Source organism: Heterodontus francisci, chromosome 17 (assembly GCF_036365525.1).
Source record: "Heterodontus francisci isolate sHetFra1 chromosome 17, sHetFra1.hap1, whole genome shotgun sequence".
NCBI lineage: Eukaryota > Metazoa > Chordata > Chondrichthyes > Heterodontiformes > Heterodontidae > Heterodontus > Heterodontus francisci.
In genome coordinates, this window is record NC_090387.1 from 85,374,521 (window position 1) to 85,518,699 (window position 144,179).

General features: G+C 45.6%; 1 protein-coding gene across 2 annotated transcripts; it reads right to left on the bottom strand.

Annotated features, from left to right (window-relative positions):
* Positions 1 to 20,541: 20,541 nt before the first annotated feature.
* calb2a (calbindin 2a) lies at positions 20,542 to 111,710 on the bottom strand. 2 transcript variants are annotated; one of them, XM_068049812.1, is made up of 11 exons: positions 111,553 to 111,710; positions 110,592 to 110,668; positions 80,397 to 80,468; positions 79,572 to 79,652; positions 61,798 to 61,854; positions 49,825 to 49,902; positions 48,330 to 48,385; positions 47,343 to 47,382; positions 30,573 to 30,626; positions 28,115 to 28,186; positions 20,542 to 25,344 (listed from the first exon to the last, which is right to left on the bottom strand). In XM_068049812.1, the coding sequence occupies exons 1-11, from the start codon at positions 111,641 to 111,643 to the stop codon at positions 25,231 to 25,233; spliced, it is 792 nt and encodes a 263-aa protein (XP_067905913.1). In that variant the 5' UTR covers positions 111,644 to 111,710; the 3' UTR covers positions 20,542 to 25,230. The 2 variants fall into 2 exon arrangements, with proteins under 2 accessions (XP_067905913.1, XP_067905914.1); XM_068049813.1 differs by having other exon boundaries at positions 80,397 to 80,465; positions 111,553 to 111,706.
* Between the last annotated feature and the right edge of the window lie 32,469 nt (positions 111,711 to 144,179).

The window sequence follows — 144,179 nt, forward strand, 5'->3', positions numbered from 1 at the left end:
GTGAAGGTGAATTGAAGGGTGTTTGGTTTATTGTGATTACGTACAGTGAGGGTGAATTGAAGGGTGTTTGGTTTATTTGGATTATGTACAGTGAGGGTGAATTGAAGGGTGTTTGTTTTATTGGGATTAAGTACAGTGAAGGTGAATTGAAGGGTGTTTGGTTTATTTGGATTATGTACAGTGAGGGTGAATTGAAGGGTGTTTGTTTTATTGGGATTAAGTACAGTGAAGGTGAATTGAAGGGTGTTTGGTTTATTTGGATTATGTACAGTGAGGGTGAATTGAAGCGTGTTTGTTTTATTGGGATTAAGTACAGTGAAGGTGAATTGAAGGGTGTTTGGTTTATTTGGATTATGTACAGTGAGGGTGAATTGAAGGGTGTTTGGTTTATTGGGATTATGTCCAGTGCAGGTGAATTGAAGGGTGTTTGGTTTATTTGGATTATGTACAGTGAGGGTGAATTGAAGGGTGTTTGTTTTATTGGGATTAAGTACAGTGAAGGTGAATTGAAGGGTGTTTGGTTTATTTGGATTATGTACAGTAAGGGTGGATTGAAGGGTGTTTGGTTTATTTGGATTATGTACAGTCAGGGTGAATTGTAGGGTGTTTATTTTATTGGGATTAAGTACAGTGAAGGTGAATTGAAGGGTGTTTGGTTTATTTGGATTATGTACAGTAAGGGTGAATTGAAGGGTGTTTGGTTTATTTGGGTTATGTACAGTGAGGGTGAATTGAAGGGTGTTTGTTTTATTGGGATTAAGTACAGTGAAGGTGAATTGAAGGGTGTTTGGTTTATTTGGATTATGTACAGTGAGGGTGAATTGAAGGGTGTTTGTTTTATTGGGATTAAGTACAGTGAAGGTGAATTGAAGGGTGTTTGGTTTATTTGGATTATGTACAGTGAGGGTGAATTGAAGCGTGTTTGTTTTATTGGGATTAAGTACAGTGAAGGTGAATTGAAGGGTGTTAGGTTTATTTGGATTATGTACAGTAAGGGTGAATTGAAGGGTGTTTGGTTTATTTGGATTATGTACAGTCAGGGTGAATTGTAGGGTGTTTATTTTATTGGGATTAAGTACAGTGAAGGTGAATTGAAGGGTGTTTGGTTTATTTGGATTATGTACAGTAAGGGTGAATTGAAGGGTGTTTGGTTTATTTGGGTTATGTACAGTGAGGGTGAATTGAAGGGTGTTTGTTTTATTGGGATTAAGTACAGTGAGGGTGAATTGAAGGGCGTTTGGTTTATTGGGATTATGTACAGTGAGGGTGAATTGAAGGGCCTTTGGTTTATTGGGATTACGTACAGTGAGGGTGAATTGAAGTATGTTTGCTGTATTGGGATTATGTACAGTGAAGGTGAATTGAAGGGTGTTTGGTTTTTTGGGAATACGTACAGTGAGGGTGAATTGAAGGGTGTTTGGTTTATTGGGATTATGTACAGTGAGGGTGAATTGAAGGGTGTTTGTTTTGTTGGGATTCTGTACAGTGAAGGTGAATTGAAGGGTGTTTGGTTTATTTGGGTTATGTAAAGTGAGGGTGAATTGAAGGGTCTTTGTTTTATTGGGATTAAGTACAGTGAGGGTGAATTGAAGGGTGTTTGGTTTATTTGGATTAGTACAGTGTAGGTGAATTGAAGGGTGTTTGGTTTATTTGGATTATGTACAGTGAGGGTGAATTGAAGGGTGTTTGTTTTATTGGGATTAAGTACAGTGAAGGTGAATTGAAGGGTGTTTGGTTTATTCTGATTATGTACAGTGAGAATGAATTGAAGGGTGTTTGTTTTGTTGGGATTCTGTGCAGTGAAGGTGAATTGAAGGGTGTTTGTTTTATTGGGATTATGTCCAGTGAGGATGAATTGAAGGGTCTTTGTTTTATTGGGATTAAGTACAGTGAAGGTGAATTGAAGGGTGTTTGGTTTATTTGGATTATGTACAGTGAAGGTGAATTGAAGGGTCTTTGTTTTAATGGGATTAAGTACAGTGAAGGTGAATTGAAGGGTGTTTGGTTTATTTGGATTATGTACAGTGAGGGTGAATTGAAGGGTGTTTGGTTTATTTGGATTATGTACAGTGAGGGTGAATTGAAGCGTGTTTGTTTTATTGGGATTAAGTACAGTGCAGGTGAATTGAAGGGTGTTTGGTTTATTTGGATTATGTACAGTGAGGGTGAATTGAAGGGTGTTTGTTTTATTGGGATTAAGTACAGTGAAGGTGAATTGAAGGGTGTTTGGTTTATTTGGATTATGTACAGTGCAGGTGAATTGAAGGGTGTTTGGTTTATTTGGATTATGTACAGTGAGGGTGAATTGAAGGGTGTTTGTTTTATTTGGATTAAGTACAGTGAAGGTGAATTGAAGGGTGTTTGGTTTATTTGGATTATGGACAGTAAGGGTGAATTGAAGGGTGTTTGGTTTATTTGGATTATGTACAGTGAAGGTGAATTGAAGGGTGTTTGGTTTATTTGGATTATGGACTGTCAGGGTGAATTGTAGGGTGTTTATTTTATTGGGATTAAGTACAGTGAAGGTGAATTGAAGGGTGTTTGGTTTATTTGGATTATGGACTGTCAGGGTGAATTGTAGGGTGTTTATTTTATTGGGATTAAGTACAGTGAAGGTGAATTGAAGGGTGTTTGGTTTATTTGGGTTATGTACAGTGAGGGTGAATTGAAGGGTGTTTGTTTTATTGGGATTAAGTACAGTGAGGGTGAATTGAAGTGTGTTTGGTTTATTGGGATTATGTACAGTGAGGGTGAATTGAAGGGCGTTTGGTTTATTGGGATTATGTACAGTGAGGGTGAATTGAAGGGCGTTTGTTTTATTGGGATTAAGTACAGTGAAGGTGAATTGAAGGGTGTTTGGTTTATTGGGATTACGTACAGTGAGGGTGAATTGAAGTGTGTTTGGTTTATTGGGATTATGTACAGTGAAGGTGAATTGAAGGGCGTTTGGTTTATTGGGATTACGTACAGTGAGGGTGAATTGAAGTGTGTTTGGTTTATTGGGATTATGTACAGTGAAGGTGAATTGAAGGGTGTTTGGTTTTTTGGGAATATGTACAGTGAGGGTGAATTGAAGGGTGTTTGTTTTATTGGGATTAAGTACAGTGTAGGTGAATTGAAGGGTGTTTGGTTTATTTGGATTCTGTACAGTGAAGGTGAATTGAAGGGTGTTTGATTTATTGGGATTATGTACAGTGAGGGTGAATTGAAGGGCGTTTGTTTTATTGGGATTAAGTACAGTGAAGGTGAATTGAAGGGTGTTTGGTTTATTTGGATTCTGTACAGTGAAGGTGAATTGAAGGGTGTTTGTTTTATTGGGATTATGTACAGTGAAGGTGAATTGAAGGGTGTTTATTTTATTGGGATTAAGTACAGTGAAGGTGAATTGAAGGGTGTTTGGTTTATTTGGATTATGTACAGTGAGGGTGAATTGAAGGGTGTTTGTTTTATTGGGATTAAGTACAGTGAAGGTGAATTGAAGGGTGTTTGGTTTATTTGGATTATGTACAGTGAGGGTGAATTGAAGCGTGTTTGTTTTATTGGGATTAAGTACAGTGAAGGTGAATTGAAGGGTGTTTGGTTTATTTGGATTATGTACAGTGAGGGTGAATTGAAGGGTGTTTGGTTTATTGGGATTATGTCCAGTGCAGGTGAATTGAAGGGTGTTTGGTTTATTTGGATTATGTACAGTGAGGGTGAATTGAAGGGTGTTTGTTTTATTGGGATTAAGTACAGTGAAGGTGAATTGAAGGGTGTTTGGTTTATTTGGATTATGTACAGTAAGGGTGGATTGAAGGGTGTTTGGTTTATTTGGATTATGTACAGTCAGGGTGAATTGTAGGGTGTTTATTTTATTGGGATTAAGTACAGTGAAGGTGAATTGAAGGGTGTTTGGTTTATTTGGATTATGTACAGTAAGGGTGAATTGAAGGGTGTTTGGTTTATTTGGGTTATGTACAGTGAGGGTGAATTGAAGGGTGTTTGTTTTATTGGGATTAAGTACAGTGAAGGTGAATTGAAGGGTGTTTGGTTTATTTGGATTATGTACAGTGAGGGTGAATTGAAGGGTGTTTGTTTTATTGGGATTAAGTACAGTGAAGGTGAATTGAAGGGTGTTTGGTTTATTTGGATTATGTACAGTGAGGGTGAATTGAAGCGTGTTTGTTTTATTGGGATTAAGTACAGTGAAGGTGAATTGAAGGGTGTTAGGTTTATTTGGATTATGTACAGTAAGGGTGAATTGAAGGGTGTTTGGTTTATTTGGATTATGTACAGTCAGGGTGAATTGTAGGGTGTTTATTTTATTGGGATTAAGTACAGTGAAGGTGAATTGAAGGGTGTTTGGTTTATTTGGATTATGTACAGTAAGGGTGAATTGAAGGGTGTTTGGTTTATTTGGGTTATGTACAGTGAGGGTGAATTGAAGGGTGTTTGTTTTATTGGGATTAAGTACAGTGAGGGTGAATTGAAGGGCGTTTGGTTTATTGGGATTATGTACAGTGAGGGTGAATTGAAGGGCCTTTGGTTTATTGGGATTACGTACAGTGAGGGTGAATTGAAGTATGTTTGCTGTATTGGGATTATGTACAGTGAAGGTGAATTGAAGGGTGTTTGGTTTTTTGGGAATACGTACAGTGAGGGTGAATTGAAGGGTGTTTGGTTTATTGGGATTATGTACAGTGAGGGTGAATTGAAGGGTGTTTGTTTTGTTGGGATTCTGTACAGTGAAGGTGAATTGAAGGGTGTTTGGTTTATTTGGGTTATGTAAAGTGAGGGTGAATTGAAGGGTCTTTGTTTTATTGGGATTAAGTACAGTGAGGGTGAATTGAAGGGTGTTTGGTTTATTTGGATTAGTACAGTGTAGGTGAATTGAAGGGTGTTTGGTTTATTTGGATTATGTACAGTGAGGGTGAATTGAAGGGTGTTTGTTTTATTGGGATTAAGTACAGTGAAGGTGAATTGAAGGGTGTTTGGTTTATTCTGATTATGTACAGTGAGAATGAATTGAAGGGTGTTTGTTTTGTTGGGATTCTGTGCAGTGAAGGTGAATTGAAGGGTGTTTGTTTTATTGGGATTATGTCCAGTGAGGATGAATTGAAGGGTCTTTGTTTTATTGGGATTAAGTACAGTGAAGGTGAATTGAAGGGTGTTTGGTTTATTTGGATTATGTACAGTGAAGGTGAATTGAAGGGTCTTTGTTTTAATGGGATTAAGTACAGTGAAGGTGAATTGAAGGGTGTTTGGTTTATTTGGATTATGTACAGTGAGGGTGAATTGAAGGGTGTTTGGTTTATTTGGATTATGTACAGTGAGGGTGAATTGAAGCGTGTTTGTTTTATTGGGATTAAGTACAGTGCAGGTGAATTGAAGGGTGTTTGGTTTATTTGGATTATGTACAGTGAGGGTGAATTGAAGGGTGTTTGTTTTATTGGGATTAAGTACAGTGAAGGTGAATTGAAGGGTGTTTGGTTTATTTGGATTATGTACAGTGCAGGTGAATTGAAGGGTGTTTGGTTTATTTGGATTATGTACAGTGAGGGTGAATTGAAGGGTGTTTGTTTTATTTGGATTAAGTACAGTGAAGGTGAATTGAAGGGTGTTTGGTTTATTTGGATTATGGACAGTAAGGGTGAATTGAAGGGTGTTTGGTTTATTTGGATTATGTACAGTGAAGGTGAATTGAAGGGTGTTTGGTTTATTTGGATTATGGACTGTCAGGGTGAATTGTAGGGTGTTTATTTTATTGGGATTAAGTACAGTGAAGGTGAATTGAAGGGTGTTTGGTTTATTTGGATTATGGACTGTCAGGGTGAATTGTAGGGTGTTTATTTTATTGGGATTAAGTACAGTGAAGGTGAATTGAAGGGTGTTTGGTTTATTTGGGTTATGTACAGTGAGGGTGAATTGAAGGGTGTTTGTTTTATTGGGATTAAGTACAGTGAGGGTGAATTGAAGTGTGTTTGGTTTATTGGGATTATGTACAGTGAGGGTGAATTGAAGGGCGTTTGGTTTATTGGGATTATGTACAGTGAGGGTGAATTGAAGGGCGTTTGTTTTATTGGGATTAAGTACAGTGAAGGTGAATTGAAGGGTGTTTGGTTTATTGGGATTACGTACAGTGAGGGTGAATTGAAGTGTGTTTGGTTTATTGGGATTATGTACAGTGAAGGTGAATTGAAGGGCGTTTGGTTTATTGGGATTACGTACAGTGAGGGTGAATTGAAGTGTGTTTGGTTTATTGGGATTATGTACAGTGAAGGTGAATTGAAGGGTGTTTGGTTTTTTGGGAATATTTACAGTGAGGGTGAATTGAAGGGTGTTTGTTTTATTGGGATTAAGTACAGTGTAGGTGAATTGAAGGGTGTTTGGTTTATTTGGATTCTGTACAGTGAAGGTGAATTGAAGGGTGTTTGATTTATTGGGATTATGTACAGTGAGGGTGAATTGAAGGGCGTTTGTTTTATTGGGATTAAGTACAGTGAAGGTGAATTGAAGGGTGTTTGGTTTATTTGGATTCTGTACAGTGAAGGTGAATTGAAGGGTGTTTGTTTTATTGGGATTATGTACAGTGAAGGTGAATTGAAGGGTGTTTGGTTTATTTGCATTCTGTGCAGTGAAGGTGAATTGAAGGATGTTTGGTTTATTTGGATTCTGTACAGTGAAGGTGAATTGAAGTGTTTTTGGTTTATTTGGATTCTGTACAGTGAGGGTGAATTGAAGGGTGTTTGTTTTATTGGGATTAAGTACAGTGAAGGTGAATTGAAGGGTGTTTGGTTTATTTGGATTCTGTACAGTGAGGGTGAATTGAAGGGCGTTTGTTTTATTGGGATTAAGTACAGTGAAGGTGAGTTGATGGGTGTTTGGTTTATTTGGATTCTGTACAGTGAAGGTGAATTGAAGGGTGTTTGTTTTATTGGGATTATGTACAGTGAAGGTGAATTGAAGCGTGTTTGTTTTATTGGGATTAAGTACAGTGAAGGTGAATTGAAGGGTGTTTGGTTTATTTGGATTATGTACAGTGAGGGTGAATTGAAGGGTGTTTGGTTTATTGGGATTATGTCCAGTGCAGGTGAATTGAAGGGTGTTTGGTTTATTTGGATTATGTACAGTGAGGGTGAATTGAAGGGTGTTTGTTTTATTGGGATTAAGTACAGTGAAGGTGAATTGAAGGGTGTTTGGTTTATTTGGATTATGTACAGTAAGGGTGAATTGAAGGGTGTTTGGTTTATTTGGATTATGTACAGTCAGGGTGAATTGTAGGGTGTTTATTTTATTGGGATTAAGTACAGTGAAGGTGAATTGAAGGGTGTTTGGTTTATTTGGATTATGTACAGTAAGGGTGAATTGAAGGGTGTTTGGTTTATTTGGGTTATGTACAGTGAGGGTGAATTGAAGGGTGTTTGTTTTATTGGGATTAAGTACAGTGAGGGTGAATTGAAGGGCGTTTGGTTTATTGGGATTATGTACAGTGAGGGTGAATTGAAGGGTGTTTGTTTTATTGGGATTAAGTACAGTGAGGGTGAATTGAAGGGCGTTTGGTTTATTGGGATTATGTACAGTGAGGGTGAATTGAAGGGCCTTTGGTTTATTGGGATTACGTACAGTGAGGGTGAATTGAAGTATGTTTGCTGTATTGGGATTATGTACAGTGAAGGTGAATTGAAGGGTGTTTGGTTTTTTGGGAATACGTACAGTGAGGGTGAATTGAAGGGTGTTTGGTTTATTGGGATTATGTACAGTGAGGGTGAATTGAAGGGTGTTTGTTTTGTTGGGATTCTGTACAGTGAAGGTGAATTGAAGGGTGTTTGGTTTATTTGGGTTATGTAAAGTGAGGGTGAATTGAAGGGTCTTTGTTTTATTGGGATTAAGTACAGTGAGGGTGAATTGAAGGGTGTTTGGTTTATTTGGATTATGTACAGTGTAGGTGAATTGAAGGGTGTTTGGTTTATTTGGATTATGTACAGTGAGGGTGAATTGAAGGGTGTTTGTTTTATTGGGATTAAGTACAGTGAAGGTGAATTGAAGGGTGTTTGGTTTATTCTGATTATGTACAGTGAGAATGAATTGAAGGGTGTTTGTTTTGTTGGGATTCTGTGCAGTGAAGGTGAATTGAAGGGTGTTTGTTTTATTGGGATTATGTCCAGTGAGGATGAATTGAAGGGTCTTTGTTTTATTGGGATTAAGTACAGTGAAGGTGAATTGAAGGGTGTTTGGTTTATTTGGATTATGTACAGTGAGGGTGAATTGAAGGGTGTTTGGTTTATTTGGATTATGTACAGTGAGGGTGAATTGAAGCGTGTTTGTTTTATTGGGATTAAGTACAGTGCAGGTGAATTGAAGGGTGTTTGGTTTATTTGGATTATGTACAGTGAAGGTGAATTGAAGGGTGTTTGGTTTATTTGGATTATGTACAGTGAGGGTGAATTGAAGGGTGTTTGTTTTATTGGGATTAAGTACAGTGAAGGTGAATTGAAGGGTGTTTGGTTTATTTGGATTATGTCCAGTGCAGGTGAATTGAAGGGTGTTTGGTTTATTTGGATTATGTACAGTGAGGGTGAATTGAAGGGTGTTTGTTTTATTTGGATTAAGTACAGTGAAGGTGAATTGAAGGGTGTTTGGTTTATTTGGATTATGGACAGTAAGGGTGAATTGAAGGGTGTTTGGTTTATTTGGATGATGTACAGTGAAGGTGAATTGAAGGGTGTTTGGTTTATTTGGATTATGGACTGTCAGGGTGAATTGTCGGGTGTTTATTTTATTGTGATTACGTACAGTGAAGGTGAATTGTAGGGTGTTTATTTTATTGGGATTAAGTACAGTGAAGGTGAATTGAAGGGTGTTTGGTTTATTTGGGTTATGTACAGTGAGGGTGAATTGAAGGGTGTTTGTTTTATTGGGATTAAGTACAGTGAGGGTGAATTGAAGTGTGTTTGGTTTATTGGGATTATGTACAGTGAGGGTGAATTGAAGGGCGTTTGGTTTATTGGGATTATGTACAGTGAGGGTGAATTGAAGGGCGTTTGTTTTATTGGGATTAAGTACAGTGAAGGTGAATTGAAGGGTGTTTGGTTTATTGGGATTACGTACAGTGAGGGTGAATTGAAGTGTGTTTGGTTTATTGGGATTATGTACAGTGAAGGTGAATTGAAGGGCGTTTGGTTTATTGGGATTACGTACAGTGAGGGTGAATTATAGTGTGTTTGGTTTATTGGGATTAAGTACAGTGAAGGTGAATTGAAGGGTGTTTGGTTTTTTGGGAATATGTACAGTGAGGGTGAATTGAAGGGTGTTTGGTTTATTGGGATTATGTACAGTGAAGGTGAATTGAAGGGTGTTTGGTTTATTTGGATTATGTACAGTGAAGGTGAATTGAAGGGTGTTTGGTTTTTTGGGAATATGTACAGTGAGGGTGAATTGAAGGGTGTTTGGTTTATTGGGATTCTGTACAGTGAAGGTGAATTGAAGGGTGTTTGGTTTATTGGGATTATGTACAGTGAAGGTGAATTGAAGGGTGTTTGGTTTATTGGGATTATGTACAGTGAAGGTGAATTGAAGTGTTTTTGGTTTATTTGGATTCTGTACAGTGAGGGTGAATTGAAGGGCGTTTGGTTTATTGGGATTATGTACAGTGAAGGTGAATTGAAGGGTGTTTGGTTTATTGGGATTATGTACAGTGAAGGTGAATTGAAGTGTTTTTGGTTTATTTGGATTCTGTACAGTGAGGGTGAATTGAAGGGCGTTTGTTTTATTGGGATTAAGTACAGTGAAGGTGAATTGAAGGGTGTTTGGTTTATTTGGATTCTGTACAGTGAAGGTGAATTGAAGGGTGTTTGATTTATTGGGATTATGTACAGTGAGGGTGAATTGAAGGGCGTTTGTTTTATTGGGATTAAGTACAGTGAAGGTGAATTGAAGGGTGTTTGTTTTATTGGGATTATGTACAGTGAAGGTGAATTGAAGGGTGTTTGGTTTATTTGCATTCTGTGAAGTGAAGGTGAATTGAAGGATGTTTGGTTTATTTGGATTCTGTACAGTGAAGGTGAATTGAAGTGTTTTTGGTTTATTTGGATTCTGTACAGTGAGGGTGAATTGAAGGATGTTTGGTTTATTTGGATTCTGTACAGTGAGGGTGAATTGAAGGGTGTTTGGTTTATTGGGATTAAGTACAGTGAAGGTGAATTGAAGGGTGTTTGGTTTATTTGGATTCTGTACAGTGAAGGTGAATTGAAGGGTGTTTGTTTTATTGGGATTATGTACAGTGAAGGTGAATTGAAGGGTGTTTGGTTTATTGGGATTAAGTACAGTGAAGGTGAATTGAAGGGTGTTTGGTTTATTTGGATTCTGTACAGTGAAGGTGAATTGAAGGGTGTTTGTTTTATTGGGATTATGTACAGTGAAGGTGAATTGAAGGGTGTTTGGTTTATTTGCATTCTGTGCAGTGAAGGTGAATTGAAGGATGTTTGGTTTATTTGGATTCTGTACAGTGAGGGTGAATTGAAGGGTGTTTGGTTTATTGGGATTAAGTACAGTGAAGGTGAATTGAAGTGTTTTTGGTTTATTTGGATTCTGTACAGTGAGGGTGAATTGAAGGGTGTTTGGTTTATTTGGATTAAGTACAGTGAAGGTGAATTGAAGAGTGTTTGGTTTATTTGGATTATGTACAGTGAGGGTGAATTGTAGGGTGTTTATTTTATTGGGATTAAGTACAGTGAAGGTGAATTGAAGGGTGTTTGGTTCATTTGGATTCTGCACAGTGAGGGTGAATTGAAGGGTGTTTGTTTTATTGGGATTAAGTACAGTGAGGGTGAATTGAAGGGCGTTTGGTTTATTGGGATTATGTACAGTGAGGGTGAATTGAAGGGTGTTTGGTTTATTTGGATGATGTACAGTAAGGGTGAATTGAAGTGTGTTTGGTTTATTGGGATTATGTACAGTGAAATTGAATTGAAGGGTGTTTGGTTTATTGGGATTACGTACAGTGAGGGTGAATTGAAGGGCGTTTGGTTTATTGGGATTACGTACAGTGAGGGTGAATTGAAGTGTGTTTGGTTTATTGGGATTATGTACAGTGAAATTGAATTGAAGGGTGTTTGGTTTATTGGGATTACGTACGGTGAGGGTGAATTGAAGGGCGTTTGGTTTATTGGGATTGGGTACAGTGAAGGTGAATTGAAGGGCGTTTGGTTTATTGGGATTACGTACAGTGAGGGTGAACTGAAGGGCGTTTGGTTTATTGGGATTACGTACAGTGAAGGTGAATTGAAGGGTGTTTGGTTTTTTGGGAATACGTACAGTGAGGGTGAATTGAAGGGTGTTTGGTTTATGTGGATTATGTGCAGTGAGGGTGAATTGAAGGGCGTTTGTTTTATTGGGATTAAGTACAGTGAAGGTGAATTGAAGGGCGTTTGGTTTATTGGGATTATATACAGTGAGGGTGAATTGAAGGGCGTTTGGTTTATTGGGATTAAGTACAGTGAGGATGAATTGAAGGGCGTTTGGTTTATTGGGATTACGTACAGTGAGAGTGAATTGAAGGGCGTTTGTTTTATTGGGATTACGTACAGTGAGGGTGAATTGAAGGGCGTTTGGTTTATTGGGATTACGTACAGTGAGGGTGAATTGAAGTGTGTTTGGTTTATTTGGATTCTGTACAGTGAAGGTGAATTGAAGGGTGTTTGGTTTATTTGGATTCTGTACAGTGAGGGTGAATTGAAGGGTGTTTGGTTTATTTGGATTCTGTACCGTGAAGGTGTACTGAAGGGTGTTTGGTTTATTTGGGTTATGTACAGTGAGGGTGAATTGAAGGGTGTTTGGTTTATTTGGATTATGTACAGTGAGGGTGAATTGAAGCGTGTTTGTTTTATTGGGATTAAGTACAGTGAAGGTGAATTGAAGGGTGTTTGGTTTATTTGGATTATGTACAGTGAGGGTGAATTGAAGGGTGTTTGGTTTATTGTGATTACGTACAGTGAGGATGAATTGAAGGGTGTTTGGTTTATTGGGATTATGTCCAGTTAGGGTGAATTGAAGTGTGTTTGTTTTGTTGGGATTCTGTACAGTGTAGGTGAATTGAAGGGTGTTTGGTTTATTTGTTGGGATTAAGTACAGTGAGGGTGAATTGAAGGGTGTATGGTTTATTTGGATTATGTAAAGTGAGGGTGAATTGAAGGGTGTTTATTTTATTGAGATGAAGTACAGTGAGGGTGAATTGAAGGGTGTTTGGTTTATTTGGATTATGTACAGTGAGGGTGAATTGAAGGGTGTTTGTTTTATTGGGATTAAGTACAGTGAAGGTGAATTGAAGGGTGTTTGGTTTATTCTGATTATGTACAGTGAGAATGAATTGAAGGGTGTTTGTTTTGTTGGGATTCTGTACAGTGAGGGTGAATTGAAGGGTGTTTGGTTTATTTGGATTATGTACAGTGAAGGTGAATTGAAGGGTGTTTGGTTTATTTGGGTTATGTACAGTGAGGGTGAATTGAAGGGTGTTTGTTTTATTGGGATTAAGTACAGTGAGGGTGAATTGAAGGGCGTTTGGTTTATTGGGATTACGTACAGTGAGGGTGAATTGAAGTATGTTTGGTTTACTGGGATTATGTACAGTGAAGGTGAATTGAAGGGTGTTTGGTTTTTTGGGAATACGTACAGTGAGGGTGAATTGAAGGGTGTTTGGTTTATTGGGATTATGTACAGTGAGGGTGAATTGAAGGGTGTTTGTTTTGTTGGGATTCTGTACAGTGAAGGTGAATTGAAGGGTGTTTGGTTTATTTGGGTTATGTAAAGTGAGGGTGAATTGAAGGGTCTTTGTTTTATTGGGATTAAGTACAGTGAAGGTGAATTGAAGGGTGTTTGGTTTATTTGGATTATGTACAGTGTAGGTGAATTGAAGGGTGTTTGGTTTATTTGGATTATGTACAGAGAGGGTGAATTGAAGGGTGTTTGTTTTATTGGGATTCAGTACAGTGCAGGTGAATTGAAGTGTGTTTGGTTTATTGGGATTAAGTCCAGTGCAGGTGAATTGAAGGATGTTTGGTTTATTTGGATTATGTACAGTGAGGGTGAATTGAAGGGTGTTTGTTTTATTGGGATTAAGGACAGTGAAGGTGAATTGAAGGGTGTTTGGTTTATTTGGATTATGTACAGTGAGGGTGAATTGAAGGGTGTTTGGTTTATTTGGATTCTGTACCGTGAAGGTGTACTGAAGGGTGTTTGGTTTATTTGGGTTATGTACAGTGAAGGTGAATTGAAGGGTGTTTGGTTTATTTGGATTATGTACAGTGAGGGTGAATTGAAGGGTGTTTGGTTTATTGTGATTACGTACAGTGAGGGTGAATTGAAGGGTGTTTGGTTTATTGGGATTATGTACAGTTAGGGTGAATTGAAGGGTGTTTGTTTTGTTGGGATTCTGTACAGTGTAGGTGAATTGAAGGGTGTTTGGTTTATTTGGGATTAAGTACAGTGAGGGTGAATTGAAGGGTGTCTGGTTTATTTGGATTATGTAAAGTGAGGGTGAATTGAAGGTTCTTTGTTTTATTGAGATGAAGTACAGTGAGGGTGAATTGAAGGGTGTTTGGTTTATTTGGATTATGTACAGTGTAGGTGAATTGAAGGGTGTTTGGTTTATTTGGATTATGTACAGTGAGGGTGAATTGAAGGGTGTTTGGTTTATTTGGATTATGTACAGTGTAGGTGAATTGAAGGGTGTTTGGTTTATTTGGATTATGTACAGTGAGGGTGAATTGAAGGGTGTTTGTTTTATTGGGATTAAGTACAGTGAAGGTGAATTGAAGGGTGTTTGGTTTATTCTGATTATGTACAGTGAGAATGAATTGAAGGGTGTTTGTTTTGTTGGGATTATGTACAGTGAAGGTGAATTGAAGGGTGTTTGGTTTATTTGGATTATGTGCAGTGAAGGTGAATTGAAGGGTGTTTGGTTTATTTGGATGATGTACAGTAAGGGTGAATTGAAGGGTGTTTGGTTTATTTGGGTTTAAGTACAGTGAAGGTGAATTGAAGGGCGTTTGGTTTATTGGGATTATGTACAGTGAAGGTGAATTGAAGGGTGTTTGGTTTTTTGGGAATACGTACAGTGAGGGTGAATTGAAGGGTGTTTGGTTTATTGGGATTATGTACAGTGAGGGTGAATTGAAGGGTGTTTGGTTTTTTGGGATTAAGTACAGTGAGGGTGAATTGAAGGGCGTTTGGTTTATTGGGATTCAGTACAGTGCAGGTGAATTGAAGGGTGTTTGGTTTATTTGGATTATGTACAGTGAGGGTGAATTGAAGGGTGTTTGTTTTATTGGGATTAAGTACAGTGCAGGTGAATTGAAGGGTGTTTGGTTTATTTGGATTATGTACAGTGAGGGTGAATTGAAGGGTGTTTGTTTTATTGGGATTAAGTACAGTGAAGGTGAATTGAAGGGTGTTTGGTTTATTTGGATTATGTACAGTAAGGGTGAATTGAAGGGTGTTTGGTTTATTTGGATTATGTACAGTCAGGGTGAATTGTAGGGTGTTTATTTTATTGGGATTAAGTACAGTGAAGGTGAATTGAAGGGTGTTTGGTTTATTTGGATTATGTACAGTGAGGGTGAATTGAAGGGTGTTTGTTTTATTGGGATTAAGTACAGTGAGGGTGAATTGAAGGGTGTTTGGTTTATTGGGATTATGTACAGTGAGGGTGAATTGAAGGGCGTTTGGTTTATTGGGATTCAGTACAGTGCAGGTGAATTGAAGGGTGTTTGGTTTATTTGGATTATGTACAGTGAGGGTGAATTGAAGGGTGTTTGTTTTATTGGGATTAAGTACAGTGCAGGTGAATTGAAGGGTGTTTGGTTTATTTGGATTATGTACAGTGAGGGTGAATTGAAGGGTGTTTGTTTTATTGGGATTAAGTACAGTGAAGGTGAATTGAAGGGTGTTTGGTTTATTTGGATTATGTACAGTAAGGGTGAATTGAAGGGTGTTTGGTTTATTTGGATTATGTACAGTCAGGGTGAATTGTAGGGTGTTTATTTTATTGGGATTAAGTACAGTGAAGGTGAATTGAAGGGTGTTTGGTTTATTTGGATTATGTACAGTGAGGGTGAATTGAAGGGTGTTTGTTTTATTGGGATTAAGTACAGTGAGGGTGAATTGAAGGGTGTTTGGTTTATTGGGATTATGTACAGTGAGGGTGAATTGAAGGGCGTTTGGTTTATTGGGATTACGTACAGTGAGGGTGAATTGAAGTGTGTTTGGTTTATTGGGATTATGTACAGTGAAGGTGAATTGAAGGGTGTTTGGTTTTTTGGGAATACGTACAGTGCGGGTGAATTGAAGGGTGTTTGGTTTATTGGGATTATGTACAGTGAGGGTGAATTGAAGGGCGTTTGTTTTATTGGGATTAAGTACAGTGAAGGTGAATTGAAGGGTGTTTGGTTTATTTGACTTCTGTGCAGTGAAGGTGAATTGAAGGGTGTTTGGTTCATTTGGATTCTGTACAGTGAAGGTGAACTGAAGGGTGTTTGGTTTATTTCGGTTATGTACAGTGAGGGTGAATTGAAGGGTGTTTGGTTTATTTGGATTATGTACAGAGAGGGTGAATTGAAGGGTGTTTGGTTTATTGGGATTATGTACAGTTAGGGTGAATTGAAGGGTGTTTGTTTTGTTGGGATTCTGTACAGTGAAGGTGAATTGAAGGGTGTTTGGTTTATTTGGGATTAAGTACAGTGAGGGTGAATTGAAGGGTGTCTGGTTTATTTGGATTATGTAAAGTGAGGGTGAATTGAAGGGTCTTTGTTTTATTGAGATGAAGTACAGTGAGGGTGAATTGAAGGGTGTTTGGTTTATTTGGATTATGTACAGTGAGGGTGAATTGAAGGGTGTTTGTTTTATTGGGATTAAGTACAGTGAGGGTGAATTGAAGGGTGTTTGGTTTATTGGGATTATGTACAGTGAAGGTGAATTGAAGGGTGTTTGGTTTATTTGGATTCTGTGCAGTGAAGGTGAATTGAAGGGTGTTTGGTTTATTTGGATTCTGTACAGTGAAGGTGAATTGAAGGGTGTTTGGTTTATTTGGATTCTGTACTGTGAAGGTGAACTGAAGGGTGTTTGGTTTATTTGGGTTATGTACAGTGAGGGTGAATTGAAGGGTGTTTGGTTTATTTGGATTATGTACAGAGAGGGTGAATTGAAGGATCTTTGTTTTGCTGGGATTATGTACAGTGAAGGTGAATTGAAGGGTGTTTGGTTTATTTGGATTATGTACAGTGAGGGTGAATTGAAGCGTGTTTGTTTCATTGGGATTAAGTACAGTGAAGGTGAATTGAAGGGTGTTTGGTTTATTTGGATTATGTACAGTGAGGGTGAATTGAAGGGTGTTTGGTTTATTTGGGATTAAGTACAGTGAGGGTGAATTGAAGGGTGTCTGGTTTATTTGGATTATGTAAAGTGAGGGTGAATTGAAGGGTCTTTGTTTTATTGAGATTCTGTACAGTGAAGGTGAATTGAAGGGTGTTTGTTTTATTTGGATTATGTACAGTGAGGATGAATTGAAGGGTCTTTGTTTTATTGGGATTAAGTACAGTGAAGGTGAATTGAAGGGTGTTTGTTTTATTGGGATTCTGTACAGTGAAGGTGAATTGAAGGGTGTTTGTTTTATTTGGATTATGTACTGTGAGGATGAATTGAAGGGTCTTTGTTTTATTGGGATTAAGTACAGTGAAGGTGAATTGAAGGGTGTTTGGTTTATTTGGATTATGTACAGTGAGGGTGAATTGAAGGGTGTTTGTTTTATTGGGATTAAGTACAGTGAGGGTGAATTGAAGGGTGTTTGGTTTATTGGGATTATGTACAGTGAGGGTGAATTGAAGGGCGTTTGGTTTATTGGGATTACGTACAGTGAGGGTGAATTGAAGTGTGTTTGGTTTATTGGGATTATGTACAGTGAAGGTGAATTGAAGGGTGTTTGGTTTTTTGGGAATACGTACAGTGCGGGTGAATTGAAGGGTGTTTGGTTTATTGGGATTATGTACAGTGAGGGTGAATTGAAGGGCGTTTGTTTTATTGGGATTAAGTACAGTGAAGGTGAATTGAAGGGTGTTTGGTTTATTTGACTTCTGTGCAGTGAAGGTGAATTGAAGGGTGTTTGGTTCATTTGGATTCTGTACAGTGAAGGTGAACTGAAGGGTGTTTGGTTTATTTCGGTTATGTACAGTGAGGGTGAATTGAAGGGTGTTTGGTTTATTTGGATTATGTACAGAGAGGGTGAATTGAAGGGTGTTTGGTTTATTGGGATTATGTACAGTTAGGGTGAATTGAAGGGTGTTTGTTTTGTTGGGATTCTGTACAGTGAAGGTGAATTGAAGGGTGTTTGGTTTATTTGGGATTAAGTACAGTGAGGGTGAATTGAAGGGTGTCTGGTTTATTTGGATTATGTAAAGTGAGGGTGAATTGAAGGGTCTTTGTTTTATTGAGATGAAGTACAGTGAGGGTGAATTGAAGGGTGTTTGGTTTATTTGGATTATGTACAGTGAGGGTGAATTGAAGGGTGTTTGTTTTATTGGGATTAAGTACAGTGAGGGTGAATTGAAGGGTGTTTGGTTTATTGGGATTATGTACAGTGAAGGTGAATTGAAGGGTGTTTGGTTTATTTGGATTCTGTGCAGTGAAGGTGAATTGAAGGGTGTTTGGTTTATTTGGATTCTGTACAGTGAAGGTGAATTGAAGGGTGTTTGGTTTATTTGGATTCTGTACTGTGAAGGTGAACTGAAGGGTGTTTGGTTTATTTGGGTTATGTACAGTGAGGGTGAATTGAAGGGTGTTTGGTTTATTTGGATTATGTACAGAGAGGGTGAATTGAAGGATCTTTGTTTTGCTGGGATTATGTACAGTGAAGGTGAATTGAAGGGTGTTTGGTTTATTTGGATTATGTACAGTGAGGGTGAATTGAAGCGTGTTTGTTTCATTGGGATTAAGTACAGTGAAGGTGAATTGAAGGGTGTTTGGTTTATTTGGATTATGTACAGTGAGGGTGAATTGAAGGGTGTTTGGTTTATTTGGGATTAAGTACAGTGAGGGTGAATTGAAGGGTGTCTGGTTTATTTGGATTATGTAAAGTGAGGGTGAATTGAAGGGTCTTTGTTTTATTGAGATTCTGTACAGTGAAGGTGAATTGAAGGGTGTTTGTTTTATTTGGATTATGTACAGTGAGGATGAATTGAAGGGTCTTTGTTTTATTGGGATTAAGTACAGTGAAGGTGAATTGAAGGGTGTTTGTTTTATTGGGATTCTGTACAGTGAAGGTGAATTGAAGGGTGTTTGTTTTATTTGGATTATGTACTGTGAGGATGAATTGAAGGGTCTTTGTTTTATTGGGATTAAGTACAGTGAAGGTGAATTGAAGGGTGTTTGGTTTATTTGGATTATGTACAGTGAGGGTGAATTGAAGGGTGTTTGTTTTATTGGGATTCTGTACAGTGAAGGTGAATTGAAGGGTGTTTGGTTTATTTGGATTATGTACAGTCAGGGTGAATTGTAGGGTGTTTATTTTATTGGGATTAAGTACAGTGAAGGTGAATTGGATGGTGTTTGGTTTATTTGGATTATGTACAGTAAGGGTGAATTGGATGGTGTTTGGTTTATTTGGATTATGTACAGTGAGGGTGAATTGAAGGGCGTTTGGTTTTTTGGGAATACGTACAGTGAAGGTGAATTGAAGGGTGTTTGGTTTGTTTGGATTCTGTACAGTGAAGGTGAATTGAAGGGTGTTTGGTTTGTTTGGATTCTGTACAGTGAAGGTGAATTGAAGGGTGTTTGGTTTATAGGGATTATGTGCAGTGAGGGTGAATTGAAGTGTGTTTGGTTTATTGGGATTATGTACAGTGAAGGTGAATTGAAGGGTGTTTGGTTTTTTGGGAATACGTGCAGTGAAGGTGAATTGAAGGGTGTTTGGTTTATTTGGATTCTGTACAGTGAGGGTGAATTGAAGTGTGTTTGGTTTATTGGGATTATGTACAGTGAAGGTGAATTGAAGGGTGTTTGGTTTTTTGGGAATACGTACAGTGAAGGTGAATTGAAGGGTGTTTGGTTTGTTTGGATTCTGTACAGTGAAGGTGAATTGAAGGGTGTTTGGTTTAATTGGATTCTGTACAGTGAGGGTGAATTGAAGGGTGTTTGTTTTATTGGGATTAAGTACAGTGAGGGTGAATTGAAGGGTGTTTGTTTTATTGGGATTAAGTACAGTGAGGGTGAATTGAAGGGTGTTTGGTTTATTTGGATTATGTACAGTGAGGGTGAATTGAAGGGTGTTTGTTTTATTTGGATTATGTGCAGTGAAGGTGAATTGAAGGGTGTTTGGTTTATTTGGATTATGTACAGTGAGGGTGAATTGAAGGGTGTTTGTTTTATTGGGATTAAGTACAGTGAGGGTGAATTGAAGGGTGTTTGTTTTATTGGGATTAAGTACAGTGAGGGTGAATTGAAGGGTGTTTGGTTTATTTGGATTATGTACAGTGAGGGTGAATTGAAGGGTGTTTGGTTTATTTGGATTCTGTACCGTGAAGGTGAACTGAAGGGTGTTTGGTTTATTTGGATTCTGTACAGTGAGGGTGAATTGAAGGGTGTTTGGTTTATTTGGATTATGTACAGTGAAGGTGAAGTGAAGGGTGTTTGCTTTATTTGGATTATGTACAGTGAGGGTGAATTGAAGGGTGTTTGTTTTATTGGGATTAAGTACAGTGAGGGTGAATTGAAGGGTGTTTGGTTTATTTGGATTATGTACAGTGAGGGTGAATTGAAGGGTGTTTGTTTTATTTGGATTATGTGCAGTGAAGGTGAATTGAAGGGTGTTTGGTTTATTTGGATTATGTATAGTGAGGATGAATTGAAGGGTCTTTGTTTTATTGGGATTAAGTACAGTGAGGGTGAAGTGAAGGGTGTTTGCTTTATTTGGATTATGTACAGTGAGGGTGAATTGAAGGGTGTTTGTTTTATTGGGATTAAGTACAGTGAAGGTGAATTGAAGGGTGTTTGGTTTATTTGGATTCTGTACAGTGAAGGTGAATTGAAGGGTGTTTGGTTTATTTGGATTCTGTACAGTGAAGGTGAATTGAAGGGTGTTTGGTTTATTTGGATTCTGTACAGTGAAGGTGAATTGAAGGGTGTTTGGTTTATTGGGATTCTGTACAGTTAGGGTGAATTGAAGGGGGTTTGGTTTATTTGGATTATGTACAGTGAGGGTGAATTGAAGGGTGTTTGTTTTATTTGGATTATGTACAGTGAACGTGAATTGAAGGGTGTTTGGTTTATTTGGATTATGTACAGTGAGGGTGAATTGAAGGGTGTTTGTTTTTTTGGGATTAAGTACAGTGAGGGTGAATTGAAGGGTGTTTGGTTTATTGGGATTATGTACAGTGAGAGTAAATTGATGGGTGTTTGGTTTATTGGGATTATGTGCTTATTTGGTGTATGTGTTTATCTGGATTTTTCTTTCTGGAAGCTAACATTTTGCATCGAATTCCTGGATTTATAAAACGCAAGCGAGACATTGAGCTCATTGTTCAATTAAAAGTTTTTTTTATTGATTTGGGATAACATTGCTTTTTAGCCACGAAATGAAAGAAAGGTTACAACTTACTGGAATGAATGGGCATTGTAACAGATCATCTAAACAGGAGGCTTCACAACTGTCTATAAAATAGTCAAAGTTGGTGAGTGAAAGGAACTAAAACTAACGCACGTACAAAGCAAATAAAAGGACTTTATTGGCGAGCAGAATGTCAGTTATCAGACAAAGGTGAGTTGGGTGGGGGGGTGCGGGCAAGTATAATTTGGATGATTAATTTTGCCCTTTAATTTTCTCTACTCTTTATGTGAAAGGACTGACTCTTACTGTGGCATGGTGTCAATGATATTGATAGTGCTCTGGCACTTCACCCATGTGGGAGCCTGGATGAGTGGTGGCTGGATATTCAACCTTGAGGCAGATCCCAGCCAAGCCTGAACTACTTCATATCGGACATCCAAACACAAGCATTATCGATCAGGTTTAACTGGAGAGCAATCATGTGCAGGACCCTTTCCTATTTTTTTTAACCCTCCAATGCTCAATATTACTAACCCAAGTACTGCCCCGCTGCAAACAGCACAGACCAAGTACAAATGTTGAGACCTTCTAATGAATGCAGTTCATTGGGGACATCAGATGGTGTTTTATTTTACCTATTGAGTCATCTTGGAAGTTGTCAGTCTTTCTAGGAACCATTATTAGCTAGTAACATAACAGATGCTTCTGTTCATGGTACATTAACATTTCCAAATCAAGTGCCATCCCTCAGTGGTATCAGCTATTTTGGACTCATCGCTGGTACTAGGATACCACAATCTGAAAGGTTTCATAATTCACATGATCTATGTGAACATCGGCTAAATATCATCAACATATTTGTCAACAGCGAGTTGCAGGTAATAAATTAACTGTGATGTGACTGGTGTACTGACCAGGAGGTCCCAATATTCCACCAGTCCCCTATGTACAAAATGCTCATGATTTGTATTACTGATCCCTTGACAGACAGTATAGCTCATGAATTCTGGCATCACAGTGGAATAGAAGCCAGGGGAAATCATGATCAAGCAGTATAGTGTTCTGGCTAGACTACACCTTTATATCTGTGTCCAGTTCTGGTCACAAAGACACAAAGGATACATTCACGTGTTGGAGGAAGTGTCGGAAAGAACCACAGGAATGATCTTCAGTGTCAGAGGTCTCAATTGTGAGGAATGACTGGAGAAACTTGAGAAAGGAGCAGTCCGCAATGTGAACTTAGAGAGGGATAGACTATAATCAAATGTATTGAAAGGGACTATTGGAACTGTGAGGGTAAGACAAGAGATCAGCAGTTCAAATTAGTAACCAGCAAATTTAGGATTGTTATCAGGCATTTTATTGTCACGTAAAGAGTGATCAACACTTGGAATAGATTGCTGGATAGAATGGTGGAAGCTTGAACTTTGGATGATTTAATAGCCAATTGGATGCTGACAGACTGTATTGGTTATATTTACAGCACTGACCCCTGACAGACTGTAATGATTACATTTACATCACTGACCCCTGACAGACCGTAATGATTACATTTACATCACTGACCCCTGACAGACTGTAATGGTTATATTTACATAACTGACCCCTGACAGACTATTGGTTATATTTACATCACTGACTCCTGACAGACTGTAATGATTACATTTACAGTACTGACCCTGACAGACTGTAATGATCACATTTACAGCATTGACCCCTGACAGACTGTAATGGTTATATTTACATCACTGTCCCCTGACAGACTGTAATGATTACATTTACAGCACTGACCCCTGACAGACTGTAATGATTACATTTACAGCACTGACCCCTGACAGACTGTAATGATTACATTTACATCACTGACCCCTGACAGACTGTAATGGTTATATTTACATCACTGTCCCCTGACAGACTGTAATGATTACATTTACAGCACTGACCCCTGACAGACTGTAATGATTAAATTTACATCACTGACCCCTGACAGACTGTATTGGTTATATTTACATCACTGACCCCTGACAGACTGTAATGATTACATTTACATCACTGACCCCTGACAGACTGTATTGGTTATATTTTCATCACTGACCCCTGACAAACTGTATTGGTTATATTTACATCACTGACCCCTGACAGACTGTAATGATTACATTTACAGTACTGACCCCTGACAGACTGTATTGGTTATATTTTAATCACTGACCCCTGACAGACTGTATTGGTTATATTTACATCACTGACCCCTGACAGACTGTAATGATTACATTTACAGTACTGACCCCTGACAGACTGTACTGATTACATTTACAGCACTGACCCCTGACAGACTGTAATGGTTATATTTACAGCGCTGACCCCTGACAGACTGTAATGGTTATAATTACATCACTGACCCCTGACAGACTGTAAAGATTACATTTACAGCACTGACCCCTGACAGACTGTAATGGTTATAATTACATCACTGACTCCTGACAGACTGTAATGGTTATATTTACATCATTGACTCCTGACAGACTGTAATGATTACATTTACAGCACTGACCCCTGACAGACTGTAATGGTTACATTTACATCACTGACCCCTGACAGACTGTAATGGTTATATTTTCATCACTGACCCCTGACAGACTGTAATGGTTATATTAACATCACTGACTCCTGACAGACTGTAATGATTACATTTACGGTACTGACCCCTGACAGATTGTAATGGTTATATTTACAGCACTGATTCCTGACACTGTATTGGTTATATTTACATCACTGACCCCTGACAGACTGTATTGGTTATATTTACATCACTGACCCCTGACAGACTGTAATGATTACATTTACAATACTGACCCCTGACAGACTATATTGGTTATATTTACATCACTGACCCCTGACAGACTGTATTGGTTATATTTACATCACTGACCCCTGACAGGCTGTAATGATTACATTTACAATACTGACCCCTGACAGACTGTAATGATTACATTTACAGCGCTGACCCCTGACAGACTGTAATGATTACATTTACATCACTGACCCCTGACAGACTGTAATGATTACATTTACAATACTGACCCCTGACAGACTGTATTGGTTACATTTACATCACTGACCCCTGACAGACTGTAATGATTACATTTACATCACTGACCCCTGACAGACTGTAATGATTACATTTACAATACTGACCCCTGACAGACTGTAATGATTAAATTTACATCACTGACCCCTGACAGACTGTAATGATTACATTTACAATACTGACCCCTGACAGACTGTATTGGTTATATTTACATCACTGACCCCTGACAGACTGTAATGATTACATTTACAATACTGACCCCTGACAGACTGTAATGATTACATTTACAATACTGACCCCTGACAGACTGTATTGGTTATATTTACATCACTGACCCCTGACAGACTGTATTGGTTATATTTACATCACTGACCCCTGACAGACTGTATTGGTTACATTTGCATCACTGACCCCTGACAGACTGTATTGGTTATATTTACAGCACCAGCTATCCCTATGTCTCTACCAAAAAAAAGCCTCCATGAATGTCATTGCTGACATACCAGACATAGACCAGCTGTTGACGTTTCTGCCTCCCCCTCATTTAGCAAGTAGGCCATGTCATTATGTCCAATGGATTAGACCCTTTTTGACTTGCCTCAAACCCACAAGGTATCTTCTCAATATATGTCTCAATCTTTTTGTTCTGAAGAAACACTTCTAATTGTCTCTTCAGCACACTTCCCTGCTAACTGATTCCCAACTCGATTACCCGTTGGATGAAGATGTTCCACCTGACATCCCTTCTTACTCCTAATTTACTGAATTTCAATTTGTGACCCGTCTGGTATTTCGATCCTTCGCCTCACTGAGCAATTCACCTGGATGACCTTTAGATTTGACCTTGGCTTCCATCTCAACCATTGCCCTTGTTGGTGGGGGTGGGGAGGCTGTGTGGGTGGGGGGGGGGGGGGTTGATGGGGGAAGGGGCGGGGGGCGGTGAGGTGAATAGTGCCTGTACCAGGCCAGGTACTTCCTTGTGGGAATGGAGAGAAAATCCAGGATGGCCAGCCACCAACACCCCTGGTCTCCCACACACATCCCAATGGACAGATCCTAACATGGGTCCCAAGATCCAGCTCACTGTCTTGTTCAAGGAACAGCACGTTAATTCTGGAGTCTCACAAGACAGGACAAGGGAATAAAAAGAGCAGAGTAAAATACTAAAAGCAAGTCAAATTAATTGTCTGTTAGATAATTGACTTTCTGCTGCAAATCTCAGGCTAACCTTTGGCAAACAACAGCATTGACCAAGACTCAAAGTATTTCTATATATAATTACAGTATATATATATATATATTTTCTGTTCCTTAAAATGCTGAGCAAAGGGGATATATAGAAAATAATGGCCAGCCACTGCATGTGAGTTCACACCTCACAGCCTCGATGCTTGTTCCCTGTGGCACTTCTTAATCTGCGATACAAGCACATTTGTGGTTTTCAGGACACCCTGAACATGCTCTGGGGTGGAGTGACATTGGGTGGGGGAGGATGGAGAGGTGCGGGGGGTGGGGGGGGGGGGGGTGGTGTTGGGTTGGATGATGTAGGGTGGTGCATTCTTTGTTGAAGAGACCCCTACAGTGGCTCCGTGCACAAAATCATCTCCAGCTCCCGTCGATACAGTTTCCCACCGTGCGAGAGAGACAAGATATTTTTCTTGTATGCAGTCAATTTCTTAATATCCATCTCCTAGGGCAAAAAAGATCAAATAAATAATACATCACCTGACCTTAGCTGTGGCTCACTTTATATTATGTGTTTTGTAAACTTAATTGTATCATTTCTTTTAAATTTTGTGCTCAAAGATGTTGGTTCTGTGGAAAGGAACCTTCCCCATTTCAGTTAGTCAATGTCAACATCAAGCACTTCATCATTACTGGTGAGATTAAATGCGGACTAAATCCGCTTTGCAGATCATCTCCGTTCAGTCTGTAAGCGCAAGCCCAAGTTTCCTGTCACTTGTCATTTTAATTCTCCACCTTGCTCCCACTCTGACCTTTCTGTTGTTGGCCTGCTACAATCTTCCATTGAAGCTCAACATAAGCTCGAGGAACAGCACCTCATCTTTTGACTAGGCACTTTACAACTTTCCAGACTCTACACGGAGTTCAATAATTTTAGATCATAACCTCTGCCCCCATTATTTTTCCTATTCTCGTGATTTTTTTCCTGGTTTGTTTCCCCGGCACACCCTGCCCCCCAACACCTTGGGCTGAATTATACCGGCCCCCTGACGTCAGGGGTCATGGCGGGGGGGACCCGGAAAATGCTTCTCGGGGGAGGCCCGCTGCAGGCCTCGACGCCGGGAAGGCCCCACCCCACATTACCGGCGGTGGCCAGGCCTTAGGCCTCAGGCCCCTACGCAGCTTGGCGATGGGAGCAGAATCTAAATATTTAAATTAATGTATTAATGACCTACCTGCTCCCCTCGGCCGTCCCGCTGCGATATTCAGGTAGGTTGCCGGGACTCCCGCGCCTTCGGATCTCCGTTTGGAGATCCGAGGCGGTACACTGGTTGGGAGGGGGGAGCAGGTAAAGTTTTCAGGGCGGCGGAGGAGCGCAAAAACTATTACGATTAGTGGAAGGGATGGTGGGAAGGGGTTGAAGGTGGAAGTTAATAAACTTTGTTGGGGGAAAGGTCGGGATCGCAAGGTAAGTTTTTTTGTGAGGGCAATTTATAAATTGTTTAGTCATTGAGAGGGTGGGAGAGGGGCTTGAATCTTTTATTAAATATTTTACTTTAATTTTATCATGTACATAACTTTAAAGATTCAAATGAAATGGAAGGGCTTGAAGCCCTTTAAAAATGGTGCCAGCACCTGACACCATTCCAGGGACTCCACATCATTGTGGAGGGGCGTGGTCCGCCCTGGTCATGTAAATAAACTGCCACGTATAATATCACGTCAGCTCTGTGGAGTAAAACCCAGGCTTGCGGGTCACCATCTTTAATGGCCGACAACATACATAAATTCTAGGCCCTTTTTCTTTTTTGATCCCTTTATTTTGTTTGGACAGCTGCTATAATTCCAACTACACCTCTTTACTTGGCTTTGTACCATGAAACCTTTTGTCATTTAATCTCTCCAGCCCTCCACCCTATCACAGACCTTCCCTTTTATTCTTCTTCCCCCTTCCCCCCTTTCACTTGCTCAAAACCTATTACATTTCTAACCTATGGCAGTTCTGATGAAAGGTCACAGACCTGAAACATTAACTCTGCTTCTCTCTCCACGGATGCTGCCAGACCTGCTGAGTATTTCCAGCGATTTCTGTTTTTACTTAGTACGACTTTTACTCTGTATCTAATCCGTGCTCTGCCTGCCCTGGGGGTGTTTGCTGGGATAGTGCAGTGGGAGCTTTATCAGTATCTAACCCCATTGTTATATCTGACCCCGTGCTGTACCTGCCTTGGGAGTGTTTGATGGGGACAGTGCAAAGGGAGCTTTACTCAGGGCTGGATTTTATAGCTCGCTGCCGATCTCTGTGCACTTGCGAGATGTGCGCGGCAGCTCATCAACATGAAGGGGGTGGAACGCCCGCCCCCTCTACGTCATCTATGTCCCAGGTAACGGCGTCCGGCGCTGTCACGCAGACGCCACGCCATTTCTCAAGGGCTTCGAGTCCTTCAATTAGATTTACATTTTTAAAGGTCCCTGTCTCCAAAAAGTAAAATTACAATTTTAATAGCACTTTGAATCACCTCTCCCAACCCCCTCATTGAGTAATCAATATATAAATTGCCCTCTCCCCCCAAAAAAACATTTATTGCGATCCCAAACTTTGCCCCCCGAACTTTATTAACTTTGACCCTCAACCCCTTCCTACCATCCCCGCAACCAATAGGAAGAGTTTTCCTTGCTCCCCCGCCTCCCGCCCTGAAAGCTTCACTCCTCTCCCCCTCCCCACCAGTGTTCCGCCTCGGATCTCCGAATGGGGATCCGAAGGCGTGGGAGTTCCAGCATCCGGCCGGAATATCAGCGTGGAACAGCATTGGGAAGAGATAAGTGATTATGCAGTAATAACATTTATTTCAATTTATAAATTAAGGTTCCATTGCCGAGTGGTGGGGGGGCGGGGGTGGGGTGGTGGTGCCACCACGAGGCCTCACCGCCGCTGGTAATATGGGGCGGGGCCTTCCCGGCGCCGAGGCCCATGTCGGGCCTTTTCCAGAGGTATTTGCAGGACCCCCTGCCTTGACCCCCGACGTTAAGGGGCTGGTAAAATCCAGCCTTCTGTATCTAACCCCATGCTGTACCTGCCCTGGGAGTGTTTGATGGGACAGTGTAGAGGGAGTTTTACTCTGTATCTATCCTGTGCTGTACCTGCCGTGGGAGGGTTTAAAGGGACAGTAAATGTAAAAATGGTTTGATTTCCCCATACTGACAACCATCACCTCAATGAGCACATAGAAAGTGTTCCACACTCCCCAACTATTACTCTTCAACCCTTAACCCACCTTCTTATTTTTCTCGTATAAATCTTTCAGTAACGCATCCAGCTCATTACTATCGATGTAGCCATTTCCATCCTAAGAAGGCAGACAGAACATACTGAGTAAAACCTTGTGAAAAATATTAGGATCAACTCTAATCCGAGCCCCCCAGAAAATAACTACAGGCACAGAACAGCCCACTAATCAAGCATTGATTATTTTTCATATCACAGCTGTAACCTGTTGGCTGGGATTCTCTGCTTCATTGGAATCCTGAGGTCACCCCAGCCTCCTCTCCTAACTCCTCCAGGGTCACGCTGCTTTGCATATTTTGAGTGGGCTCCCCCAACCATTGCAGGTTAGTGGGGAACAGTTGTGGCAGGACTCAGGCAGCAGGGTGTGGGCAGTCAGTGCCCTTTGTGGTGGGCCTGAAACAAGACAGCACCACCCCAGCTATGTAACCATATGTAAACCTTAAAGAGTTACATTCTCAGTGCTTAGCCTTGCTCAGGCACACAGGGCAAGAATTCATATGACAATGTATTCCCACCATATGCATATTATGACATATTAGACGCATATTAGGGCAGACATATTCTACAACTGGTGTCACTTCTCACAGGAAATCCTGGAAGAGCTGACAGAATTCAAGATTGAGATGGGTTGCTTTTTGTAGGGCAAGGGATTCAAGGAATATGGAGCAAAGGAAGGCAAAAAGAGTTGAGGTACATAGTAGCCATGAACTCATTCAATGGTGGAACAGACTCGAGGGGTTGAATGGCCTACTCCTGTTCCAATGCTCTTAGAATTCCCCAGGGTTTTCGCTGACTCCCTGGCATAGCTCCCACAGTAAACACAGTAGGTACACTGTCGGTGTACCTACCTCACATGGACTGCAGTGGTTCAAGAAGGCAGCTCACCACCACCTTCTCAAGGGCAGTTAGGGATGGGCAATAAATGCTGACCGGGCCAGCGACACCCACATCCCATTAATGAATTTTTAAAAAATCTTTCCTTTTGTGCCTACAAATTGACACTTGAGATTTCAACTGATGCCCAGTGTGGTACTGACCATAGAGTGAAAAAAGGTCCCAGGTACAACCCCGGGTCAGTGTTAAGTCTTCTGATCTATTTTGGGGTGCCAGCCTCCTTGGACCATGGAGGGATAACATTTGTCAGTGGGCTGGATTTTAAGCAGCCTTTGATGTCTAGATCTGTGGCGGAGGAGCGGGGGTGGGGTGCCTGTAGATGGCTCCGGATGAGGCCCGCCACAGACCTCGACGCTGTCAGAGCCAGGCCTGATCCTCCCGGCGGCAGCGAGGCACCATGATGGCCACCCCCCACCGTATTCAATTTAATAAAATTAATGCACTGACATATACTTACCTCAGATCTTGAGGGCCCGCTGCGATCTTCGGCCTGGCGGCTGGCATTCCCGAGTCTGCGGATCCCCGTCCGGGGAAACAAGGCGCCACACTGGTGGGGAGCGGGGAGGAGGGACGGGATCAAATAAATGTAATGGGCGTAGGGAATGGTGGGAAGGGTTGTACTTTAAACGTAGCGTAGTTTTGGGGGGGGGGGGGGAAAGGGCAAGTAGTCAATGTAATTGTTATTGAGTGGGTGGGAGAGGGGCAAAAGAAATTATTTAAGTTTATTGAATATGCCTTTAAATATTTAAATAAGCCGGCAGGGCTGACTGTCTTTAAAAATGGCGTCAGTGCCTGCGCACAGGCCGCTGGCACCATTGCCGGGATGGACAGTCCACCCCCTCCACGTGATTTGGGGGGGGGTGGGGCCCCACCCAGACTATTTAAATGAACCACCGTGCTTCAGATTGCGGCTCACTTTTTGAGCTCACTGCTGAGATCGGCAGCAGGCTCATAGAATCCAGCCCAGTGTCACTACCCCTGACCACTATCCCATGACCTGCTCTCGGGAGTACTGGTTTGTATGGCCATGGGGTGAGAATAGGATCAGATTGTGAAAAAGACAGAAACTGCTGGAAATACTGAACAGGTCTGGCAGCATCTGTGGAGAAAGGAAAACAGAGTTAGCGTTTCGGATCAATGACCTTTCATCATGATGAAGGGTCACAGATCTGAAACGTTAACTCTGTTTTTCTCTCTCCACAGATGCTGCCTGACATGCTGAGTAGTTCCAACATTTTCAGTTTCTATTTCCGATTTCCAGCATCTGCAGAATTTTGCTTTTGTGTCGGACTGTGATACTTCCTCATCGTGACCAAAGAGCTCACTGTCACTCACTGTCTCCTCTCACACATGGGATTGGCAGCTTGGGCGGAGGGTGTCTCAAGCCCCTGGGCTGTACATCTGAAATACCCACCCATCTTCAGTAAAGAGAGAAGGAAATTAGAGAAGAAAATCTTAATTCATCTGTTAAAATAAAAAGCCTGTGATCGGCCATGAAGATTCATATAAACTCCTTCAATGGGATGTAACATTAACACTGAGGTGATAGTTACCCTGTCGTAAAATGTGAATATTGCATTGAATTCCTCTGCACTCAATTTCATACCCTGTGAATACAAGAATCAAAATTAGCAACAAAAAAAATATAATCAGTGTAGTTTTACAGTAAGGCTATAATCTTCATGTTGTGGATTCTGTTTCAACTACATTTCAGACTTCCATTTTTCTGTTCAATGGCAAAGTCCCTTCTTCTAAAGTATTTTTCTCTCTCACTGTCCATTGATCTCTCTGGGCCCACAGCTGGATGTGGTTGGGGGGAAGTGGTGAGGTTGAGAGGTTGGACTACCCGATCCTAGGACTCTATATTTCTCTTTGATATCTCCTCTGTCCTTGCAGGAAGGCAGCAGTAAATGGGAGGTAGGTCTGCCTGAAGCTGAAAGATTGCTGCAGGATAGGTTGACAGACTGCAGAGGAAGTGCAGCTATCATGTGACAACAGTGATCTTCTCACCGCTATTGTCCTCTTCACTTGCCTACTCTATTCTTTTGGTCTGTGAGAAAATGAGGGTGGATGCAGTGATGTCTGAGCCAGAATTCCATGCAAGTACCCTTTCAGCCAACACCCCCGACAGGGTAGGGACTGAGGCATATAGTTGGGACACCATAGAGAGAGCTTTACTCTGTATCTAACCTATGCTGTAATTGCCCTGGGAATACTGAAAACTGACAAAGAGCAGAAGATGGATAAACGGTCCATCAGAGTATTGACTCACTTTGTTTAGCCCAATAATCAACGATTGAAAATAAAAATAACTAAAATAAATGTAATGGACCCCCCCCCCCCCCCCCCCCCACATTCCCACCAACACAATAGAACCACAGGCAGGAAATGCAATACTCCCTGTGTTTGAATGGTTTTAGGGTTTTTTTGGCCATTAAATTGGCCTCCAAAAATTTCAGTGGCGATTTTGATTTTTCATATTACCTGTTGTCCACCAGTGACTGACCAGACAATTAAGTAAAACAGGCCGCCTGACAAAGTGGGAAAGGCATGGATAGATAGAGAGGAAGGGACAGATAGAGCAGAGAAAGAGAGAGGCACAGAAAGAGAAAACGTGAAAAAGAAAGGGACAGCGACAGAGAGAAGGAAATATTGACTAAAAGAGGCACAGACAGAGCAGGATCACAACAATCACAACATGGACAGAGACACAGGCAAAGACAGGGAGAAAAGCATGGAAATAGGAAACAAGAGATGGGGAAAAGTGAAAGTGATACACAGGCAGAGAACAAAATAAAGAGACAGACAGGAAGAGAGACAGAGAGAGAAGACAGAACGAGCACCACACACAGACAGAGACAGAAGGAGATCAGAGAGACAGGCAGTAGGAGACAAAAGAGGAACAGAGACAGATGCAGACAGGGCGAGGGAGACATTGAGACAAAGCACAAGAAAGAAAGAGGGAAAAACGAGAGATGCAGACAACTGAGCAAAAGGGAGACACCCACAGAAAGAGTGACAGAGATGTACATACACAACTCGTAAGAAACACACACACACACAGAAAATGTCAGAATTGATAAAGGCCATTTGTTTGATTTGAAGCCCACAAACCTGCATGTCCCTCAGTACCTTCTGTGTGCAGGAATAAATTTAATTGTCTCTTGAACCCATTTATTGTGTCAGCTTCAAGGCATGCCCAGATAACCCATTTCATGACTGCATGTGTTGTATGAAATAGTTCTGGGTGGACTTCATAGGTTAGGAATATAGTGCAGGACTGACAATGGCTCCTTACTCATTTAACCAATCCCAAAATTTTATACTCCTCAATGACCCATTCTCTCAAATAGCTATTCAATTCTCCCTTAAGTTTTCTCACACTACTTGCCTCCCCTGGGCAGTCCATTCCACACATTCATCTTTGTGAAGATACTAAGTCATCAATATCCACAAATCTTCCCTCTTCTAAGTGTAAGCCAGTGTTTCCTGGTTGCAGAATTTGTGCCAATGTCATATTTACTGTGGAAAGAGAAGCAGAGTTAACGTTTCGGGTCAGTGACCCTTCTTCGGAACTGAAGGGTTCCGAAGAAGGGTCACTGACCCGAAACGTTAACTCTGCTTCTCTTTCCACAGATGCTGCCAGACCTGCTGAGTGATTCCAGCATTTCTTGTTTTTGTTTCAGGTTTCCAGCATCCGCAGTATTTTGCTTTTATCATATTTACTGTTCTGGTTCTATTTAACCATTCCCATTAAGTTCTTGAATAAGATCCCCCCTGAGCCTTCTCTACTCCAGAATAAACAATCTCAGGCTTTTAAATCTCTCTGCGTAGATCTGATGGCTAAAAGCAGTTATCAGTTTGGTTCCCTGCTTTACACAGTGCTCTGGTTCTTGCTGTATCACACCCGCTTCATACAAACTCATTTTTACCTCCTGAGATTTCTCCATTATCCCTATGGCTACACATCCCAATATCCAGCTAGCTTTCCTTAGTGCTGCACAGATCCCTTAAGTTACCCAATTTTTAAATTGCATCCCTGCTTTCGAACTTTTCATCAATATTAACCATGTGTCTAGATCAACTTTATTAATCCCCTTAATTTGTAAATGTCTTCCAGGTCGCTTTGAAGACTCTCAAAAAGAGAACTAGTTTAAAATCTTTCCTTATAACAAGATAAAAAAGAAAGAATTTACATTTCTATAGCACCTTTCACAACCTCAGGATGTCCCAAAGCACTTTACAGCTAATGAAATACTTTTGATGTGTAGTCACTGCTGTAAAGTAGGAAATGCAGCAGCCAATTTGCACACAGCAAGCTCCAACAGACAGCAATATGTTAATGACCAGATAATCTGTTTTTTGTGATCTTGATTGAGGGCTAAATATTTGTCAGGGATAACTCCCCTGCTCTTCTTTGAAATAATGTCCACTTGAGCGGGCTGGTAGGGCCTCGACTTAATGTCTTATCCGAAAAAACAGTACTTCCAACAATACAACATTTCCTCAATACAACACTAGGGTGTCAGCCTGGATTAGGTGGTCTTAGTCTCTGGAGTGAGACTTGAACCTACAACCATATGACTCAGAGGCAAGAGTGCTACCCATTAAACCACAGCTAACACCAACTTCTAAAATTGGATATTTTCTGTGTTGTGTTATGCTGAATCGTCTTGTTATACACAGTACTACATATGAGTGTCTGCCCAGGATCTTGCACACCAACAGTATCACCTCTTCTGGCTTGGACTGTGTCCTTCTCTGTTCTATGCCTTCATTGCCATTGTTTTAAATTACAGCTGTATCCTGGGCTGACGGTTTAAATAGTTTTCGACAGTGACCCTCAAATCCTATTCCTCGTCAGTATGACTGTTCCATTCAACAAATGCTTCCTAATCTAAACATTTCACATTTGTCAATATTGAACTGTATTCCCCACCTACTCGCTCATTCTCCTGAAACAGCCAAATCTGAATTCTACCCCATTATTATATCTGCAGCTGGTTTCATTGCAGCTAGGGCTCGGTGGTAACACTCTCGTCTCTGAGTTAGAAGTGGTGAGTTCATGACCTAATCCATAGACTTAAACACATACCTAGGCTGACACTCCAGTGCAGTAGTGAGCGTTGCTGCATTGTTGGAGGTCATAGAGTGATACAGCACTGAAACAGGCCCTGCGGCCCACCGAGTCTGTGCCGACCAACAACCACCCATTTTATACTAATCCTACATTAATCCCATATTCCCACCATCTACCTACACTAGGGGCAATGGCCAATTTACCTATCAAACTGCAAGTCTTTGGCTGTGGGAGGAAACCGGAGCACCCGGCAGAAACCCACGCACTCACAGGGAGAACTTGCAAACCCAGAACAGGCAGTATCCAGAACCGAACCCGGGTCGCTGGAGCTGTGAGGCTGCGGTGCTAACCACTGCGCCACTGTGCCGCCCAGGTGCTGTCTTTTGGATGAACCGAGGCCTTGTCTATCCTCTCAGGTGGATGAGGAACATCCTATGGCACGATGCAAAGAAGAGAAGGGGAGTTATCCAAGTGTCCTGGCAAATATTTATCCATCAATCAACATCATGAAAATAGATTATCTGGTTATTTTCTCATTGCTGTTTGTGGGAGCATGCTGTGTTTTTTTAATTCATTCATGGGATGTGGGTGTCGCTGGCTAGGCCAGCATTTATTGCCCATCCCTAATTGCCCTTGAGAAGATAGTGGTGAGCTGCCTTCTTGAACCACTGCAGTCCATGTGGGGTAGGGACACCCACAGTGCTGTTAGGAAGGGAGTTCCAGGATTTTGACCCAGCGACAGTGAAGGAACAGCGATATCGTTCCAAGTCAGGATGGTGTGTGGCTTGGAGGGAAACTTGCAGGTGGTGGTGTTCCTATGCATCTGCTGCCCTTGTCCTTCTAGGTGGCAGAGGTCGCAGGTTTGGAAGGTGCTGTTTAAGGAACCTTGGTGCGTTGCTGCAGTGCATCTTGTAGATGGTACTCACTGCTGCCAATGTGCATTGATAGTGGAGGAAGTGAATGTTTGTAGATGTGGTGCCAATCAAGCGGGCTGCTTTGTCCTGGAAGCTTCTTGAGTGTTGTTGGAGCTGCACCCATCCAGGCAAGGGGAGAGTATTCCATCACACTCCTGACTTGTGCCTTGTAGATGGTGGACAGGCTTTGGGGAGTCAATAGGTGAGTTACTGGCCGTAGGATTCCTAGCCTCTGACCTGCTCTTGTAGCCACGGTATTTATATGGCTACTCCAGTTCAGTTTCTGGTCAATGGTAACCCCCAGGATGTTGATAGTGGGGGATTCAGCCATGGTAATTCCATTGAATGTCAAGGGGAGATGGTTAGATTCTCTCTTGTTGAAGATGGTCATTGCCTGGCACTTGTGAGGTGCAAATGTTCCTTGCCACTTATCAGCCCAAGCCTGGATATTGTCCAGGTCTTGCTGCATTTCTACATGGACTGGGGTGGCACAGTGGAGCAGTAGTTAGCACTGCAGCCTCACAGCTCCAGCGACCCGGGTTCAATTCTGGGTACTGCCTGTGTGGAGTTTGCAAGTTCTCCCTGTGTCTGCGTGGGCTTTCTCCGGGTGCTCCGGTTTCCTCCCACAAGCCAAAAGACTTGCAGGTTGGTAGGTAAATTGGCCATTATAAATTGCCCCTAGTATAGGTAGGTGGTAGGGAAATATAGGGACAGGTGGGGATGTGGTAGGAATATGGGATTAGTGTAGGATTAGTATAAATGGGTGGTTGATGGTCGGCACAGACTCGGTGGGCCGAAGGGCCTGTGTCAGTGCTGTATCTCTAAAACTAAAACTGCTTCGGTATCTGAGGAGTTGCGAATGGTGCTGAACATTGTGCAATCATCAGCAAACATCCCCACTTCTGACCTTAAGATTGAAGGAAGGTCATTGATGAAGCAACTGAAGATGGTTGGGCCTAGGACACTACCCTGGGAACTGCTGCAGTGATGTCCTGGAGCTGAGCTGATTGACCTCCAACAACCACAACCATTTTCCTTTGTGCTAGGTATGACGCTAACCAGCTGAGAGTTTTCCCCCTGATTCCCGTTGACTTCAGTTTTACTAGGGCTCCTTGATGCCATACTCGGTCAAATGCTGCCTTGATGTCAAGGGCAGTTTCTCTCATCTCACCTCTTGAGTTTGAACCAGGGCTGTAATGGGGTCAGGAGCTGAGTGGCCCTGGCAGAACCCAAATTGAGCAGGTTATTGCTGAGCAAGTGCCGCTTGATAGCACTGTCAACGACACCTTCCATCACTTTACTGATGATTGAGAGTAGACTGATGGGGCAGTAATTGGCTGGGATGGATTTGTCCTGCTTTTTGTGTACAGGACATAGCTGGGCAGCTTTCCACATTGCCAGGTAGATACCAGTGTTGTAGCTGTACTGGAACAGCTTGGCTAGAGGTGCAGCAAGTTCTGGAGCACTGGTCTTCAGTACTATTGCCAGAATGTTGTCAGGGCCCATAGCCTTTGCAGTATCCAGTAAAGACCTGCTACCCGACCCGAACCCGACGGCACCTGATGACATGTGTCGGGTTCGGGTCAGGTTGTGTCGCTCTTCTGGGTCCTGCTTTCGGGCTCAGGTCGGGTCCGGCTGGGTCCGGGTCGGACACACACAGTAAGTATTGATGGTAAGTGTTAAAAGTAAAAAACCTACCTGAGCTGGGAGTCCGGGACGTCAAGGAGGGAAACTCTGATTCTGCGCAGTGTGCGAGCAAGCATCTCGATGATGCTCATGCTGCAGCTTCCTGCAGATTCGGAGTCACAAGGTAGGTAAAGGGAACATTCCGGTGATCAGGTCGGGCGCGGGAAGAAATGGAGGGACTCGGGCCTATTTTCCCTGACCAGACCTTTAGTATCCAGTGCCTTCAGTCGTAAGCTGCAGAGCTTAGATCTGATCCAGTGGTTGGGGGATCGCTTAGCTCTGTCTATCGCATGCTGCTTACATAGTTAGGCATGCAAGTAGTCCAGGGTTGTAGCTTCACCAGGTTAACACTTCATTTTGAGGTATGCCTGGTGCTGCTCCTGGCATGCTCTCCTGCACTCTTCATTGAACCAGGGTTGGTCTCCTGGCTTGATGGTAATGGTAGAATGGGGGATATGCCGGGTCGTGAGGTTACAGATTGTGGTTGAGTACAATTCTGCTGCTGCTGATGGCCCACAGCATCTCATGGATGCCCAATTTTGCATTGCTAGATCTGTTTGAAATCTATACCATTTAACTCAGGGGGTAGTGCCACACATAACGATGGAGGATGTCTGGGACATTGTCTGCAAGGTTTGATTCTGTGAGTATGACAATGTCAGGCTGCTGCTTAACTAGTCTGTGGGACGGCTATCTCAACTTTGGTTGGCACAAGCCTCCAGCTGTTAGTAAGGAGGACTTTGCAGAGTCAATAAGGGCTGGGTTTGCCATTTCCAGTGCCTAGGTCAATGCCAGGTGGCCTATCCAGTTTCATTCTTTATTGATTCTGTAGTGGTTACATACAACTGAGTGGCTTGCTATGCCATTTCAGAGGGCATTTAAGAGTCAACAACATTGCTGTGAGTCTAGAATCACATGTTGGCCAGACCAGGTAAGGACAGCAGATTTTTTCCCCCCTAAAGGGCATTAGTGAACCAGATGGGTTTTTACAGCAATCACTCCTTGGCCATCATTAGGCTAGGTTTTCATTCCAACTTTATTAATTGAATTGAATTCAAATTCTATCTTCTGCTGTGGAGGGATTTAAACCCATGTCCCCAGAGCAATACTCTGTGTTTTTGGGTTATTAGTCTGGTGACAATACCAGTACACCACCACCTCCCCTGCAAATTAATAGCTCCGTTTCCCAATTTACAATAGTGAATACACTTCAAAAAGTGTTTCATTGACTGTAAAGTGTTTTGAAAAAAGACTTGCTTTTATGTAGCGCCTTTCACAACCATAGGATGTCCCAAAGCGATTTGCAGCCAATGATATGGTTTTGAAGAGTAGTCACAGTTGTAATGTAGGAGATGCGGCAGCCAAATTGCGCATAGCAAGCTCCCACAAACAGCAATGTGATAATGACAGATCATCTGTTCTCTTGTAATGTTGATTGAGGGATAAATATTGGTCAAGACACCCGGGAGAACTCCCCTGCTCTTCTTTGAAATAGTGTCACGGGATCTTTTATGCCCACTTGAGAGGGCAGACAGAACCTCCATTTAGCATCTCATCTGAAAAACTGCACTTCCAACAGTGTAGCACTCCCCTCAGTCCTGCACTGAAGTGCCATCTGAGATTGTTGTCTCAAGTGTGGAGTGGGACTTATAAGCCACAACCTTCTGACTCGAAGAGAGGGCTACCAACTGAGCCACAGCTGACACCTGACAGCCTGAGGCCTAATATAGGGAAGACCGAAGCCATTGTCTTTGGTCCCTGTCACAAATTCTGTTACTTGGCCACCACCTACATCCCTCTCCCTGGCAACTGAAACTGAGGCAGACCATTCATAACCTTGGCGTTGTGTGTGACCCCAAGATGAGCTTCTGACCACATATCCACTCGATAACCAAGACTATTTCCACTTCTGTAGCATCACCTGACTCTACCCCTGCCTCAGATCATCTGCTGCTGAAACCTTCATTTATGCCTTTGTTCCCTCTAGACTTGACAATGCTAATGCTTTCCTCTTCCATTTTTCACCCCACATAAACTTATGCTCATCCACTACTGTGCTGCCCGTATCTCAAATCACACCATGTCCTGTTCACCCATCCCCCCTGTGCTTGCTGACCTACACTGGTTCCCTGTCTGACAAAGCTTCAATTTTAAAATCCCCATCCTTGACTATACAAATGCCTCCATGGTCTTGCCTCTCCCAATTTCTGTAATCTCATCCAGCCCTACAAGCCTCCGAGATAGCCACGCTCCTCCAATTCTGGAATCTTGTGCATTCCCGCTTTTAATCATGCCACCATTGGTGGCAATGCCTTGGCCCTAAGCTAAGGGGAGCCGAAAGGTGAATCTCTGCCATAGACCATTCACATGGCATTTCCAGGTTAAAAAGTTTCTATTCATGGCTAGTCTTTGCATACTATTAAATGCCAGTTTTCCATCTCGCATGCCAATTTACCCTGACTTACTTCACAAAGAGAGATGAACAGAGAGAAGAAAAGGAGAAATAGAGGTGGATAAAGAATTGAAAGGAAGACAAAGAATTCACACCTATTGAGATATCTGAAAGAGACAGCAATTAAACAAGTTTGCAGAGGGAAGGCTAAAGGAGTCACGGTAAATGGGGCAGAAGTCTGGAGAATGGGCGGAGCACTGTAAAGTGAGTGCAACATTTGGCAACAGCCTGGAAGGTGAGTGGGACACAAGGCAGTGACACTGAAAATGGGCAGAGATCTGGAAAAAAAGTGTAAAAGGGGGTAGGTAAAGGCCAAGAAAATGAGAATAAATTGGGTCAACGACCTGAAGAAAGGGCAAAACAAAAGACGGACATCAGGAAAGTGGGTAGAAAATGGGGACAGGCCTGGACAGCAAATGTTAAGATGGACCGGGGGAATGAGCAGTGAGTGTGATAGAGGCCTGGGGAATGGGCAGTATGTGGGCTAGAGACCTGGGGAATGAGCAGTAAGTGGGCTAGAGAGCTGGGGAATGGGCAGTGAGTGGGCCAGAGGCCTGGGGAATGAGCAGTGAGTGTGATAGAGGCCTGGGGAATGGGCAGTGAGAGGGCTAGAGGCCTGGGGAATTAGCAGTGAGTGTGATAGAGGCCTGGGGAATGGGCAGTCAGTGGGCTAGTGACCTGGGGAATGGGTAGTAAGTGGGCTAGAGACCTGGGGAATGGGCAGTAAATGAGATAGAGGCCTGGGGAATGGGCAATGAGTGTGATAGAGGCCTGGGGAATGGGCAGTAAGTGGGATAGAGGCCTGGGGAATGAGCAGTGAGTGTGATAGAGGCCTGGGGAATGGGCAGTAAGTGGGCTAGAGACCTGGGGAATGAGCAGTAAGTGGGATAGAGTCCTGGGGAATGAGCAGTAAGTGGGCTAGAGACCTGGGGAATGGGCAGTAAGTGGGCTAGAGACCTGGGGAATGGGCAGTAAGTGGGCTAGAGACCTGGGGAATGAGCAGTAAGTGGGATAGAAGATGCAGAAAGAGCAACGAGTACAGTAGAGGTTGGGGGAATGAGGAGAAGTGGAGTAGAGATCTTTAAAGTAGGAAACATCTAAATAAGCAGAGTTTAGCTGAAGATATATCTTTGCTAAATGGCAAACTATCAACAACTTCCTTTTTCTGGGTGTATTTAGGAATGTACAGTAAAACACAGGCAATGACAAAACAAATCACACATGAACACGGTAACACAAAGGAAATGTATGTTATTAATGTGGAATGTTATAAAGTGAAATTAAAATCACCTTAGCACTGACACTTACCATTGATCCTCTGCCATCCTGAGAGTAAAATAGAACTTCATCAATCTTTCACATATAAAATTGAGCTTTACCTGTAAACAGCTCCCTCCATCATGCTGGAAACAGCTAATTATATATTTTAAATTTTATTGTGAATGCAATTTTGTGTTTATCAAAGCGTGGGACGTTCATGCTGGAGAATGAAACACTTTTTATTTCAGGGACCTGATGTTAGCAGTGGGCACTCCTAGGTCAGGAATAATGCAGAGCAAATCTCTGCACTGCCCCAACAGTGTGTAACAACCTCAGAGCAGCCTATTGCACCACTGTGGAATTTTCCCATTTGTCTCACCAGCCATTCTGTGGTCTCTCTGAGTGAGATTGCCTATAAAAGGTACTGAGAGAGCCAGCAGACAGAGGAGACTGCCATCCCATCATTTGGGGTTGAATTTGAATTCTGGTCCCAAAGATGAAAGACCAGTGACTGATGTTGGGCCCTACCCAGCTGCGATAAGCTAATTTTGAATTAGTCTGTTGTCATGCCCAATAAAGACATATCATGTTCCTACTTTTAAGATATGAAATTTATTCAATGTGGAATCTTTGAAATTGACTTTCCCTTTTAAAACAATTGGACAATGTACTGCAAAATGGCCACCGAAGGTCAGATAACCTGGCCTGGAAATTCAAAAATTGCCCCACTGTCTCGAAAGGACAAAAGGATATATTATAGACTAAGAGGTGTCAACTACATCCATCCTGAAACCATCAAGAGCTATTCCTGAATTGAATGGATTTCTTCTGAGACAAAGAAGGTGTGACGTAGACACATCGGGCTGAATTTTATATTCCCGCTGCTGGGTGAAAACAACGGTGGCCGCATGTCGCGGAGCTGCTGTGATCCTAAGCGCAGTGGCTCATTTAAATAGCCGAGGTGGGCTGCCCCCCATGATCATATGGAGGGGGTGGGCTGTCCATCCCCGGCAATGGCATCAGCTACCTGTGCACAGGCGCTAATGCCATTTTTAAAGGGTTTTGAGCCCTATCGTTATATTTAAATATTTAAAGATGCAGTGAATAAAAAAATACATTTACTTTGCCCCTCTATCACCCCCCCAATTACCATAAAATTAATTACTTGCCCTCTCCCCCCCCCAAAATACTTACCTTGTCCACCTGACCTTCACCCACAAAGTGCATAAACTTTAACCTAAAACCCTTCCCACCATCCCCTACACCAATGATGTCACTTTGACCCTGTTTCCCCACCCCCGCACTGAGAAACTTAGCTCCTCCCCCCTCCCCACCAATGTTCTGCCTCATTTCCCCAGATGAGGATCCAAAGGCGCGGGAGTGCCAGCCAGTGGCAGGAAGATTGGGGACAGAAGGTGGCGGCATAAGTGTAATTAATGCATTCATTTAAATTTATTTGAATATGTAAATGGGGATCCCATCGCCAAGCGGTGGGGCGGGGGTCCGCCATGAGGCCTCGCTGCCACCGGCAATATCGGGCCGAGCCCTCCCGGTGTCGGGATGCGTGGTGGCCCTCTCCCGGAGGCATTTCCTGGCCCCCCTGTGACAAACCCTGACACCGGAGGGGAGGGGTCTGTAAAATTCAGCCCATCATAACAGAATGATACTCATCTAGACATTAATGGATGGCCATGGATTCCAAATCCTACTCCATTGTGTGGTCACACCAGGGGAGAAGACGATGTATTAGGTACCAGAAATGCTCATATGATGAAGTGTGACCTTTCAAAGTCACCCTCTGGAGAGAGAGAGAGAGATCACAGCAACATCACAGAAGGCATTCCAACCATGGGTTGTGGAAAGATCCAGCATAAACAAGAAGAAGCCCTGCTGCTAATTGTACACTTCAATTTGGTGCAGCCGAGAACTGAAAGTGACCACCACTTCCAGTCTGAAATCATAACCACCAGAAATCTACAACACCTCAACATGTTCAAGACATAAACACCCAGGCTTGCATCTTTAAAAGAGACTGGTCCTACTTAGAAGATTCAACAGGTTTACCGTAAACCATGAACACCTACCACACCTTGAACTCTTACCCTTTACCTTCTATCTATCTTCTCTTAAGGGTACATGTGAGAGTGAATGCGTGCATGAGTGGTGTTGTGAACATTTTGGGGAATGAATATTGTTCAATAAGTAGTTAACCCTTTGTTTTAAACCTACAAGAAAACCTGTCACTGTCTGTTTATTTGACAAGTAAAATATTCAGGGGCTAACTCAGCATTTCAACCAAAACATGATTGCAGTCAGCTGGGGGGTGAATAGTGGGAACCACCCACACCCCTTAACACCTATCCATAACACTGTGAATTGCTCCTTATCACAACAGTGAACCAAGGTTAACCTAGGAACAGGAGGAGGCCAGTTAGCCCCTCGAGCCTGTTCTGCAATTCAATGAGATCGTGGCTGATCTATGACCTAACCCCGTACACTTGCCTCTGCCCCATATCCCTTAATACCTTTGGTTAACACAAATCTATCAATCTTAGATTTATATTTACAATTGATCTAGCATCAATTGTTATTTGAGGAAGAGAGTTCTAAACTTCTATCATCCTTTGTGTGTAGAAGTGTTACCTAATTTCACTGCTGAAAGACCTGACTGTAATTTTTAAACTATTGAACTATGGTCCCTATTTCTAGATTCCCCAAGCATTGGAAATAGATTCTTCTATCTACCCTATTCTGATCCCTGAAATATCTTGATTCAAATCACCGTTTAACCTAGTTTACCTAATCTCTCCTTGTAATTTAATCTTTGTTGTGGGGGTGTGGGGGGGGTGGGTCGAATTGGTGTACAACAGCAGCACAAAACGGGCTCATAGTAAATTAGCAGCTGATTTCACTGCGCCAGTTTTTATTTTCCATTGACTTGGAAATATTGTCAAGATTTAGAATTTCAAACCAAGTAAAAGTGACAGTGAGAGTAGGAAATGAGACTCCAAAAAGAGGCCGTACTATCGTTCTGTGAACTTCATCGGAAAAAATATCAAGCTCAGTGAAAAATCGGCTGTCAGTTCACTTTGAGCCCACTTTGTTTTGCTGGCGTAGATCAATTTCACCTTCTTCGAGTCCAAGTATCATTTTGGTAGATCTACGCTGCACTCTCTCCAAGTCCACTATAACCTTCCTAAGGTGTGGTGCCCAGAATTGTTCACAATACTCCAGGTGTGATTGAACTAGAGTGTTATATAGCTGTGGCATAACGTCTATCTCCTTGTAGTCTAATCCTCTTGATATAAAGGCCAGTATTCCATTAGCCTTTTTGATTATTTTCTGTACCTATTCATGACATTTTAATGATCTATGTACCTGGACCCCCAAGTCTTTTTGAAGTTCCACTTTTTCTAGCTTTTCACCATTTAGAAAGTACCCTGTTTTATCCTTTTTAGGTCCAAAGTGAATAACCTCACATTTGCCTACATTGAAATCCATTTGGCACAGTTTTGCCCATTCACTGAACCGATTAATATCTCTTAGCAATAAACAAGGCCGCCTATCTGTGTGTCAACAGCAAATCTGGATATGTGGCTTTCTATCCCATCATCTAAGTCGTTAATAAATACCCTGTGGGACACCACTAGCCACATCTTGCCAATGAGAGTACCTGCTCACTATCCCTACTTCTCCAGAAGTCCATATTAATAACATCCATATACATTCTCCGGTCCACTACTTTTGTCACCTCTTCAAAAAATTCAATCAGATTCACAGGCATATCCTACCCTTTACAAATCAATGCTGGGTCTCTCTGATCAGCTGAAAATTTTCAAGGTGTTCAGTCACCCGATCCTTAATTATGAGCCCTAGCAACTTCCTGACAACAGATGTTAGGCTAACTGGTCTATAATTCCCTGGTTTCCCTCTCTCACCTTTCTGAAATAGCAAAGTGAAGTGTGCAATTTTCCAATCTAAAGGAACAATTCTTGAATCAAGACAACTTTGGAAGAATTTAGTTAGGGCCTGGAGACCAGGTTTAGATACTGGTCTTTCACTTATGTCACCTGGATTAAATCCAACTCAAACTCATCCAAAGAAAGTCTTCTTTGTCTATGCGAAGTGAGTTTGGGGGTAACCACAACATATTTCCAAGTCCTCATTATAAAACTGCTGGTAGCCGAGTTTGATTGGCAATCTCACTCACGATTCTAAAAGTGGCCAATCTTAAGAAATGGAAGTGCAACACTAGTCCCTTAGGAGCCACTCTTCTGTACGTAGGGCTAGGGTACACTTGTGGGCAGCATCGTGGGCTTTAGTCTACACCTATCCTGTGTTGAAAAGTGGAAAGAGTTTCAATTTCCAGCACTGACATCCTTTTCTAGATGAATGTAAAACAAAGAAAACTTGTTAAAAAATATTGAATGTAGCAGAGACATTGAACAGACAAGAGACAACATATAGGGTTAAACAGTCTGCTTCCACTGATGGACAACAACAATTAACACTCGTATAGGCATCTTTAACATAGCAAACAAAGCATCGCAAAGTGGAACCGACGCTGAACAGCAATTTGTAAGCAGGGTTAGGAGAGATGGTTGAAGATATGGCTGCAGAGATAAAAGAGCTAGTGGAGTTGCAGTATGTGGAGGTATGATAACTGAAGATGGAGTAGGAGTGGGGTTGGTGGGAGGCAAACACCCACAAGGCTAGGGTCAGTTGAGTGGAGTGTACCTTGCTCTACGGCAGCGAGGCCTGGACAACGTATGCCAGCCAAGAGCGACGTCTCAATTCATTCCATCTTCGCTGCCTTCGGAGAATACTTGGCATCAGGTGGCAGGACTATATCTCCAACACAGAAGTCCTTGAAGCGGCCAACATCCCCAGCTTATACACACTACTGAGTCAGCGGCGCTTGAGATGGCTTGGCCATGTGAGCCGCATGGAAGATGGCAGGATCCCCAAAGACACATTGTACAGCGAGCTCGCCACTGGTATCAGACCCACCGGCCGTCCATGTCTCCGTTATAAAGACGTCTGCAAACGCGACATGAAATCGTGTGACATTGATCACAAGTCGTGGGAGTCAGTTGCCAGCATTCGCCAGAGCTGGCGGGCAGCCATAAAGACAGGGCTAAATTGTGGCGAGTCGAAGAGACTTAGTAGTTGGCAGGAAAAAAGACAGAGGCGCAAGGGGAGAGCCAACTGTGCAACAGCCCCAACAAACAAATTTCTCTGCAGCACCTGTGGAAGAGCCTGTCACTCCAGAATTGGCCTTTATAGCCACTCCAGGCGCTGCTTCACAAACCACTGACCACCTCCAGGCGCGTATCCATTGTCTCTCGAGATAAGGAGGCCCAAAAGAAGAAGGAAGACAGCTGAGATACAGCGCTGGAAAATATTGCAGCCATGAGGTAGGATTTAGCAATAAAGACAAAGTTATTGAAATCAGCATACTAGAGGAGGGTGGGGAGAATGAGACATGACAGGATACAGCTGGCTGAATCTTTGATGAGTTGGAATTTGTGTAGAGAGGAACTTGTGAGACAAGCAAAAAGGGCATGAGGAAAGCTGAGCACAGAGGTGATGAATGCATGGTGGAGAGCTTCAATTGCATTGAGGGTGTGGTAGGAATGGAGGGGGCTGATGTTACGGAGGTGGAAATAGGATATGGAGTATGAAGCTCAGCCCAGAATCAGACAGGACACCAAGGTTGCACACTGATGGATTCGTCCTCAGTGAGAGGTTGAGATGGGGGTGTCCAGCTGTTGGCTAGGAGGCAGAATTATTGGTGGAAAACAAAGAGGATGTCTTACCAATATTTAGCTGGAGGAAATTCGGGCTGATCCAATGAGCTGACATCGAATAAGAGGCCAGACAGTCCAGTAAATGACGTGGAGTCAATTAGAGTAAAGCTGGAAGTCTGCATTGTACTTTTGGAAGCTGACCCCTTACTTACAGCTCACATTGCTGAGACACTGCATGTAGGCAAGGAATAAGAGGGAACCAAGGGTGGAAATTTGGCACAGGCACAGAGGAGAATTTATCACACAAGATGTGCCAGCTATCTTTGAACATGTAACAATCATAGGTAAGAAAGCAATACCATGGAGGGTTGGTGGTAGAATGGTCAACATATTGAAGACCATGAAGAGGTCCACAAGGACAAGGAGGGATAATGCATCATGGTCAAAGTCATAAAGGATGTTGTTGGTGACTTGGACCAAGGCAGTCTCGGTGCTGTGGATGGGGCAGTAACCTGGACTGAATAGGGGTTGATAGGAGAGGTACAGCAAGTAGCTGGAAAACTGATGAATTGAAGGACCTTGGAGAGAATGAACATGGATGTTTTCTTTCAAAGCTTCTCAGGGAAGCTTCGTATGAGGGCTTCATAACTATAATGATACAAGGCAATTGGATAGTTACTTTAAATGTGATGTGGGAACGGGTGCAGTAAATACACTTTCTGCCCATTACAAGGAAGCAAGAGATCACCCTCTAATGGCCCAGGGGGAAATGCAGCATGTGGTTTATGCTGAGTTGTACAGACCAAGAATGAAAGTCCCAAATGAAATCTCTGGTTTGTGTTTAGCTAGGTGACCTTAGCTGGGTGCTGGGGGTAGAAGTAATACTACTGGGCTACTGGGTGAAATCAGCAGGGGTTGCTGCTCCTGATCACTATCCAGTGCTGGTAATTGCTTGTATGTAGACCTTAGGAAAGAACAGGATTAGCATTGGTTATGATACCCTACACAGTTGAATAGGTACTCATGGTCCAAGCTCACACATGAAGATTGGGCACTTGGGTGAAGTACCAGACTGCAGTCAGCACCTGTGGAACTGCACTCCGAGCAAGACACTATCCCTTCAAGGGAGAAGGGAAGAAATGTGGAACAAAAACAGGAGAAAAGAGCTCAAATGCACTCACCTGAAACCTTAGCAAAAAATTTTCCTGAACAGGTAATAAACTAAGGAAAGTAAAAAGAAAGAATTAGTGTTACAGAAATTTAACAGCAGCCCGATTACTTTATACATATATCTACACTTCGCCAATTTAGAAGGAAAAAAAATTGCATTTCTATAGTGCCTTTCCCAGTCTACAGCACAAAGATAGCCGATCACGGCAGGGGTGTTGTGAGAGAGGCCTCGATCAGCAGGAGAGAGGGCAAAGGCTTCCTTGAGTGGCTGGTGGGAGCAAGCCTGCTCCTCCTGGCCCACAAGGAGTGTTGAAAGAGACACTTACCTTGTAAAGCCAGCAGCTCCTACCTCCCTTTTCCTGTCGGGTTTCACGAAACCCACACATGTTATTTGCCACCTTGAGAAAGGTGGTGAGTGCATGTGCGGGTGTTGGGGACACGTTTCCCATACTTAACTGTTTAACTGCCCCCAACCCAGACTTGTACTTCACTGTTCTTTATATATATATATATCCTTTGGCCATTGGCTTTTTTAATTGCCCTGCCACATTGTCCAGATAATGAAAGTGACAAATCCCACAATTACTCCTCTTCCCTTCCGAATATTCTGCCTGTTAATTCAGCTCCATGCAATGTATGCTGATGTCCATTTTTGAACAATGCACACTTTGCCCTTTTCAATCTTAAAACTTAATTTGCTGTATGTCTGCCCACTGAGCTAAATCCTTCTGGAAAATGTTTCACTGCATCCTTTGTCCCTACCCCTCTTCTGTATTTGGGCACAACGTAATGTCATACGAGCATACAAAATTGACAGCAGGTAAATATCGGCTGGTTCATCAAGCCTGGTGCTCAGCATGATGGCTGGAACATCCTGCTTAAATACTTCCTCCATCCCTCTCTCCCTTCTACCCCCACCCTTCCCCCACATCCCCGATTCCCGGTCACCCTCCCCAGTCCTGTAATCTCCTGGGAGATGTCACGAAAGACGAACTTACCGTGCCATTTCTGAAAGGCCCAGCTTTCCATCTCCATTTGCATCAAACATTTTCAACTGAAAAGAAAAGTTAATTGCATGGTGATTATAGTGATCCTGTTTTTCGCTGATGTTCGCAGTGTTTCTATAAAATCTTCCTGTAATCAGTTCATTCCTTTATAAAAACAGTGTCAAGAGCATCACAATCACTGTGTGTTTTATCTCTGATAATATCTGGTAATGTCCAATTATTTTACTGGAGATTACCTGACAAAGGAAACCTGCAGTAATGTGCCCATTTCCACCTGCTCTCCCATCCATGAGGGGTCTGGGGTTTCCCAGCCTCAACCAGTGGCTGAAATAAGGCCACAATAAGGACGGTAACATGGGAGGTAGAATTACTTTGGTCTGCTCTCTGGAGTTGGGGGCAGGGTGTGCGGGGGGGGGGGCGTGTCCTACAGTTGCAGAGGGCCCAAGAGCTGGGGAAGCTTGCAAATCTGAGGCAGGGGAGGGGGGAGAGCGAGGCATGTATATGGGGGAACCCTGGGAGTGGTCACGCACAACCTAAGGATAGGGCTTAGCATGAGGAGACCCAAGGAAGGAAATACCACTTGACATCTCTATACTACTGTTTTTCACTGGGACAGCTGTTAGTACTTTTTCTCTTTATTTGGACACCCCTCTGCCATTCCTCTCTTGTTCCTGGTAATCACCAGCTATACTGTCCCACATGTGTTTCACTCTCACTGTGTTCAACATAACACTCACTGCATTGTTGACAACTCAAGCTCATTCTTTCCCAGGACTGTGGAAATCCTCACCTTCCTCAGTATTCCCTTCCACCTGCAGGCTTTGAAAATGAAATCTTGGAGTCACCTAATCACTATCCTTCCTGATTTGCATTGCCCTTTCTCTTATTCTTTTCAACGGGCGTGGTGTCCTGCACTGTGGGGCCTGGCCCCTCTCCTTGGCTTCGCAAGAGAAACTCTGTTACCTGGTACACAGTTACTCAGTCCACTGCCTATGGTGGAAGGTGAACAAAGCAGCCTGTGGTGGGGAGCGTGAGGGCCTGACCCTCCAATTTCCCCAGTCATCATCAGGGAGTGCTCGGCCTCAGCCTGGCACCTTTCCCTGATGATGTGGCTGAAACCAGGAACCTAAGAAGAGCAGGGTTATTCCATTTAGTAGTGAGTGCACCTGGTGTGGGGAGCATTGCCACTAGTCCCTGCTGGGGTACATTTTCATGGGTGCCAACTGCCCTCACCTCAGATGGTATTCAACTGTGGAGAGCATTGCAGTCAGACCTTGCCCTGTCCTCATGCATTTTAAAACAGGGGCCACTTATCGGGAGCAGGAAGCCTGGCTCCCTCACATCCGAAGAGTGCTGAGCCCAAAGGTGGCAGCCATACTGCTGCCCCTGCTGAGGTCAGCAACCTCAGCCCAGAGGAGGGACCAGTGCCACCTGAATAGAGTTTGGGGTGTAGGGAATATCTGTGCCAGAGTCAGCCTTTACTCACTATAGTCTGCGTGTACTCCTGCAGCTTCTTATCATCGTAGTGTCTGTTTGCTTTCTTTAACAAGGCCAGCAAGAAGCTCTGTGGAGAGAAACAGTCAGCTTGGTTACTTTATATTACTGTAGTATTCAGAACAGCTACCATTGGCAGTGAAGGAACACAGGAACAGGAGGAGGCCGATCAGCCCCTCAAGCTTGTTCCGCCACTCAGTTGGATCATGACTGATTAATATCTTAACTCCATCTACATGCCTTACTTCCATAACCATTAGTACTCTCGGCCAACAAAAATCCATCAATCAGTTTTGAAATTTTCATTTCACCCCCAGCCTCAACAGCTTTTTGGGGGAGAGAGTTGTACATTTGCAACAGCTTTGTGTGAAGAAGTGCTTCACCTATCGATTTCTAGAACAAGTCTATTGCTGCTGGCTAACAGAAATGTGTGGGGAGCAATTGTACCCAACAGGCCCAGTGGGAATGGGGTAGATTGGGGTTAAATGTCCAATGTACATCCAATGTGATTTTACATTGTGAACAATGGAGTGTAAAATCAGGCAGGCTGTAAAATCTAAATTCTCCACGATTCCACCTCAAACACGCAGGACTGGTTAGAATTACCTTCATGTAGGGCAGTGTAGAATCTGCAGTGACAGTCAGGGGTGCAGTCACTGAGCTCGATGACACTTAGATTCCTGGCACATTGTGCTTGAGCCACAGAAGGTTCTGATCCCACAGTGACAGGGTCTCCAACTTACCTCCCTCTCCGTGAAGAAGCAGTTGCGCCTCCCCACGGTGTTACTGGCAAAATTGATAACTGTGAATCTGCTGTGTCACTCGCCATATTGGCACTTGGCTTGGTGGACTTTGTGTTGTCCAGAGGCATATCTGAAGCAGAGTGGCAGCCTGTGAACCTGCCGAATTATCTGAATGTTTTCAATAAACAGCAATAAAGACTTGCGTTTATATAGCACCATTCACAACCTCAGGACATCCCAAAGCACTTCGCAGCAATTGAAGTAATTTTTGAAGTCTAGTCACTGTTGTAATGTAGGCATAAAGGGACATGTACATGCTCTGTGGTGCAGTGTTCTGGCTAGAGTTAACCCAGGAGCAGGCATTTTGTACAGGGTTGCCAACTCTGGTTGGACATATTTCTGGAAGTTTCACCTCCCAGCTCCAACTGCCCCACCCAACCTAACAACCTTTTTTACCTCCAGGTCCACTAGTAATAAATAAAAGTGTAGAAAGAAAAACATTTATTTTTAACGCCCCTATGATTTTTTTCTCCCAGAGTTGCTCACAGCAGGGTCCAGGAGATTAATCTGGAAAGTTGGCAACCCCACTTCCTTCATTAGATCAAAGACTACACTTCAAGAAGTATTTCATTGTAAAGCACTTTGGGACTTTCTGAAGCTGTGAAAGGTGCTATACAAATACAAGCCTGTTGTTCTTTTTTCCTGCCCTCTCTCATAATGTAACTTTGTGATGTCGCAGCATGAGTGCTACACAAAATGGCTGCTCCTAGGCTACCTCCAGACAGTTGTGGGTAGCACATTTTCTAGCATTTAAGTTGCAGAGGCAATCCCCCTAATCCCATCAGACATTAGTATCCTTCCACTCTTTCCAACCATCCCTTGAAATACTATTTGGAGCTTTATTGCGAGAGTGGTAGGTGTGCCCCTGTACCAATTGAAAAATATCTAGATAATTCACAATAGTCAAAAAATTAGGGCAGTGTTTTCTTGTCAGAGACTGACTAATACGTTAGTGACAGGTACATTATGTGCCAGGCATTAATAAGCAGTAAAGCCTCCAAGATCCTACACAAAACTATCAATCACAAGACCGCTTGTGGCAGAAGGGATCAGTCTTATAGTTAAATATCGATGTGACGTTACATCAAATCAAGTCTGTGCTCATCTTTTTCTCCGCATGAACTAACTAGTCTAATCCCACTCCTATCCCCAATCCTTTTAATATTCCTTTTTTAACAACTAATTAAATCCCTTTTAAAAGAATTTATGGTCCCTACTTCAGTAGTAGTTTTCTGGAGGAGGACCGCCATAAGAGCACCCAGTGGAACAGAACCGTCAGAAAGAAAGATTGTATCTTTCACAGCCTTAGAATATTCCAAAGTGCTTTACAGCCAATGAAATACTTGTGAAGTGTAGTGACTGTTGTAATGTAGGAAATAGGGTTGGCAACCCTCCCTGATCATCCTGCAGACTCCAGGAATTAAAGATTAATTTTGTGGACGCCACTGCAAATAACTCCAGGAGAAAAATCATCGGGGCATTAAAAATAATTTCATTGAACACGGTTTGCTAAGCTCCCCAATTCTCTCTGTAATGCCCTTAAATTTCTGTCCTATTCCAACAGTGTCACCAAGCAGGAGAAATAATCTATCACTAGTTACCTTATAGAGTCATAGTTATATAGCACAGAAACAGGCCCTTGGGCCCATCGTGTCCGTGCCGGCCATCAAGCACCTATCTATTCTAATCCCATTTTCCAGCACTTGGCCCGTAGCCTTGTTTCAAGTGCTCATCTAAATACTTCTTAAATGTTGGAAGACCTCGACCAATCTGGGAAATTCACACACTCTTGGAAATAAAAAAAACTGCATAGTCAATTTAACATCTCCCCTTTAGTGTGAACAGTTCATCAATCGCAGTCACTGGTGTATAAAATCACTGTTATATGATTTTACATATCTCTGCCAGCCCTGTTAGAGAGAAGGGTGCGCTACTGTGGTGTTCAGGTTTCCAAGGTGGATTTATCTCTGGTTGCGTTTTGGACATTGGCCTTATTCATGTTGAGCCAGTGGTTTCTGGGGTGGCTCCACTTACACTGCAATACTGTGGCAAGTAACATTCGGGCCATACTGGTGCCAGACTATGACCGTCTCCAACAAAAGAGAATCTAATCACCGTCACACTCAAAGGCATTACCATCACTGAATCCCCCACCAACATCCTGGGGGTTACAATTGATCAGAAACGTAACTGGACCAGCCTCATAAAAACTGTGGCCACAAGAACAGGACAGAAGCTGGGTATTCTGTGACAAGTAACTCACCTCCTGATTCCCCAAACCCTGCCCACCATCCACATGGTACAAGTCAGGAGTGTGATGGAATATTCTCCACTTGCCTGGATGGGTGCAGTTCCAACAACACTCAAGAAGCTCGACACCATCCAGAACAAAGCAGCCTGCTTGATTGGCACCCCATCCACAAACATTCACTCTCTCCACCACCTACGCACAGTGGCAGCAGTGTGTACCATCTACAAGATGCACTGCAACAATGCACCAAGCCTCCTTCGACAGTATCTTCCAAACACGTGACCTCCACCACCCAGAAGAACAGGGGCAGCAGACACACAGGAACATCACCACCTGCAAGTTCCCTCCAAGTCACACACCATCCACTTGGAATTATATCGCCGTTCCTTCACTGTCGCTGGGTCAAAATCCTGGAACTCTGGAAATCCTAACAGCACTGTGGGTGTACCTATACCACAAGAACTGCAACAGTTCAAGAAGGTGGCTCTCTACCACTTTCTCAAGGCCAATTAGCAATGGGCAATAAATGCTGGACATGCCATTGAGGCCCAAATCCCATGAATGAATAAAAAACACTGATTCTCAGACATCTCTAGAAATAGCAATTCCTGCTGTGTCTGCTTCCTCCTGGAGTTCTTGCTGCTGCACTTTCACTGCAACCCATTTCTCTTTCCTGTAAACTGGCAACTTCTGCTTCACTGAGATAAACAAAGTCTTATCAAAGGCATAAGTGGAGTCTGTTATCGTAGAGTCAAGTCTTTTTTTATTCATTCATGGGATGAGGGCTAGGCATTTATTGTCCATCCTTAATTGCCCTTGAGAAGGTGGTGGTGAGCTGCCTTCTTGAACCACAGCAGTCCATGTGGGGTAGGTACACCACAGTGCTGTTAGGAAGGGAGTTCCAGGATATTGACCCAGTGACAGCGAAGGAAAGGCGATATAGTTCCAGGTCAGGATGGTGTGTGACTTGGAGGAGAACTTGCAGGTGGTGGTGTTCCCATGCTTTTGCTGCCCTTGTTCTTCTAGTTGCTAGAGGTCGCGGGTTTGGAAGGTGCTGTTTAAGGAGCCTTGGTGCGTTGCTGCAGTGCATCTTGTAGATGGTACACACTGCTGCCACTGTGCATCGGTGGTGGAAGGAGTGAATGTTTGTAGATGGGGTGCCAATCAAGCAAGCTGCTTTGTCCTGGATGATGTCGAAATTCTTGAGTGTTGTTGGAGCTGCACCCATCCAGGCAGGTGGAGAGTATTCCATCACAGTACTGACTTGTGCCTTGTAGATGGTGGACAGACTTTGGGGAGTCGGGAGGTGAATTACTTGCTGCAGGATTCCTAGCCTCTGACCTGCTCTTGTAGTCACGGTATTTATATGGCTACTCCAGTTCAGTCTCTGGTCAATGGTAGCCCCTAGGATGTTGATAGTGGGGGATTCAGCGATGGTAATAACATTGAATGTCAAGGGGAGATCGATAGATTCTCTCATGTTGGAGATGGTCATTGCCTGGCACTTGTGTGGCACAAATGTTACATACCACTTATTAGCCCAAGCCTGGATGTTGTCCAGGTCTTGCTGCATTTCTACACGGACTGCCTCAGTATCTGAGGAGTTACTAACGGTGCTGAACATCCCCACTTCTGACCTTATGATTGAAGGAACGTCATTGATGAATCAGCTGAAGGTTGGGCCTCGGACACTACCCTGAGGAGCTCCTGCAGTGATGTCCTGGAGCTGAGATGATTGACCTCCAACAACCACAACCATCTTCCTTTGTGCTAGGTGTGACTCCAACCAGCGGAGAGTTTTCTCCCTGCTTTCCATTTACTTCAGTTTTGCCTGGGCTCCTTGATGCCACACTCAGTCAAATGCTGCCTTGATGTCAAGGGCAGTCACTCTCCCCTCACCTCTTGAGTTAGCTCTTTCGTCCATATTTGAACCAAGGCTGTAATGAGGTCAGGAGCTGTGTGGCCCTGGCAGAACCCAAACTGAGCGTCACTGAGCAGGCTATTGCTAAACAAGTGCTGCTTGATGGCACTGTTGATGACACCTTCCATCACTTTACTGATGATTGAGAGTAGGCTGATGGGGCAGTAAGTGGCCGGGTTGGACTTGGCATGCTTTTTGTGTACAGGACATACCTGGGCAATTTTCCACATTGCAGGGTAGATGCCAATGTTGTAGCTGTACTGGAACAGCTTGGCTAGGGGCGCAGCAAGTTCTGGAGCACAGGTCTTTAGTACTATTGCTGGAATATTGTCAGAGCCCATAGCCTTTGCAGTATCCAGTGCCTTCAGTCATTTCTTGATATCACGCGGAGTGAATCGAATTGGCTGAAGTCTGGCATCTGTGATGCTGGGACTTCAGGAGGAGGCCGAGATGGATCATCAACTCGACACTTCTGGCTGAAGATTGTTGCATATGCTTCAGCCTTATCTTTCACACTGATGTGCTGGGCTCCCCCATTATTGATGATGGAGATATTTGTGGAGCTACCTCCTCCAGTTAGTTGTTTAATTGTCCACCAGCATTCACAGCTGGATGTGGCAGGACTGCAGAGCTTAGATCTGATCTGTTGGTTGTGGGATCGCTTAGCTGTGTCTATAGCATGCTGCTTATGCAGTTTGGCTCACAGGTAGTCCTTTGTTGTACCTTCACCAGATTGACACCTCATTTTGAGGTCTGCCTGGTGCTGCTCCTGGCATGCCCACCTGCACTCTTCATTGAACCAGGGTTGGTCTCCTGGCTTGATGGTAATGGTAGAGAGGGGGATATGCCAGGCCATGAGGTTACAGATAGTGGTTGAGTACAATTCTGCTGCTGCTGATGGCCCACAGCACCTCATGGATGCCCAGTTTTGCATTGCTAGATCTGTTCGAAATCTATCCCATTCAGCACGGTGATAGTGCCACACAACACGATGGAGGGTATCCTCAATGTGAAGCCGGGACTTCGTCTCCACAAGCAGTGTGCGATGATCACTCCTACCAATACTGTCATGGACAGATGTATCTGCGGCAGGCAGATTGGTGAGGACGAGGTCAAGTATGTTTTCCCCTCTTGGTTCCCTCACCACCTGCCACATACCCAGTCTCGCAGCTATGTCCTTTAGGACTCAGCCAGCTCAGTCAGTAGTGGTGCTACTGAGCCACTCTTGTTGATGGACATTGATTTCCCCCACCCAGAATACATTCTGTGCCCTTGCCACCCTCAGTGCATACTCCAAGTGGTGTTCAACATGGAGGAGTACTGACTTATCAGCTGAGGGAGGGCAGTAGGTGGTAATCAGCAGGAGGTTTCCTTGTCCATGTTTGACCTGATGCCATGAGACTTCATGGGGTCCGGAGTCGATGTTGAGGACTCCCAGGGCAACTTCCTCCTGACTGTCTGTTATCGTAGAGTGAGAACTTATTAGCCTTTTACTCCTTTTACACGTCACTCACTAATTTCAGTTTTATAAGTTGGCTTGTAGTAAAGGGAGGTGTATCAAGGTTTGTCTGCAACAGTTTTAGAGGTGGGGGATGCTTTGTCTGGCATGCTGACTCAACCTGTCATGGGTCTAACTTGCTCTGAGGTATTAACGAGGGAGACATGATTCACATAGGCAGTCAGTCATCTGCCATCAATCTACGATGACCTCCTTGTCTTTGAAATGCTAGTGGCCCCATGTGGCATTCTGTGTAGTGAGAACCAGATCACACCAAGCAATTTTGGAACATGCCACTTACCTTTGCTGAACGCTGGACCCAGCTTCGTCGGGTGACCCCACGGCTGCTGACCTCCTCTGTGATCTCTGTCCAGGCTTGCTTGGTCAGGCAAGAGAACCTCTTCTTGCCATCGCAGGGGAAAATAACCTCCCACCTTTCCCTTTCAGCCTGGAGGAGAATACATTTGCATGTGCAACATGCACCGGGGAAGGCAGTGGCATAGCAGTAATGTCACCAGACTAGTAACCCAGCGCCCCAGGCTAATGCTCTGGGGACATGGGTTTGCATCCCACCACGGCAGATGATGACATTTGAATTTGATTAATAAATCTGGAATTAAAAACTAGTCTAATGGTGACCATGAAACCATTGTCGATTGTTGTAAAAAACGAATCTGGTTCACCAATGTCCTTTAGGGAAGGAAAACTGCTGTCCTTACCTGGTCTGGTCTATGCGTGACTCCAGACCCACAGTGATGTGATTGACTCTTAAATGGCTTAGCAAGCCACTCAGTTGTATTTAACAGCAACAAAGTGGAAGAAAAGGAATGAAACCAGACGGACCGCCCGGCATCAACTGAGACACTGGAAAGAATGGCAAACACAGCCCTGTCGGCCCTGCAAAGTCCTCCTTACTAACACAAAGGAAGATAGTTGTGGTTGTTGGAGGTCAATCATCTGAGCTCCAGGACATCACTGCAGGAATTCCTCAGGGTAGTGTCCTAGGCCCGACCATCTTCAACTGCTTCATCAATGACCTCGCCTCCACCATAAGGTCAGAAGTGGAGATGTTCGCTGATGATTGCACAATGTTCAGCACCATTCACAATTCCTCAGATACTGAAGCAGCCTGTGTCCATACGCAGCAAGACCTGGACAACATCCAGGCTTGGGCTTATAAGTGGTAAGTAACATTCGCACCACACAGGCAATGACCATCTCCAACAAGAGAGAATCTAACCATCTCCCCTTGACATTCAATGGCATTACCATTGCTGAATCCCCCACTATCAACATCCTAGGGGCCACTATTGACCAGAAACTGAACTGGACCAGCCATATAAATACCGTGGCTACAAGAGCAGGTCAGAGGCTAGGAATCCTGAGGCATGTAACTCACCTCCTGACTCCCCAAAGCCTGTCCACCATCTACCAGGCACAAGTCAGGAGTGTGATAGAATACTCTCCACTTGCCTGGATGGGTGCAGCTCCAACAACACTCAAGAAGCTCGACACCATCCAGGACAAAGTAGCCCGCTTGATTGGCACCCCATCCACAAACATTCACTCCCTCCACCACCGACGCACAGTGGCAGCAGTGTGTACCATCTACAAGGTGCACGGTCGTATCTCACCAAGGCTCCTTAGACAGCACCTTCCAAACCCGCGACCTCTACCAACTAGAAGAACAAGGGCAGCAGATTCATGGGAGCACCACCAGCTGCAAATTCCCCTCCAAGTCACACACCATCCTCACTTGGAACTGTATCAGTTCCTTCACTGTCGCTGGGTCAAAATGCTGGAACTCCCTTCCTAACAGCACTGTGGGTGTAGCTACAGCCCAAGGACTGCAGCGGTTCACGAAGGCAGCTCACCACCACCATCTCAAGGGCATTTACGGAAAGACAATAAATGCTGTCGAGCCAGTGTCACCCACATCCCCGAACAACTAAAATAAATCTGGGGCTTGTGCCAAAATTGTAAGAGCTATTCCACAGACTAGTCAAGAAACAGCCTGACATCGACATATTCACAGAATCATACCTTACAGACAATGTCCCAGACACTGCCATCACCATCCCCGGGTATGTCCTGTCCCACTAGCAGGACAGATCCACCAGAGGCCGTGGCACAGTGTAATGCAGTCGGAAAGGAGTTGCCCTGGGAGTCCTCAACATTGACTTCGGACCCTACGAAGTCTCATGGCATCAAATCAAACATAGGCAAGGAAACCTGCTAATTACCAACTACCACCCCCCTCAGCTGATGAGTCAGTGCTTCTCCATGTTGAACACCACTTGGAGGAAGCACTGAGGGTAGCAAGGGCACAAAATGTACTCTGGGTGGGGGACTTCAACGTCCATCAACAAGAGTGGCTCGGTAGCACCACTACTGACCTAGCTGGCCGAGTCCTGAAGGACATAGCTGTTTGACTGGGTCTGCAGCAGGTGGTGAGGGAACCAAGAGGGAAAAATATACTTGACCTTGTCCTCACCAACCTGCCTGTCGCAGATGCATCTGTCCATGCCAATATTGGTAGGAATGACCACCACACAGTCCTTGTGGAGACGAAGTCCCGTCTTCACATTGAGGATACCCTCCATCGTGTTGTGTGGCACTAAAATGTGCTAAAATGGGATAGAATACAAACAGATCTAGCATCTTGAAACTGGACATCCATGAGATGCTGTGGGCCATCAGCAGCAGCAGAATTGTACTCAACCACAATCTGTAACGACATAGCCTGGCATATCCCCCACTCTACCATCACCATCAAGCCGGAGGACCAACCCTGGTTCAAATGAAGAGTGCAGGAGAGCATGCCAAGAACATCACCAGGCTGACCTCAAAATGAAGTGTCAGCCTGGTGAAGCTACAACACAGGACTACTTGCGTGCCAAACAGTGGAAGCAGCATGCAACAGACAGAGCTAGGCGATCCCATAACCAACGGATCAGATCTAAGCTCTGCAGCCTTGCCACATCTAGTAGTGAATGGTGGTGGACAATTAAACAACTAACAAGAGGAGGTGACTCCACAAATATCCCCATTGTCAATGATGGGGGAGCCCAACACATCAGTGCAAAAGACAAGGCTGAATCATTTGCATCCATCTTCAGCCAGAGGTGCCAAGTTGATGATCCATCTTGGCCTCCTCCTGAAGTTCCCAGCATCACAGATGCCAGACTTCAGCCAATCTGATTCACTCCACATGATATCTAGAAATGGCTGACGGCACTGGATACTGTAAAGGCTATGGGCCCTGACAACATTCTGGCAATAGTACTGAAGACCTGTGCTCCAGAACTAAGCCGCCAGCCAAGCTTTTCCAGTACAGCTACATCACTGGCACCTACCCGGCAATGTGGAAAATTGCCCAGGAATGTTCTGAGCACAAAAAGCAGGACATATCCAACCTGGCCTATTACCACTCGATCAGTCTCCTCTCAATCTTCAGCAAAGTGATGGAAGGGTCCTCGACAATGCTATCAAACAGCATTTACTCAGCAATAACCTGCTCACTGCACTCAGTTTGGGTTCCCCCAGGTCCACTCAGTTCCTGACCCCATTACAGCCTTGGTTCAAACATGGACAGAAGAGCTGAACTCCAGAGGTGAGGTGAGAGTGACTGCCCTTGACATCAAGGCAGCATTTGACCGAGTGTGGCATCAAGGAGCCCTAGCAAAACTGAGGTCAATGGGAATCAGGGGGAAAACTCTCCGTTGGTTGGAGTCATACCTAGCAGAAAGGAAGATGGTTGTGGTTGTTGGAAGTCAATCATCTTAGTCCCAGGACATCACTGCAGGAGTTCCTCAGGGTAGTGTCCTAGGCCCAACCATCTCCAGCTGCTTCATCAATGACCTTGACTCCATCATAAGTTCAGACGTGGGGATGTTCGCTGATGATTGCACAATGTTCAGCACCATTCACGACTCCTCAGATACTGAAGCAGCCCATATCCACATGCAGCAAGACCTGGACAACATCCAGGCTTGGGCTGATAAGTGGCAAAAATTAAAATAAAACAGGGCGGCATCACTGAACCATGGGGCCAACCTTGCTCAGACTTCTGACATGATCAGAAGGATGCCCAGCTGGTTCAAAATCTTGGAACTCCCTTCCTAACAGCACTGTTGGTGTACCTACACCCCAAGGACTGCAGCCGTTCAAGAAGGCAGCTCACCACCACCTACTCAAGGGCAATTAGGGATGGCCAATAAATACTGGCCGAGCCAGCGATGCCCACAACCCCGAACAAATAAAAACAAATCTGGGGCTTGTGCCAAAATTGTAAGAGCTGTCCCACAGACTAGTCAAGCAACAGCCTGACATAGTCATACTCACAGAATCATACCTTGCAGACAATGTCCCAGACACCGCCATCACCATCCCTGGGTGTGTCCTGTCCCAACGACAGGACAGACCCACCAGAGATGATGACACAGTGGTATACAGTCAGGAGGGCCCATGAATTGTAACTTTTGGAAACAGCACAGAAGTGTTGTTTCAGTGAGCTTCCATAGAATGCAGGGAGACAGTGAATGCAGGGCTGGCAGGCTTTTAAAGATGGCACCAGCACCTTGTCCTAGATCAGGTGACGCCATGAATGCGGTTTCCATTTCCGTCCCTGCTATGTGATTGGGGGGGGGGGGGGGGGGGGAGGAAATGGCCTCCTCCATTATGCAAAATGGCCACCCGCTGTGTAATCGCGGCAGCGTGGCCGATGACCGGACAAGCGTGAGTGCTGCCATTTTGCACACCCACCACCACTCCTGCTGGTGTGATCATAAAATTCAGCCCTAAGAGTCAACCATATCATGTAAGACTGGAGTCCCATTTAGGCCAGTCTGGGTCGGGCTGGCAGGTTCCCTTCCTGAAGGACATCTGTATTACAGTTGGGGTTTTATGACCATTTGACAGATTTCATACTTATTACCTTTCCAGGTGCCAGCCCAAAAGATTACCAGATTTATTTAATTAAATTTCACAAGTCGCTGTGGTTGACTTGAACTCACAATGTGAGTTGCTAGTCCAGTACCCTTTACTTGCGCACCACAGCAGACACAATCAATTACAGGCAGAGCCCTGGGGGTGTGGGGACAGAACAGCTCATGTTATAATCAGACAGTGATGCATTCTAAAATTGATGGAAAGACAATTGGTCAGGGTCTGTAATGGGAGGACAATTATAATCCACTAGCTTACCTACCACCCAGGGGTTGAAGGTGAAAATCTGCCCCCTTGTATGTGAAGCACTTTGAAATGTCTCTGGGATGTGAAACAGTGTGAGATAAAGACAAGTCTTTCTTTGCTTACCTGTGAATGCTGTTAACTCTTTTGGATACTGAATGAGAAATTGAACTTCAGAATGGGAAACATTGCAAGAGAAACATAGATTTTTATATTATATACTGTGATTTAGGGTATGCTCTATGATTGTACATTTACTCCAGTGTTACATTATAAATGCACTGATATAAAATTGCTGGCACCTTCAGTTCATTTGCTTCGATGTATCCACTGCAGTCTGCATCATATTTCCTCCAAGTCTGTAAAACAAAAAGGCATGGTTTGGGATTGTTGGACACTATACTGAGAGAATTATACAGCCACAGAATCATGGAATGTTCAGTACAGAAATGGGCCATTTGGCCCATCAACTCAATGATAAGGGTTTTCTCCACATGAGCCACTTATCTTAATCTCGCTCTCCTGCTCATTCCCCATACCATTTAATAATGCCCTTTCTCAAACAACTAAGTTGGTGTCACCTGTGGCAAGGTGCTATAGGGCTGAAGGTCAAGGCCTTAAGCCAGGCTCCAGAGACTTGAGCACATAATCCAGGTGACAGTCCAGTGCAGTACTGAGGGAGTGCTTCACTGTTGGAGGTGCTGCCTTTCAGCTGGGACATTAAACTAAGGTCCCGTCGGTCCTCTCAGGCGGACGTAAAAAATCCATGGCACTGGTTATGACCAGGTGAGAAAGAGGTCTAGGGTTCCCTCTCAGCCTTCACCTGGTCTTACTGTAACAGGGTTTTGATTTTAAACACACTGTGTTTTTAGCTCCCTCTTGGTGAATCCTTGTTTACCGCTTTCCAATTATAAGGCAAAGAAACCAGCACAAAGAGGCTTTCTTCGGTTTAAAGAAGAAAAGTTGAAACTTATTGAACTTAAACTCTAATTTGGTTAACGCCTACGAATACACGACGGGCCCCAAGCTAGCATGCATACGTGATACACACATGCAAATAGAGACAGAAAAGAGCAGAAGAAAAATAAAGTGGAAAAGTTTGAGGCAATATTTGAAGGGTTGTTGTTACGGTTCTTCGAGCTCACTGTAGAGTCCTTGATTGTAGGTAGATCTTGCTTTTTGTTGGGGCCTAGTATTCTTCTTAAACCTTGTTCACTGTAGGAGACTTTTGTCTCTTGGGGTTCATGTGTCTTCAGTGGATTCAGAGGCTTGTGAGAAAGAGATGGGAGCAGACAGGAAAGATCTTCTCAGTTCAGGAGCAAACAGTCTTTCTGAGTTCAAACTCTCTGTGGCCAGTTCAAAAGAACAGCCCGGTAGTCATGTGACCAGCTGGTCTAACCAGTCCTGGCCCTTGTGGATTGTATCCTCCTTAGCAGGCCCTGGAATGTGTTTCCTCACCTTCAATGTCTGTTAGTATGAAAATGTCTTTTTCCAGCCACGGCTAATCTGTTTAACAAGTCATTTCCTCTCTCCATCAACAGTTAAAAATCGATGATCATGACAAAATTGATGTGCCTCATTCTTGGCAGGTGGGGGCCTAGCCTGACACTATTTTGAAGAAAAGCAGGGGAGTTATCCTCAGTGTCCTAGTGAATATTTATCCCTTGGTCAACATCATATAAACAGATTGTCTGGTCATTATTACATTGCTGTTTGTGGGAGCTTGCTGTGTGCAAATTGGCTGCTGCATTTCCTACATTATAACAGTGACTAAACTTCAAAAGTACTCTGTAAATCACTTTGGGACACAATATGTACAGGCACTATATAAATGCAACTTTTTCTTTCCTTTTTTCTGAAGCTGTGATGGTTCTGGACCTGTCTGAATAATAGTGTTTCAATTTGAGGAACGAACCTCTGTCTAGTGGTAGAGGTGCAGCAGCAGACATGACATGACTGCAAGTAGCTGCTCACTTAATAATAGGGAATCATATTAAGGGGCCACTTAGAGGCATGATGACACCCAATTAAGGAGTGTGTGAGATATGGAGCAAATTTAATAAAAATATATATGATATATTAAAAATATAATGTTTGCACCAACTTCCTGTCAGCATTGTCAGTATAAATACCAAGATTCTCATTTATAATGGTACTGCCGATGTAAATCTGTCACACTATAATTGTACCTTCCCCACAGTGGAGGTGCTGCAGCACCAGCACTGGTGGGGAGGTGTAATTGCAATGTGACAAGTGTTACAATCAGGTGACGAGGGGTTGAAGGGCTTCCCTCTTTTCCTTCTCCTTGTTTGACCACAACAGCTTTAATTCTTTTTTAAAGTGGATGTACTGACCAATTCAGTAGGTGTTTGATTATTTACTCGCTACTGATCATAACAAGGACCAATTGGGGAGGGTTTCTTGAGTTTAACGAAGAAAGAGGTTAACTGTATTGTACTTAAACCGAACTACGTAAAATAATAAACAATGCTTCAACTTTCACACACACACACTAGAGGTTTATACACATACAAATAAGTTACGGAGTGGGGAAGAGTAGATTGGTCGAGTTGGGGCGGCACAGTGGCGCAGTGGTTAGCACCGCAGCCTCACAGCTCCAGCGACCCGGGTTTGGTTCTGGGTACTGCCTGTGCAGAGTTTGCAAGTTCTCCCTGTGACCACGTGGGTTTCCGCCGGGTGCTCCGGTTTCCTCCCACAGCCAAAGACTTGCAGGTTGATAAGTAAATTGGCCATTGTAAATTGCCCCTAGTGTAGGTAGGTGGTAGGAGAATGGTGGGGATGTGGTAGAGAATATGGGATTAATGTAGGATTAGTATAAATGGGTGGTTGTTGGTCGGCACAGACTCGGTAGGCTGAAGGGCCTGTTTCAGTGCTGTATCTCACTATGAGTTAGAGTCCGTATAAAAGGGTATACCGTCTGTGGAGTTTGGTGATTTGGCTGGTTTCTAGCTGAACTTTGTGGTCCCGAGGCATGAGTGATTCAGTGGGTCTCTTGGAGACAGCGATGCAGGTGATTTCCTCCAAGGGGCTTCTGGTTGTAGTTGGAGTATGCAGAGGTGGTCATTCAGCAGGCAGGGTTTGGCTATGCAAGCTGGAATGGAAAGAATGAGAGGAGGGACCCTCACTTGTGTCTGCACTTGTCAGAGTCCAGACCCTTCTCCATTCTCCACCTGCTGCAGAGAAACACCAGCTTAAAACACAGATGGGGGAGGGGAGGGGGGTCACATGACAGTCACCCAGTGATTCAAGCATGGCAGTTAGCAGTGTGTATTCTTGCAACTAAAACAGCCCATGTCTGGGGATTTTTTTCTCACAACCAGACTCCCATTGTTCAAGTAATAGTCTTGATGCCTTGCTAATGGGAGCAGGCAGTTCCTTTAAATTTCCCAGGTCTTGGTTCTTGATGGGATGGGGCAAACATTTTGTCTCCACCTCATAGCCCTCGGAATGTAGGATACAGTGTTGCAAATTAGGTAGCCATCTTAAGCTGATGGCAAAGTCATCTTTTATCTGTTCCTTTTTTAATTTCTTAAAAAAAAATAAATTCAGGTCTCCAGCCGGTGGATTAAAAAAAAATCATTCAACATAACACGTTGGCATGACACAGGTTTACTAAGGACGTTTCTATTATAAATACGGAGGTAGGAATTTATGATGGCGATATAAAAATTAGGACAGTATGTATGACATTAAAATAGGAACTGATTTACATCTATGTGCCCTGGTCCAAATAGTCCCCATCTCCTACACCCACTTCACTATTTAATATTTTTGCCCAGAGCGGTGAAGCTGAGTTGAATTTGGATTTTCCAACTGAGCATGTGTAGCATACTTAATCTCCCTGGGAGTTTACCAGGATGATATCAGGGATGAGGGACTTCAGTTATGTGGAGAGATTAGAGAAACTGGGATTGTTCTCCTTCGAGCAGAGAATGTTAAGGGGAGAGCTAATAGAGATGTTCAAAACTATGAGGGGTTTTGATCGAGCAAGTAGGGAGAAACTTTCCTCTGGTAAGTGGTTGGTAGCCAGAGCTCTTAGATTTAAAATAATTGGCAACAGAACCAGAGAGCAAATGAGGAGAATTTTTTTAGAAACATAGAAAAATAGGAGCAGGAGTAGGCCATTCGGCCCTTCGAGCCTGCTCCGCCACTCAATATGATCATGGCTGATCATCCAAACTCAGTACCCTGTTCCCGCTTTCTCCCCATATCCCTTGATCCCTTTAGCCCTAAGAACTATATCTAACTCTTTCTTGAATATATTTAATGATTTGGCCTCAACTGCTTTCTGTGGTAGAGAATTCCACAGGCTCTCTAGGCGAAGAAATTCATCCTCATCTCAGTCTTAAATGGCTTACCCCTTATCATTAGGCTGTGATCCCTGGTCCTGCACTCCCCAGCCATCGGGAACATCCTCCCTGCATCTAGTCTGTCCAGTCCTGTTAGAATTTTATAGGTGTCTATGAGATCCCCTCTCATTCTTCTGAACTCTAACGAATATAATCCTAACCGACTCAATATCTCTTCATACGTCAGTCCCGCCATCCCAGGAATCAGTCTGGTAAACCTTCGCTGCACTCCCTCTATAGCAAGAACATCCTTCCTCAGATAAGGAGACCAAAACTGCACACAATAAATATTCCAGGTGTGGCCTCACCAAGGCCCTATATAATTGTAGCACAGTTTCACACACAGTTGTTAATATCTGGAAAGCACTGCCTGAAAGTGTGCTGGAATCAAATTCCACAGGATCTTTCAAAAGGCAATTGGACATATACTTGAAGAGAACTAATTTGCAGGTTATAGGAAAAAGCTGGGGTGTGGAACTAAATTGAATAGCTCTTTAAAAGAGCAGGCACAGGGCCAACGGGCCAAATGGCCTCCTTCTGTGCTGTAATTTTCAATGATTCTACACATCGGTACAATTCAGTCAGTTGTATTGAAAGGATTTGTTTTTACCCCCAGCACTTTCTGCATAGTAGTTTTTCTTCAAATAATTTTGAAAAAGACAGCAAATTTCTAAAGCTTTACAGAGATAAAGAATATACACTGAGCGTTTCTTTTAAAAATAAACAACTGTTCTAGCTTTTGTTTTGTGTTCTTTAAAGTGGTGGTGGGGGCGGAGGGAAGAAAGAGAGAGAAATACTGATGGTAGATTGGCTGTGTGACAGAGAGAGAGAGGCGGAGACTGGAGGTCAAGGAATAGAGTGTGCGTTCTCCATTAAATGTTACCTCAATTAAAAAACATACCCGTTTCATTTTGAAGCCACCTAACTCCTTCCACTTGCCACTTGGAAAAGATCAATTCAAATAGCTCCCACCTTTGAGAGAGAGATTCTTATTTCTAACACCTATAACACAGAGGGAGATAGAAAGAAAAACACAAAGAGAAGGGCAGACAGGCATTTTTCTCCCTTGTCTAACTGGAGTTGAATGTTGAAAGCCATCAAAACCTCCTTTAAAGGATATTGATAGGGAGGAAGGGTACAAGGAGGAGGGGAGGAGGGAACCCATAGCTTAAAGCTTATGGGACCTCTGGACCCTCAGTCTTGGGGGAGAATGGATGGAGATGAATGACATTAGAGAGGGGAAGTTACAGAGGTTGGATGAATTAATCAAGGAGAAAAAGGTAGAGGTTGTGATGGGAGTGAGGAGGTGATTGGAAAGGGAATGGGCAATGGTAAGGTGAGGGTAGGAGACAGGGTGGGAGAAAGGGAATAGGGAAAGCGCAGGTGATTTGGAGAAGGGAGCCATTGAGACCACATTTCCCCTCACCCAAATGGAACTACATCAAACTATACTATCCATCACCTCTTACGTGAAAGGAAGGAGACAGAAAGAAAGAAAACAGAATAGAGGGACAAGTAAAACTTAACAAAAATTAATTCATTAATGGGATGTGGGGTTCGCTGACAAAGCCAACATTTAGTGCCCATCCTTACTTGCTCTTGGCAAGCTAGTGATCAGCTGCCTTCTTGAACTGCTGCAGTCCATGTGGTGCAGGTACACCCACAGCGCTGTTAGGGAGTTCCAGGAATTTGACTCCATGTCAGTGAAGGAATTGCGATATAGTTCCAAGTCAGGATGGTGTGTGGCTTGGAGGGGAACTTGCAGGTGATCCCATGCATCTGCTGCCCTTATTGGTCCAGGTGGTAGAGTCTGCAGTTTTTGCAGTTGCTGTTGAAGGAGCCATGGTGAGTTAGATGGTGTCTTGGTGACAAGGGCAGTAACTCTCACCTCACCTCTGGTATTCAGCTTTTTTGTCCATATTTGGACCAAGGCTGTAGTGAGGTCCTGTCGCTGAGTGGTCCTCATGGAACCGAAACAGACAAGTGGCGCGCAGGTTATTGGTGAGTAAGTGCTGCTTGACAGCACAGTTAATGATCCTTTCCATTATTTTGCTGATGATTTGAGAGTAGGCTGATATGTTGGTAAATGGCCAGAATGGATTTGTCCTGCGTTTTGTGTACAGGCCATACCTGGGCAAATTTCTACATTGTTGGGTAGATGCCAGTGTTGTAGCTATACAGGAGCAGCTTGACTCGAGACATGGGTAATTCTGGAACACATGTCTTCAGTACTACAGCCGGGATGTTGTCAGGACCCATAGCCTTTGCTGTATCCAATGCACTCAACTGTTTCTTGATAAAACGTGGGGTGGATTGAATTGGTGCAAGACTGGCATCTGTGATGCTGGGGACCTCAGGAGGAGGCCAAGATGGATCAGCCATTTTGCACTTCTGGCTGAAAATGGTTGCAAATGTTTCAGCCTTGTCTTTTGATCTGCCGTTCTGGGCTCCGCCATTGAGGATGAAGATGTTCATGCAGCCTCCTCCTCTCGTTAGTTGTTTAATTGTCCATAACCATTCATGACTGCACACGGCAGAGCTGCAGTGTTTTGCTCTGAACTGTTGTAAATGGGATCGCTTAGCTCTACCTATCGCATGCTGCTTCTGCTGTTTAGCATGCATGTAGTCCTGTGTTGTAGCTTCACCAGGTTGGTAGCTCTTTTTTAGGTATGCCTGGTGCTGCTCCTGGCATGCCCTCCTGCACTCTTCATTGAACCAGACTTGATGGTAACGGTAGAGTAGGGAATATGCCGGGCCATGAGGTAACAGATTGTGGTTTAATACAATTCTGCTGCTGCCAATGGCAGCAGTTTTGAGCTTCTAGGTCTGCTCTGAATCTAGCCTATTTAGCACCGTGTAAGTGCCACACAATATGATGGAGGGTGTCTTCAGTGTGAAGACGGGACTTCCTCTCTACAGGACTGTGTGGTGGTCACTCCTATCAATTCTGTCATGGACAGATGTACCTGCGACCGGTAGATCGGTGAGGACAAGGTCAAGTAGATTTTTCCCTCGTGTTGGCTCTCTTGCAAGTCCAGTCTGACCGCTATGTCCTTCAGGATGCAGCTAGCTCGATCATTAGTGGTGCTACCAAGCCAATCTTGGTGTTGGACATTGAAGTCCCCCAACTAGAGAACATTCTGCGCCTGTGCTACCCCCAGTGCCTCTTCTAAGTGGTGTTCAATATGGTGGTAATCAGTAGGAGGTTTCTTTGCCCATGTTTGACCTGTTGCCATGAGACTTCATGGGGTCTGGATTCAATGTTGAGGACCCCCAGGGCCACTCCCTCCTGACTCTATATCACTGTGCCACTACCTCTGTCTGTCTTTTTTTTTAGATTAGAGATACAGCACTGAAACAGGCCCTTCGGCCCACCGAGTCTGTGCCGAACATCAACCACCCATTTATACTAATCCTACACTAATCCCATATTCCTACCAAACATCCCCACCCGTCCCTATATTTTCCTACCACCTACCTATACTAGTGACAATTTATAATGGCCAATTTACCTATCAACCTGCAAGTCTTTTGGCTTGTGGGAGGAAACCGGAGCACCCGGAGAAAACCCACGCAGACACAGGGAGAACTTGCAAACTCCACACAGGCAGTACCCGGAATCGAACCCGAGTCCCTGGAACTGTGAGGCTGCGGTGCTAACCACTGCGCCACTGTGCCGCCCTAAAATAAATAGCAGAGAATGGTCCTGCCAGTGGACATACTGGTGGATAGGATTGTCCAGAGATGGTGATGGATGAGTCTGTGGCATAATTCTGTGAGTATGACTGGTCTGTGGGACAGCTCTCCCAATTTTGTCACAAGTCCCCAGATATTAGTGAGGATCACTTTGCAGGGTTGACTGGGCTGGGTGTGCCTTTGTCATGTCTGATGCCTGGGCCAATACTGGGTGGTGTGTCTTTTTTAAAAAAACATTTTTGTAGCACATTGATACAACTGAGTGGCTGGCTAGGCCCTACCAGCAGGCAGTTAACAGTCAGCCACATTGCTGTATATAAAAAAGTATACAAGTATATTAAAAGGAGAGTAGCTAAAGCAAGAGGCAGAAACAGGAGAAATTATCTTAGGGAATGAGGAAATGGCAGAGACATTGAACAAATATTTTGAGTCTGTCTTCAGAGTAGAAGACACAAGTTACATACCAGAAATATAGGGTAACTAAGAGGCTAATAAGAGTGAGGAAATTAAGGTAATTAATATCAGCAGAGAAGTATTGGAGAAACTTACGGGACTAAAACCAACAAAGCCCCAGGACCTGATGGCCTACTTTCAAGGGTTCTAAAAGAGGTAGATGCAGAGATCGTGGGTGCACTGGTTATAATTTTCCAAAATTCCCTAGATTCTAGAACAGTCCAGTGGATTGCAAATTAGCAAATGTAACTCCATTATTCAAGAAAGGAAGGACAGAGAAAATAGGGAACTACAGGCCAGTTATCAGTCATCAGGAAAATGCTGGAAACTATTACTAAGGACGTCTTAACAATGCATTTAGAAAATCATAGTATGATCAGACAAAAACAACATGGTTTTATGAAAGAGGTAAATAATGTTTGATAAATTTATTCGAGCTTTTTGAGGATGTAACTAGTAGGGTAGATAAAGGGGTACCAGTAGATGTCATATACTTGGATTTCCGAAAGGCATTCGATACAGTGCCACACAAAAGGTTAATAACAAGATAAGGGCTCATGGAGTTGCAGGTAAAATAGTAGCGTGGATGGAAGATTAGTTAATGGACAGGAAGCAGAGATTAGGGATAAATGGGCCATTTTCAAGTTGGCAGGCTGTAACAGGGGAAGTGCTGCAAGGAGCAGTGCTGGAGCCTCAACTATTTACAATCTGTATTAATGACTTAGACACAGAGACTGAGAGTAATGTAACAAGGTTTGCTGACGATACAAAGTTAGGTAAGAATGTAAGTTGTGAAGATGACACAAAGAGGCTGCAAAGAGATGTAGACAGGTTAAGGGAGTGGGCAACGAGGTGGCAGGTGGAGTATAATGTGGAGAAGTTTGAGGTTATTAACGTTGGTAGTAATAGAAAAGCAGAATATTTTTTAAAAGGCATGAAACTTTTAAATGTTGATGTTCAACGAGACTTGGATGCATTCGTACAAGGCACACAAAGTTAGCATGAAGGTACAGCAAGCAATTAAGAAGGTGAATGGCATGTTGGTCTTTGTTGCAAGGGGATTGGAGTACAAGAATAAGTAAGTCTTACTACAGTTGTATAAGGCTATGGTGAGACCACACTTGGAATATTGTGTGCAGTTTTTGGTCTTCATATCTAAGGAAGGGTATATTGCCTTGGAGGTGGTACAGCAAAGGTTCATTAGATTGGTTGCTGAGAGGAGAGGATTGTCCTATAATGAGAGGTTGAGTAAATTGGGCCTATACAGTCCACCGCTGGTGCTACGCCTTCAATTGCCTTAGCCCTAAGCTCTGAAATACCCTCCCTACACCTCTCTGCCTCGCTTTCGTTCTTTAAGACACTCCTTAAGACCTACCTCTTTGACCAAGCTTTTGGTCATCTGACCTAATATCTCCTATGCGGCTCAGTGCCAAATTTTGTTTTATAATGCTCCTACGAAGCGCCTTGAAACTTTTATTATTTTTTAAAATTAATTCACGGGATGTGGGCGTCGCTGGCCAGGCCAGCATTTATTGCGCATCCCGAATTGCCCTTGAGAAGGTGGTGGTGAGCTGCCTTTTTGAACCACTGCAGTCCATTTGGGGTAGGTACACCCACAGTGCTGTTAGGAAGGGAGTTCCAGGATTTTGACCCAGCGACAGTGAAGGAACAGCGATATAGTTCCAAGTCAGGATGGTGTGTGACTTGGAGGGGAACTTGCAGGTGGTGGTGTTCCCATGTATTTGCTGCCCTTGTCCTTCTAGTTGGTAGAGGTCGCGGGTTTGGAAGGTGCTGTCTAAGGAGCCTTGGTGCATTGCTGCAGTGCATCTTGCAGATGGTACACACTGCTGCCACTGTGCGTCGGTGGTGGAGGGAGTGAATGTTTGTAGATGGGGTGCCAATCAAGTGGGCTGCTTTATCCTGGATGGTGTCGAGCTTCTTGAGTGTTGTTGGAGCTGCACCCATCCAGGCAAGTGGAGAGTATTCCATCACACTCCTGACTTGTGCCTTGTAAATTGTGGACAGGGTTTGGGGAGTCAGGAGGTGAGTTACTCGCCTCAGGATTCCTAGCCTCTGACCTGCTCTTGCAGCCACGGTATTTATATGGCTACTCCAGTTCAGTCTCTGGTCAATGGTAGCCCCGAGGATGTTGATAGTGGGGGATTCAGCGATGGTAATGCCGTTGAATGTCAATGGGAGATGGTTAGATTCTCTCTTGTTGGAGATGGTCATTGCCTGGCACTTGTGTGGCGCGAATGTTACTTGCCACTTATCAGCCCAAGCCTGGATATTGTCCAGGTCTTGCTACATTTCTACACAGACTGCTTCAGTATCTGAGGAGTTGCGAATGGTGCTGAACATTGTGCAATCATCAGCGAACATCCCGACTTCTGACCTTATGATTGAAGGAAGGTCATTGATGAAGCAGCTGAAGATGGTTGGGCCTAGGACACTACCCTGAGGAACTCCTGCAGCGATGTCCTGGAGTTCAGATGATTGACCTCCAACAACCACAACCATCTTCCTTTGCGCTAGGTATGACTCCAGCCAGCGGAGGGTTTTCCCCTTGATTCCCATTGACCTCAGTTTTGCTCGGGCTCCTTGATGCCATACTCGGTCAAATGCTGCCTTGATGTCAAGGGCAGTCACTCTCACCTCACCTCTCGAGTTCAGCTCTTTTGTCCATGTTTGAACCAAGGCTGTAATGAGGTCAGGAGCTGAGTGGCCCTGGCGGAACCCAAACTGAGCATCACTGAGCAGGTTGTTGCTAAGCAAGTGCCGCTTGATGGCACTGTTGATGACACCTTCCATCACTTTACTGATGATTGAGAGTAGGCTAATGGGGTGGTAGTTGGCCGGATTGGATTTGTCCTGCTTTTTGTGTACAGGACATACCTGGGCAATTTTCCACATTGCAGGGTAGATGCCAGTGTTGTAGCTGTACTGGAACAGCTTGGCTAGGGGCGCGGCAAGTTCTGGAGCACAGGTCTTCAGTACTATTGCCGGAATGTTGTCCGACCCCATAGCCTTTGCAGTATCCAGTGCCTTCAGTCGTTTCTTGATATCACGTGGAGTGAATCGAATTGGCTGAAGTCTGGCATCTGTGATGCTGGGGACTTCAGGAGGAGGCCGAAATGGATCATCAACTCAGCACTTCTGGCTGAAGATTGTTGCAAATGCTTCAGCCTTATCTTTTGCATTGATGTGCTGGGCTCCCCCATCATTGAGGATGGGGATATTTGTGGAGCCACCTCCTCCAGTTAGTTGTTTAATTGTCCACCACCATTCACGGCTGGATGTGGCAGAGCTTAGATCTGATCCGTTGGTTATGGGATCGCTTAGCTCGGTCTATCGCATGCTGCTTACGCAGTTTGGCATGCAAGTAGTCCTGAGTTGTAGTTTCACCAGGTTGACACCTCATTTTGAGGTCTGCCTGGTGCTGCTCCTGGCATGCCCTCCTGCACTCTTCATTGAACCAGGGTTTGTCTCCTGGCTTGATGGTAATGGTAGAGTGGGGGATATGCCAGGCCATGAGGTTACAGATTGTGGTTGAGTACAATTCTGCTGCTGCTGATGGCCCACAGCACCTCATAGATGCCCAGTTTTGCATTGCTAGATCTGTTTGAAATCTATCCCATTTAGCACGGTGGTAGTGCCGCACAACACGATGGTTGATATCCTCAAAGTGAAGGCGGGACTTCGTCTCCACAAGGACTGTTTGGTGGTCACTCCTACCAATACTGTCATGGACAGATGCATCTGCAGCAGGCAGATTGGTGAGGACGAGGTCAAGTATGTTCTTCCCTCGTGTTCGTTCCCTCACCACCTGCCGCAGACCCAGTCTAGCAGCCATGTCCTTTAGGACTCAGCCAGCTCGGGCAGTAGTGGTGCTACCGAGCCACTCATGGTGATGGACATTGAAGTCCCCCACCCAGAGTACATTTTGTGCCCTTGCCACCCTCAGTGCTTCCTCCAAGTGCTGTTCAACATGGAGGAGTACTGAGTCATCAGCTGAGGGAGGGCGGTAGGTGGTAATCAGTAGGAGGTTACCTTGCCCATATTTGACCTGATGCCATGAGACTTCATGAGGTCCGGGGTCGATGTTGAGGACTCCCAGGGCAACTCCCTCCCTACTGTATACCACTGTGCCACCTCCTCTGCTGGGTCTGTCCTGCTGGTGGGACAGGACGTACCCGTGGGTGGTGATGGCAGTGTCTGGGACATTGTCTGTAAGGTATGATTCCGTGACTATGACTATGTCAGGCTGTTGCTTGACTAGTCTGTGGGACAGCTCTCCCAACTTTGGCACAATCCCCCAGATGTTAGTCAGGAGGACTTTGCAGGGTCGACAGGGCTGGGTTTGCCGGAGTCGTTTCCGGTGCCTAGGTCGATGCCGGGTGGTCCGTCCGGCTTCATTCCTTTTTATAGACTTTCTCGCGGTTGGTTACAACTGAGTGGCTTGCTCGGCCATTTCAGAGGGCATGTAAGAGTTAACCACATTGCTGTGGGTCTGGAGTCACATGTCTGGAGGCCAGACCAGGTAAGGACAGCAGATTTCCTTCCCTAAAGGACATTAGTGAACCAGATGGGTTTTTACAACAATCGACAATGGTTTCATGGCCATCATTAGACTAGTTTTAATTCCTGATTTGTTTTTATTAAGTTCAAATTCCACCTTCTGCTGTGGTGGGATTCGAACCCATGTCCCCAGAGGAATACCCTGGGTTTCTGGGTTACTAGTCCAGTGATAATACCACTACGCCACTGCCTCCCCTAATTATGTTAAAGGTGCTATGTAAATGTAAGTTGTTGCTATTGTTGTATACTGTCTGTAGTTTAGAAGAATGAGGGGCAATCTCATTGAAGCATACAAGATTCTGAAGGGACTGGATAGGGTAGACAGTGAGAGGTTGTTTCCCCTGGCTGTGGAATCTAGAACATGGGAGCACAGCCTCGGAATAAGGGGCCAATCATTTAGGACTGAGATGAGGAGAACTTTCTTCACTCAGAGGGTTGTGAATCTTTGGAACTTTCTGCTCCAGAGGATTGTGGATGCTCCATCATTGAGTATATTCAAGACGGAGAAATCAAGGGCTAAGAGGAGCGGGCGGGAAGGTGGAGTTGAAGTACAAGATCAGCCAATGGTGGCGCAGGCTCGAGGGCTGAATGGTCTACTCCTGCTCCTATTCTTAGACCAGACTGGGTAAGGATGCATATTTCTTTCCCTAAAGGGCATTTGTGAAAAAGTTGGGTTTTTGTGACAATACAATAGCTTCATGGTCACCATTACTATAACCAGATTTTTATTCCAGACTCATTTAATTAACTGAATTTAAATTCCCCATTACCATGGCAGGATTTGAGCTCATACCTCCAACGTCATTAACCCAGGCTTTTGCATTACTAGCCTAGCAACGTAACCACTATGCTACCATCCCCAATAAGGGAAGGGAACAGCAAAGAGAATGAGAATCAAAGCAATTCTCAGGGACTGGAGACAGATAAGCAAGTGAACATCTTCTCTGACTCACCATATGCAATGCTCAGTTTGGGGATGGTGCTGCAGGCTTTAGGCTGGAGGCAGGGGCCTGGGCCCTAGTTGAACTCTGGCTGGGCTGAACATGGATCCAGTCTTTAAAGAGAGAGGAAGAGACTCCAGACAGGAGCCATCTGTAGGAGTATCTGAGATCAGAGTGAGAGCAGTGAAGCAGGAAAGCAGGTGCAGACTGTGGTCTGCAATGGTTACGAGTGGAAAGTTGGGCCAAGAAGTGTAACACTGAGGGCAGGATGGGAAGCATGTGAGTGGACAGGAAAATATTGGATGGCTGAGAAGTCACACAAAATGTGGAAATTTCAATCAAACAGTAGATGCCAAAGTAAAAAGAATGAAAGCTTGTCTGAGCCATGTATCAAAGATTCCCATTCACCCAATCAGATCATTAGAAGAAAAAATCCATGTGATATTTTTTAAACAGCAGACAGATTCTTTAATTCTGCAGAGCAATGAGGTGCAGTGTCATTTCCCTTCCACTGGAGGTCAGCAGTGCTCTTTATGTGAATCAGAAGTGAGGCCATTTTCACTCATCCATCCAAAAGAGAAACCCTTATATTCTCTTCATCACAGTATCTGACTGTGGAATGGATGAATCCAAGCTTTTTACCTCCATTACCCTATCCAGGAAACTACTTTCAAGCATTGAGCATTATTTGCATGAACAGCTTCTTCCTGATACCTGTCCTAAATTGCCTTTTCACTAGATTCAGCCAGTATTCTGAACCTAGATTTTTAGTCAACACACCATTAACATATTGTTTGCCTTTGCTCCATGACCTTTTGGTCAGCTATGTGGCCTGGTCCAATCTACACCTTCTCCTTTGTTATCTCTTGCCCCACCCCCACCTCACTTGCTTATAACCTGTGACTTTTCTATTATTTGTCAGTTGCGAAGAAGGGTCACTGACCCGAAACGTTAACTCTGCTTCTCTTTTCACAGATGCTGCCAGACCTGCTAAGTGGTTCCAGCATTTCTTGTTTTTATTTCAGATTTCCAGCATCCGCAGTATTTTGCTTTTTTTTTTAGTTATGGGTGTAGTTTACAAATGATTAGGGACAGATTTTGCACTGAAACATATGGGCAGTGTGCTATTAACATGTAATTTATCAAGGTCAGCTCATTGTCCCAATGATACAACTGCAGATTTGGATGGGTGCAGCTGGTGGGAGCAGAAACTTATCGGGAAGTGACATTTAAAGTGATGGGAAAAATTAAAGCTGTGCGTCACAATTGGGTGATGAAAATTCTGATAGCCTTTGGAAAGGCTCAAAAGGTAGCCCAGACCGAGGGGGGCAGTGGTGGGGGAGGGAGGCTGGAGAGGGCGGCGGGTGTGAGGGGATATAAGAAACAACAGGAAAACATTAAGGGAAAAGAAATCCTCGATGCAAAAATGAGTCTGGAGATAAGCAATGGGGCAACTTGGAAAAATAATTTTGCATTTATATTCCAGATTTCACAACCTCACAATGTCTCAAAGCAGTTTACAATCAATGAAGAGTCAGTTACTAGGGGACATAGGTTTAAGGTGCAAGGGGCAAAGTTTAGAGGGGATGTGCAAGGCAAGTTTTTTTACACAGAGGGTGGTGAGTGCCTGGAACTTGCTGCCAGGGGAGGTGGTGGAAGCAGATACGATAGCGACGTTTAAGAGACATCTTGACAAATATATGAATAGGAAGGGAATAGAGGGATACGGGCCCCGGAAGTGCAGAAGGTGTTAGTTTCGGCAGGCATCAAGATCGGCGCAGGCTTGGAGGGCCGAATGGCCTGTTCCTGTGCTGTACTGTTCTTTGTTCTTTGAAGTAGCTCTGAAGTATAGTCACTGTTGTAGGAAACACAGCAGCCAACTTATGCACAGCACAATCCCATAAACAGCAATGTGATAAATGATCAGATCATTTGCTTTGAGGTGTGGGTTGAAGGATGAATGTTGGCCAGGACATCAGAAGAACTCTCATACTTTATTTTGAATAGAGCCATGAAACCACCTGAGAGGGTATAGATGAGACTTTGGTTTAAATGTTTCATCGAAATGACAGCATCTCTGATAGTGCAGCATTCCCTCAGTACTGGATTAGAGTTTCAGACTGGATTATGCTCAAGTCAAATACTCACAATTTTCTGACTCAGAGATAAGGGTGCTACTGAGCCAAGGCTGACAATATAGGTGATAGCCTAGCACCCAACTCTCTGCTTGTGGTTACTGAAGTGGGGGTGATACTGTGCAAGGTTGTTGCAAGGAGGGTTGTTGTCTGTGTCATGTCATGCAGCAATCCCATAGGCCAGCATTGCAGCAAGCCTGCAAGGTGGTGAAGTCAAGTTTCAGATCACAGCTAGTTTCTCTCTCATTTTCCCCCTTTTTTCTGGTCCTCTCCTCCTCTTTCCTGGCTGTCTCTCGTCTGTTTTCTGGTCTCCCTCCCTATTTTATTGGCTCTCTCTCATCCTCTTTTTGCTTGTTCCCTCCCTCTCTGCATGGCTGTTCCTGTTCTTTATGTCCCTCCATTTTCTGGTCTCTCTCTCTCTTGCTCCTTTTTCTGGTTCTCACTAAGTTCCTTGTAACATTAATTGGCTGGCAGATCCATAGCTTTTCTGGACTAGAGACTTTTGTTGCCGCCTGGGTGTCCCTGGCTGAGATTGGGATGTTCAGAGAGTGTACTCTGACTTGCGAAAGTTGGCAAGGTGAGATTGGCAGGTGACATGATGTCTGGGCAGTGCTTTGGCACTCTGAGTGACTTTAGCAGTCAGTAACTCCTTGATGATGTCCTTGGGGTCTAGGATTAATTTCCCCTTGCTGTTCCTGAGAAATGGAGAGGCAGTTCAGCACTGTTGCAGTGCGCATACTAACAGCTACCCTCATTCATTTCCCTTCTGTTCATAATGCTTCACCATAGGGTATCAGGAGTGTTTTTCCACTCCACAAACTGCTCAGTTCATTTCTGCTCTGTACTAGGACCCTTCATTGCTCACAAATTGGTATCTATTGTGTCGAGCTCCCTTTCTCTCTGCTCCAACCCTCTCTGATTTTGCGACTACTTCTTGGCAGAGGAGAAGATTAATCTATGTGACCTCCCTCTGTCCCCCCAGCTCAACCCCCGAACTGCCTTGGTGGTTTCCCAGAGTAAACACTGGGGAAGTATCAGGTCCTCCATTCGTGGCTATGCAGTGAAAGGGACCCTCAGAGAGGACAGAAGCTCCATGTCGCCAAGGAGTCTGTTCATACTAATAGAGACTTCCTGGCTATGTGTAAACTAATGAAATCATCACTGCCTGTCACGAGGGTACATTCTTCCCATGTAAAGGAACCCTCCTCGCAAGAAATATCTGTGGGATATATATCCCAATTGGAATGGATAATTTTGTTTTTTTATTCTTGGGATATGGGCATTGATCGCAAGAATGGCATTTATTGCCCATCCCTGGTTGCCCTTGAGAAGGAGGTGGTGAGCTGCCTTCTTGAACCACTGCAGTCTGTGTGGTGAAGGTGCTTCACAGAGCTGTTAGGGAGTTGCAGGATTTTGACCCAGTGAAGGAGCAGTGATATATGTCTAAATCAGGATGGCATGTGACTTGAAGGGGAATTGGAGGTGATGGTATTCCCAGGCACCTGATGCCCTTGTCTTTCCAGATGGGGGTGGTTGTGGGTACTTTCAAAATGAACTCCAAGATCAAACGGAATTACAAAACAGTGAATGAGTTCAAAAATGAATGCCAATTTATACTGAAGTGTGGGGAGTTTTGCACTCTGGAGCTGCTTGCACTAATAGCTGTGTTGGCACTGCTGCAATCTCAGTCCAGTTCGCAGACAGACAGGGCTTTTGGGCACGAGTTTGATCTGGACTCCAGTGCAGTTCCCAGAGGTGAAAGGTCAGTGTGTAACCTCCATTCATCACCACATCTCAAAGTGACCCTGAACTGATGTCAATCTTTTGCATGGCCAAATGTTTAAGGTGAGATGTGATGTAGTTCACCCTCCAGCTTTCCCCAATCCCACCCCACTTTTCATACCTCCATAAACTCTGCACTAGACCGTACGCACTGCCGGAAACACAATAGGAAGTTCTCTTCTGTTGGGAGTATCTGGGCCAGCTGCAAGAGAACAGAGTGAGTGTTATTATTTCCTTCTGGTATAGGCTTCCTGCAGGCTTCCCCCAAACACCAGCCACAGCTGACACCAGGAACCAGAGTCTCTGCAGTGACCATTACCAGGCCATCACCAATGTAACAACACAGCTGACCTTGTAGAGGTGCCCGAGAGTGCTTGAGGTGCCCGTGGCTGTGATACTTGCAACTCAGCATGGCCAGGATTAGATACTCAGGATAAGGGGAATCCTGGGTGTGAGCCTATGTCATTGCTGAGTGACAAAGCTCCAACACGTTGCCCATTCATGCCCCCAACAGGAGGCTCATTTTTCTACATAAAAAAGTTCCGATCTTTTACTTTCTTCCAATTTCTCCTGAAGACTCCTGTGGGTGTAAAGTTCCTCAGTGTCACAGCCTATTTGACTATGAGGTTGCTGGAAAGCTATTGGGAGAGCCAGCTGTTTACTGCTCCCCTCCAAAAGTGTTGAGGCCAATTCTAATGTTATTCCTACCCCCCCCCCCCCAGGCTGAGACAGTCATCTGGACACAGACTGGGGATGGAACCCGATGGTATGTCTCAGCACCAGAGCAGCAGCAGCCTTTACACCCCGGGGTTCACACACAGTAAACAGGAACTTCACATTCATGTCATCACCCAGGAGTGGGCCAGGGGGTGAGGTAGATGTTAAGGGAGCTGAGGTACACACGCCACATGAATATCACCCCATTCAGTGATGCAGACACACTTACCTCAGCAATCTCAATCCTGCCATCTGCATTCTTGTCATATTTTTCCATAAATTCCTTCATCTGTATTTCCTGCTTTTGCGAAACACAATATACACAGTAAGCACATTTCACTGCCAGGGTGAATGGAAAAGTTTCAACCAAATGTGGGCGATTCCATCAAAGTTCGTTTGTTTGTTTGACCTTTCGTCATTTCCCACGGACCAGGTAATTCATGTCACAGCACTCTCTGCACATGAGAGATGTGAGTGCTCACACACACACACACTGACATATACGCCACACTACACACCTCACAAATTCTCACACACACACACACGAAATTTCCACTCACAACCCCCCCCCACCACCACCAAAATTCTCAAACATAGGGCTGGATTTTATGCAGGAGGCAGGGATCCCAGCGTCGGGCGGAAAAGTCGGGAGGAACCCCGCCTCTACATTTTTTCAGACCCCCCCCCCCCCACCCCCGGAGCGATCTCTGTTTTTTTGGGATCAAACTTGGAGGTGGGATCAGCGTCACTTTAAATACTTAATCAGCAGCACCACTGGGAGCGGTGGCCACTGCCGGTACTGCAGAGGCCTCAGACCTGGGTCCAGCCGTTGAACCCCAAAACAGAGGTGAGGCGGGGTCATCGGCTCCAGTCTGGAAGGCCCTGGCAGGGGGTGGGGGGTGGTGGGCATTCAGTTCAGATGGAGGGGGGTCCTGGGGGGAGGGGTACAGTTGTTTTCAGTGGGGATCCTTCGTGGCCTACAAATTATCCACAAAAGAATGCCCCCCCCCCCCCAAGCACACAATGAGGGTGCCTCATTTTCCGAAGTGTCCTCTCCGCGCAGTGGTGAGATCCCAGCAGCAGTGGGAAGGGGCCCTTATTTGGCCTCTGGGCAGGAAGGTTGTTGTTGGCCTATCCCACCCCTGGGATAATCAGAACTGGGATTCCCGGCACTGGATTCCGTGGCGGGTAATTCTGTCCCAATTCTTCGTCACCCACCACCTCCCCCCACGACATCTGCCGTCAGGTGAGAACAAAATCCGGCGCCCACACACACATCCCACACACACATCCACACCCCCCACACATCTCGTACACAGACACAAAATAGGAGGCACAGGACACATACACAAACATATATATATATATATCCATAAACTGATAAATTCCATGCACAAACAGCACTGCCACACACAGTAAATACACAAAGACTAACATGTTGTCCATATCGTGTTATTTGTATTATATTTTTCAAGTGGCAAAGCTTGGCTTTGTAGTCGAGTGTGTATCTGTCTCAGTGTGTGTATGTATATATATCCGCATCTTCAGATTTGTACAATGTGGAGTATCCTGGGCTACAGAGGGAATAATGAATTAGGTTGTGATAGAAATTCAGTGATCCCTCCTGTTATTTGCTTATCATCAGTAGTGCAGGAAGAATCTATGGGTCAGTGACGGTACAGGTGGAATCTATGGGTCAGTGACGGTACAGGTGGAATCTACGGTTCAGTGACGGTACAGGTGGAATCTATGGGTCAGTGACGGTACAGGTGGAATCTATGGGTCAGTGACGGTACAGGTGGAATCTACGGGTCAGTGACGGTACAGGTGGAATCTACGGGTCAGTGACGGTACAGGTGGAATCTATGGGTCAGTGACGGTACAGGTGGAATCTATGGGTCAGTGACGGTACAGGTGGAATCTATGGGTCAGTGACGGTACAGGTGGAATCTACGGTTCAGTGACGGTACAGGTGGAATCTATGGTTCAGTGACAGTACAGGAGGAAACTATGAGTCAGTGACAGTACAGGAGGAATCTATGGGTCAGTGACGGTACAGGAGGAAACTATGGGTCAGTGACAGTACGGGTGGAATCTATGGTTCAGTGACGGTACAGGAGGAATCTATGGGTCAGTGACGGTACGGGAGGAATCTATGGGTCAGTGACGGTACAGGAGGAATCTATGGGTCAGTGACGGTACAGGAGGAATCTATGGTTCAGTGACGGTACAGGTGGAATCTATGGTTCAGTGACGGTACAGGAGGAATCTATGGTTCAGTGACGGTACAGGAGGAATCTATGGGTCAGTGACGGTACAGGAGGAATATATGGTTCAGTGACAGTACTGCAGGAATCTATGGGTCAGTGACGGTACAGGAGGAATCTATGGTTCAGTGACGGTACAGGTGGAATCTATGGTTCAGTGACGGTACAGGAGGAATCTATGGTTCAGTGACGGTACAGGAGGAATCTATGGGTCAGTGACGGTACAGGAGGAATATATGGTTCAGTGACAGTACAGGAGGAATCTATGGGTCAGTGACAGTACAGGTGGAATCTATGGGTCAGTGACGGTACTGCAGGAATCTATGGGTCAGTGACGGTACAGGAGGAATATATGGGTCAGTGACGGTACAGGAGGAATCTATGGGTCAGTGACGGTACAGGAGGAATATATGGTTCAGTGACAGTACAGGAGGAATATATGGGTCAGTGACGGTACAGGAGGAATATATGGGTCAGTGACAGTACAGGAGGAATCTATGGGTCAGTGACGGTACAGGAGGAATCTATGGGTCAGTGACGGTACAGGAGGAATATATGGTTCAGTGACAGTACTGCAGGAATCTATGGGTCAGTGACGGTACAGGAGGAATATATGGTTCAGTGACGGTACAGGAGGAATCTATGGGTCAGTGACAGTACAGGTGGAATCTATGGGTCAGTGACAGTACAGGAAGAATCTATGGTTCAGTGACGGTACAGGAGGAATCTATGGGTCAGTGACAGTACAGGAAGAATCTATGGTTCAGTGACAGTACAGGAGGAATCTATGGTTCAGTGACAGTACAGGTGGAATCTATGGGTCAGTGACGGTACAGGAGGAATCTATGGTTCAGTGACGGTACAGGAGGAATCTATGGTTCAGTGACGGCACGGGAGGAATCCATGGGTCAGTGACGGTACAGGAGGAATCTATGGTTCAGTGACGGCACGGGAGGAATCCATGGGTCAGTGACGGTACGGGAGGAATCTATGGGTCAGTGACGGTACGGGAGGAATCTATGGGTCAGTGACGGTACAGGAGGAATCTATGGTTCAGTGACGGCACGGGAGGAATCCATGGGTCAGTGACGGTACAGGAGGAATCTATGGGTCAGTGACGGTACGGGAGGAATCTATGGGTCAGTGACGGTACAGGAGGAATCTATGGTTCAGTGACGGCACGGGAGGAATCCATGGGTCAGTGACGGTACAGGAGGAATCTATGGGTCAGTGACGGTACAGGAGGAATCTATGGTTCAGTGACGGCACGGGAGGAATCCATGGGTCAGTGACGGTACAGGAGGAATCTATGGTTCAGTGACGGCACGGGAGGAATCCATGGGTCAGTGACGGTACAGGAGGAATCTATGGTTCAGTGATGGTACAGGAGGAATCTATGGTTCAGTGACGGTACAGGAGGAATCTATGGGTCAGTGACAGTACAGGAGGAATCTATGGGTCAGTGACGGTACAGGAGGAATCTATGGGTCAGTGACAGTACAGGTGGAATCTATGGTTCAGTGACAGTACAGGAGGAATCTATGGGTCAGTGACGGTACAGGAGGAATCTATGGTTCAGTGACAGTACAGGTGGAATCTATGGTTCAGTGACAGTACAGGTGGAATCTATGGTTCAGTGACAGTACAGGAGGAATCTATGGGTCAGTGACGGTACAGGAGGAATCTATGGGTCAGTGACGGTACGGGAGGAATCCATGGGTCAGTGACGGTACAGGAGGAATCTATGGTTCAGTGACGGTACGGGAGGAATCCATGGGTCAGTGACGGTACGGGAGGAATCCATGGGTCAGTGACGGTACAGGAGGAATCTATGGTTCAGTGACGGTACGGGAGGAATCCATGGGTCAGTGACAGTACAGGAGGAATCTATGGGTCAGTGACGGTACAGGAGGAATCTATGGGTCAGTGACAGTACAGGTGGAATCTATGGGTCAGTGACGGTACAGGAGGAATCTATGGTTCAGTGACAGTACAGGAGGAATCTATGGGTCAGTGACAGTACAGGAGGAATCTATGGGTCAGTGACGGTACGGGAGGAATCTATGGTTCAGTGACGGTACGGGAGGAATCTATGGGTCAGTGACGGTACAGGAGGAATCCATGGGTCAGTGACGGTACAGGAGGAATCTATGGTTCAGTGACGGTACAGGAGGAATCTATGGTTCAGTGACAGTACAGGTGGAATCTATGGGTCAGTGACGGTACAGGAGGAATCTATGGTTCAGTGACAGTACAGGAGGAATCCATGGGTCAGTGACAGTATAGGTGGAATCTATGGTTCAGTGACAGTATAGGTGGAATCTATGGTTCAGTGACAGTATAGGTGGAATCTATGGTTCAGTGACAGTACAGGAGGAATCTATGGGTCAGTGACAGTACAGGAGGAATCCATGGGTCAGTGACAGTATAGGTGGAATCTATGGTTCAGTGACAGTACAGGTGGAATCTATGGTTCAGTGACGGTACAGGAGGAATCCATGGGTCAGTGACGGTACAGGAGGAATCTATGGTTCAGTGACGGTACAGGAGGAATCTATGGTTCAGTGACAGTACAGGTGGAATCTATGGGTCAGTGACAGTATAGGTGGAATCTATGGTTCAGTGACAGTACAGGTGGAATCTATGGTTCAGTGACGGTACAGGAGGAATCTATGGTTCAGTGACGGTACAGGAGGAATCTATGGTTCAGTGACGGTACAGGAGGAATCTATGGGTCAGTGACGGTACAGGAGGAATCTATGGTTCAGTGACAGTACAGGAGGAATCTATGGGTCAGTGACAGTACAGGAGGAATCCATGGGTCAGTGACGGTACAGGAGGAATCTATGGGTCAGTGACGGTACAGGAGGAATCTATGGTTCAGTGACAGTACAGGAGGAATCTATGGGTCAGTGACAGTACAGGAGGAATCCATGGGTCAGTGACGGTACAGGAGGAATCTATGGTTCAGTGACAGTACAGGTGGAATCTATGGGTCAGTGACAGTATAGGTGGAATCTATGGTTCAGTGACAGTACAGGTGGAATCTATGGTTCAGTGACGGTACAGGAGGAATCTATGGGTCAGTGACGGTACAGGAGGAATCTATGGTTCAGTGACGGTACGGGTGGAATCTATGGGTAACAATTAGCTGTCAAGACTACAACCAACTCCTTTACTGGTGCTAAACTGGAAGCTGAAAACTATGAGCTGATAGAATGACACTGGGTTTGTAGGGTTAAATTATCACGTGGTTGCATTCCCTTGAGTTTAGAAGATTAAGGGATGATCTAGTTGAGATTTTCAAAATTACATAAAATAATCTGATAGTGTAGGTACAGATAAACTATGACCTCTGGTGGGGAATCCAGAACAAGGGGGCACAGCCTTAAAATTGGAACTGGGCCCTGCAGAAGTGAAATCAGGAGGCACTTTTTCATACAAAGGATGATAAAATGTGGAACTGTCACTCGCCCCCCCCCCACCCACCCCCCCACCTCAAAGGCTGTGAAGACTGGAGGACAACTGGAGCTTTCACCACTGAGATTGATGATTTTTGCTCGGTAAGGGTATCAATGGATATGGAGCTCAGGTGGGTAAATGAGTTAGAGCTACACAGACCAGGCACAGTGTGGACCAGGTTCAATAGACAAATCCTGTTCCCATGTAAAAAGTCAAACAAAACCTTTTTCTATTTATGTAGAAACTGTGGCTGAATTGTCTCGGCCCATTGGGGTCGGCTGTGAAGTGGGAGGGCTGGTAATATGGCGGAGGAAGGCATGTCTTCATGCCACCATGGCATATTACCAGCGGTGGGAACCTCAGTGGCACCACTGCCTACTGGATAGCCAGTTGAGCTACTTAAGTAGCCAATTAATGGCCACTGCCCACACTCAAGGGCATTTTGACTGCATTGCGAGGGCCATGCGCTGCATGGGAAAACTGCCCAGTAAACCCTGGCAGCCTCCCAGCGGGTTCCCATGGGGGCCCACAGAGACCCCCTCTGGCAGCAACGGCCGCCCCTCCACATTAAGGACACTGCTTTTGCACTATGACCCTGCCCCCTCCCTCCACCCCACAATTGCTGGGGCCTGCGTGCCTGGCCCTGGCATCCCCAAATAAACGCACCTTCTCTTCGAGGGTGCCGCACCACTGAAGCGCACTCACCCTGGAGCTGCAGCCTCAGTACTGGTCACTGCAAGCTGATAAAATGCTTCCCCTGCGTCCCACTGCCCACTGGTGGCCGGTGGGGGAGGGGGTGGTGGTTGCCTCGCACTTTCAGCCCCAGTGGTGGGACCTCAATGTCCCCCATAAAATTCATCCCTGTGTCTGTGTGGCTCTGTAAACATTTGCGTTTGAGTGTGCATGCATGTTCTGTGTGTATGTGTGTGTGTGTGTGGGGGGGGGGGGCGCGGGTGTGTGTGCACGTGTGCGTGTGTACAGAGATATGTGTGTATCTTTGTATTCATTCATGGAATGTGAGTGTCGCTGGCAAAACCAGCATTTATTGCCCATCTGTAATTGCCCTTGAGAAGGTGGTGGTGAGCTGCCTTCTTGAACTGCTGTGGTCCATCAGGTGCAGCAACACCCACAATGAGGTTAGGAAGGGATTTCCAGGATTTTAACCCAGTGACAGCGAAGGAACGGTGATATATTTTCAAGTCAGGATGGTGTGTGACTTGAAGGGAAAGTTGCAGGTGATGGTGTTCTCATGAGTCTACTGCCCTTGTTCTTTGAGGCTGGGCTCATGGGTTTGGAAGATGCTGTCGAAGGAGGCTTGGTGAGTTGCTGCAGTGCATTGTGTAGATGGGACACACTGCTGCCACCGTATGCCGGTGGTGAAGAGAGTGAATGTTGAACGTAATGGATGGGTACCAATCAAGCTGGGTGCTTTGCCTTGGATGGTGTCGAGCTTCTTGAGTATTGTTGGGGCTGCAACCATCCAGGCAAGTGGAGTGTATTTCATTGCACTCCTAACTTGTGCCTTGTAGATGGTCAAAAGGCTTTGGGAAGTCAGGAGGTGAGTTACTCACTGCACAATTCCCAGCCTCTGACCTGCCCGTGTAGCCACAGTATTTATGTGGCTGGTCCAGTTCAGTTTCTGGTCAATGGTGACCCCCAGAATGTTGATAGTGGGGGATTCAGCGATGGTAATGCCATTGAATGTCAAGGGGAGATGGTTAGATTCTCTCGTGTTGGAGATGGTCATTGCCTGGCACTTGTGTGGTGTGAATGTTCCTTGCCACTTATCAGCTCAAGCCTGGATATTGTCCAGGTCTTGCTGCCTATGGACACAGACTGCTTCAATATCTGAGGAGTCGTGAATGGTACTGAACATTGTGTAATCATCAGCGAACATCTCCACTTCTGACCTTATGTTGGACGGAACGTCATTGATAAAGCAGCTGAAGATGGTTGGACCGAGGACACTACCCTGAGGAACTCCTGCAGCAATGTCCTGGGCTGAGATGATTAACCTCCAACAACCACAACCATCTTCCTTTGTGCTCGGTATGTCTCCAAGAGGAAAACTCTCCACTGGTTGATTCCCATTGACTCCAATTTTGCTAGGACTCCTTTATGTCATACTCAGTCAAATGCTCCCTTGATGTCAAGGGCAGTCCCTCTCACCTCACCTCTGATAGTCAAGCTCTTTTATCCATGTTTGGACCAAGGCTGTAATGAGGTCCAGAGCTGGTGAATCCAAATTGAGCATCAGTGAGCAGGTTATTTCTGTGTAAGTGCCGCTTGATAGCACCGTTGAAGACACCTTCCATCACTTTACTGATGATCAAGAGTCAGCTAGTGGGGTGGTAAATGTCAGGCATTTTGTGGACAGGACATATCTGGGCAATTTTCCACATTGTCGGGTAGATGTCAATTGTGTAGCTGTACTGGAGCAGCTTGGCTAGGGGCGTGGCTAGTTCTGAAGCACAAGTCTTCAGCACTATTGCAGGTGCTGTCAGGGTCCATAGCCTTTGCAATATCCAGTGCCTTCATACATTTCTTCATATCACATGGAGTGAATTGAATTGGCTGAAGGCTGGCATCTGTGATGCTGGGGACTTCAGGAGGAGGTAGAGATGGATCATCCACTCGGCACTTCTGGCTGAAGACGGTTCCAAATGCTTTGGCCTTGTTTTTGACGTGCTAGGCTCGTCATTGTAAGTTGTTTAATTGTCCACCACCATTCACGACTGGATATGGCAGGACAGCAGAGCTTTGTTCTGATCTGTTGGTTATTGGATCGATTAGCTCTGTCTATCGCATGCTGCTTCTAGCTGTTTAGCCTGCATGTAGTCCTGTGTTCTGGCTTCACCGGTTGGCATCTCTTTTTTTAGGTATGCCATGCCGCTCCTGGCAAGCTCTCTTCATTGAACCAGGGTTGATCCCTTGACTTGATGGTAATGGTAGAATGAAGGCTATGCCGGGCCATGAGGTTACAGATTGTGGTGGAATACAATTGTGTTGCTGCTAATGGCCCACAGAGCCTCATGGATGCCCAGTTTTGGGCTGCTAGATCTGTTCTGAATCTATCGCATATTGCACAGTGATCGTGGCACACAACATGATGGAGGGTATCCTTAATGTTACGTCTTCACAAGGTTTTTACCTCTTTTTGATTCTTTCATCAGCTGCAGGCCCAGTCTGGATGATATATCCTTCAAGGCTTGGTCAGTAGTGGTGCTACCGAGCCACTCTTGGTCTTGGACATTGAAGTCCCCACCCAAAGTACATTCTGTGTCCTTGGTGCCCTCAGTGCTTCTTCCAAGTGCTGTTCACCATGGAGAAGCACTGATCCATCAGTTCAGGGAGGACAGTAGGTGATAATCAGCAGGAGGTTTCCTTGCCCATATTTGTCCTCATGCTGTCCCTAAAGGGCATTAGTGAACCAGATAGGTTTTAAAGAACAATTCAATAGCTTCATTGTCACCATTACTGATGCAACTTTTTAACTCCAGTATTATTTAATTAACTTAATTCAAATTGACAAACTGTCATGGTCAGTTTTGAACTCATATCTCATCGATTATTAGTCTGGATTACCAGCCTAGTAATATAAGCGTGTGTATGTGCATGTGTGTGAGGTGTGTGTGTGTGCACACGTGAGGGGGGAGGCGTGTGTGTGCTCAGTGCGTGTGCATGGGGGGGGGAGGAGCATGTATGTGCGTGTGTATGTGTGTGTGTATGTGCGTGTGTGTGCGCGTGAGGGCGGAGGCGCGTGTATGTTCTTGTGAGGGGGGAAGGTGCGTGTATGTGTGCGCGTGAGGGCGGAGGCGCGTGTATGTGCTTGTGAGGGGGGAAGGCGCGTGTATGTGTGCATGAGGGGGGAGGCGTGTGTGTGTTGTTTACCAGCAGTATTTTAATTCTCCTCAGTTTAACTGTTTCTGGGACAGCTTCCAGCCATTTAGCTGCTGTGGACAGGACAGTGTAGGGATCCCAATGTTAGATGGGCACTCGCCCATGAATGCTGCTGTGATACAGAATATAAGGTGGTGCCTCTTCCTTTGCTTTCTGACCATACACTGAGAAAAACACAAGTTTCTGAGGTAGCACTGATGAAAGGGTTTTACCGAATCTGTCTTATCTTTCAGATGCTGACCGACCTGCTGTGTCTTTCCAGCATTCGACACTTTTCCCTTTATCTCTGCTGCTGTCCAAATTGTTTGTTTAAGATATGACAAGAATACTTTCAGAGGTACGACAGAACTGTTTCATATTTTAAGAGTGGAGCTAAATCTTGTAGTGTTTAATTCATTGCCACCATCCCTATGTTTCCTTGCTCTTTCTATTTTGCCAGCCACCCAATCAACACTGCTGCTGGAATGACTAACATCAGCTTAAGAACCATTAACCATTTTCCTCTTCCGCGCTTCAGTAGCTCAAGCTGTGGCCTTCGATTTGAGAAGATCAGAGATCTCCCTTACTCAGTCACTTGAACCAAATTCACTTGTAAGTCTCAGAAATAGAACCATAGAAATTTACAGCACAGAAGGAGGCCATTCGGCCCCACTGTGTCCTCGCCGGTTGACAGGTAGCCATCCAGCTTATTCCCACTTTCCAGCTCTTGGGCTGTAGCCTTGTCGGTTACAGCACTTCAAGTGCATATCCAACTACTTTTTAAATGGTTGAGGCAGAAACCCTCTTAACACCCTTTCAGGCAGTGAGTTCCAGATCCCCACCACCCACTGGGTGACAAAGAATTTCCTCTCGAATCCCCCCTAAAGCTACCTCTTATCCTAAATCTATGCCCCCTGGTTATTGACCCTTCAATCAAGGAGAATGTAGTACATTGCAATACTGAGCATTTTGTAATACTGCCCTCTCTGTTGGAGAGGTGTAAATAAAGTTAGTTCGATAATGGCTGCTTGCTGTGAGTCCATGGTCTGGATTTTACAGCCCCTCTGACGTCGGGGGTCATGGTGGGGTGGGGGGGCCGAAAAATGCCTCCAGCAGAGGCCCGCCATGGGCCTCGATGGCAGAAAGGCCCAGGCCGATATTGCCGGCGGCAACGAGGCCTCGTGGTGGCCCTGCCCACCCCCCCCCCCGCCGCTCAGAATCTGGAGCAAAATCTGCATATATAAAAAAATACAAATAAATGAATTGATTACTTACCCGCTCCTGCGGTCTGTCCCGCTCTGATATTGGCGCCGGTGGCCAACACTCCTGCACCTTCGGATCTCAGTCTGGAGATCCGAGGTGGAACACTGGTGGGGAGGAGGGAGCAGGTAAGTTTCCCTATGCAGGAGTTGGGCGGAGTGGGGTCAGAGTAATTTAATTGGTCTAGGGGATGGTGGGAAGGGGCAAAGTTTAAAGTTTATGAACTCTTGGGGAAGGAAGGTCAGGTGCACCAGATAAGTGTTTTGGGGGGTGGGGGGAGAGGGCAGGTACTTAATTCTATGTTTATTGGGGACGGGGGTGGGGGGGGGGGGGGGGGGGAAACAGGGTCAGGATCAAGTTGTTTAATTTTTTAAAAACAATGTCCCTTTAAATGTTAAATTGCAATGAAGGGCTCAAAGCCTTTTGAAAATGGCACAGCGCCTGCACAGTGGTGCCGAATACCATTGCTGGGGAATGCTCACCACCTCCACGTCATTGGGGGGGCGCGGGATGGTCCACCCCAGCCATTTAAATGAGCCGCCGTGTTTAATATCGCGGCAGCTCCGCGGAGTACAGCTCGTGTGTGCGGTCCGCCATTGTTTATGGCTGCCGCCGATTTCAGCAGAGGCCATGTAAAATCCCGCCCACATGTTAGCTTACTCAGTGAAATACACTACAGGTATTAGGGCCTTCTTAGCCATGCTATCTAAACCCCTCATAATTTTATGGATCTGTGGTCTCCCCTCAGCCTCCTGTGTTCCAAAGAAAGCAACACTTTCAAATCTTTCCTCATAACTAAAATTCTCCAGTCCTTGCAACATCCTTGTAAATCTCCTCTGTACCCTCTCTAGTGCAATCACATGTTTCCTATAAATGCAGTGACCAGAACTGCAAGCTGTGGCCTAACTATTGTTGTATACAGTTCCAGCATAACCCACCTGCTCTTGTATTCTATTCCTCAGCCATTAAAGGCAAGAATCCCTTCTTGACTACCTTATTTATCAGTCCAGCCACCTTCAGGGAGCTGTGGACCTGTACGCCAAAGTGCAGAGGAGATTCACCAGGATGTTGCCTGGGCTGGAGCGTTCCAGCTACGAAGAGAGACTGGATAGGCTGGCGTTGTTTTCCTTGGAGCAGAAAAGGCTGAGGGGGGACATGATTGAGGTATACAAAATTATGAGGGGCATTGATAGATTAAGAAGAAACTTTTTCTCTTAGCCAAGGGGTCAATCACTAGGGGGCATATATTTAAGGTAAGGTGCAGGAGGCTTAGAGGGGATTTGAGGAAATTTTTTTTCACACAGAGCATGTTTGGAATCTGGAACGCACTGCCTGAAGAGGTGGTAGAGGCAGGAACCATCACAACATTTAAGAAGTATTTAGATGAGCACTTGAAACGCCATAGCATACAAGGCTACGGGCCAAGTGCTGGAAAATGGGATTAGAATGCTTGATGGCTGGCACGGACACGATGGGCTGAAGGGCCTGTTTCTGTGCTGTATGATTCTATGACCCTATTCCTGTATATTTCACAGTGTCCTACCATTTATTATATATTTCTTTTCCTTGTTAGCCTTCTCCAAATGCATTACCTCACATTTCTCCGGATTGAACTCCACTGGATTGAACTCCATTCGCCCCTGTTCTGCCCAATGACTCCTCCATTGATAGTTCCCTGCAGTCTGCAGCTTTCTTCTTCGTTATCAACCACACGGCTAAATTTTGTATCATCTACAAACTTTTTAATCATACCCCCTACATTCAAGTCCAAATCATTGATATTTGCCTTGACTTTGTGGCCAGTCTGCCATGTTGGACCTTATCAAAAACCATACTAAAATCCATATAGACTACATCAAATGCACAACCCTCATCAACCTTTCTTGTTACCTTCTCAAAAAATTCAATCATGTTAGTCAGACCAACCTTCTCTTAACAAATAAAAACAAGAAATGCTGGAAATATTCAGCAAGTCTGGCAGCATCTGTGGAAAGAGAAGCAGTGTTAACGTTTCAGATCATGACCCTTCATCAGAACTGGCAAAGGTTAGAAATGTAAAAGGTTTTAAGCAAATAAAGTGGGGGTGGGGCAAGAGATAACAAAAGGGAAGTTGTTGATAGGACAAGGTCACAGAGAATAACTGACCAGAAGGTCATGGAACAAAGGCAAAGGGTATGTTAATGGTGTGCTGAAAGACAAAGTGTTGTGCAGAGAAAAATGAACAGGCCTGGCCCAAAGTACAAACATAAAAAAAAACAGTGGGCAGGCACATGGCAAAAAAAAAAATTGAATGATGACACAAACCAAAATAAAATTTAAAAAAACTAAAAATAAAAATAGGGGCCAGTCCTGCTCTGAAATGATTGAGGTGTAGCGTGCATAATTGGTAAATGAGATGCTTTTCCTCGAGCTTGTGTTGATGTTCACTGGAACACTACAGCGATCCCAGGACAGAGATGTGAGCATGAGAGCAGGGGGGAGTGTTGAAATGGCCAGCAACCGGAAGCTCGGGGTCCTGCTTGCGGACTGAGTGGAGGTGTTCCGCAATGCGGTCACCCAGTCTGCGTTTGGCCTCCCCAATGTAGAGGAGACCACACTGTGAGCAGTGAATACAGTAAAATACATTGAAAGAAGTACAAGTAAATCGCTGCTTCATCTGAAAGGAGTCTTTGGGGCCTGGGATAGTGAGGAGAAAGGAGGTATTACACCTCCTGCGATTGCATTGGAAGGTGCTCTGGGAAGTGGACGAGGTGGTGGGGGTAATGGAGGGTGTCGCGGAGGGAACGATCTCTTCGGAATGCTGACGGGAGGGGAGGGGAAGATGCGCTTGGTAGTGGCATCACGCTGGACGTGGCAGAAATGGTGGAGGATGATCCTTTGGATTTGGAGGCTGGTGAGGTGGAAAGTGAGGAGAAGGGGAACCCTGTTGCGGTTCTGGGAGAGAGGGGAAGGGGTGAGGGTAGAGGTGTGGGAAATGGGCCGGACACGGTTGAGGGCCCTGTCAACCACAGTGGGGAAGAATCCTTGGTTGAGGAAAAAGGAAGACATATCAGAAGCGCTGTTGTGGAAGGTTGCATCAGAGAAGATGCATCGGAAATGGAGAAAGTGGGAGAATGGAATGGAGTCCTTACAGGAGGCAGGATGTGAAGAAGTGTAGTCGAGGTAGCAGTGGGAGTCGGTGGGCTTATAATGAATATTAGTAGACAACCTATCCCCAGAGATGGAGACAGAGAAGTCGAGGAAGGGAAGTGTCGGAGATAAACCATATAAAAAGGAGAGAGAAAAAAATTCATGCTGACTGTCTTTGATTAATCCGTATCTTTCTAAATGATTCCTGTCTCTCTGAATTTTTCCACCACCAATGTTAGGGTGACTGGCCTGTAATTATTCGGTCTATCCCTTTCTTCCACTTTACACAACAGTAGAACATTAGCTGTCCTCCTGTCCTCTGGCACCACATCTGTAGCCAGAGGAAATTGGAAAAAGATGGTCAGAGCCTACGCTATTTCTTCGTTCACTTCCCTTAACAGCCTAGGATACATTTCATCTGGGCCTGGGGATTTATGCGCTTTCAAAGATGTTAACCCCTTAATACTTCCTCTCTCACTATGTTAATTTCATCTGATATTTCACATTCCTCCTCTTGATTGCAAAGTCTGTATCCTTTGTGAAAACAGATGCAAAGTATTCATTAAGAACAATACTCACATCCTCTGCCTCCCCGACCTGGTTACCCTTATAGTCCCAATAGGCTCTACTCTTTCTTTAGTTATCCTTTTGCTCTTTATGTATCGATAAAAGTCTTTGGTTTTTCCTTGATTTTACTTGCCAATCATTTTCTATGCCTGAGCTTTCTGAACTTCCTTTTTAATTTCACCCCTACACGTTTTATACTCCTCTAGGTTTTCTGCAGTATGTTTTATACTCCTCTAGGTTTTCTGCAGTACGTGTTATACTCCTCTAGGTTTTCTGCAGGACGTTTTATACTCGAAAAAAGGAAAGAAGGTACCAGCCCTTCGTTTTGCAAGCTGGAACGTCAGAACTATGTGTCCTGGCCTGTCGGAAGACCTTACACAAATCAACGATTCTCGGAAGACCGCCATCATTAACAACGAGCTCAGTAGACTCAATGTAGACATTGCAGCACTTCAGGAGACACGCCTCCCCGCGAGTGGAGAGCAAGACTACACCTTCTTCTGGCAGGGCAGGGATCCTGAAGAACCAAGACAGCATGGAGAGGGCTTCGCCATTAGAAACTCCTTGCTCAGCATGATAGAGCCTCCCTCAAATGGCTCAGAACGCATACTGTCCATCCGACTGCTCACCACCTCTAGTCCAGTACACCTACTCAGCATCTATGCTCCAACACTCTGCTCCCCACCTGAAGCTAAAGACCAGTTCTACGAGGAACTCCATAATATCATTAGCAGCATCCCCAACACCGAACACCTATTCCTGCTGGGGGACTTTAATGCCAGGGTTGGGGCCGCCCATGACTCATGGCCCTCCTGCCTTAGGCGCTATGGCGTTGGAAGGATGAATGAGAACGGGCAGAGACTGCTTGAGTTGTGTACCTATCATAACCTCTGCATCATCAACTCGTTCTTTCACACTAAACCCTGTCACCAGGTTTCATGGAGGCACCCAAAATCGCGTCGTTGGCACCAGCTCGACCTCATTGTCACAAGGCGAGCCGCCTTAAACAGTGTTCAAATCACACGCAGCTTCCACAGTGCGGACTGCGACACCGACCACTCCCTGGTGTGCAGCAAGGTTAGACTCAGACCAAAGAAGTTGCAGCACAGTGGCGCAGTGGTTAGCACCGCAGCCTCACAGCTCCAGGGACCCGGGTTCAATTCTGGGTACTGCCTGTGTGGAGTTTGCAAGTTCTCCCTGTGTCTGCGTGGGTTTTCTCCGGGTGCTCCGGTTTCCTCCCACAAGCCAAAAGACTTGCAGGTTGATAGGTAAATTGGCCATTATAAATTGTCACTAGTATAGGTAGGTGGTAGGGAAATATAGGGACAGGTGGGGATGTTTGTTGGGAATATGGGATTAGTGTAGGATTAGTATAAAATGGGTGGTTGATGTTCGGCACAGACTCGGTGGGCCGAAGGGCCTGTTTCAGTGCTGTATCTCTAATCTAATCTAATTCCAAGCAGAAGGGCCACCCGCGCATCAACACGAGCAGAATTTCTCACCCACAGCTGTTACAAAAACTTCTAAATTCACTTGTAACAGCCCTTCAAAACACTCCCACAGGGGATGCTGAGACCAAGTGGGCCCACATCAGAGACACCATCTATGAGTCAGCTTTGACCACCTATGGCAAAAGTGCAAAAAGAGAAATGCAGACTGGTTTCAATCTCATAATGAAGAGCTGGAACCTGTCATAGCCGCTAAGTGCATTGCACTGTTGAACTACAAGAAAGCCCCCAGCGATTTAACATCCGTAGCTCTTAAAGCAGCCAGAAGCACTGCACAAAGAATAGCCAGGCGCTGCGCAAACGACTACTGGCAACACCTATGCAGTCATATTCAGCTGTTCTCAGACATCGGAAACATCAGAGGAATGTATGATGGCATTAAGAGAGCCCTTGGGCCAATCATCAAGAAGATTGCCCCCCTCAAATCTAAATCAGGGGACATAATCACTGACCAACGCAAACAAATGGACCGCTGGGTGGAGCACTACCTAGAACTGTACTCCTCCAGGTTTTCTGCAGTATGGAGCCCTCGGGACCTAACAGTTTCATTGTGATTTTTCATTCTGATCTGAGGAAACTGCCAGGGCTTGATTTTTGGACCCTGCTGCAGCCGAGTGCTAAATATAGTGCTGCTAGCTTGTGTCCTAGTTACCAGGCTCCAACCCACCCCCAGGCCAGTTTTGCAGAGGTGGGATGGGGGCAGGGGCACGGTGCCAGGGCTACCCAACACATGCAGTGGGTAGCCGATTAAGGTTGTTTACCGCCTATTAAAGCCAATTAAAGGAGACCAACTGCAGGTGACGGGGGCCAGTTAGGCTTCCTGGGGTGGCGGGGGGTGGGGGTGGTGGTTGGAGACCGCTCTCCAGGTAGGCCTGGAGGCCCTCTCTGCCTGCCTGGGTGCAGGAACAGCCACATACTGCCCTGTAGAGCGGCTTCCCCCCTGCACCACAGCGGTAGCCTGGCTGCAAAAGCCATTCTTTAATTTAAGATTTAAATAAGTTGGAGAGAGAGTGCCTCCATGTTGAAGTGCCCTCTCCTTTACTTACCTTCCGCTGCATCCTGATGCTGCTTTCAAGCTGGAAGATCTCTGATTGGCCCTCCAGCTTCAAAAGTCCTAAAGACGGTGAGCCCGCCCTCTTGCCATTAATTGGTCCCCCTGGGGAAAATCAGATTGAATGGCTGTTTCCCACAAAACACAGGCTTCTGACACACGACTGGAATTTTATCGAAAGGCCCAAGGTCTGATATCAAATCGGCAGCGGGTGACCATGCCACACGGGCAGAGAGTGGGCTAAAGTATCATATTCCGTCAGAGCCGGCCAATTAACTGCCGGTAGGCAGGGGAGCCGTACACTCAGACGCAGGTGGTGTGAAGTCATGGCACAAGCAGCACTGGCACCATATTTAAAGGGCAGCCAAGAGTTAGTTAAATGGTAGCAGCCCTGGAGAGGGCAGAGAGAGAGCCCTGGAACATATCAGGACGTCAGAAGGACAATCCAGGGTGGCCCCACAGTTTACTGATGCCTCCCTGCAGATGCTCCTCCTGGCTGCTCAGCCAGGGAGGGAGATCCTGTTCCTATTGACAGGAGGAGGAGACTGGCCTGGCAGATGAAACAAGCCTGGATGGAGATGGCAGAGGAGGTCAGCAGCTGTGGGGTAGTCACTCGCACCTGGCTACAGTGCTGTAAGAGAGGGCCGAAGGGCCTGTACTGCACTGTAATGTTCTAATAAAAAAAAAGAGTCATTGGCCCCATGTGATCCGGCAAGGTGAGTGCAGCACAGAATCTTTACCCCACAGCCTTACATGTGACAAAGGATGACTGTGAAATTGGTAGCAAGGCATGCCCCCACCCAGTCACTGGCCATGGTCAGATTGGTGCAAAACCGTACATATTGGCCAGCCCTCTTGAACATGACATCGGCGACCATCTTGATGCAGCAATGAGCCGCAGACTGGGAGATCCAGCCTTACTGGAGAGATGCGGTCTTCAGCAACACTATTGCTCCAATATTTACAGGAAAGTGAACTTCTGACGGTTGACCCTGTCTGATGGGTAACCTCTTCTGTGATCAACTGGCTGGTTGCATTCTCCTCCGTGCCCTCATCATCTGTGCCCTCTCCGAGGCACGTGCTTCTCGCGCCCCTCTGGATGCTGCTGCCTGTGGTTGTAGCTCTGTCCCTTTCTGATGCTTCTCCTCACGGGAGAGCTCAAAGCCTGAATGTATGAGGCCCATTGCAAATAGCTGCAATCAGTTCTCTGGGCATCCCATCACCGCCCCTCCCCCACCCCTCGCTCCCTTGCACCTCCAGTGTGATTCCACTACCAAACGCATTTTCCCCTCCCGTCAGCATTCCGAAGGGATCATTCCCTCCGCGACACCCTGCACCACTCCTCCATTACCCCAGACACCTCGTCCCCTTCCCACGGCACCTTCCCATGCAATCACAGGAGGTGTAATACCTGCCCCATTTACCTCCTCTCTCCTCATCATCCAAGGCCCTAAACACTCCTTTCAGGTGAAGCAACGATTTACTTGTACTTCTTTCAATGTAGTATACTGTATTCGCTGCTCACAATGTGGTCTCCTCGACATTGGGGAGACCAAACGCAGACTGGGTGACCGCTTTGCAGAACACCTCCGCTCAGTCCGCAAGCAGGACCCTGAGCTTCCGGTTGCTTGCCATTTCAACACTCCCCCCTGCTCTCACTTCCACATTTCTGTCCTTGGCCTACTGCAGTGTTCCAGTGAACATCAACGCAAGTTTGAGGAACAGCATCTCATTTTCTGATTAGGCACACTACAGCCTACTGGACTTAACATTGAGTTCCAGAATTTCAGAGCATGACTGGCCCTTTTTTTAATTATTATTTTATTTTATCATTTTTTTTTTAGCATGTGCCTGCCTTAAACTTGGTTTTTCATGTTTGTGCTTTTGGCCAGAGCTATTCATTATCCTGTCATTAACACTCTTTCTGCACTAATGCTTTGTCTTTCACCACACAATTAGCACACTCCCTTTGCCTTTGCCCCATGACCTCCCTATCAGTTAATCTCTCCTGCCCTCTGTCCTATCAACACTTTCCCTTTTGTTCTCTTCCCCCCCCCCCCCAACCTCCACTCCCACTTCAGTTGCTTAAAACTGATTACATTTCTAACCTTTGCCAGTTCTGATGAAAGGTCACTGACCTGAAACTTTAACACTGTTTCTCTCTCCACAGATGCTGCCAGACCTACTGAATATTTCCAGCACTTTGTTTCTTTTTCAGATTTCTGGCATTCACGGTATTTTGCTTTTATTCTATTGTTAGCAATGGCTGCCGACTGCAGCCAATACTGACCTCCTGTTGAACCACCACTTTGTTATAGTTGGCGAGGCTTTGAAACCCTTTGTTCCTGTGCACGTATCGTAAAGTTAGAAAACCCTAGTAAAACCGCAGTTAATTGCCTGATTAACAGGCTTTATTCCTTCCTGCTGCGTCCCAGCATGACTTAGAACAAAGAACAAAGAACAAAGATAATTACAGCACAGGAACAGGCCCTTCGGCCCTCCAAGCCTGCGCCGATCCAGATCCTCTCTCTAAACATGTCGCCTATTTTCTAAGGTTCTGTATCTCTTTTCTTCCTGCCCATTCATGTATCTGTCTAGATACATCTTAAAAGACTCCATCGTGCCCGCGTCTACCACCTCCGCTGGCAACGCGTTCCAGGTGCCCACCACCCTCTGCGTAAAGAACTTTCCACGCATATCCCCCATCAGCCTGGCCACATTTTGATTTGTGGGGGTGGGGGCTCCCATTATCATTTTCACCTTGGTTTTTTTGTGGACTTGCAGTTTCATTTTTTGGTGTGGGTATGCTACCAGTTTCATTCTGAGTTTTATTGGGATTGTAACAGATACATTCAGATTTTTGGGGTGTTACCAGTTTCAATCTGTTTCTTTTTCAGGGGGTGCTACAAGTTTCAGTCTGATTTTTGGGAGACTGGTGTTATGAGGTTGATTCTGATTTTGTGGGGAGGGCTACTACTTTCAGTCTCATTTTTAGGGGGCTACCAGTTTAATTCTGATCTGGAGTGGAAGCAGTTTCATTCGCCGGAATTTTTGTTATGCGGTCAGGAACCCAATGCCAGGAATGTTTCCGGGTTCTGATCCCGCACTGCGCCAGCATCAGTGACACGACAGTTTTCAAACTGAAACTTGTGAACTGACCTGGGGACGAGTCCGATGCCCAATTAGAGGCAGCGGGAGCTCCAGGAGGCAGGAACAGGTAACTGAGGGCAATTTTAAAAGGCTAGTGGCAGCTATGACTGGGCTGTTGCCTTCAGTAATGCAGCACCAGGGAGACTGGAGCCTCTGTGGGCATGGGCATGCTTCCCAGGGTGGCACCAGGTTTCTCTGATGCCTCCCTGGAGCTGCTCGTTGACGCAGTCTCAGAGGAGAGAGCGGTTCTTCCCGGCCTCAGGAAGGAGAAATCCGCCCAGCGAGACCAGAGGGCTTGGATGGAGGTGGCCACGGAGGCCAGCAACCAGGGACCCAAGAGAAGGATCTGGGTCCAGTGTAGAAAACAATGAGCTCTTGCAGTCTGGTAAGGTGAGTGGCCACAGTACCCAGTTCACTGGGCAGCAACTCTCTAAGCACCAGAATACATGCGAGCTGACCTCACAGAATATTCAAAGTTCTCCCCCACATTGTCAGAGTAAGTGAACAGTCGCAACACTGAGACACAGTCACTCTCACATATAGGGCGACAGTCAGATGGGGACATCGCTGAGGGGAACATCAGCCCACATGTGTGTCATGCTGGGAGAGATGAGGGAGAGTAGCGTACTGATGAATCATTCCCCTCTCATCCTGCAGGAAAAGAGAGCCCACAATAGATGGGAGATGGTGAATACAGGTGGTGGAATGGCCCAGACTGCACTCTGACAGCAGTGGAGGGAGTGACATTGGAGATTGTCAGGGTGCCCTCGAGGCATTCGGTGGGGGATGGTAAGACAGGAGGCCATGAGTAATAGGGTCATTGGATAGCTCTTTCTTGAGGTGAAAGACATGGAGGAGACTCCTACCCAATGTGTGCTATGGATCTTAGACCACTGTCATCTGAGGGATGGTTGTGCTGGTGCACTTGTTAAGTAGGACAAGTCCTCATTTCCATTTCTAGAGGGACAGTTGCAGAGCAGGAGCAAAGTAGACCTGCTGAATCAGCGCCCACGTCCTCAGCGGGGAGGGTGATGGCGGAGCTTTTGGAACCTGTGCCGTCACATCATATCTTGGCACCTTCCACCAGCGCAGACACATCCACATCGGTTGGGCCACAGAATAACATAGAAAGGGGAACACTGCATGAACCTCACCGCATGTGAGTAGGAGGAGAGTGAGGCAGAGTCAGCTGTGGGCAGTCCCCCTGGAGGACAAAGAACAGATACAGCGATGCTTCACTGGGCAAAGATACTGGGCCTCGGGTGTCACAAACAAGGAGGGCCTTCCTCAAGAATCAGAGACAAGTAAGTTCCTGTTTGTCGGAGTTCTCTGAGGTCTTGAGGAACCATGGGCAGGTGATGGGGGAGTCCATGCAGCACATGTGCTCTGTCATGACTCAGGGATTCGATTGTATGAGTTTCTCCATTGAGAGATTGGGCAACCTCTTGGAGAGCCAAATGCAGCACCATTCTGAGTGGGTGCAGGAGCAGCATGGTGATACGCACAGAAAGAGTGAGACTCTCTGTAACATTGACCACTCACTGTCGCTGATGGCACAGAGGTACTCAGAGTGGATGCCAGCTGTGTCCCGGTCGGTGGCTGCATCCAGCATACACAGGTGCCAGGAAAGGACTGAGATGGTCATGGGGCCAGAAGAAGGGGTCACCTCTCGGGGCACCTGTGTTACCCTTCGGCCCCTCCGACTCTGGAGCCGTCTGTGTACCCTGTGACAGAGGCAGCCTCTGCAATAACACAGGTTCTGCAGCCTGTGGAGGAACCCCCATGGGCACCTCCAAGACGAGGACTGAGGCCATGGGCATCTCATGTGGGGACAGAGAGTAGGGAGCAGGCTGCCTCCACCTCATCCTCTGCCACAGCGGGGGCACCCCATAGGAGTGTTAGGGGGAGGAGGGTGGGTCACCAGGGTGATATTGTCTACATCTGTCTGTTATTTGATTTGCATCACAATATAACTTCTTTATGTCATCACTCTGACAGGTGTGTTGTTGGTGTCTCATCTCAAAAGGGGGATGTAGCATTATGGGGCTGGTGGCATGGATTTGTGGCCCTGGGAATGTTATGTGGCCATGCCTTATGATGTTGGGCAATGTTCACGGAGGAACCCTCCATCTACACGCTCATGGCTTGCAATGGGACCTCACAGTTAAGGGTCATAGCAGTAAAAGCTCTCTATGCTGGAAGGTGAGTTTAGGGGTCATCAGCCACAAGGGCTCAGGGGGCGAACAGGTGATGTTCTGCTGAATCAGTGTGGCCCTTGCTGCCATGCCAGCGTGCAGTTCACCGAGGTCTGGGAAGGGGTTGACAGGCTTCCTCCGCTGCCTGGGCAGGGCCACCTCTGGAGTGATCTGTTCCTCCTCCTCTTCTTCCTCCTCCCAGTCCTCCTCCGAGGTGGCATGGTGTTTCAGGTCCTCCTCTTCATCCATCTCCAGGCCTCTTAGCAGTGTCATGTTGTGTAGGGCGCAGCAGACGACCACGATATGGGACACTCTGGCTGGCTCGTACTGGAGGACATCACCTGACTGATCAAGACAAGGAAGTGCATCTTCAAGAGGCCAATGGTCTGTTCAGTGCAGGTCCATATTAGTAGGTGGCTCTGGTTGCGGCTCCTCTCTCCATCCATGTCTGTGTTTCGGATGGGCGTCAGGAGCCATCTCTTAAGGTAATAACCCTTATCCCCCAGCAGCCACCCACAGAGTCTGGATAAGGGCCTGAAGAGGTGCGGTACCTGGGACTCCCGCTGGATAAAGGAGTCATGACAGCTGCCCGGGAACCAGGCACAGAGTGCAAGATTCAGTCCTGTTGTTACAGACCAGCTGGACATTCAATGAGTGGTAGCCCTTTCTGTTCAGGAATCTGGTTGGTCTATTGGTGCCTTGTTGGTGACGTGGGTGCAATCAATGACCCCCCTGGACTTGAGGGAATCCATCCATGGCAGCAAAGCCCTCGGTCGCACCACTAATGACCAAGCTGGCCAAGTCCTAAAGGACATAGCTGCTAGACTGGGTCTGCGGCAGGTGGTGGGGGAACCAACACGTGGGAAAAACATCTTTGACCTCGTCCTCACCAATCTGCCTGCCGCAGACGCTTCTGTCCATGACAGTATTGGTAGGAGTGACCACCGCACAGTCCTTGTGGAGACGAAGTCCTGCCTTCACATTGAAGATACCGTCCATCGTGTTGTGTGCACCATCACCGTGCTAAATGGGATAGATTTCAAACAGATCTAGCAATGCAAAACTGGGCATCCATGAGGCACTGTCGGCCATCAGCAGCAGCAGAATTGTACTCAACCACAATCTGTAACCTCATGGCCCGGCATATCCCCCACTCTGCCATTACCATCAAGCCAGGAGACCAACCCTGGTTCAATGAAGATTGCAGGAGGGCATGCCAGGAGCAGCACCAGGCATACCTCAAAATGAGGTGTCAACCTGGTGAAGCTACAACACAGGACTATCTGCATGCCAAACTGCGTAAGCAGCATGCGATAGACAGAGCTAAGCGATCCCATAACCAACGGATCAGATCTAAGCTCTGCAGTCCTGCCACATCCAGCCGTGAATGGTGGTGGACAATCAAACAACTAACTGGAGGAGGTGGCTCCACAAATATCCCCATCCTCAATGATGGGGGAGCCCAGCACATATCAGTGCGAAAAATAAGGCTGAAGCATTTGCAACAATCTTCAGCCAGAAGTGCTGAGTTGATAATCCATCTCGGCCTCCGCCTGAAGTCTCCAGCATTACAGATGCCAGATTTCAGCCAATTCGATTCACTCCACGTGATATCACGAAACGACAGAAGGCACTGGATACTGCAAAGGCTATGGGCCCTGACAATATTCCAGCAATAGTACTGAAGACCTGTGCTCCAGAACTTGCCGTGCCCCTAGCCAAGCTGTTCCAGTACAGCTATAACACTGGCATCTACCCTGCAATGTGGAAAATTGCCGAGGTATGTCCTGTACACAAAAAGCAGGACAAGTCCAAACCAGCCAATTACCGCCCCATTAGCCTACTCTCAATCATCAGTAAAGTGATGGAAGGTGTCATCAACAGTGCCATCAAGCAGCACTTGCTTAGCAACAACCTGCTCAGTGACGCTCAGTTTGGGTTCTGCCAGGGCCACTCAGCTTCTGACCTCATTACAGCCTTGGTTCCAACATGGACAAAAGAGCTGAACTCAAGAGATGAGGGGAGAGTGACTGCTCTTGACATCAAAGCAGCATTTGACCGAATATGGCATCAAGGAGTCCTAGCAAAACTGAGGTCAATGGAAATCAGGGGTAAAACCCTCCGCTGGCTGGAGTCACATCTAGTGCAAAGGAAGATGGTTGTGGTTGTTGGAGGTCAACCATCTGAGCTCCAGGACATCACTGCAGGAGTTCCTCAGGCTCAACCATCTTCAGCTGCTTCATCAATGACCTTCCTTCAATCATAAGGTCGGAAGTGGGGATATTCACTGATGATTGCACAATGTTCAACACCATTCGCAACTCCTCAAATACTGAAGCAGTCCATGTAGAGATACAGCAAGACCTGGACAATATCCAGGCTTGGGCTGATAAGTGGCAAGTAACATTCGTGCCACACAAGTGCCAGGCAATGACCATCTCCAACAAGAGAGAATCTAACCATCTCCCCTTGACATTTAACGGCATTACCATTGCTGAATCCCCCACTATCAACATCCTAGGAGCTGCCATTGACCAGAAACTGAACTGGAGTAGCCATATAAATACTGTGGCTACAAGAGCAGGTCAGAGGCTAGGAATCCTGCAGCGAGTAACTCACCTCCTGACTGCCCAAAGCCTGTCCACCATCTACAAGGCACAAGTCAGGAGTGTGATGGAATACTCTCCACTTGCCTGGATGGGTGCAGCTCCAATAACACTCAAGCAGCTCAACACCATCCAGGACAAAGCAGCCCGCTTGATTGGCACCCCATCTGCAAACATTCACTTCCTCCACCACCGACGCACAGTGGCAGCAGTGTGTACCATCTACAAGATGCACAGCAGCAATGCACCAAGGCTCCTTAGACAGCACTTTCCAAACCCACGACCTTTACCAACTCGAAGGACAAGGGCAGCAAATGCATGGGAACACCACCATCTGCAAGTTCCCGTCCAAGTCACACACCATCCTGACTTGGAACTATATCACCGTTCCTTCACTGTCGCTGGGCCAAAATCCTGGAACTCCCTTCCTAACAGCACTGTGGGTATACCAACCCCAAATGGACTGCAGCGGTTCAAGAAGGCAGCTCACCACCACCTTCTCAAGGGCAATTAGGGATGGGCAATAAACTCTAGCCTGGCCAGCGTCGCCCACATCCCATGAATGAATTAAAAAATAGATAATTAAAGGCCCAATTAAGGGCCATTTTCACAGGCTGCCAGAGTGGCCCTCCAAAAAACCCAAATTTCTGCCACCTCTACAAGGGCATCTCAAAATAGAGGCACCCTCACGTTGTCCTTGCTGCCTGAGCAGCGGCCATCTCTTTCAGTGGTGCTGCCGATTCTCTAGAGCTGCCAGCCCTCTGATTGGGCCAGCAGTGGGGAAGGCTCGCCCACCTTTCTTAATTGGCTGCCTCCCCCACCTGCCATTTGTTAATTGGACGGCCCTGACAATATTACTTTCTCATTTCTGCCCCCCACCCGCACAGCCACGCCTCTGTTTACATCCCAATGTCAGGACCTCTTCATAGCCGGCAAAATCTTGCCCAGTTTTGACACCCATATTCCAGTCTGTTGACTGCAATGACAAGTGCAATCATACAAGTGGACAATCAACTGTTGCACCCAGTCGGTCAGTTGCCCCTGGTGGGTTCGGTTAAGTTTCTCCCAGTACTGGAATTTCTACCAAATCATGAGCACATCCTCATGAAAATGTAACCCTCATTCAGTGCAAATATGAGAGATTACTACCATATACACAGGACACACATCAAGCCACAGCCCGCCTTCCCACTATTCTCCAAGACTTGTCTCTCCCTCCAGTTTTCCAGTGGGCTGTTTGGAAATATCTACAATGTAGATCAAAAACAAATTTCATTTCAATAGAAACAAGAATGTGGAATTACCACCCAGGGCACTTCACAGTGAAGCAAAGGAGCTAGCGCCAGGTATAGCAGAGTGAGAACCAGTGCCCGAATGCTTAATTGGAAAAAATGGGTATTGAGAAACCATTTAAATGTAGCAACGGAGGGAGGGGAGGGCAAGCATTTGGGGCAGGTTAACCTTGGAGGTGACAGAGCTATGGTTAAGGGTTTCAGCAGTAGTGGGGGTAGTTTAGGAGAGGCAATATTAAGGTGATAGAAGTACTGGATGGGATATTGGGTTTCAAGATAAATTCTGGGTTGAACAGAATGCTGAGGTTGTATAGTTACAGTCTGGTTCAGCCTGAACATGCAGTGAGGGGACTGGATCAATGGCCAGAGGGTGGAGATTTTGGCAAGGGCCAGACATGATGTCTACTGTCTTCCCAATGTTCAATTTGATAAAACTTTGGCTCATCCATGACTGAATGTCAGGAAGGTTGTCAGACAGTGGTTACCAGGTTGAGGGAGTGTTCGTGATGTAAATCAGGATGGTGTCAGCATAACAGATATCTATGGTTGGTGTAACTGATGAGGAAGCAGAGGGGATCAGGATGGATCCTTGATAAACGCCAGAGATGATTGTGTGGGAGCTGGTGGAGATGTTCCTGCTGAAGATGTACTGGTGACAGGGAGGAGTGGAGGCAGTCAAGTGAAGTCCCAGTGAGACAGACCATAGAGGCGGTGAAAGGAGGTGCTGTGATCAACTGTGTTGATTGCTGTGGACACATCACAGAGGGAGAATTGCCCACTGTCATGCGATATGGGAAACCTAACAGAATTGGATTTTAAAATTGAATTTGTTGCATTGACCTCTGGATCAATTTAAGATTGTTATTAAATTAGGATCATCTGAGCAAGAGTAAGTCATTCAGCCCTTCAGATCATGTGATCATGAATGATCTGTATCTCGACTCTATCCACCCGCCTTGGTTCCATATCCCTCAATATCCTTGGCTAACAAAACTCGATTGATCTGAGATTTAAAATGATTCATTGAGCGAGCATCAAATGCTTTTTGTGGGAGAAAGTGCCAGACTTCTACCATCCTTTGCATGAAGAAGTGTTTCCTAACTTCCCTCCTAAATGGCCTGGATCTGATATTATTTAATATCTCCTCATAATCTCACCCTGCAGCACTGACATCATTCTGGTGAATCCTCGCAAGGTTAATATATCTTTTCCAAGGTATGGTGTGCAGAACAGTACACAGTACTCCGGATGTAGTCTAACCAGGGCTTTGTATTTTCATTGGCAGCAATGCAAGCCTCAAACTCGAGTCACAATCCACCCTCTGCCCTGACAGTGGGCACCAGGTCGAGGGAGTGGCAGTGAGCTAAATCAAGATGGTGTCAGAAAATGAAAAAGCTGCTAAACTCCTCCAATTCCAAGCCCTGGTCACTGACTGAGCTCAGTACACCGACTAATCATTACCTCTCTGCCACCTCTAGTTCCCAATCACCCCATCAGCAATAGGAGGAGGCCCCGCTCTCTCCAAGCAGACATTGCAATTGAGCACAGCAATGAATTTGCAGGAAATAAAATCACTGCACAGCCCCATTCTCCCCCCACAAACTCAAAAGCAGACAGCATCCAAAAGCCTATCTTTTGCACCTGCCATCCTTCTAAATTGCACACAGACTTTTCTAGAACATTGCAGATTATAAGCCTGAGCAACGTTCAAGTACATCATGCTGTGAAGTGAAACTCGGGAGACGCAGAGTCCCATAACTGATGATGCTCATTCAGTATTCTGACGATCACTCGTTCTACAGAGGTTTTTTTTCTCACTCCTCTCCCAAGCATGCCATTTCTTAACAACAAAAACATGTATTCATATAGCACCTTTAATGTAGTAGAATATTCCAAGGCACTTCACAGGAGCGTTATAAAGCAAAATTTGACACTTGAGCCACATAAAGAGATATTAGGGCACATGACCAAAAGCTTGGTCAAAGAGGTAGGTTTTGAGGAGTGTTCTCAAAAAGTCCTTTCAAATGGACTTTCTGGCAGGGGAGTCACTAGATTGGCTGCTTTATGCTCTGCGCAACCCACCCACCCGGTGCAGCTCAGGGGCACTGAGGCCAATTGTAGTACCCTTTCTGCTTCCCCATTTGAGAATACCCAAACCAGGACAGAGCAAGTGGTGCATTTACCAACTGAGGCACCAGGAGAGGTTCCCCAGATTCTTTCTTTCACTATTATTCATTTCAAGGGTGAGTGATCCTCATTCTCATTATACCGAGCTGCAGTTCAGGCAGAGTGGGGAGGGGTGGGGGCAGAGGCGCCCTGCTGATCGTGGCGGGTCCCGATAACCGGTGAGGGGGGGAGGGGAAGCTCTACTGACCGTTGGGAGGGGGTGTGGCCATGCTGATTGGTGGGGTCCCTGCTGATCATGGGAGGGGGCCTTACTGATCGTGTTGGGGGAGGGGGGTTTCCTTGCTGATCTTGGGAGGGGGGGGGGGCACCCCGCTGATCTGCTGCTCACCATTTGGTGCAAGTGTTTTTGTGTTTAGAGCTGTAAGAGGCTGCACCCCCCCACTCCCCAGTCCTCCCAGAACAGAACAGCTGAACTCTCAGATCACAGGCTGCAGCTGCTTGTGTTTGCTGAGAATCGAAACATTAAATGATCTTTTCCCCCGACACAGTAAAAAACCGGCTGCGTATTTGCTGATTTCATTTCTCCCATTATCCATTTTTTTGGATTCTTAATAATACCTGCTGTCAGAGAAAGACTCTTTCACATCAATTTCATCGGCTTCAGAAAGGAGGTGGGTAGAGGTCATTGTCTCTTTTTTTTTCTCCATCTGCCCATCTCTTTCTATCTGTTTATCTGTCAGTCTCAATATATTTGTCCATCTATTTGTCAATCTTCCTGTCTGCCTCTCTCTCTCGTCTTTCTCAACCACTCTCACTCATGCTGTCACTTTCCATCTCACACCCTGTCTCTCTCTCTATTCTGTCTGTCTTTTTTTCTCTGATGTTTTTGCTCTGTCCGTCTTTCTATTTTCTCACTATCTGCCAGTCTTTCTCAGTCTTGTGGCTTGTCGATCGTTTTCTATGTTTCTCCCACTGTCTCTTCCTCTGTCACAGTAAGTGTCGACATCTCTCAATGTCCTATCTTCTGTCTCATTGCTTGAATATATTTTCCTCTCTCCGTTGGTCTGTCCCTCATTCTCTCCATTTTACTCTTGATTTGTTAGTCTCTCCTAACACTATTCATTCTGTCTCTGTCTACGTGCTTGCCTTTTTCTCTGTCTTTCTTTTTCTGTCTCACTCTAGCTGTGCTCCGTCACTCTCCCTTTCTCTCTGTCTCTGCAGCTCACTGTGTTGGTCAGCTCTGTTTCTCTTCCTACATTTCTTTCCCTATCTATGTACTCTATCTGCATCTCCATCTCCATCCATCTCTCTCATTGCTTATTTCTTTATCCATCTTGTGTGTGTGCATGTCTGCGTCTGTCCCACTGTCTGTGACGTTCTATTTCTCTCAGTCTCTTGTCTGTCTCTGTCTCACTGTCTGTGCTGTCAGTCCTCTCTCTGTATGAAGCATTCTGCAGAAATTAATCAGGATCACGTCTCTGAAACTGAGCAGCATCAACTCCAAAACAGATTTCCCAGCCTTCTCAGGTCTCACTTGTTAATGTTCTGATGGATCTGTTAAATGTCCACAGGAGTTTGCAAGTTCTCCCTGTGTCTGCGTGGGTTTCCTCCGGGTGCTCCGGTTTCCTCCCACAAGCCAAAAAGACTTGCAGGTTGATAGGTAAATTGGCCATTATAAATTGCCCCTAGTATAGGTAGGTGGTAGGGAAATATAGGGACAGGTGGGGATGTGGTAGGAATATGGGATTAGTGTAGGATTAGCATAAATGGGTGGTTGATGGTTGGCACAGACTCGGTGAGCCGAAGGGCCTGTTTCAGTGCTGTATCTCTAAACTAAACTAAACTAAACTCCCCTGATCACAGCCCCTTGCTGTTAAATTATTGGAGGTCGAGCCTCCTCTTTCCACTGCTTACTTCCACAGTTTACTTACCACACCGGCTCCTTTCCTCACTCGCTGCAGCTCCCGGATGAAGTTCTCCAGTTCTTTCCCTTCAATGTAACCATTACCTGCACATGACACATGCAAAAAAATACCCTCCGGTTACCCAGCAATGTGAAACACACCGACATAACCGGGGCTCCCGAAGCGGCCAGGCGAGGGGCTGGAAACATTTTGCAGTATTCGTGCAAAAACAAGCCCCCCGGAATTGCAGGTTGTCACAACGCAGTGACAGGGTGAGTGAGTGAGAGGCCCCTCTCGCTGTCTGCACAATTCCGGAGATCTCAGGAGCATCCAGAAAGATGCTGGCCCTTTGGATTTGCACCTCCTCACTCTGGGAGATGGATTCATTCTTTCCAACAAGAACTTGTTGAAATTAGGGATGCAATTGCAACTCAGAGTCAGTCCCATCCATCTTACATCTTACATGTCTGGCAGTGATCTCTCTCCATGAACAGACTCTATATCCAGCACCGTCACTCTCAGCACTTCCAGTCACACAATCCACAATTGCAAACTTTTTCTCAACTTGTGTTTAACAAAAAAAAAAGGATTGGAAGTCTCTTCATGAAGTGTAATTAACTTTTAGCAAATAAAAGCTCTAAATACCGGGCAGTTATCACAAGTGATTGCGCCCGTTTTACCAGCTTACTTCTCATTCAGCTATTGAGACAGACTGAGCACGCATCGCCTGACAGTGCTGCACTTCCATATCCCTGGACTTGCTAAACGCCCTCATACACTGAAAGACATCTCTTGGCTCTCAGCTAATATACAGGCATTTAAAAATATACATATACTGCCCTTCAAACATGGCAGGGTTGCTAAACATGCAAAAGCTGGATAATATTAAAATGTTGAAGTTTTCCTGCTGATTTCCCAAATAAATGTTACAATTAAATGTTTTTTATAAATGTATGTTTAATTTTTTTTTACAAAATATAAAACTCACCATCTGCATCATAATGTTTCCAGATTTCCAGGAACTGGGAGGCGGTGAGTTCAGCCAGGTGCAGGTAAGGTGGTTGCTGCTTGTCAGCCATCCTGTCCCCGCTGCCAGTGTCAAGATTCCTCTTTGAAATGCTCTGCACCTGCGACTCGGCGCAGCCTTTTTATCCCTTCAGAGCCGCAGTCCCTGCCCAGGCCTGCAGGGGCCGCCCTGCCTTCAGTACCAGCGGCCTGGGAGTTGTAGTTCACTGAACCCCTTCCACTTTTGCTGGATCCTTTTGGAAAAATGTTGGAATAGATCAGATGCATCCAGTTTTTTTTTCCAGCACGGAACAGACTGTCTGCAGACAGCCTCTGTCTGGGATCTGACCGGTTCCAGTCTGCTGGGCTGTGACTCACCTTGTGGGTGAGCTCTGCTTGAAGCTAGGGCTGGATGGGACCACAACGGCAACATGTGTCACCTCTTACAGACATCAATTCAACAACATCTTTAGCAAACAAGCAATAAAGACATTTTTAAGCAAGGCGGGGCTTTAATAAGTAGATGCAATTTAAATGTGCATGCTGTGCATACATGCTGAACACCATCTTGGTGAGGGTATCAGCGCGGGCATTATGTGGAACACCATCTTGGTGAGGGCGTTAGCACGGGCATTATGTGGAGCACCATCTTGGTGAGGGCGTTAGCACGGGCATTATGTAGAACACCATCTTGGTGACGGTGTTAGCGCGGGCATTATGTAGAACACCATCTGGGTGAGGGTGTTAGCGTGGGTGTTATGCAGAACACCATCTTGGTGAGGGCATTAGCGCGGGCTTTATGTGGAACACCATCTGGGTGAGGGTGTTAGCGTGGGTGTTATGCAGAACACCATCTTGGTGAGGGCATTAGCACGGGCATTATGTGGAACACCATCTGGGTGAGGGTGTTAGCGTGGGTGTTATGCAGAACACCATCTTGGTGAGGGCATTAGCACGGGCATTATGTGGAACACCATCTGGGTGAGGGTGTTAGCGTGGGTGTTATGCAGAACACCATCTTGGTGAGGGCATTAGCACGGGCATTATGTGGAACACCATCTGGGTGAGGGTGTTAGCGTGGGTGTTATGCAGAACACCATCTTGGTGAGGGCATTAGCGCGGGCTTTATGTGGAACACCATCTGGGTGAGGGTGTTAGCGTGGGTGTTATGCAGAACACCATCTTGGTGAGGGCATTAGCACGGGCATTATGTGGAACACCATCTTGGTGAGGGCGTTAGCGCAGGCATTATGTGGAACACCATCTTGGTGAGGGCGTTAGCGCGGGCATTATGTGGAACACCATCTGGGTGAGGGTGTTAGCGTGGGCATTATATAGAACACCATCTGGGTGAGGGTGTTAGCGTGGGCATTATATAGAACACCATCTGGGTGAGGGTGTTAGCGTGGGTGTTATGTACAACACCATCTTAGTGAGGGCGTTAGCGCAGGCATTATATAGAACACCATCTGGGTGAGGGTGTTAGCGTGGGTGTTATGTACAACACCAGCTTAGTGAGGGCGTTAGCACGGGCATTATATAGAACACCATCTGGGTGAGGGTGTTAGTGTGGGCAATATGTGGAACACCATTTTGATGAGGGCGTTAGCACGGGCATTATGTGGAACACCATCTTGGTGAGGGCATTAGCGTGGGTGTTATGTAGAACACCATCTTAGTGAGGGCGTTAGCGTGGGCTTTATGTGCAACACCATCTGAGTGAGGGCGTTAGCACGGGCATTAGGTGGAACACCATCTTGGTGAGGGCATTAGCACGGACGTTATGTGGAACACCATCTTGGTGAGGGTGTTAGCGAGGGCATTATATAGAACACCATCTTGGTGAGGGTGTTAGCGTGGGTGCTATGTACAACACCATCTTGGTGAGGGTGTTAGCACGGGTGTTATGTGGAACACCATTTGGTGAGGGCATTAGCGCGGGCATTATGTGGAACACCATCTGGGTGAGGGCATTAGCGCGGGCATTATGTGGAACACCATCTGGGTGAGGGCGTTAGCGCGGGCATTATGTGGAACACCATCTGGGTGAGGGCGTTAGCGCGGGCATTATGCGGAACACCATCTTGGTGAAGGCGTTAGCGCGGGCATTATGCGGAACACCATCTTGGTGAGGGCGTTAGCACGGGCATTATGCGGAACACCATCTGGCTGAGGGCATTAGCGTGGGCGTTATGTGGAACACCATCTTGGTGAGGGCGATAGCGTGGGCATTATGCGGAACACAATCTTGGTGAGGGCGTTAGCATGGGCTTTATGTGGAACACCATCTTGGTGAGGGCATTAGCACGGGCATAATGTGGGACACCATCTTGGTGAGGGCATTCGCACGGACGTTATGTGGAACACCTTCTTGGTGAGGGCGTTAGCGCGGGCATTATATAGAACACCATCTGGGTGAGGGTGTTAGCGTGGGTGTTATGTACAACACCATCTTGGTGAGGGCGTTAGCGCGGGTTTTATGTGGAACACCATCTTGGTGAGGGCGTTAGCACAGGCATTATGTGGAACACCATCTTGGTGAGGGCGTTAGCGCGGGCATTATGTGGAACACCATCTTTGTGAGGGCGTTAGCGTGGCCTTTATGTGCAACACCATCTCGGTGAGGGCGTTTGCACGGGCATTATGTGGAACACCATCTGGGTGCGGGTGTTAGCGCGTGCTTTATGTGCAACACCATCTTAGTGAGGGCGTTAGCGCGGGCTTTATGTGCAACACCATCTTAGTGAGGGCGTTAGCACGGGGTTTATGTGCAACACCATCTTAGTGAGGGCGTTAGCACGGGCATCAGGTGGAACACCATCTGGCTGAGGGTGTTAGCGCGGGCATTATGCGGAACACCATCTGGGTGAGGGTGTTAGCGTGGGTGTTATGTAGAACACTATCTTAGTGAGGGCGTTAGCGCGGGCATTATGTGGAACACCATCTGGGTGAGGGCGTTAGCGTGGGTGTTATGTAGAACACCATCTAAGTGAGGGCGTTAGTGCGGGCATTATGCGGAACACCATCTGGGTGATGGCGTTAGCGTGGGCGTTTGGTGGAACACCATCTTGGTGAGGGCGTTAGCGCGGGCTTTATGTGGAACACCATCTTGGTGAGGGCGTTAGCGTGGGTGTTATGTAGAACACCATCTAAGTGAGGGCGTTAGTGCGGGCATTATGCGGAACACCATCTGGGTGATGGCGTTAGCGTGGGCGTTATGTGGAACACCATCATGGTGAGGGCGTTAGCGCGGGCATTATGTGGAACACCATCTGGCTGAGGGTGTTAGCGCGGGCATTATGCGGAACACCATCTGGGTGAGGGTGTTAGCGTGGGTGTTATGTAGAACACTATCTTAGTGAGGGCGTTAGCGCGGGCATTATGTGGAACACCATCTGGGTGAGGGTGTTAGCGTGGGTGTTATGTAGAACACTATCTTAGTGAGGGCGTTAGCGCGGGCATTATGTGGAACACCATCTGGGTGAGGGCGTTAGCGTGGGCGTTTGGTGGAACACCATCTTGGTGAGGGCGTTAGCGCGGGCTTTATGTGGAACACCATCTTGGTGAGGGCGTTAGCGTGGGTGTTATGTGGAACACCATCTAAGTGAGGGCGTTAGTGCGGGCATTATGCGGAACACCATCTTAGTGAGGGCGTTAGCGTGGCCGTTACGTGCAACACCATCTTGGTGAGGGCGTTAGCATGGGCATTATGTGGAACACCATCTTGGTGAGGGCGTTAGCGCGGGCATTATGTGGAACACCATCTGGGTGAGGGTGTTAGCGTGGGTGTTATGTAGAACACCATCTTAGTGAGGGCGTTAGCGCGAGCATTATGTGGAACACCATCTGGGTGAGGGTGTTAGCGTGGGTGTTATGTACAACACCATCTTAGTGAGGGCGTTAGCGCAGGCATTATGTGGAACACCATCTTGGTGAGGGCGTTAGTGCGGGCATTATGTGGAACACCATCTGGCTGAGGGTTTTAGCGCGGGCATTATGCGGAACACCATCTGGGTGAGGGTGTTAGCGTGGGTATTATGTAGAACACTATCTTAGTGAGGGCGTTAGCGCGGGCATTATGTGGAACACCATCTGGGTGAGGGCGTTAGCGTGGGCGTTTGGTGGAACACCATCTTGGTGAGGGCGTTAGCGCGGGCTTTATGTGGAACACCATCTTGGTGAGGGCGTTAGCGTGGGTGTTATGTAGAACACCATCTAAGTGAGGGCGTTAGTGCGGGCATTATGCGAAACACCATCTTAGTGAGGGCGTTAGCGTGGCCGTTACGTGCAACACCATCTTGGTGAGGGCGTTAGCATGGGCATTATGTGGAACACCATCTTGGTGAGGGCGTTAGCGCGGGCATTATGTGGAACACCATCTGGGTGATGGTGTTAGCGTGGGTGTTATGTAGAACACCATCTTAGTGAGGGCGTTAGCGCGAGCATTATGTGGAACACCATCTGGGTGAGGGTGTTAGCGTGGGTGTTATGTACAACACCATCTTAGTGAGGGCGTTAGCGCAGGCATTATGCGGAACACCATCTGGGTGATGGCGTTAGTGCGGGCATTATGCGGAACACCATCTGGGTGAGGGCGTTAGCGTGGGTGTTATGTAGAACACCATCTTGGTGAGGGTGTTAGCGTGGGCGTTATGCGGAACACCATCTGGGTGAGGGTGTTACCCTGGGCGTTATGTGGAACACCATCTTAGTGAGGGCGTTAGCACGGACGTTATGTGGAACACCATCTTGGGGAGGGCGTTAGCGCGGGCATTATATAGAACACCATCTTGGTGAGGGCGTTAGCGCGGGCATTATGTGGAACACCATCTTAGTGAGGGCGTTAGCGTGGGTGTTATGTAGAACACCATCTTGGTGACGGTGTTAGCGCGGGCATTATGTGGAACACCATCTGGGTGAGGGTGTTAGCGTGGGTGTTATGTAGAACACCATCTTAGTGAGGGCGTTAGTGCAGGCATTATGCGGAACACCACCTTGGTGAGGGCGTTAGCGTGGGCGTTATGCGGAACACCATCTTGGTGAGGGCGTTAGCGTGGGTGTTATGTGGACCACCATCTGGCTGAGGGTGTTAGCGCGGGCATTATATGGAACACCATCTAAGTGAGGGCGTTACCCTGGGCGTTATGTGGAACACCATCTTAGTGAGGGCATTAGCGCGGGCATTATGCGGAACACCATCTTGGGGAGGGCGTTAGCGCGGGCATTATATAGAACACCATCTTGGTGAGGGCGTTAGCGCGGGCATTATGTGGAACACCATCTTGGTGTGGGCGTTAGCATGGGTGTTATGTGGAACACCATCTTGGTGAGGGTGTTAGCGCGGACATTATGTGGAACACCATCTGGGTGAGGGCATTAGCGTGGGTGTTATGTAGAACACCATCTTAGTGAGTGCGTTAGTGCGGGCATTATGCGGAACACTACCTGGGTGAGGGCGTTAGCGTGGGTGTTATGTAGAACACCATCTTGGTGAGGGCATTAGCGTGGGTGTTATGTAGAACACCATCTTGGTGAGGGTGTTAGCGTGGGCTTTATGTGGAACACCATCTTGGTGAGGGCGTTAGCGTGGGTGTTATGCAGAACACCATCTAAGTGAGGGCGTTAGTGCGGGCATTATGCGGAACACCATCTGGGTGAGGGCGTTAGCGTGGGCTTTATGTGGTACACCATCTTGGTGAGGGCATTAGCGTGGGTGTTATGTAGAACACCATCTAAGTGAGGGCGTTAGTGCGGGCATTATGCGGAACACCATCTGGGTGAGGGTGTTAGCGTGGGTGTTATGTGGAACACCATCTTGGTGAGGGTGTTAGCGCGGGCATTATGTGGAACACCATCTTGGTGAGGGCATTAGCGTGGGTGTTATGTAGAACACCATCTTAGTGAGGGCGTTAGCGTGGGCTTTATGTGCAACACCATCTGAGTGAGGGCGTTAGCACGGGCATTAGGTGGAACACCATCTTGGTGAGGGCATTAGCACGGACGTTATGTGGAACACCATCTTGGTGAGGGTGTTAGCGAGGGCATTATATAGAACACCATCTTGGTGAGGGTGTTAGCGTGGGTGCTATGTACAACACCATCTTGGTGAGGGTGTTAGCACGGGCGTTATGTGGAACACCATTTGGTGAGGGCATTAGCGCGGGCATTATGTGGAACACCATCTGGGTGAGGGCATTAGCGCGGGCATTATGTGGAACACCATCTGGGTGAGGGCGTTAGCGCGGGCATTATGTGGAACACCATCTGGGTGAGGGCATTAGCGCGGGCATTATGCGGAACACCATCTTGGTGAAGGCGTTAGCGCGGGCATTATGCGGAACACCATCTTGGTGAGGGCGTTAGCACGGGCATTATGCGGAACACCATCTGGCTGAGGGCATTAGCGTGGGCGTTATGTGGAACACCATCTTGGTGAGGGCGATAGCGTGGGCATTATGCGGAACACAATCTTGGTGAGGGCGTTAGCATGGGCTTTATGTGGAACACCATCTTGGTGAGGGCATTAGCACGGGCATAATGTGGGACACCATCTTGGTGAGGGCATTCGCACGGACGTTATGTGGAACACCTTCTTGGTGAGGGCGTTAGCGCGGGCATTATATAGAACACCATCTGGGTGAGGGTGTTAGCGTGGGTGTTATGTACAACACCATCTTGGTGAGGGCGTTAGCGCGGGTTTTATGTGGAACACCATCTTGGTGAGGGCGTTAGCACAGGCATTATGTGGAACACCATCTTGGTGAGGGCGTTAGCGCGGGCATTATGTGGAACACCATCTTTGTGAGGGCGTTAGCGTGGCCTTTATGTGCAACACCATCTCGGTGAGGGCGTTTGCACGGGCATTATGTGGAACACCATCTGGGTGCGGGTGTTAGCGCGTGCTTTATGTGCAACACCCTCTTAGTGAGGGCGTTAGCGCGGGCTTTATGTGCAACACCATCTTAGTGAGGGCGTTAGCACGGGGTTTATGTGCAACACCATCTTAGTGAGGGCGTTAGCACGGGCATCAGGTGGAACACCATCTGGGTGATGGCATTAGCACGGGCTTTATGTGGAACACCATCTTGTTGAGGGTGTTAGCACGGGGTTTATGTGCAACACCATCTTAGTGAGGGCGTTAGCACGGGCATCAGGTGGAACACCATCTGGGTGAGGGTGTTAGCGTGGGTGTTATGTAGAACACCATTTTGGTGAGGGTGTTAGCACGGGCATTATGTGGAACACCATCTGGGTGAGGGTGTTAGCGTGGGTGTTATGTAGAACACCATTTTGGTGAGGGTGTTAGCACGGGCATTATGCGGAACACCATCTGGGTGACGGCGTTAGCGTGGGCTGTATGTGGGACACCATCTTGGTGAGGGCGTTATCGCGGGCATTATGCGGAACACCATCTTGGTGAGGACGTTAGCGCGGGCGTCATGTGGAACACCATCTTGGTGAGGGTGTTAGCGCGGTCTTTATGTGCAACACCATCTTAGTGAGGGCGTTAGCGTGGGCATTAGGAGGAACACAATCTTGGTGAGGGCATTAGCACGGGCTTTATTTTTTTTTTATTTCCAAAATATACTTTATTCATAAAAATCTGTAAAAATTACATTGCCAAACAGTTTCCAAACAGCACCAAAAAATACAAACATTGCAAGGGAGATCAGTTTCCTTCAATACTGTCATGAGTTTCTTCCCAACCCTTCCGTTTCTCAATTGTCATGTCAATTACAGTTTTACATTTACAGCAATTGAGAATATTAACGATACAGTTCGAGGGGTTTCCCATGGATCCAGCCCCTCAGTCTAGCTTGGTGGGGGAACCTTACACTGTGGTCTTTCCCCATTGAGCCTTTGCTGCGGCTGCCCCAAGCTTTAGTGCGTCCCTCAGCACGTAGTCCTGGACCTTGGAATGTGCCAGTCTGCAACATTCGGTGGTGGACAACTCTTTGCGCTGGAAGACCAGCAAGTTTCGGGCAGACCAAAGGGCGTCTTTCACCGAATTGATAGTCCTCCAGCAGCAGTTGATGTTTGTCTCGGTGTGCGTCCCTGGGAACAGCCCGTAGAGCACAGACTCCTGTGTTACAGAGCTGCTTGGGATGAACCTTGACAAAAACCACTGCATCTCTTTCCACACCTGCTTTGCAAAGGCACATTCCAGGAGGAGGTGGGCGACCGTCTCTTCCCCTCCACAGCCAACGCGGGGGCACTGTGCGGAGGGGGCGAGACTTCGGGTGTGCATGAAGGATCTGACGGGGAGGGCCCTTCTCACCACCAGCCAAGCTACGTCTTGGTGCTTGCACGGGCTTTATGTGTAACACCATCTTGGTGAGGTCGTTAGCGCGGGCATTATGCGGAAAACCATCTGGCTGTGGGCGTTATGTGGAACACCATCTTGGTGAGGGTGTTAGTGCGGGCTTTATGTGCAACACCATCTTAGTGAGGGCGTTAGCGTGGGCTTGATGTGGAACACCATCTTAGTGAGGGCGTTAGCATGGGCATTAGGTGCAACACCATCTTGGTGAGGGCATTAGCACGGGCTTTATGTGGAACACCACCTTGGTGAGGGCGTTAGTGTGGTTGTAATTTGGAACACCATCTTGGTGAGGTCGTTGGCGTGGTTGTAATGTGGAACACCATCTTGGTGAGGGCGTTAGCGTGGGTGTTATGTGGAACACCATCTTGAAAAGGGCGTTATGTGGAACACCATCTTGGAGAGGGCGTTAGTGCGGGCATTATGCGGAACACCATCTGGCTGTGGGCGTTAGCGTGGGCGTTATGTGGAACACCATCTTGGTGAGGGCATTTGCGTGGGTGTCATGTGGAACACCATCTTGGTGTGGGTGTTATGTGGAACACCATCTTGGTGAGGGCATTTGCGTGGGTGTCATGTGGAACACCATCTTGGTGAGGGCGTTAGCGTGGGTGTTATGTCAAACACCATCTTGGTGAGGGCCTTAGTGTGGGCGTTGTGTGTTTTGCTGAAAGCCTGTACATTAGGCATTTTGTGATGTGTAACATTGATTTGACACCACACCTGCCATTCTCAACCTTGCTGCTCTAGTTATTGCACTCTCCTAAACATACACAGCTGAACATATGTTGATTGCACAAGGGACCCCCACCATTGATAGGGATCAGTAACCTGCAGGTTTGTTGCTGATGACTTTCCACTGGCTCTATTTAAGTTTGTATAGTGCTGGATGTTCGGAAGAGTTGATAACAGTGCGTAAAATCTGCAGGCAGTGGGACTGCACAGGGGAAGGTGTTCGCTAATACTTACCCCAAGGGCTGTAAGCACATCACTTACTCCCTTGGGCTGCAGCATCAGAGGGAGATAGAGCAAAGGCAGCAAAGAAATCAAGTTGCTTGCAGAGGGAGGAGGATGGGTAGCGCCTCTCCTACCTCCAGCTAAGCCAGGAGCAGTGTGTTTGTTGACTGCAATTCACCAAGGATGTGGTCACAGAACCTATGGAAGCAGACCTGCAGCCGCAGAGCTCTGCGAGGACAGTGCTGCCAGTGGCTGTGATGGTGACGATGGACCTGAATTTTTCACGAGCCGATGCTTCCAGACTGGAACAAGTGACACAGCAAACATCCCGCAGTTCATCTTCCATCGCTGCATCCAGAAGGTGACAGTGACTCTGTATGCCAGGAGAGGGAACTTCATTGCCTTCTCCCTGAAAAAACAGAAGCAGGAGGGGTGTGCATGTGGCTTTGCCAGGATAGCATGATTCCCCATGGTGCAGGGTACCATCAACTGCACGCGTGTGACTTTGTGGGTGCCGCATCTTAATGGTGAGATGTACTGAGACTGCAGAGGTTGCCACTCGATGTGCAGTTAGTGTGTGACCATGCCCAGTGAATCATGCTGTTAATGCCCACTATCCTGGCAGCAGTCATGAGGTGTTCATCCTGCACCAGTCCACTGATTCCTCAATCTTTCAGCTGCTTGGCAACAAGGACTATCAGCTCTACACCCTCTCCACAATCCAACCACATGCGGCTAGCCCTGATATATTGACAGTCGTACTGCCACAAGGAGTGTCCTTGAGCAGACAGTCGGGGTACTGAAGCAACGGTTCTGCTGCCTGAATCACTCTGAAACAGCTGTCCAGTACCGCTGGAGTGGGTGCCCTGACTCGTGGTGGTCTGATGTATCCTTCACAACCCGGCCATCACAAGGACACAGCCGTATCAGCATGGATTCAACGCGCACCTCAGGAGGAGGAGGAAGGGTGGAGGGCAGCCAGCACATCCACATTCTGTAAATGATTGCATCATTTAACTCCAATTCCCATGAATAAAACACAGATCCCTACTGTTCAACAGTCCCACACCTTACCATCCCTCTGTTACTGACCTCTTGGCCACAATGCTGAAATAAAAGCCAACGCAAAGCAGCCATTCCATTCCAGCTGTATCCAACAAAACATCCAATATTCCATACAAAACTCAACTAATCACCCCTGTGCATTTCCTTCATGCCTGTCTTCCAGGTGCCTTTGCTTGTCCTGGTGCTCCTCTGCAGTGCTACCCCATTGGCTGCAGCATGGCTGGTGGAAGGCCACTGACTTTCAGCGGGGGAGACTGCAGATGGCCTTGCAGGGCTTCCACCAGCAGCTTTGGGCACAGAAGACCCGGTTTCAGACTGCATCACATCAACATGTGCAGCAGCAGGCTGGGTTGGCTGGCTGAGGGAGAACAGCAAGGGCATTGGTGGAGTGGAAAATGAATGTTGCCATCCTGGGAGAGGACAGCGGGTTCGTGCTCCACGGAGCCACTGCCACTCGCCTGGGTGGGGTGGTGGGGCGGGAAGGTGGCTGCGCCTCAGCTTTGCGAGTAATTTGTTGGAGGACACATTACTCGATAGCTGTGAGACCCTCAAAGCCCCTTTGCGCAGAGGTATCTGCGGTCGTGTTGGCAGTATTCTGAGTCTGCATGGCAACACGATGAGATTTCATGATCTCAGTCTGAGCTTCCACTGTAGCCCTCAGATGTTGGGTGGCTTCCGCTTGTGCTGCCATGGAAGCTGAGACATCGGCCTTCCGACACTATGTTGGCTTTGCAAGTGTTCTCATGGAGTTGGCCACCACTTCCATGCTGGAAAGGATGTGCTCTAAGCTCTGGGAAAAGCCCTGTGCCAAGTTGGAGCTGGACTGCTCCGTGCTCCTTGCCAGCAACACCAGACTCACTGGCAGGCCTGCCAATGCACCAAGCATCTCTGTGTGCATGCCCATCAGCCTTTTTCTATAAGCTGCTCAATCCAGATCGTCATCTGAGTCCTCTGCAGCAGAACTTGTGTGCGACCTTGCCCTCCGGGGAGCTGGCTCCCCCAGCCTGGCCGCAGCCCGCGTGTGCCTGGTGACTCAAAACGTGCAAATCCTGTCTCTATGCTACCGTCTAAAGTTCACACAGTGCCAGTATCTGAGCTGGTAACTGTAACTCTCAGATCGACTGATGGTGCTTTTTCACCTCAGTCTGTTCTTCCTCTAGACCTTCAGCTTCCCACACCACTGGCTGGCCAGGTTGCACTTCTGGGATATCTAAACGCATAAATGGACAAGGGCAGCTTTGGGGTGAGGGAGAGATGAAAGCAAGAGGTGCATGGTTACACCAACTGCAGCTTGCAAATCATACCAGATTGTGAGATGAGGAGGTCATAGGGAGATACAGCACTGAAACAGGCCCTTCGGCCCACCGAGTCTGTGCCGACCATCAACCACCCATTTATACGAATCCTACATTAATCCCATATTCCCTACCACATCCCCATCTTCCGTCAATTCTCCTACACCTACCTACACTAGGGGCAATTTACAATGGCCAATTTACCTATCAACCTGCAAGTCTTTGGCTGTGGGAGGAAGCCAGAGCACCCAGCAGAGACCTACGCGGTCACAGGGAGAACTTGCAAACTCCGCACAGGCAGTACCCAGAACTGAACCCGGGTCCCTGGAGCTGTGAGGCTGCGGTGCTAACCACTGCACCACTGTGCCAGAATTAGGCAGCAACATACCATCATCCTTGATGGTTTCTGTCCCACCACTGGCCCCGGCCTCGGTGACAGCTGCTCCAATTATTTCCAGCATCATCTCCTCCATGGGGCGGAGCAGATGCAGCCGCATCTATCCACTGCCCCGTTACCTGGTGCTGCCTCCAATTATGAACCTGGTCCTGCAAGAGTGAGGGATGTGTGTCAATGCGTGTGATGCAATGATTTTGGGTGATGTGTCTGCCAGAATTGAACAGATGGCAGTGCGTGCAAGCTGTGAGATTGTGAGTGCGAGACTTCTGCAGTGCTCATAAAGTCATATATGGCATATAAGGAGGCTGTTCGGCCCATCAAGTCCATGCTGGCTCTCCACAGAGCAATACAGTCAGTCCCACTCCCCCGCTCGATCCCGGTAGCCCTGCAAGTCTATTTCCTTCAATTGCCCAAGGAATTTCCTTTTGAAATCATTGATTGTCTTTCCTTCTACCACCTTGTGGGCAGTGAGCTCCAGGTCATTACCACTCATGGCATAAAACAATTCTTCCTCATATTCCTTCTGCGCCTCTGCCCAAAATCTTGAATCTGTGTCTCCTAATCCCTGTTCCATCAGTCAATGGGAACAGTTTTTCCTTGTGTTACGGACAAGTGGAAAGGGGCGTGGGTGGTTTCCACTGTTCACCTCCCAACTGACCGCAATCGTGTTTTGTTAAAATGGTGAGTTAGTCCCTGAGTGTTTTTTAGGGTCAAATAAACAGACAGGTTTTCTCGTAGGTTAAAAAAAAAACTATTTAGTTTTACACATTTCCTGAAATGGTTGCAACCTCACTCACACAAACGTTCACTCACACACACATATACACCAGAATAGATAGATAGAGAGAAAAGGGTAGGATGCAGTTCAAAGTGTGATAGCTGTTCATGGTTTACAATAAACCTTATGAATCTTCTAAGGAGGCCAGTCTCTTTTAAAGATGCAAGCCTGGATGTTGTAGTCTTGAACTTGTTGAGGTGTTGTAGATTTCTCATTAGGACTTTCAGTTCCATGCTGCAGCAAGTCAAAGTGTAGAATTAGCAGCAGGTCTTCTTGCTTGGCTGGATCTCTTGCACAGCCTCTGGCTGGGCTGCTTTCTTAAGGTGTTGGCTTGATTTCCCCCTCTCTCTCCAGAGGGCTACCTTTTAAGGTAAAAATCCATCACATTAGAGTTTCTGTTAGTTGACACTTGGCCTTCTTCCCGGTGTGACCACACAATGGACCAGGATGTGGAATCCATGGCTATCGATTGATGTCTGAATGTCCATTCTGTTATGATGTGGCTACTTCACACTTATTCATTCTGGTTTTGGCTGTGAGTCAGACTGTCTCCAGCATCATTTGTTAATCCATTATGTCGTTTAAGAGTCATTAATATGCGATAGTCCTCCTTTCAATATCAATGGGCTTTTCCCAGAGTTATTTCAGACAAGTTTAACGAGTATCATCATTGCAGACAAGTTTGTAAATTTCCAGTACAGGAGGGGGTCACGTGACCACTACTCCATTTTGACTGTGGTACCAGTATCCATGATTTTGTGGTTTTGTTTAACAGTTAGCTTTTTAAATTCATAATTCTTCCATTTCATTCTTCATTTCATCATGGCTCCTTCTGTGCATGATACCTCCCCACAAAAGGGAAAATATGAAATTCCTTTGGTGTTTCATTTTTTTGTTGTTATTTTGTTTATTCTCAGAAAGAAGGAAAGTAAGATACAGTATTGCACATTCCACCCAGGCTTTCAGTCATGAGGTTTGCTCAGGCTACTGCATTCGTTTTGCAGGAATCACTGCAAAGCCTGGTTGATCCATCAGGTTTGGGTACCAATACAATAGGGGAGCTCCAACTGCTTTGGCTGGGGTTCAATGAAATCGCTGTCCAGTATTTATTTGATTTTTGTGTAGACCTGAGCCAATTTGTCAGGGCTCAGTCTGTATGGGTTTTGTTTTATTGGTGGGGTCTCTCCTACATCTACATCATGTATTGTTAAGTACGTGCAATCTGGGTTGTCCCTGCAAATTTCCTCAAACTCCCTTAGCAGTGTTGCTAGGCCCTGTCTCTGCTGGTCAGAGAGAGCGAGTCGAATATGGTGTCTAGTCTTCTTAATATTTCTGTATTTTCCAATTTCCTGGTGGAGGGTTCAGTCTGAGATTTCTCTGGGTTCTCTTGCTCTGCTAATTTATCTTCACTAGGGCTGTCTTCCTCTATTGCTCTTATTGCCTGACATACACTTACTGGTCGATCTGGTTCTTGACTGTGGTAATGTTTTAACATATTGATGTGACCCAATCGTTGCTTTTTTTCTCTGGTCTTGGGTATTAATCAGGTAATTCACATCATTCACCCTTTTTCCCTAATATGTATGGGCTACTGAATCTGGCTTTTAGATGTATGCCTTGTAATGGTAACAATACCAGAACTGGGTCTCCTGGTTGGAACTCTTGGGCTGCAGCTTTTTGTCTACTTGCCTTTTCCTGCTTTGTTGAGCTGTTTTTAAATGTTCTTTTGCTACAGCACAGGCTTTAAAAAGTCTGTCACGAATGTAACATGTAATTTGGTAGTGCAGTTTCTTTCCTTTGATCCAGAATTTTTTCTTAATGTGTTTCAGAGGGCCTCTCACCTCATGTCCAAAAACTAATTCAAATGAACTGAAACCAGTGGATTTGTTTGGTGAATCTTCAGTAGCAAATAGCAGGAAAGCTATTCCTTTCTCCCAGTCATGGGGGTTATCACAGAAGGGCGGGAAAAAGAGTGGAAGGACTATAGTCATAGGGGATTCGATTGTAAGGGGAGTAGATAGGCTGTTCTGTGGTCGAAAACGAGACTCCCGAATGGTATGTTGCCTCCCAGGTGCATGAGTCAGGGATGTCTCAGATCGGCTGCAGAACATTTTGAAGGGGGAGGGTGAACAGCCAGTTGTCGTTGTGCACATCGGCACCAATGATATAGGTAAAAAACGGGATGAGGTCCTACAAGCAGAATTTAGGGAGTTAGGAGCCAAGTTAAAAAGTAGGACCTCAGAGGTAGTAATCTCAGGATTGCTACCAGTGCCACGTGCTAGTCAGAGTAGAAATGAAAGAATAGTCAGGATGAATGCGTGGCTTGAGAGATGGTGCAGGAGGGAGGGGTTCAGATTTTTGGGACATTGGGACCGGTTCTGGGGGAGGTGGGACTATTACAAATTGGACGGTCTACACCTGGGCCAGACTGGAACCAATGTCCTTGGGGGTGCTTTTGCTAACGCTGTTGGGGAGGGTTTAAACTAATGTGGCAGGGGGATGGGAACCAAATGAGGAGGTCAGTGGACAGTAAGGAGGTAGTAACTAAAGCCTGTAAGGAACTAGATAATGAAGTCAGCGTGACTAAGGGGAAGAGTAGGCAGGGAGCAGATGATGAACGCAAAGGGACTGGTGGTCTGAGGGGCATTTGTTTTAATGCAAGAAGTGTAGTAGGTAAGGCAGATGAACTTAGGGCTTGGATTAGTACCTGGGAGTATGATGTTATTGCTATTACTGAGACTTGGTTGAGGGAAGGGCACGATTGGCAACTAAATATCCCAGGATATCGATGCTTCAGGCGGGATAGAGAGGGAGGTAAAAGGGGTGGAGGAGTTGCATTACTGGTCAAAGAGGATATCACAGCTGTGCTGAAGGAGGGCACTATGGAGGACTCGAGCAGTGAGGCAATATGGGCAGAACTCAGAAATAGGAAGGGTGCGGTAACAATGTTGGGGCTGTACTACAGGCCTCCCAACAGCGAGCGTGAGATAGAGGTACAAATATGTAAACAGATTATGGAAAGATGTAGGAGCAACAGGGTGGTGGTGATAGGAGATTTTAATTTTCCCAACATTGACTGGGATTCACTTAGTGTTAGAGGTCTAGATGGAGCAGAATTTGTAAGGAGCATCCAGGAAGGTTTTCTAGAGCAGTATGTAAATAGTCCAACTCGGGAAGGGGCCATACTGGACCTGGTGTTGGGGAATGAGCCCGGCCAGGTGGTTGAAGTTTCAGTCGGGGACTACTTTGGGAATAGTGATCACAATTCCGTAAGTTTTAGAATACTCATGGACAAAGTTGAGAGTGGTCCTAAAGGAAGAGTGCTAAATTGGGGGAAGGCCAACTATACCAAAATTCGGCAGGAGCTGGGGAATGTAGATTGGGAGCAGCTGTTTGAAGGGAAATCCACATGTGATAAGTGGGAGGCTTTTAAAGAGAGGTTGATTAGCGTGCAGGAGAGACATGTTCCTGTGAAAATGAGGGATAGAAATGGCAAGATTAGGGAACCATGGATGACAGATGAAATTGTGAAACTAGCTACGAGGAAAAAGGAAGCATACATAAGGTCTAGGCGGCTGAAGAAAGACGAAGCTTTGGAAGAATATCGGGAATGTAGGACCAATCTGAAACGAGGAATTAAGAGGGCTAAAAGGGGTCATGAAATATCTTTAGCAAACTGGGTTAAGGAAAATCCCAAAGCCTTTTATTCATATATAAGGAGCAAGAGGGTAACTAGAGAAAGGATTGGCCCACTCAAGGACAAAGGAGGAAAATTATGCGTGGAGTCAGAGAAAATGGGTGAGATTCTAAACGAGTACTTTGCATCGGTATTCACCGAGGAGAGGGACATGACGGATGTTGAGGTTAGGGATAGATGTTTGATTACTCTAGGTCAAGTCGGCATAAGGAGGGAGGAAGTGTTGGGTATTCTCAAAGGCATTAAGGTGGACAAGTCCCCAGGTCCGGATGGGATCTATCCCAGGTTACTGTGGGAAGCGAGAGAGGAAATAGCTGGGGCCTTAACAGATATCTTTGCAGCATCCTTAAACACGGGTGAGGTCCCGGAGGACTGGAGAATTGCTAATGTTGTCCCCTTGTTTAAGAAGGGTAGCAGGGATAATCCAGGTAATTTTCGACCAGTGAGTCTGACGTCAGTGGTAGGGAAGCTGCTGGAGAAGATACTGAGGGATAGGATCTATTCCCATTTGGAAGAAAATGGGCTTATCAGTGATAGGCAACATGGTTTTGTGCTGGGAAGGTCATGTCTTACCAACTTAATAGAATTCTTTGAGGAAGTGACAAAGTTGATTGATGAGGGAAGGGCTGTAGATGTCATGTACATGGACTTCGGTAAGGCGTTTGATAAGGTTCCCCATGGTAGGTTGATGGAGAAAGTGAAGTCACATGGGGTCCAGGGTGTACTAGCTAGATGGATAAAGAACTGACTGGGCAACAGGAGACAGAGAGTAGCAGTGGAAGGGAGTTTCTCAAAATGGAGACGTGTGACCAGTGGTGTTCCACAGGGATCCATGCTGGGACCATTGTTGTTTGTGATATACATAAATGATTTGGAGGAAAGTATAGGTGGTCTGATTAGCAAGTTTGCAGACGACACTAAGATTGGTGGAGTAGCAGATAGTGAAGGGGACTGTCAGAGAATACAGCAGAATGTAGATAGATTGGAGAGTTGGGCAGAGAAATGGCAGATGGAGTTCAATCCGGGCAAATGCGAGGTGATGCATTTTGGAAGATCCAATTCAAGAGTGAACTATACAATAAATGGAAAAGTTCTGGGGCAAATTGATGTACAGAGAGATTTGGGTGTTCAGGTCCATTGTTCCCTGAAGGTGGCAACGCAGGTCAATAGAGTGGTCAAGAAGGCATACGGCATGCTTTCCTTCATCGGATGGGTTATTGAGTACAAGAGTTGGCAGGTCATGTTACAGTTGTATAAGACTTTGGTTCGGCCACATTTGGAATACTGCGTGCAGTTCTGGTCGCCACATTACCAAAAGGCTGTAGATGCTTTGGAGAGGGTGCAGAGGAGGTTCACCAGGATGTTGCCTGGTATGGAGGGCGCTAGCTATGAAGAGAGGTTGAGTAGATTAGGATTATTTTCATTAGAAAGACGGAGGTTGAGGGGGGACCTGATTGAGGTGTACAAAATCATGAGAGGTATAGACAGGGTGGATAGCAAGAAGCTTTTTCCCAGAGTGGGGGATTCAGTTACTAGGGGTCACGAGTTCAAAGTGAGAGGGGAAAAGTTTAGGGGGGATATGCGTGGAAAGTTCTTTACGCAGAGGGTGGTGGGTGCCTGGAACACGTTGCCAGCGGAGGTGGTAGACGCGGGCACGATAGCGTCTTTTAAGATGTATCTAGACAGGTACATGAATGGGCAGGAAGCAAAGAGATACAGACCCTTAGAAAATAGGCGACAGGTTTAGATAGAGGATCTGGATTGGCGCAGGCTTGGAGGGCCGAAGGGCCTGTTCCTGTGCTGTAATTTTCTTTGTTCTTTGTTCGATATGCCCTGATCATAGTTTCAGGGTTTGATGCTATCATTCCAAAGCCCCTTGAGACTGTGGGTGGTCTGCTGAAGATTTCAGCTGGCCAATACCAAGGCTGTGTATTATTTCTTGGAATGTTCAGGACCTGAAGTTGGTTCCTTGATCGGACTGAACTTCTTTGGGTAAGGCATATCATGTGCAAAATTGGGTCAGCCACTCGACTATGGTTTTGGCAGTCATTTTCCTTAAGGGTATGGGCTTCTGGGAATCAGGTGACCATATCCATGAGGGTTAGGAGGTATTGATAACCTGTCCTGGTTTTGGGTTGGTGTCCTATGCAATTGATTAGAACTCTGCTGATAGGCTCTTCGAAGGCGGGAATGGGGATCAGTGGTGCAGTTCTGATGAAAGGTCACAGACCTGAAATGTTAACTCTGCTTCTCTCTCCATAGATGCTGACTGACCTGCTGAGTATAACCTGGCAGGTATAACAGGTCTTGCAAACGTTAACCACACCTTTGTGGATTTGTGGCTGGTAAAAGTGTCAGATTATCCGGGCCTGGGTCTTTCGGATATCCACGTGCCCAGCCATAGGGATTTCATGGGCAATCCTCAAAATCTCCCTACGATATTTAGGGGGAACTACAATTTGGTGAACTACTGTCCACTACTCCTCTGTGGGTCGCTGTGGGGGTGTCTCCATTTTCTCATCATGATTTCATTTTTAAAATAGTAACACTCAGGCCGTTTCTCTGCCTTGGAACAGGCTGTTACCTCTATCTGTTTTACGTTTGTTTGATATGCTGCCACCTTAGTCTAACTTAGGGAGATACTTTAGTCTAGAATAATTATAGCAGTAACCTTTATTACATTATAACTTCAAATTGCCACATAAGTGCAGTTCACAGATAGGATCAGAGAGAATCTTTTATCTTAACCCAATTTCCAGCCAGACCAGGGGAACGGTTGGCGATGGATCTAGTCATCTTTGATGGAAAATCCTGTCTAATTGTAGTCAATTACTTTTCAAGGTGGATTGAGGTTAAACATTTGTACACAACAACAACTGAAGCAGTCATTCGAGTATTACAAGAAATCTTTGCAATGCATGGTATAACTGATCAGATAATGTCCGATAATGGACCACAATTTGCAAACGATTACTTCACGCACTTTTCAGAAAACAGTGGATTTGTATATCTAACAAGCTCCCCTAGATATCCACAATCTGGTGAAATCAGCATCTCCTTGACCCTTTGAAATGCTTGTTCCTGGTGGGCATCCCAACACCATGCTTGAGCTTTGCTTAACAGGTGTCACAAGGGCTCAGTAACTTGTGCTAAATTAGGCAGGAGTTTTGCGACTGATTGACCATGCCAAGGAACGGTTGAAGATTGTGGACAGAAGTAGGAAGTGGGAATTAGTTAATAGCTATCATCTTTCGTGGGTCTGCCATTATGCCGCTACTGCTGACAATGTGTCCCAAAAACCAAATAGATGTTTTTGAAAACTCGCACTTCTCATTAAGTGTAAACCTTCATCCTGCAGATGATCCAAAACCCCTCGAACCCTTAGGTTTTGTTCTTCAACGAACTCACTGTGAACTAAGATGTCATCAAAATGGCATATTACATCTTCAAGGCCCTGTAGAACATTCGAGGTAGTCCTCTGGAATATTTCTGGTGCTGATGTGATACCAAATGGTAAATGTTTAAAACAAAATCTTCTGAACGGAGTAATGAAGGTTGCCAATAACCTTGACTTCTTATCCAATGGAACTTTTCAAAAGCCACTATTCACATCAAGCATTGTGTACATGGTACTTTTGGATAATTTTGTGAAGCTTTCGTCCACTGAGGACATCAGATGAACTTCTCTTGCCACAGCCTTAAGTTGAGCTATGTCTACACAAATGTGAAGATCACATAGGAACAGGAACCATTCCCAAACACCACTCTGTAGGTTCAGTAACAGGAGAAATGTCTCCCATGTCTCCTATTTGATGTTGGACTTACTTCATTCGTGGGTGTGGAATCTTCCTAGGCGTGAAAAGACAAACTGGTTTAGCATCTTTTCACAAAGTAATACTACATTCGGTCTTCAGTCTCCCTAAACCAGTAAACAATTTCAGGAATTCCTTTTGGAAGTGACTCCTGGATTCTTGTTACTTCTTCCACTTTCTTTATAAGATGAAGTCAATCCAAACTCTTCTACTTAGGAGAGAGAATTCCTGATTGCTTAGAACATACAGTGTTTATATTATTTGCTTTCTCTTCTACTGGAATGTTGCCTTTAGCTTCCGCTTTACTTTGAGTTCAACCTCTCCTGCGGCATGTAATTGAGTTTCTGTCAGTTGCAGAAAATGGCTCTTTGTCTGATAAGACCGTTACACTTGCTCCAGTGTCCAGTTTAAAATTTGTGATATGTCCATTGACATATATATCTGTATACCAAAATGCCTGATTAGGATCATGAATCTCCCCAAGAAAATGTTTCACAAGAACACAAGAAATAGGAGCAGGTGTAGACCATATGGCCCATCGAACCTTCTCCACCATTCAAAATGATCATGGCTGATCTTGGGCTTCAACTCTACCTTTCCACTCGCTTGCCTTATCCCTTGATTCCCTGAAAGACCAAAAATCTGTCAATTCCAGTCTTAAATGTATTCAATGATGGAGCATCCACAACCCTCTGGGGTGAGAATTCTGAAGATCCTCAACCCTCTGAGTGAAGTAATTTCTCCTCATCTCAGTCCTAAATGATTGACCCCTTTTCCTGAGACTGTGCCCCCGTGTTTTAGATTCCCTGACCAGCAGAAACAATGTCTTAGTATCTACCCTATCCAGCCCCTTCAGAATCTTATATGTTTTAATGAGATCACCTCTCATTCTTCTAAACTTCGGAGAATATAGGCCCAATTTACTCAGCCTCTCGTCATAGGCAATCTATGTGTGGAGCCACGGGAAATGGCTGAGGTCTTAAATTAATATTTCTCGTCCGTATTTACCGTGGAGAAGGTCATGGAAGCTAGTGAGTTCAAGGGAGGGAACAGCGATATCCTGGAGCATATCAACATTACAAAGGAGGAGGTGTTGGAAGTTTTGAAGCACATTAAGGTGGATAAATCCCCAGGGCCTGACCAGGTGTATCCTAGGATGCTATGGGAAGCAAGGGAGGAGATTGCAGGGGCCCTGGCAGAGATTTTTGTATCATCATTAGCCATGGGTGAGGTACCGGAAGAGTGGAGGATAGCTTATGTTGTGCCTTTATTTAAGAAGGGCAGCAGGGATAAGCAGGGAACTACAGGCCGGTGAGCCTTACATCATTGGTGGGAAAGTTATTGGAAGGAATTCTGAGAGACAGGATTTAGATACATCTGGAAAGGCAAGGTCTGATTAGGGATAGTCAGCGTGGCTTTGTGCGTGGGAAATCATGTCTCAGGAATTTGATTGAGTTTTTCGAGGAGGTGACCAAGGGGATTGACGAGGGCAGGGCAATGGACGTTGTCTACATGGACTTTAGCAAGGCCTTTGACAAGGTCCCGCATAGTAGGCTTGTCCAGAAAGTTCGAACACATGGGATCCAGGGTGATCTAGCAAATTGCATACAAGATTGGCTTGGTGACAGGAGGCAGAGGGCGGTAGTGGAGGGTTGTTTTTCAGATTGGAGGCCGGTGACCAGTGGTGTGCCGCAGGGGTTGGTGCTGGGCCCTCTGTTGTTTGTCATATATATGAATGACTTGGATGTGAATGTAAGGGGCATGATTAGTAATTTTGCAGATGAAATTGGTGGTATAGTGGACAGTGAAGAAGGTTGTCTAAGGTTACAACAGGATATAGAGCAACTAGGAAAGTGGGCAAGGGATTGGCAAATGGAATTTAACGCAGACAAGTGCGAAGTGATGCATTTTGGGAAGTTAAACCAGGGCAGGACATATACAGTGAATGGCAGGGCCCTGGGGAGTGTTGTTGAGCAGAGAGACCTTGAGGTGCAAGTACATAGTTCCCTGAAAGCGGCAACACAGATAGATAGGGTGGTGAAGAAGGCATATGGCATGCTTGCCTTCATCGGCCGAGGCATTGAGTACAAGAGTTGGGACGTCATGTTACAGTTGTACATGACGTTGGTTAGGCCGCATTTGGAGTACTGTGTGCAGTTCTGGTCGCCGCACTACAGGAAAGATGTGATTAAGCTAGAGAGGGTGCAGAAAAGATTCACAAGGGTGTTGCCTGGTTTGGAGGGCTTGAGTTATAAAGAGAGATTGGATAGACTGGGTCTGTTTTCCCTGGAGCGAAGGAGGCTGAGAGGGGACATGATAGAGGTATATAAAATTATGGGAGGCATAGATAGGGTAGATAGCCAGAGTCTGTTTCCCATGGTATGGGTGACTAAAACTAGAGGGCATAGATTTAAGGTGAGAGGGAGGAGGTTTAAAGGGGATCAAAGGGGTAAATTTTTCAAACAAAGAATAGTGGGTATCTGGAATGAGCTGCTTGAGGAGGTGGTGGAGGCAGGAACAGTAGCGACATTTAAGAGGCATCTGGACAGGTACTTGAATGAGCAAGGCATAGAGGGATATGGAATTAATGCAGGCAGGTGAGATTAGTATAGATAGGCCTTATGGTCGGCATGGATGCAGTGGGCCAAAGGGCCTGTTTCTATGCTGTACGACTCTATGACTCTATAGGACAACCCCTGATCCCCGGGACCAATCTAGTGAACCTTCACTGTATCGCCTCCAGTGCAAGTATATCCTTCCTTAAACGTGGAGACCAAAACTGCACACAGTACTCCAGATGTGGTCTCACCATAACCCTGTACAATTGTAGCAATACTTCCTTATTCCTGTACTTCAGTCTCCTTGCAATTAAGGCCACCATTCCATTTGCCTTCCTAATTGCTTGCTGTACCTGCATGTTAACTTTTTGTGTTCCTTGTACAAGCACCCCAAGTGTCTTTGAACATCAACACTTACACGTTACACACATTTAAAAAAATATTCTGCTTTTCTACTCTTACGACCAAAGTGAATAACTTCACTATACATTATACTCCATCTTCTTTCCCACTCACTTAAGCTGTCTATATCTCTTTGCAGCCTCTCTGTGTCCTCCCCACAGCTTACCTTTGCACCTACAGCTCATTGTTTCGATTGATCTCCTGGAGGACGTTGTTTAACCTCGTTAACCACTCTATGCTTGAATGCTTTTTCTTTTGAACTTGTGGCAGTAGAGATTTTACTTTGGCACTGTTATGCCAAAGTGCTTTGTTGAATGATGATTTTCTTCAATCCACTGACTGGAGATCTGACGTTATATTTTTTAAAGTAATTTGAAAAGGAATGGATCAAACATGACTTTGCTAGCAGTTTAAGATGGCCACTTAATTTGCAACACTGTATCCTACATTGCAAGGCCTGTGAGGGATACAAAATGTCTGCTCATCCCAGCAAGAACCAAGACGCAGGAAGTTTAGGGGAACTGCCTGTTCTTTTTTGGAAGAAATGCACTGCGAACTGTTACATTCCAGAAAGCTTGTTATGAAAGGATAATGCTGGAGCCTATATTTACTCAGTTTCACATTTACTGTGCAGAGTAAACAGATTACAAACATGTAATTCCTCACTCAAAACCCTTCAACAGTCTCAGTGAGTTTCTGCTTATAAGTGCTCAATTAAGACCCGAATTAACACCTTTCACCTGCATATCATCAAACCATTGACACACAATTAACAGATTAACTGATTCTCTTCTTTCTTTTACAATACAACTTGGATTAACATGCTCAAACAAAATTTCAAAATAAATTCCATATTGAGTACAAAGTATTACATTGTGAGATGCCCCTTCTCTAGCACCTCTAACAATTTTTTTGTACTAACATTGTGAAACAATCGGATAGCTGATGACTTGCATCTACCCATTTAAGTTTGGAGATTTCCTTTCTCTCCAGCATTTGTTTCAATCCAGCAAGGTCAATACGTAGACTTTTCTACATTGTCCCACAAAGAACAATTATCCACATAACATTCAATGGTTATCCTATCTTCAGGATGTCCCTTGTTCAGAATTTCACACAAAATATTTGACATATAGTACCCCATGTCCACTGCCTCCACAAGACCCAGTGTTTCCGCAGTTAATTTTCATTTCACAACCCGCTTTATTTTCTTAGCTTCGCAAGCTAAAGTACAACATTTCCCATTTTCACCCATCTGAAATATTATGAAGCCAGTTGCACTCGAATACACATCAGCAAGATGGGTAAATCACGTACCGGAGTAAAAGTCTCCGATAAAATGCGAGGCAGAATTTCTAGCAGTAGTTCCGAAAGATATCAAAGTGCTAATAGAGGCTGTAGTATAAACAGATTGCACAATGAAATGAAATTATTAGCTTCATGTTCTTTGAGTCACCTAAGGATGGGAACCTCAGAATACATTTCTCCAGATTTAGTTTTTTAAATGTTTTATTTGCCCTTAAAGCATTCTCAACTTTTGGATGTTTCATCATCGTGCTTAACTCCAGCTCATCAAAACTGACAGCAGGCCTAGTCTGAGAGCACAACCAGTTTAATTGACCAATCAGGCTTCGCAATTGCTCAAACTCTGCTTTAGATAGATCATCATCTTTCTGTGATGACGTAACACGATTAACTGGGATGGGAGTAACACTCTCTAAATAGGATTGTTGATTCAACCTTATTCCAGACTTAGTCTGCTCAAGATCTAAACCAGTATATTTTAAGGCCACACAAGCCTGACTCCCAATCATAAATTCTGCCTTAATCTTAATAACATATTTCTCAAAATCCGCAGGACCACCCCATAAGAAATAAACGTGCATCATGAAGATGTCTGAAAGTTTCCTTTTATGATACCAATAAAACATCGCAGGATCTGCTTTTAGTTGAACACAACCAGTTTTCAACAACACAGATCTCACCGAGAAATACCACACCCTGGAAGCATCATTAAGGCCATAGATGCATTTGTTCAATTTCCATAGTTTTCCTTCTGCATCTGCTGCCTGTTTAGGTGGTTTTCAGATACACTTCTCTCTGAAAAGTATCACCTTGCAGAAAGGCAGCTTTTCTGTCAATGGATCTACATTCCCATGAATATGTAGCCAAAAGAGCCAAAATGATTTTCAAGATTACTTTTCCAGCTGCAGGAGAGTCCACTCTAACATCGGTATCACCCAGTCGCTCTTCAAAGCCTCTCGCAACTAACCTCACTTTAGCCTCAAGTTCCATCAGGAAGGTCTTTTTCAGTCCAAATCCATCTATGTGACAAGGCTGGCTGCCCCCTATCTGGTACCTCAGAATAGACTGCAAACTCTCTCCAACTCTAATTCCTTATGTTTTGCTTCTCTTATTAGTTTAACCTCAAGTTTATTGGCAGCCAATAATACTTCACGATCATGAGGCCTTCTGCTTCCACTTCTGTTCCGAGACTGCCCTCTAGCCTTCGTTTCATTGTGGAATCTGTTCGTACTATGGCCTCTATCAGCACTTTGTCTTTCAGAAGTACTGCTAGAAGATCTGCCTCGCACTTTATCAGAGGCTGTTACTCCGGTACGTGATCGCTTCCTTATGCAAAAGTCACTTCCTGACCCACTATCAAAGCTTTCTTATCCTCCACTCTGCCAGTCCATGGCTCTGGCTTCTTGGCCATCATCTTGAACATTTAACCAATATTTAAACTTGCCTGTAGATTTTCCTGCATGCCCCACAATTGTCACATCCCTCCATTTAATAGACCCCTCTGGAATATATGTCACCCAAGAACCTACTCGAGGCATTTGACCTTTGGATGCGATAGCGCTTTCTTGAGCATCATGATCGGTTACGTTACTATCCAACTCTTGATCTACCTGTGCCTCAGGACAGAACACATGAGTATTTGAGGTACAAGGTGTCTGTTCCCTCTATCAGCTGCTCAGATTCTGAGATTTTGGAATCAACCCTGATTAATCGTGAGGAATGAACCTTAACAGTTTGATTTCCAAGCTTGATAACTACTGATTTAACCGGAATGACAGATTACCTTACCAGGGCCCTTCCATTCCCTATGGCCCTCTCTTTTATAATAGACCAAATCTCCTGAACTAAATTCCACCTCAGATGGCCTTATATGATGCCTCAGAGCTCTGCAAATTTTCTCAGAGACTTCAGCCTTGATGAAAGCCCATCTCCCTGCATGTAAAGCATTCAAATGTGTAGAAAGAAATGGAACTAATTGTAGTACCTTCTAGAGCAGGAGGACTGTCACACAGTACAGGAGGCAATTTGGGATTCCGCCCATAGACCAATTGACCATCCTCCAACCATCTGAAGTGAATTCTTTGCTTGAACTGCCCATGCCAGGGCAGTTGTCAGCTTGCAGTTTGGCTGGTCAGCCAAGATTTTATGTAACATTTCATCAACCACTGCGTGATTCCTTTCACAAAGCCCATTGCTGAAAGGATTTTCAGCTGCAGTATTCATAACCATAATATTCATGTTTTCACACATGTCTCTGAAAGCATCATTGGCAAATTCCCCTCCATTATCAGTCAGAAACTTAGCTGGTGCCCCAAGCCCAATCCCTATCCCTTTCTTCATAATTTTGCCAATAATCACCCTTTTGTCCTTACTATTTATTATTGTAGAAAGACTAAATCTAGTTGCTAGGTCTATAAAATCTAAAATGAAAATATTCTTGTCTTTGTCCCATACCTTTAAATCCATGGCAACTACCTCGTTAAAGTCACATGTAAATGGAAGGCTGACAATCGGACATGATGGTGTCCACCGATACTTTTTACAAATCTCACACTTTTCACTAATCTCTTCTATTATCATATACTCTCCATCAATCACACCTGCATCTTTTAGTAGGGCTTTTAATCTCTGATAAGAAGGGTGAGCAAATAGTCTGTGTAACTTTAAGACAATTTGCTTTTTATCTCTCTGATTCATAACACCTGATGCCATCAACACTTCTCTAACACTCTGACTAGAAATATCAGGTTTTGTTAAGGGGATACAATAATGCCCTGACTGGATAAACTGCAAATTCACTGGCTTCCCAAAAACAATTGCCTTATCATGCTCCATGTCAAGTTTCATCTGTGCCTTTTTCATTGAAGGTGTACTCAAGAGTAAAGGTATCTCACTGGAGACTACATCAGTATTGATAAAGTGACTTACCCCAGCTATTTTAGATGGGATTAGAACTCTCTTCTCTGACTTCAATCTGTTGTCATCACCAAACCTAAAGCTGGTAGTACTTTTCTACTCCTTAACCTTGCATCGATCCTCACTACTGAGTGAATCCCGATAACACTGTAACCAATCAGTTCCACATACTGTCGACGTACAAGTACTATCCAGTACTGCACAGTTGAATGAATCCGCAACCAACAGATTCATCACAGGACTAAAACTCCTTGTAACTCATACGGCACAGTGGCGCAGTGGTTAGCACCGCAGCCTCACAGCTCCAGCGACCCGGGTTCAATTCTGGGTACTGCCTGTGTGGAGTTTGCAAGTTCTCCCTGTGTCTGCGTGGGTTTCCTCCGGGTGCTCCGGTTTCCTCCCACAGCCAAAAGACGTGCAGGTTGATAGGTAAATTGGCCATTATAAATTGTCACTAGTATAGGTAGGTGGTAGGGAAATATAGGGACAGATGAGGATGTGATAGGAATGTGGGATTAGTGTAGGATTAGTATAAATGGGTGGTTAATGGTCGGCACAGACTCGGTGGGCCGAAGGGTCTGTTTCAGTGCTGTATCTCTAAATCATAAATCTAAATCTAAATTCATTCAGATCATCAGTATCTTCCTCTTCTGCCTCAGAATTCTCAGTGTTGTGTGTTATTTTGAAGACTCTGCCCCTCCACTTAGGGCAGTTCATTGCATAATGATACTTTGAGTCACATATGAAGCACCCATTAACTGTTCCTTGGGCATTCCTGGGATTCATTTGCCTAAGATTGCTGTTCCAATCCTGCCTTTCACTGTAATATTCAGACCTGCTAAAGGTGCTTTCATCCTCATTCCTCCTGTCTTTTACCCTTCCACTGCACTTATGCCTACTTTCAGTATCTGGATTATTTCTAAATCTAGTAAACATTGAATCCTCCATTCTTTGTGTCACTGCAGAATGCCCTGCTTGTTCTACCAGAACTGCAGGAAATGGCCATTTCCCCAGGACTGTCTTTAAGGCAGCAGAGATTTGGTCCAACAGGGAGTCTTTGTCCAAGAACCAAACCCCATTTAGAACCAGGAGCCTGTCCATATGCGACACCCTAGCACAATCCAGCAATTTAAATGCTAGCACTGAACCAGGGATCTCCAAATTGAATTTCCTCAATCTTACAGTCTGTTAAAAGTCCATGATATATTCATCCATTGAATAACCATCTGTATTCCGAAATCTATCAAAGTCTGACCATGTCTCATACGCATTCAATAGGTCATTTTTCTTGTCAATTTCAACCAAGAATTCTAACAGAAAATCCAACCCTTCACCAGTACCCAACTGACGAGCATCCAGTTCACAAAACACTTTACTTCTGATTTTACTTTTGGTCGGAACTGACAACGCCAAGGCCAGACCTTGTTTCCTCTTTGGTACAGATGTAAGCCATGTCCACATATCCAGTTCATTCTTCCACTGGTCATATAAGTTCAGACTCCGAAAACAGGGTAATCATACCCTGACAATTTGCACTTGCTTTCTGCCATATTTTCCACAATAGCCCATGAGATTTTAGTTTTCTATCCAATAAAAATCCTATTTTCCAACCTTCAGATTTAGGGAACTATTCTCTGCTACCATGTTAAATTCCAGAAACCTTGTTATGTTGGAGCCTATATTTACTCAGGTTCACATTTATTGTGCAGAATGAAAGGATTACAAACATGGGTAGCTCCTCACTCAAACCCTCCACCAGTCTCAGTGTGATTAGAAGTGCTCAACTAAGACCACAATTAACACCCTTCACCTGCATATAATCAAATCATTGACACACAATTAACAGATTAACACTAACTGCCATGCTTAAATCATTGGGTGACTGTCATGTGACAAGCCCTCCCCCATCTCTGGTTTTAAGCTGTTGTTTCTCTGCAGCAGGTTGAGAAGCATCTGAACTCTGACACGTGCAGACCCAAGTGGGGATCTGTCCTCTCCCTCTCTCTCCATTCTAGCTTGCAAGCTACAAACCTTGTCTGTTGACTGACCATCTCTGCATACTCCAGCTACAATCAGAAACCCCGTTGGAGGAAGTCACTTGCATCGCTGTCTCCAAGAAACCCACCAAATCCGTCATCTATCTCTTCAAACTAAATCCTCAGGACCACCAGATTCAGCTATAAGACAGCTGAATCACCAAACTCCACAGACTGTATACCTTTTTGTTTCTATGGACTCTAACTCGAGCAATCTATCCTTCCCCGCTCTGTAACCTATTTGTTTGTGTGTTAGCCTCTAGTGTGTGTGTGCTAGGATAAAGGGGGATCTGTGGATGTGGTGTACTTGGATCTCGAGAAGGCTTTTGACAAGATGCCACATCAAAGATTACTAAACAAAATAAGAGATCATGGTGTAGGGGTTAACATATTAGCATGGATATAGGATTGGTTAGCTAACAGGAAACAGAGAGTAGGCATAAATGGGTCATTTTCAGGTTGGCAAGCTGTAACTAGTGGAGTGCTACAGGGATCAGTGCTGGATGCTCAACTATTTACAATCTATATTAATGACTTGGATGAAGGGACAGAATGTATGGTTGCTAAATTTGCTGATGACACAAAGATAGGTAGGAGAGTAAGTTGTGAAGAGGACATACGGAGTTGGCAAAGGGATATAGAAAGGTTAAGTGAATGGGCAAAGATTTGGCAGATGGAGTATAATGTGGGAAAGTGTGAACTTGTCCACTTTGGCTGGAAAAATAGAAAAACAACATATTATTTAAATAGAGATTTCAGAACGCTGAGATGCAGAGGGCTCTGGGTGTCCTAGTACACGAAACACAAAAAGCTAGTATGCAGGTACAGCAAGTGATGAAGAAGGTAAATTCAATGTTGTCCTTTATTGCAAGGGGAATGGAATATAAAAGTAGAGATGTTTTCCTGCAGTTGTACAGGACATTGGTGAGACCACATCTAGAGTATTGTGTACACTTTTGGTCTCCTTACTTAAGAAAGGATATAATTGCATAGGAAGCAATTCAGAGAAGGTTCACTTGACTGATTCCTGGGATAAGAGGGTTATTTTATGAGGAAAGGTTGGACGGGTTGGGTCTGTATTCATTGGAGTTTAGAAGAATGAGAGGTGATCTTATTGAAACATAAGATCCTGAGGGGACTTGACAGGGTGGATGTTGAAAGGATGTTTCCCCTTGTGGGAGAGACTAAAACTAGGAGGCACAGTTTAAAAATGTGGGGTCTCCCATTTAAGACAGAGATGAGGAGAAATTTTTTCTCTCAGAGGGTCGTGAGTCTGTGGAACTCTCTTCCCCGGAGAGTGGTGGAGGCGGGGTCATTGAATGTTTTTAAGGCAGAGGTAGACAGATTTTGACAAACAAGGTCATCAAGGGGTATCAGTGGTAGGCAGGAAAGTGTCCAAAAACAGATCATCTATGATCTTATGGAATGGTGGAGCAGGCTCAAGGCGACGAATAGTCTACTCCTGCTCCTAGTTTGTATGTTTGTATGTCATTGATAAAAGAATCAACTGTTTTGCCCAGGTTCTAGACCCTTCTGTGGAATCTTGCTCTTTCTAATATCTCATTGCTCCGCAAGTTGAAATAAGAATCAAAAGATTTTAAGACATCATCGAATTTGGCAGATGTCTCATCAATAACTTGTCTTGCAATAACGTAATCTGCAATAGCCCCAATAGAATAAAACAATTCGCTTTGCTTCAGACTGGCTGTCTAATTTGGAAGCAATTCTATATCTGAGAAACCTTGTTCACTAGAGAGACAATTTTGGGTTTGATTTGGTCCTTCTACGTGTCCAGAACTCAGTGGAATCGTGAATTTAAGATCCATAGCTTCAATTTGTTTAACTTTCACTTTTGAGTTCTTCCCTCCAGTATCAGAAGTTTCCCATGTTTTTTCAGCCCCATGCTGACTCTCGCTATGGCCAACGTTTCTGCCTTTGAAATCTCGCCACTAGAGTTAGGATTAATTCCTCCTTGTATTAAACTCAGTTTTATAGCATTACTGATATACACCTTTAACTCCCTTCTCACAGACAATTGAGTATTTTCAGCCTTGTTGATGCTTTATTTTGCTCTTTGCTCCAGTCGCTATGTGTATGGTGCTGACCTCAGATCAGCCCTCACTAAGGACTTTCCCGGTGCTGCCTGCCTAGTGCCGTTAGGAATGAATTTTTTATCCTCTTTAGGGGTTGCTCACCAGATCCTTGATTGTTTCTTGGTTCTCTGACTCGGAAGCTGTGATTGCTGGACTGGATTTCTACCATTGATTTTCCAATTCTGTGCCTGGAGCTCTGGAGCTTTTACATAGCATCTTCTCAAGTTCTACTCTTTTGGCACTTTTCCCAGGTCAGCCATCTTCAAAATTTTTTCAAATTCTTCTTCTGTAGCATGGTAAGAACCACTGTTGTTCACGATATTACCGCTGATCACCATGTTGTATGTTTGTTTGCTACGCTGCCACCTTAGTTAATCTAGTTTAGAGAGATTTTTTAGTCTGGGATCATTATAACATTAACCTTTAATACATTATAACTATGTACAGCTTCACACCAGTCTGTGTGACTCCTCCAAAGCCATACTGCATCTCCCTTCAAGTCTCTCTCACATATGATCTCTTACATCATCATGGTAGGAGGTATTCTTTACATTCTCTTAACTTGAACCCTTTCAGACCCTTATACTACACTATCCCTTTTAAAACAGGGTCTGTCCACGAGGCTTCAATTAAGGAGGATCTGTTATATACCTTTCCTAAATCTCTAAAAAAAGTTCCAGACAGCCAGACCCCTGAGTCATCTAGCTGAATTACTGGCTCAGCCTGCACAATTGGAGCTTGCTTAGCTATGGCCCTGGTTACTACACAAGCAGGAAAGATGCCAGGATCTTCTTCCTGTATTTGTTCTGTCTTCGTGGCCTCATTGGGCTGGTCTAAGACCACTGGAGCTGCTACCACTTTACCTCCAGCCAAATCATTGCTTAGCAGTAAACCTATTGCAGCCACAGGCAGACTATGAACAATCCCTACTATAACTAGTCCAGACCTGAGGTCACACTGCAGGTGGACCTGATACAAG

Bases quoted from the DNA above. Each gene is read 5' to 3' on its own strand.
- calb2a (XM_068049812.1), bottom strand. From the start codon at position 111,643: ATGGCTGACAAGCAGCAACCACCTTACCTGCACCTGGCTGAACTCACC. The intron at 110,669-111,552 runs GTGAGTTTTATA...TGTCATGTGCAG, and splicing joins GAAACATTATGATGCAGATG to GTAATGGTTACATTGAAGGG. The intron at 30,627-47,342 runs GTGAGTGCATTT...TTGTATTCACAG, and splicing joins ATTTTTTGCTAAGGTTTCAG to GGTATGAAATTGAGTGCAGA.